Genomic DNA, 144,179 nt, shown 5'->3' with positions numbered 1-144,179 from the left:
AAGGAAAACTCACCCTTTAAGCATTGCACAAGGCCACCTCTAGGAGACAAACTATGGGATGGGAGATTTATTGTTATTTTCCAAACTAACCCTCGTCTATGCGGGACCCACCTAAATCCTTTAACAATGTAATATGCCTTTCACATGGGTAATTTGATCTCCCACCATCCAAAGTGAGGACTCCAACTTGCCCTTGCCTCTTCCACCATTCTAGATTCGCTAAGTCATCCCAGTCCTTGTCATCTAGGGCGTTCCCATCAAGTAACTTCCTTTGAGCTTCTAGGGACAAGGCCTCCAAGACACATCACCCCGTGCTCCTTCCTTTATGTGCACATTGTGCGGCCCCACAATAACACTTAAATAAAACAAGGGTGGCTTCAGCCCTGACTTTGTGTAAGGTTTCAACGGGAAATTCTTTTCGAGGGCCGATATACATAAACATGGCACCTCTGTCAAGGATTGTGGGGTTTATGCCAAGGTTGGCATGGCGCAAAAATGCAATATATATACATCATATAAGCTCATGAGAAAAATAAACGATTATAGAAGGATTGATTTAGCATAAACACCTCAATAAGAAACGCATTTGTTCGCTATTTTGAACTTCTACTGGGCTCTGTCCATTTGATATATTTGTGTAAGTACGGTCATGTAGCAAGCTATCCCTCCTGAGATTTATGGATATTTATCAGTCTGATCGCTAAGCTATCCTTGGTGTAGGCACTCATTCAACTAACAGAGAATTGACGACTTCCTTTAGACATAACCAATTAAACTAAATTGAAGACTCATGAGACTGCATGTGTAACCTGCTCCTAAGGATTGATTCAAGAACTTATCAGTGTTGTGACAAATTGAGCTCATAAATATCCCTACATATCGTCGATGAGCTCAAAGTCACAGTCTCAAGGACTAATCAACAGAGCCTCATTATTTTCATTCACAAAGGAACATGCATCATTCAAGTGATCAACCCAAGCTTAACTTAACAATTGAGCATACACATACGTATATATTTGTTTAATAGCACATGTTACATATACAGAGACTTATCTTGGATTGATACTAGAGTTGGCGACTGATATTGAGACTGCAACTCTCCACCCAACTATAGACGAGTTACAACCACTTGTTATTTATAGTTGTCACCCCTGAGTCATATTCCAATGCTTGAGGTAGATTGTTCTCAGAGGAGTTTTCAACCACTACTTTAGTTGAAATAGGGTGTCTTGGGACTGCCCTTCCTTCACCCACCAGCTAGTCCAAGACTTCACATTAGGCAAGGAACACATTATTCCATGTAGAGGGACTTATAGATCAATATCCTAACTTCTCCAAGGATTTAGACACATAGAGTCGCAATTCAGTAGTGGAGAGAGAGGTATGGTTAATGGTACAAAGGTTTATCAGCTATGTTACCTTTTGAAGGAATAAGAGTGCACTTTCCATTTCTCAATGTTATCAACAAGGAAGCTCTCCAGTGGATTTATAAACCCTATAAAGCACAACCATACTCTGTGATTATCATTTAGCAATCCTCTTGGGGTTTCTTAGTTTGCTATGATCACAATTACGCTCTTCTCCCTAAATTCCCTCAGTCCTGATATCTTCTCTACCCTCTCAACAATTCGGTTTGTTCCTTCAGGAGCCTCATGGTGTTATGAAACCAGCTCAAAAAAAGATAGAAAATATAGATCAATGCCTTAGAAATAATCCTCTTCTAGGGGGCAACCTCCTTTACATTACACAAATGAACAATTCTTGGATGATACAAATGACAAGACCTCCTTGCTATATATAGGAGTCTAAGGGGTCATAATATAATCAGAGCCGACATAACAATAACAGTGTAAGGGCACAATAATAAAAATAGTGGGCTTCTATGGGGCACAATAATAACAATATGGGGACTACATGGGCACAACAATATAATAAGAGGGTTGTACTAATAACAATATGGGGTTACACTAGTAGTATAGGGACCTAACATGCCCCGCTCCTTCAAAAAGTGTTGTCCTCAACACTTGAGTAGTTCTTGATGCTTTTGTATAAATTCTTGTCCTCCCATGTGGAATCTTCAGCGGGTAAGTTCTTCCACTTGATGAGATACTCTGAAATTGATCTATTTCGTAGCTTTCGATTTCTCGATTATGTGACCGCTTCAGGTTCTAATATGATTTGTCCTTCCTTGTCAAGTTCTCAAAATATTGTTTGAACTAGGATCTTTTGCAACTTTTGAATGAGTTCCCACTCCTTTGGGCATATGGATATATGTAAGGCCTGATGTTTGGAGGAACACTTCATGGAATCAAATGAATAGCATGATCATGATCACAAATAGGTGGGAGGCCTTTGGGAGTCTCAAATACCTTGTAATGATTGTCCAAAACATTTTGGAGATCTCGAGAAATACATGATTTCGATGTGGGATCCACTAGTGAACATAATTGTGAAATTACACCCCGTTGTTCTTTATTTAGAAGCTTTGTCATGCTATTAGAGTTGATTATATTTCTAGGTTTTCCTTTGATACCCCTCAATTCAACTTCCTTTCCTTCCCAAAAAAAATTCAAGAAAAGTTCTTGAAAATTAAAAGCTAACGTACCCAAAGATTGTAGCCATTGGAGTCCTATTAAACATCAGCACCACCCATTGGAATGGAAAGCATTGGGCTATTAAATACATATTCTCCCATGGATAGCTTGATATTATGGCACTTTTCAGAGCAATTTATGGTTCCTCCACTTGCAACCTCCACTTCCTATATGGTGCTGGATATAGGAAGCAATTCAATTCCTTGGCTATCTTACAATTAATAAAATTATGGGTACTGCCCGAATCAATCAACACTCTTACCTTTTTCTTCTTGATATGTCCTTCTATCTTGATAGTTTAAGTGGTAATTTCTTCCAATGCATTACAAGATATGGTCGGATTGATTTCTTGAGACTCGATGTGATCTTTCAATTCTTGAACATTTTTCTTCTTGATATGTCCTTCTATATTGATAATTTGAGGAGTGGTAATTCCGTCCAATGCATTACAAGATATGGTCGGATTCATTTCTTCTTTCTCGATGTGATCTTTCACTTCTTGAACCTTTTTCTTCTTAATATGTCCTTCTATCTTGAGATTTTTAGGAGTGGTAATTCTTTCCAATGCTTTACAAGATATGGTCAGATTCATTTCTTCTTTCCCTGGGGTTGGTTCCTGGTGTATATAATCTTCTTTTGACGTTTCTTAATCCTTTTCTTCCTCCTCTCCACAATCAATGTAAAATAATTCTTCGCAGCACACTTATGACCTTTAATGTATTTGTTATCACAATTGTAACAAAGCCATTTTTCTCTTTTTTCTTCCAATTGTTGTGGTGTAACCCTTGTAGGTTGTGGAAGGCTAGGAGAAACAACACTTCCATCTTTATAGTTGTGAGGGGTAGACTTCCTTATTGCCATAATTTTGCTTTCCACTTTGTAGCAAAGCCCTCTTTCTCTTTTTTCTTCCAATTGTTGTGGTGTTGCTCTAAAGAAGGTGTTGTTCTTTATATCCTCATAATGTGCTATCATTTCCTCCGTGAAAATTGACCACGTAACAAGTTGTTCACGAGAACAAAGCCCTTTATACCATAAAAATTGATCTGGTTCTAAATATGAAGATGCAATACATATCTTCTGTAACAGTGGTACACCATGTAGATCAAAATATTGCTCCATCTATAGTATCCAATTTACTGGATCCTTTGCATTAAACTTCCTCATATCGCCTTTTCTTGATTTTAGGAGTTTGATCTTAAAATGACTGTAACTTTGTAATTAAGAATCTTTAAGTTCTAAAATTTTGACCTGTAATATCCCTCTGAGTCCTCTTTCTAACTCTGCTAGTCTGATCGCAATTGGATTCTCGAAGAAAGATTTATTCCCAATCTCCCGCAATGACCTAATTATAGACTAATTCAGTAGAGCAAACTTGTACGACGCGCCACATGTCATTGTTTCTACCTTAGTGCCTGAAAGTGATACACATAAAACTGCAGGTCGTTATCTTTCTATAACTTCTTACAAAATTTCAATCTGATGCCCAGAGAGAAAGTTATGACGATTTTCCCAAGGTCACCTGTTTAGGATGTAATTTAGGGGTCTGCACAAACCCTAACTTCCTTAGATCATATGTCCAAAAATATAGCGAGACAAGGTCTGAAATTTGGACCCGAGGTTCAGACTGATTTCTTCTCAAATGGGTTTGCTTTTTAGCTTTTGAAACTTCGTAAAGAAAATGTTATAGCGAAAATTCCATGATGACATGTTTTAGATGAAATTTTGGCGCTTGCAAAAACCCTAACTTCCTCAGAAATACAGCAAGACAAGCTCTAAAATCTGGACACGAGGTTCAGCTCAATTTCGTCTCAAATGGGTTTTGTTTTTCACTTATGAAATGTCACAGAAACAAAGTTATAGCGAAAATGCCACGATGACCTATTTAGAGCAGCGAAACCCTAGAATCCAAAGCTCTGATACCAAATGTTATGAAACCAGCTCACAAAAAAGATAGAAAATATAGATCAATGCCTTAGAAATAATCCTCTTCGAGGGGGAAACCTCCTTTACATTACACAAATGAACAATTCTTGGATGATACAAATGACAAGACCTCGTTTCTATATATAGGAGTCTAAGGGGTCATAATATAATCAGAGCCGACATAACAATAACAATGTAAGGGCACAATAATAACAATAGTGGGCTTCTATGGGGCACAATAATAACAATATGGGGACTACATAGGCACAACAATATAATAAGAGGGTTGTACTAATAACAATATGGGGTTACACTTGTAGTATAGGGACCTGTTGAAGCCCCGAAAATCGGGTCTACAACAAGGGGGATACCCACCCGGTCCGGACCTTGGTTAGCAGCTCCTTTTCCGTTTGGTATAGTGGGTCCGACTGGGGATATGGGACCAGTTTCCCAATTTATGTGTGTGTGTGTGAAGAATTGATATTTCCCTTCTAAAAGTTCCTAAGTGAGATGCTATAATTCTAACTCTAATCTAATAACATGTAAATGGTATTCTAATAAGCAGAAATATCTAAGTCTACACTAACCCGAGGTGTAATCCTTCTGTTATGCGATCTAAAATGATTTCATATAACAATTAGTAATAAATATCATTCAACTGTTATGAGAAAAGAATTCAATACAGATAAACCACTTCGTATAAAAAAATTAGACGAAACAGTTGTGAAAGGCATATCGCATAATAAGCTATTCATACATTAAGCATAAATAAATAGCTATCACCGTAAAAAAATAACAAATGATAACTCAAGCATTCACACATCAATATATAAACAACTGAGCTTAAATATCACTTTTAACACAAAGGCAGAAATAGTTAAGAGATAGAAGTACCATTTATAACTAGTCCTACTCAGGAGCTTCAAGCGATAATGATTTATCTCTTCGTCATCCAACATCCACTAAGAGTACAGAAGTGCAACATCAATAGCAGATATTAAATATAGATATCGATAAATCATGTTCCATTCATTCATCAAAACCTCCTCAGAGGGTACAAAAGTGCATGTTTTGGGGATAAGTTTTTGACAAATTTCAGGACCCTTCTCTAAATGCATGAGAAAGGTTTAAATACTACTAACTAAACCTAAAAATAACTTATTACAAAAATGTAGGATGCGGTTTAAATGACCGTCCTCATTTTGGGCAAAAATAAAACAAAATTAAAACTAAAATTGAATCTAAAATTAAAATTACTAACTATTTATGTATCTGCTCCTTGAAGTAGCACACGTTCAGCATTTGTTTGAGAAGAGTTGGCTAGCCAATTTCCGATTTTAGCTATGCTGCGAAAACAGAATCGGTAAGAGTTGGCGCCATCTTCTCAGCAGAATTGATGATACACTTGAGAGTCATCAACTGGTTTTCGGATTTAAGTTTTACTTCTTTTACTTCTAGCGTTCTTTTTACAAATTTCTGGGCTTATAGGTGACTGAGCACTCGGAAGCTTTCCTTTTCAAGAAGTTTTGCCCAGCAAAACTGCCTCTGTTTCTTGATCCAGGCTTTCCTTGGTGCGTTTTTCACCCTTTGCGCGTTTTCTTTTAGCAGATATAAAGCTCAAATTTTTGTGAAAATAATGATTCTGTAAGCTCTTGACCCTGAGTTTTAAATTGTCTATTTGTGATGTGAGCACTGTCCGGTACCTCCGTGTATGGAATAATTTTGGGCCTCGCCGCTATCCTATGTAAGAATGAACAAGCCAGTTCTGTGATGGACGCCTCAGAAGAACTATGTGAGCCTACAGTAGCCTCGACCTCCATTACTCTGGGATTCTCTTCCTCAAGTAGATTGTACATGCCTTCCCAGGTAGCAATACCAGTGTCTCTGTTACAAGCGGTGTCTGTATACAAGGGCACCATTTCTTTCTCTTCAGAGCTTGGGGCTTTGCCTTTCTTCCCCATGGTATCCTGCGTACTACTTTGTATCGTTCTCTGTTCTTCGTTCCTGCAATTTACAAGTGAAGTGAGAATAATGATATGGAAAGGTGATGGGAAAGTCTTAAATGCTGAAAACATATAAAATATACCACCTTACGTGAAATGACTTTTCGACAAGCACGAAACCATATTCCATTAATAACTGGCAACTAACTCATTAATTAGCATTAAAGCGCATAACCAAGTGTCGGTTTATAGAAACTACTTCTTTTTGAACAACGAGCCCGAAAGATCTGCGATGAAGCGATTTTGCGATTTGCTTCGCAATATCGCAGAATCGCAACATCGCATGGTTGCTAGCTCGGTATATCGCATTGTCGCTCTATCGCAAAATCGCCATATCGCAATATCGGAGAAACATGACATATGACAATTTTTGTTAATCTGTTTTCTGCGAAATGCGATTTGCGATATGCACCATCGCATATCGGCGGTTTAAAGTTTTTTTAGCATAAGCGGTCTTTGATGCATGCGATGCGACATATGTTTGTAGTCCCGTATCGCGATCTCACAGTCTTAGAATTCGGCTTGCAAGGAGGTACCCTATTATCCTTTTGCGATGCGATATTTCCTAAGGAATAATTCTACTTTATCATAAAACTTAAGCATTTTTAGATTTTTCAAGGGTATTTTCTTAAGTTTTTGACAGTAAGTTTTATTGAAAAAGGAAATCCAAGCACTAATTGATTTTTTTTTAATTTTGACTAAGGGTCCCCACATATTTAGTATTAGGAATAACATTAAATAAGAAGGGGGGTTGTTGTTGGCCACAACAATTGGTGATTCACTTGGAAGAACCAGTTATCTCTGCTTTTCTTTTGAATTTTCTAAACTTCCAAAACAGAAAATTTTCCAAAAAATTAAACTTTATTATAGAAAGACAAAGTACATTATGCTTTTACCTATCAATGATATTTTGTTTCTTCTATTTTCAACTTTGATTATTTACTCCCTCAAGCTAGTCCTTGTATCTACATCAGTCATTACTTGGTTTATACAGATAAAAACAAAGCCTTCTCTGTAAATCAGTTTTGAATATGCTCATTTGTCGTAGGTAGAGCCTCTGCTGCCAGCAAGCGTTTATAGCCTCGACAGGGTTACCTGTTACCCAACAATGATCCTGTATCCTACTTAGAGAAATTTACAATTTTCAAAGATAAATCCATATCCACACTTATTGCTTTCATTTTCTTTTTTACCCTTAAAGAACAATGTCTTGGTTTGGTAGCCAATTTATGACACAATCATTCACTGATTTATAGCTTTGCTGAACAAGCTGGCTCGTGATGAGACCCCTTGTCTTTTGATTACAACAATCTTAAGTCATTTCCCTATTGTGGTATGCAGTATTGGAAAAGTCAGCAAGGTATAATATCTATGATCATGATAAGCCGGCTCGTGATGAGACCTCTTACTCTTTAAGTTAAAGTGTATCTTTGGATCATTCTCTAAACATTGTAGTTTCCTAGGTGGGGAGGAAGTCATTGTTTCCTTAAGATAGCTCTGGACGACAATAGTAGAGTTTTTGGAAAGAGCTTTTCTACAGAGAATCTTTATTTTTGTTATTGATACCTTTCATTAGACTAGTGCAAAACAATTTCCCACTAAAAATCATTTTTTATCAAAATTTACAAAGTCGAAACTAGTATCATTTCTAGGCCTAGGGTTTTTAAATGTATCTTTCAATAATAACGATCAATTTTCTAAAAAGAATTATATTTATACAAGTGAAAAAGCAAAATCTAAAAGAGAATTTGTGTCTTTTTCATAAATCTCAAATGTAACCATTTACAACCGGTTTTATTATGAAACTAAAACAACTACTCTACAAAATAGAAGAATGATCTCCCATGGAAAATATTTTTGAGGATCTGTCCATTAACAGGTAAAGAATCTCTTTTTCCTGTTAAAACCTGTAACATAAAAGTAGATGGACTTGTGACTTCTACGATTTGAAAAGGTCCAAGCCACATTCGTTGAAATTTTGTATGTTTCCCTTTTTCCTCATGAGCCTTGTATCATTTTAAAACTAGATCTCCAATCTAAAAATCTTTTCTAGATATCATGTTAGAATCAAAAGAGGATTTTACTAATGCTTGATGATGAGCGTGAGTTATTTTAGCCTGTTCTCGTTGTTCTTCCAACTTAATTATTTCCAGCTGCCTTAGTTGTAAGGAAGAAGTTGGTGCTTCATCAATATATTGAACCAAGGCCAAAGAGGGGATTGCTAAATGAGTTGGAAGAACCACTTCTTTCCCATAAACTAAATTGAAGGGGGAAGTGCCGATGGAGGCTTTGTGAGTTATTCGGTCTGCCCATAAAGCATATATTAAAGACTTGTGCCAATTTTTATGATTTTGGTCAATGGTTCGTGGTGGGCTCCAGTATTGTAGCAATAATGCTACAACTCCTGGAGCTTCCTTCTCTAATTTTATCAACCCGGTAGTTCGTAACAAACTTGGAAGCGACGGTGCTGTATGCACAAGTACTAGCTCTTGTCGCAGCTGTCACTTGGTCAGTTGGCACAAGTCCGCTAGGGCTCAAGCCAACTTCTATATGTTCTCAGAAGAAGCTTTCTAAATGATGAACGAAGGCTATCTCAAAGGAAATTAACCTACTTTGCAAGAATGAACTGAAAGCCAACCAAACATGGAAACCCTAGTAAACCCTAATCTGACCAGCTTAATCCTTACAATGCAATGATGGGAATGCAACTCCTAACAATGATGCCATTACTTCTAGTGAGATGAGATGCATGAATTTAAACTACTTCCATTGAAGAGAACACGTTTTTTTTGTATTTTTGCTCAAGTGGTTGGAGTTATTATGATTGTGCTTCTTACTGGGTCTTGACTGTGCAGGGGTAGTTCAAAGGGGAGGAAGGCTTGGGAAAGGTCAGGAGGACTTTGAGAGGTTCCAGGGGATCCCTAACATCATTCCACAGAAGTTCACAACGTTCAGGTGCTTGGCAACCGTGTTTGCAAGCTTCTACAGGATGTCTGCAGGGGATCCTACAGGAAGCTCGGGAATTCTATAGGAAGTCTGCTAACTTCTACAGGATGTTCTGCAGTCGGAGTTTTGGGTGATGGAGGAGTGAAGGAGCTGTATGGGTGGATAGGTAAGATGAAAGGGGAGCTTGAGATGGCTCAGGGATAGAGAGATGAGATGGGGAGAGAGTGTATAAAGCTGGTTGGTCGATAGAAGGGTAGAGGCAATGGAAGACTGAAAAGATGAGGCAACGTGGATATTAGAAGAGTTGGTGGGCAAAGGATCGAGCTACGAGGTAAGGAGATGGCTTAGGGACGACTGAGGAGGATAAGGAAGCGTTGAAGTGGTGATGCGCAGTGTAAATGAAACAAATCACCTCTGTCTTGCACAAAACCGAGAATTCATCATCCTATTCTATCTGTTTTATTAAAAATCAAAGAACAGCGATGTAAGTTAAGAGAGAAATCGTGCATGGAGCTGAAACAAGGGGTTATTGCTCAAGATCTAACTGCATGGATACTTCTACCAATGGAAATATGACTTTAAAGCTTGCATGAACATATAAGACTGCGTTTTTTGGTGGTTGGCACGGTCTACACCCCCAATCTCTAAACAGAGGTGGCAGTGAGTGCACGATCAACCTTTTCTTGGAGCTCTGATGAATTCTAATCCTCCTACTCTAATCTAAGCTGCTAAAAGCACTTTATCCAGAAACTAATCCTACTTAATCACATCAACAAAATTGAATCAGCAGACTGTGTTTTCCAAATGCATGTCAAGGCAAAGAAATGAAATGCTGAAAGGAAAGACAAGTAACAATACAAAGAAAAGGAGGTCTATTGCTCTCAGGTTGGGCCCTAACCTGAGAGCTATAGCTCCTCTAAGAACTTAGAATTGAATCCAAATCTGCCTGCCTTTTATTAAAAGATCATAATCATGAGTCTAACAACATGCCAAAATTGGCTTACAAAGAGCAAAAACAGAGCTACAGCTCGTGATTCAAAATCTACAACAAAGGTTCAAGAGTCTTTATCGAAGGCTACAGCCTCAATATTTATACATGATGAGGGCCAAGCTGGCCTCCTCAATTAGTGGGGCTTGGCTGTCCAACTAAAAGTAAACCGCTCTTCCTGTAGAATCCGTTGGATGCCTTCTAGCTCGGTGGTGATAGCTGTTGGAGCTCGGAGTTGGGGTGGAGATCACGAGGAAGGTCATTCAAGGCTGTGGACAACCTCCCTATAAACCCGCAATGCCACCTTGGCTGTCTCCTTGTCTCCATCTGCGTGGTCTTTGCTCCATTTAATGTCAAAAAACCTGAAATCATCATGTATTAGCCACGTAGGCATAATGACTGCCCTTCTTCCTACAAATAACACGAATATACTAAGAAATGATGCATAAGTGATAAAAAATGAAGGGTTGAGCAAGGTAAGTAGGCCAAATGAGCCCAAATTGTTACCAAAAATTGGGGCTCATCATCACCCCCCAGCTAAAATATTTGCTCATCCTTGAGCAACTAGTCCAACTCTTCATCATTCATTGCCTTTACTGCTACCCTTACATCCCAAGCCTCTGTAGTAGTGTCCTCCTTGCTGATATGAAACCCAGCCCTTCTGTTTACCTCTTCCCACTGTTCATTATCATCTTTCCCTGTGCTGCCTTCCATCAATCCTAGCAGCAGTGGTGGGCTGAGTTTAAGGCCAATCCAGCTGGCCTGGAGGTTTTGAATGGATTTCTTATAGAGGGCTACCCGTACCAGAGCTTCCCTCATCCGAGTTGGGGTATGGTACTCTCAGATTTTCAGACTGTGTGCCAATGTATTCCATCTGTGTGTGCATGCTTGGACAGCGTTGTCTCCTAACAGTCTCTCCATGTCCTCAAAATGAGCTATGGCTTGGGCCTGTTGATCCATATATCTTAATGAAGCTTGAGGGTCAGTGGACAGATGTTGGTGTGCCGAGATTATTGCAACTGGATCCCCTGGTTCTGGTCTGATGAGCAATGGCTCGTTCAGCTCTCGGTTCATGATTGCTTTGGCTTCTGCTGCTCTTTTGTCCTCATGGTTCAGCCATGAGGCAAATGCCATTAATTGCATATCTCCCAAGGCCGTATTGGGATCCCATGAAACTACATTAGGCAGGGCCAGATTATGGAGGTAGAACTCCGCTAATTTGGCCCTATCCTCTGATGAGCTAGTACTGCAAACTTCAGGGAATTGCTGTAGGTCTTGGAGCTGAGAGATACCTCTTTGCGCCAAGGTATTGATTTGGAATTGCAGCCATTGGTCTTTCAAGTACAAGCCATAGGATTTGGCCGGCTGCCTGCATTGGATAGCATCCATGGCCCAGCTGGCCATGCAGGCCAATTGTGCTTCTTTTTGCTGCAGCTGTTCTCAGAGAGCTTGCACCTCAATTTGTGCTTACTGTTCTGCTTCCTGTAGAAGTGTGGTTGGCTCCCCAAGACCGGTGTTCAGTTCCTTTTTGCCTTGCTGTTCCTCTGTGGTGTCCTTGGAGGATGTACCTGTCCCTGCCCTCAGCTCCTGCAGCTGCAATCTCAGCTTCTGGTTTTCTTCCTGTAGGAACACGCGTTGGCAATTTGCCACATGTTTAGCCATGGACAATTCACTTCTGGCCTCCTTGAGCTGCTCCTGTAAGGGACCTATGTCCGCCACACCCTTTGACTTGGCTATTTTCATCCACGTGTGTGTACGGACTCTTTCTTCCTCTAATGCAAAAAACAGTGGCACAGTAAATTTCTGAGGTATAATTTTGCCAGCCTCTAAAAAGTTGTAATATCAACTCAGACTTGGCTGAGGGCTGGGCTCTGGTATATGCTCTTTCTCCACTTCCTTTGGTGGCTCTACTTCACCCTCCCTTGGTGGTGATAAGGGTGCTTCTCCTTCCATTCTCTCAGTTTCTTTAAGCCTGGCTAAGGTTTCCTGTAGAGCATCTTCAGCATCCTGTAGCCGAGCTTTTTCAGTCAATTGGTCTAACTTTTCTTGCCACGTAGTTTTCTTCGGGCTCCCCCTCTCATAGGTGACTAATATCCTCGAGGGGGACCTTTCCTTGGGCGAAGTAGGGGCATCTTCAATGATGATCGGGCTGTTGGACGGAGGCTGTGGCTTGCCCGTCTTTATTCTCACACTTCTTCGAGCTTTAAAATATAGAGGGGTCTCCCACTTTCTCTTTTCCTTTGGCTTAGGAGGTGTGCTGAGGGCGGCCAGCACAGCTGCTGCCTCCCTTTCACGAATGTTATCTTTCTTCTCCTTGGGTTTCACTTTTTCGGGGCTTCCTGTAGAAGACCTTGTTTTAGTCAGTTTCGGGCTTCCTGTAGAAGACCCTTGTTCAGTTAATTTCGGGCTTCCTGTAGAAGCCGGTTTCGGCTTTCCTGTAGAAACAGGTGTCACCGCCTTGGTTTGCTTTGCTGCATGAGTTTTTCTTTTTGACTTGGTTGCGGTCGCTGTCGAGGCACTTTTGTTGATGTGGACCTTCTCAGCCTTGTCCACTCTCCCTTGCAACCTTTTCTCTCTTGCTGTCAAGATGGGTGTGTCACCTTTCTCTTTGGCACTCTTTGTCTCTCGTTTCTTCTCTTGCTTTTTCTTCTGCTCCGTGGTCGTGGTCTTCTGGCCTGTTTCTTTCTTTCCCGCGGGCACTGACTCTTTCTCCTCACTGCTAGATGAACCGAGCTCTTCGGTCAGCATCTTTATATCCCCATCCTTTGTCAAATTTCTGAAGGCTTCCCATGAGAGAGGAACCTTGTATGTGTGGAGTGCATCCTCCACGAGGAGTTTGATCAGTCCATGGTGGGCTACCTGGTCTGGTGTGCCTTCTTTCAACTTGGTGGCACACTCAATCAGAGACTGTAATAGAAAGTAGGGGAGACTGAGCTTGTTTTCTACAGGTAGATCCATCTGGTGCCTTAATTCAGTGAGTAACCGAAAGTGGTACCCGTATACAATGCTAAAACGGCCTTCGCAGGTGATGTACTTCATAATTTGCAGGCTAACTTCATTCCACGGTGGCAGTAATCTGGTTCTACGAACCCCATTTTTGTCTTCCGAGAATTCCTCCTCTGGTGGAAAGAATTCTTTCTTAGCCTGTTGGCCCAATTTCCTTTCTTCTTTATCCCATGGTGATCCCATTGGGAGCTCCGTAACTCGGCTGATGAATTGTGGGGTGAGTTTGAGGCTTAACCCCTGAAGTTAACGGTGGCCAATGTTTTAGATTTCGGCCTCAGAGCTTGCAAAAACTCTTCTACCACTTCGTCGTCATAGCCCTGCAATTTGTCACAGAAGGATATCCATTGCGCTCGTGTGAAGAGCTCCACCACCTCAGGATTTTCTCTTAACTTCGTTGAATCAGTGGGTTCCCTTCTGATGAACCCACCCGGCATGGTGAAAAACTGCTGCGTTAGCTGGAGGTGGCGAATGCGGAAGAAATTTGGCCTACTAGGACAGAGCGTAGAATTACGATTCTGTCATGCATATAATCCACGAAGCTTATCTCCTGAGGACCTTAACACAGCTTAATTACACTGACATCCTATAGGACGACAGTTCATGCACGGCAGACAACATTTGCAACAATTTTCTACGACCAGACTGTAGACGACGATTCTGCCACCCTCAAAAACCAATTGCATGGAGAGTTCAGGCTTACCTTTTTAATCCGCCACCTTTTGACGTGAGGAACCCGACTTCCTGTAGAAACAACTTTCCTGTAGGAGCAGCGCGCGATTTCTGGGGGATACTGCAGTGGGTCTGCGCTCTTGGTGTTGCTTCACAGGCGTTCTGATGGCCAAAGACTCGGAGTATCGAGCTGCAGAGGGATCCGGATGATCACTCGAGTCTCAAACGGTGAATGATAAATGCATGGGGTGGCAATCTAGCCGATTAGATTTGAATCGGCGGAATCCGTGGCGCGGGGGTGAGCTGTCCCTGCCGGACCGTTGGACGACGTCATCCCATCATTTGCCTACGAGTTCCCTTACTGCCGCATCATTCCCCGCAGATCTGCCGCCGTCTCTTCTGTTAAACTCATTTTTTTCGACGGGATTGCTCTCACGTGTGTACTGCCCGTTTCTTTTGCCACGACCGCCACCCAAACATCCGACTAGACCATTAACTGATCGACGTGGCCAGTCGAATGGCCATACAACCGCTCAACCCATTCACTTCACACTTGCAAACATTTTCAAAGTAAAATTCATGCAATTCGACGGAAGAAAGGGTCGAGACACTTACCTGTGCGGCCGCAACGCGATTTTTCGGTTCTTGGACGATGATGAGTGGATTTATTTGCTGCTGGTGGATTTGCACAGGCCCGGAGGTTCATATTCACAGGCTGCTGACGATGGATTTGATGCTTCGGCTGCATGCGCCCACGTTTTCATTGTATATGGCAAGCGCTGTGAATGGTGTGCACTCTAGCGGGCTTAACTGTTACGGGACTCCTGCAGGATGTCCTGTAACAGTTTTTCCTCCTCGGGTGCATGCTGCACGACGAAGGCAATGGCCCCACGATCACGCTCACAGAGCTCATGGATGGCTGGGATGGATATGGTATGACATCTCAGTGTTTTTCCATCTCAAAAAATTGCTTTTCTCTTGATAACTCAATGATCTGCTTTGATGGTGCAGGTAACTTCATTGCATGTCGACAGGGATGGTAGAAAGAGGTGACAGCAGTGTATAAGGGTGACAACAGTAGCTTGCATGCGTCCAAACCGATCCTTGGTCGTTAGATCTCCTCACAAAATGAATTCTGGGCCGTCCTGAACTTCTACAGGAAGTTTCCTGTAGAAATACAGAACTTCCTGTAGAAAGTTTGTGTTTCCTGTAGAAAGTCTGCACCTTCCTGTAGAAAGTCTGCATCTTCCTGTAGAAGACTCAAGCTGTGATGAAATTGTGCACATACCTTGGAGAAAATGAGTATTCTTGGAGGAGGTGCTGATGAGGTCTCCTGGCAGCATGATAAGGATCTTTGGCTTTGCGTTAAAAGACCTCCTCTCCTTCATAGAACACCTGCAACCTGCATGCATTTTCACATTATAAACTTGTTGTCCTCGCCTTTTTTGCTTATTGTTTTTTCTTTTTTTTCTCTTTTTTTTTTTTGAAAGATAACAGGGGCGCCTCAATGAGGTTTTCACCCTTGCCATCTGCCTTAAGCGCCTCAGAGAGGTTTTCACTCAAGGATCTTTTTTAAATCTCTTTTTTTTTTTTTTGAAAGACAATAGGGGCGCCTCAATGAGGTTTTCACCCCTACCACCTGCCTTGGGAGCCTCAGAAAGGTTTTCACCCAAGGATCTTTATTATTTATTATTATTATTAATTTTTATTTTTTTTTAGATCTTTCAGGGTATGCCCAAAGCAGAGGCAGAACCCTTCTCTATGACCAACACTGACTTCTCCATAGTTTTGATGAACTCTTGCCTGGAGAGAGGTTTCCTGTAGATCTTCAATCGATGCCCATTGACAAGCATGGGGATGGCTTCCTCATCAATGGTCCGAATAAGAACAGATCCATTGTCATGACATTTTTCCACTGCATATGGTCCCAGCCATCTGGTTCTCAGCTTCCCCTTGAAATCTTTGTACCTGGAGTCATACAACAATGCCCAATCTCCTGGCTGGAATTGCTTGTCATTGAGGTGTTGGTCATGCCACACCTTTCTCTGAAGTTGAACCACTTCCGAGTGAAGGAGGGCCTGCATTCGGTGCTCGTCCAGTCCATTCAGCTGCAATAACCTTTCTTGTTGTGCATGGCTGAGATCTAGGTCCAGCTGAGCTGCCATCCTCAAAGTGTTGTATTCAAATTCAATGGACAACAAAGCTTTCTTCCCATAGACCAGCTCATAAGGTGTGAAGCCGGTGGTGGTCTTCCAGGTGGTGTTGTAAGCCCATGTGGCCTCAATCAGGCGATCCGCCCAATCTTTCCTACTGCTGCTCACCACCTTAGTCAAAATCCCTTCCAATGCTCTGTTGGTGACTTCCACTTGCCCATTTGCCTGTGGATGATAGGGGGTGGAAGTCCTATGCTTGATTTTGTGATGAGCTAGTAGGTCTTCAATTAGGTTGGATGTGAACTGGCTCCCTTGATCGGTGACCAGCTCTCTTGGGTAGCCAAACTTGTAGAAGATGTTTTCTCTTAAGAACTCGGCCACCTTCTCTTCTGTTGCTGCTTTGATTGCTTTAGTCTTTGCCCACTTTGTCAGGTAGTCAGTGCACACAATGATGTAAGACCTTTGCCTCGAAGGAGGGTTGATTGGACCCACAAAATCCATACCCCACTTCTCAAATGGCTCAAGAGTCACTTGAGGTTGGAGAGGCATCTCATCCCTTTGAGTCGGTTTCCCCATTCTTTGGCATTGGTCACATCGGCTGATATATCTTCTGACATCTTGATGAAGTGTGGGCCAATAGTAGCCCGCCTGCAGGATTTTGAAGGCAGTCCTCTTTGCTGCAAAATGTCCTCCACAAGGCCCATCATGACAGGTGAGGAGGATATCAAAGACTTCCTCCTCCCTTACACAACGCCTTAAGATCTGATCAGGGCCAAGCTTGAACAGATTGCCCCCGATCCAAGTAAATGAGGCACTTTTTCTGATGATTCTGCTCTTCTCTCTTAAAGATAGGTGCGGAGGGAACTGTGCTGAAACAAGGTAGTTTTCTATATCAGCAAACCATGGAGAGAGTACTGAGATAGCAAACAGATGTTCATCGGGCATCTGGTCATCCACTGTTCCATCCTCATCTGCAGACAAATCCAATCTAGATAAAAAGTCAGCAACAACATTTTCTTTACCTGGTTTGTCAACAATGGTCAAATCAAACTGCTGCAACAAAAGTAACCATCTAATAATACGAGCATTCACATCTGGTTTATTCATTAAATATTTAATTGCAGCATGATCAGTATGTACAAAGGTTTGATAGCCAGTAATATAATGTCGGAACTTGTTCAGTGCATGGACCACAGCCAAGAATTCTTTCTCGGTTACAGTGTAATTCAGTTCGGCTTTGGACAAGTTTTTGCTAACAAAGTAAATGGCATATGGAAGTTTTTGTTCAACTTGTCCTAAAGCTGCCCCTATGGCTTTGTTCAAGGCATCAGTGTGGATGTGGAAAGGTAGGGCCCAGTTTGGACCTCTCAAGATTGGGGCTGACACCAACTTGTCCTTTAATTCATTCAACGCCCTCTGACAATCGTCAGTCCATTTAAACTCCACATCTTTTGCCAACAGGCCAAACAATGGCGAGGCTAGCTTGCTGAAGTCTTTAATGAATCTCCTGTAATACCCTGCTAATCCTAAGAAACTCCGAACATCCCTTACCTTTTGGGGAGGTGGAACCTTCAGGACTAAGGGATAGGTTCATCTCAATGCATTTGGTTAGGACCTTTCCCAGATTGGACAATGCTTCCTGGAAGTTGGACCCATAAGGAGTGAAGTCATCCATATAGATTTCCACCGCATCATGGACCAGCTCCGAGAAGATGCTCAAGACAGCTCTCTGGAAGGTAGCAGGAGCATTGCATAGCCCAAAGGGAAGAACTCGGTAGGCAAAGGTACCCCAAGGACAAGTGAAGGTGGTCTTATCTTGGTCTTCCGGGCTGATTTGGATTTGGTTGTACCCGCTAAACCTATCCAGGAAAGAGAAGAACTTCTTTCCTGCCAGTCCATCCAACACTTGATCTATGAAAGGTAGAGGGAAATGGTCTTTCTTGGTAGCTTTGTTCAGTTCTCGGTAGTCCACACAGATTCTCCATTTCCCATTTTTCTTGGGAACCAACACCAGAGGGGACACCCATTCACTATCTGAGATGGGGTAAATGAATCCGGCATCCAGCAGTTTTTGCAATTCTTCCTTGACAATGTCCTTAAGGGCTGGATTCATTCTCCTCTGAGGTTGCCTAACCAGCTTACAATCCTCTTTGATGTATATGTGATGGGTACAGACCGAGGGATGGACTCCTTTCATCTCCTTATAGCTCCAAGCAAAAGCATCTAGATGGCTGGCCAACAGGCTACACAGCTCCTTTTCCTGGGAAGGAGATAGGGAGGAGCTGATCTTTAACGTTCTCTCAGGGCCTAACTCCACATTCTTGACTCTGGGAGTGACAGGGTTGGTGGCACAAAGGTCCACTAAGGTGCTGGCTTGGGCGTCCTCCACCAATTTCTCTAAGGATAGTGCACTGGAAGGTGGATTCTGGATCAAAGTCTCAATCAAGTCATCCTCGGTTGGGGGGTCTCTTCTAGTGGTATCTAGGGTGCACAAAGGTGCTGAGTACACCTCATCCTCTTCTCCTTCCTCCAACCACAGTGGTAAGTCATGCTCTAAGGAGGGTTGGGCAGGAGGGTAGAGGACTAGCTGCTTGGACATAGGACCGTTTTTTATGGTCATGTTTCCTGCACGGCAACTTATGTAAGCATCTGCAGTGGCTAACCAAGGCCTTCCCAAAATAAGAGGATATCCAGTAAGCTTTGCCTTGGGTTGCAGAACCAAGAAATTTGTAGGGTATTCCCAAGAGTCGACAGAGACCAAGACATCCTCCACAATCCCTTCGGGAGTCACGGTGGAGCGATCTGCTAGTTGCAGGATTGTCGAGGTCTTCCTCAAGGAACCCTGAAGATTGAGTTTGAGCATGGTATCCCTGGTCATCACATTAATGGCAGCCCCCAAATCAATCAAGGTGTGAGGTATGATGGTGCCATTGATGTGGACATCTACTACAGGACTCCCAGGATCTAGATACTTTGGGCAGATGACTTGTCCTAACATAAGGTCAGACAGTTGTCCTAAGACATTGATGGTTGAAGCATCTCTCTTTCGCCTGCCTGGGTGTTTGAAACACATTTCCTTAACCAGTTTGTTGTATATTGGCACATCCTTGATGGCTTGAAGAAGTGGTATTTTCACACACAACTGCTTGAGCTCTCCCAGAAGCTCATCCTCCTCTGGGTTGGGTTGTGTGGTGGCTGTTAGTCTTTCAGGAAAGGGTGGAATAGCTTGTGGTTCACTTTCCTATTTGTCCTCCTCGTCCTCTGGGGGAGGAGGTTGGCGATCCGGAAGAGTCTTTCCAGATCGAAGATTGATCTCCTGGATCTCCACAGCATAGGTAGGGCATGATGTTTCCCCAGTGTATACCTGCTGGGCCTGTCTATTGTTGGGGTTCGGGTTCGGTTGAGCAGGCATTTGAGGTTGCCTTGGAGGAGCAGGAGGTAATGGTTGAGGTTGAACTGGTGGTGGAGGCAAAATGGCGGGAGGAGTGTTGTACCGGGGCCTCCACCCCGACTGAGGTGCATTCCACTGAGGCTGTGGCTGGGCATGTGAATGATATGAATGAGTAGTGGGTTGAGTAGGGTACTGAGGTGGATAAGACCATGGAGGAGGCATAGACCAGGAAGGATGAGCAGGGGGACCCCAGGAAGGCATAGGAGTCGATTGGTTGGGGCTGTAATAAGCTTGAGGTGCCCCTTGCATCCCCTGCTGGTAAGGTCTAGGTCCTTGTGGTCTCCTTTGGTTGAGGAAATAGAGAGGTTCAGTGGGAGCTTCTGTCCCTTGGTACATAGCTTTAAGCCCAGGTAAGGTTGGACATTGATTTGTGGGATGGTCCTCCTCACAAACGAAGCACACTTCAACCGAATGCAATGGGCATTCGTTCTTAGGGTGTCTCCTTGTACATCTAGGGCAGAAGATAGCCAAGGCCCTCTCAGCTTCTTCCTTCTTCTGCTGGATCCTGAATGTGTCCAGTTGCATGGCGATGGTCTGTCTCACCTCACTCTTAAGATCTTCTAATTGATTTGCAAACTCATGCTTGGAGAAAGGGATAACAGCTGAGAGGAGGTTTCCTCTACCTTGTTTCCGGGCTGCCCTAGAGTGGTTTCTGAACACAGTCTTGATGTCCTCATAAGGCAGTTGGTAAATATCTCCCCCAGCTAACATGTGAAGGGTATCTAAAAGGTCTTCAGGGACTCCTCGGAGCAGGACCAACTTGAGGGATTCAGGGTCAAGTGTGCACCTGGCCCGCTTATAGCTAAGTTGGAACCTCTCCTCATAATCCTCTAAGGACTCATCATTTCCCATGGTCATCCGAAAGATTTCTCCCTTGGTTTCCTTGGACCTACAGTAGTCCCGGTACTTGGTATTGAAAGCTTGCTGCATCTGAGCCCAAGTGGTGATACTATTCCCAAGTAAGCCCATGAACCAGCGTAATGCTACATCCTTAAGAGTTGAAGGGAAGAGTTTCAGCTTCTGCTCATCTTCAGTATAGTCATAGGTTCTACAAAGGACAACAAACTCAAATAGGAAGGTATCAGGATCTTCTTTAGTCAGTCCATGGAAGTGAGGTAGAGCGGAGGGACTAATGTTTTTCATTTTCATGTCTCCATTGGTTTCTCGGATGGGGAAGGCACCTTCTATTCTCTCATCTTCTCCTCTATTGTCAGCCATAGCTTCAGATGGGATGGTCTCTAATTCTTCTTCTACTATAGGATCTTCGTATATCTCAGGAGGTTCACCTATAGGTTCTTCTGGATCACTGTCACCGAAGAAGAGAGAAGGGTGACTCAGTGATGTGGTGGGGGTGTTGGGTAGGAATTTGCCTGTTTTATCTCGATTCCTACGAGGCATGAAATGGAAAGACTTGTTTTTTTGATTGCTTTTGTTTTTCTTTGGTACCTGCAAAACTGAAACAGATTGATCTACAACTAACTATCTTGCTGAAATAAAATGCAGAATTGAAATGAAAGCAGGAAAGAACTAATCTACTTTGCTCAAATGGAATTGCAGGAATGGAAATGCTAGTCTACGCTTGCAGAATTGAAAGGCTAATCTATGCTTGCAAAATTGAAATTGCGGAATTGAAATGCTAGTCTATGAAAGCAGGAAATGTCTATGCTATTTTTACAGAATGGAAATGAAATAAACTACTTGGCAGAAGGCGAGAGTAAGAAAATAGAAGAAAAGCAACAATTACTAATACTCTGACGCTTCCCCGGCAACGGCGCCAAAAAGATGGTGGGCTCCAGTATTGTAGCAATAATGCTACAACTCCTGGAGCTTCCTTCTCTAATTTTATCAACCCGGTAGTTCGTAACAAACTTGGAAGCGACAGTGCTGTATGCACAAGTACTAGCTCTTGTCGCAGCTGTCACTTGGTCAGCTGGCACAAGTCCGCTAAGGCTCAAGCCAAATTCTATATGTTCTCAGAAGAAGCTTTCTAAATGATGAACGAAGGCTATCTCAAAGGAAATTAACCTACTTTGCAAGAATGAACTGAAAGCCAACCAAACATGGAAACCCTAGTAAACCCTAATCTGACCAGCTTAATCCTTACAATGCAATGATGGGAATGCAACTCCTAACAATGATGCCATTACTTCTAGTGAGACGAGATGCATGAATTTAAACTACTTCCATTGAAGAGAACACGTTTTTTTTGTATTTTTGCTCAAGTGGTTGGAGTTATTATGATTGTGCTTCTTACTGGGTCTTGACTGTGCAGGGGTAGTTCAAAGGGGAGGAAGGCTTGGGAAAGGTCAGGAGGACTCTGAGAGGTTCCAGGGGATCCCTAACATCATTCCACAGAAGTTCACAACGTTCAGGTGCTTGGCAACCGTGTTTGCAGGCTTCTACAGGATGTCTGTAGGGGATCCTACAGGAAGCTCGGGATTTCTACAGGAAGTCTGCTAACTTCTACAGGATGTTCTGCAGTCGGAGTTTTGGGTGATGGAGGAGTGAAGGAACTGTATGGGTGGATAGGTAAGATGAAAGGGGAGCTTTAGATGGCTCAGGGACAGAGAGATGAGATGGGGAGAGAGTGTATAAAGCTGGTTGGTCGATAGAAGGGTAGAGGCAATGGAAGACCGAAAAGATGAGGCAACGTTGATAATAGAAGAGTTGGTGGGCAAAGGATCTAGCTGTGAGGTAAGGAGATGGCTTAGGGACGACTGAGGAGGATAAGGAAGTGTTGAAGTGGTGTTGCGCAGTGTAAATGAAACAAATCACCTCTGTCTTGCACAAAACCGAGAATTCATCATCCTATTCTATCTGTTTTATTAAAAATCAAAGAACAACGATGTAAGTTAAGAGAGAAATCGTGCATGGAGCTGAAACAAGGGGTTATTGCTCAAGATCTAACTGCATGGATACTTCTACCAATGGAAATATGACTTTAAAGCTTGCATGAACATATAAGACTGTGTTTTTTTGGTGGTTGGCACGGTCTACACCCCCAATCTCTAAACAGAGGTGGCAGTGAGTGCACGATCAACCTTTTCTTGGAGCTCTGATGAATTCTAATCCTCCTACTCTAATCTAAGCTGCTGAAAGCACTTTATCCATAAACTAATCCTACTTAATCACATCAAGAAAATTGAATCAGCAAACTGTGTTTTCCAAATGCATGTCAAGGCAAAGAAATGAAATGTTGAAAGGAAAGACAAGTAACAATACAAAGAAAAGGAGGTCTATTGCTCTCAGGTTGGGCCCTAACTTGAGAGCTATAGCTCCTCTAAGAACTCAGAATTGAATCCAAATCTGCCTGCCTTTTATTAAAAGATCATAATCATGAGTCTAACAACATGCCAAAATTGGCTTACAAAGAGCAAAAACAGAGCTACAGCTCGTGATTCAAAATCTACAACAAAGGTTCAAGAGTCTTTATCGAAGGCTACAGCCTCAATATTTATACATGATGAGGGCCAAGCTGGCCTCCTCAATTAGTGGGGCTTGGCTGTCCAACTAAAAGTAAACTGCTGTTCCTATAGAATCCGTTGGCTGCCTTCTAGCTCGGTGGTGATAGCTGTTGGAGCTCGGAGTTGGGGTGGAGATCACGAGGAAGGTCATTCAAGGCTGTGGACAACCTCCCTATAAACCCGCAATGCCACCTTGGCTGTCTCCTTGTCTCCATCTGCGTGGTCTTTGCTCCATTTAATGTCAAAAAACCTGAAATCATCATGTATTAGCCACATAGGCATAATGACTGCCCTTCTTCCTACAAATAACACGAATATACTAAGAAATGATGCATAAGTGATAAAAAATGAAGGGTTGAGCAAGGTAAGTAGGCCAAATGAGCCCAAATTGTTACCAAAAATTGGGGCTCATCAGTTCGCTTAATAATCCTGATTAAGTTCTTATTTGTAGATTCAGCTAATCCGTTCCCCTGTGGGTAATAATTGGTAGAGTATTTAAGCTTGAAACCCCTTTTGAGTGCAAATTCAGTCATTGCATTACCAGAAAAATATTATGCATTATCAGACATTAAAGCAGAGGGCAACCAAAACCTAGTGATGATGAACTGATCTATGAATTCGATGATATTTTCAGCATTAGTTGTCTTGAGTGGAACTGCTTCTACCCATTTAGTAATGTAATCTGTTGTTGTAAGAATATATCTATGTTGTTTAGAAGAGTGAGGAACGATCTCACCTATTACACCCAATCCCCACTCATCGAAAGGTTGCTCAATGTTAATTGGTTGCAGTGGCAAGGATGGTTTCTTTTGTCTCCCAGCAGCGGTTTGACAGACTTGACATTTCCTCACGTAGTTATGTGAGTCTTTGAATAATGTGGGCCAGTAATAGCCTGCGCGTAAGATTTTATGAGCAGTAGCGTCTCCAGCATAGTGTCCGCCTGCTGGCCCATCGTGGAGTTCCTACAAGACTTTTTCAGCTTCAGATTTCTCAAGACATCTAAGGAGAACATAATCATAATTTATTCTAAAAAGAACATCATTCACGAGTTGATATTGTTTCGCTTTCAACCTTAGAGCTCTTTTCTTGGTATGATCGAGGTTTGAAGGAGCGTATCCATTCTTTAGATAATAAATGATATCAGCGTATAATGACTCAACATCGTTTAGGCTTACCTCGTACATTTGTATCTCTGCAGATGGAATTTCAGACATCAACGATGCTCCGGCCAGCATTTTGCAAAAGCCTTGACCTTTTACAATACTTGCTGGTTTGATTTCTACGTCATATTCCTGTAAGGCAGTAACCCAATTGGCTCTTTTCTCACCCACATCCTTCTGTACTAGAAGATTTCTTACCACTGGAAACGATACTATGATTTTTGTATGTGTTTTGAGTAGAAAAGGTCTGAAATACTTATTTGCTTTGAAAACAACATAAGCTTGTTTCTCCACATCTGAATAATTCAACTCAGCCCCTTGTAGATTGGAACTGAAAAAATCAATTGGGGCTTTTGCCTTTTCTTGATTTACTTGAGTGAGTATGTTAGGCCCCTATACTACTAGTGTAACCCCTTATTGTTATTAGTACAACCCACTTATTATATTGATGTACCCATGTAGTTCCTATATTGTTACTCTTGTGCCCCATAGAAACCCACTATTGTTATTATTGTGCCCTTGCATTATTATTGTTATGTCGGCTCTAATTATGTTATGACCCCTTAGACTCCTATATATAGAAAGGAGGTATTTTCATTTGTATCATCGAAGAATTGTTCATTTATGTAATGTAAAGGGGGTTGCCCCCTTGAAGAGGCTGAATTCTAAGGCGTGGATTTATCTTTTCTATCTTTTCTTGAGTTGGTTTCATAACATTTGGTATTAGAGCTTTGGATTCTAGGGTTTCGTTGCTCCAAACAAGTCATCGTGGCATTTTCGCTATAACTTTTTTCTGCGACGTTTCAGAGGTTGCAAAAAAAAACCCATTTGAGAAGAAATCGCGTTGAACCTCGGGTCCAAATTTCAGAGCTTTTCACGCTATATTTACGGAGATATGATCTGAGGAAGTTGGTCTTTTGCAAACTCCTGAATTACATTCCAAACAGGTGACCTGGGGAAAATCATCATAACTTTCTCTCTCGGGATCGAATTGAAATTTTGTAAGAAGGTACAGAAAGAGGAAGGACTGTAGTTTCTTGTATGCATTTTTCAAATCCAAAGGTCGAAAAATTGACACGTGGCACTTCATACAATTTCGCTCTTCTGGAAAGGTCTATAATCAAGTCATCTTGGGAGATTGTGCATAACTCTTTTTTGGAGAACCCAATTTGGATCAGACTAGTGGCACTGGAAAGAGGACATAGAGGGCTACTACAGGTAGCAATTTCAAAACTTAAATATCCGAAAGTATAGAGTTACAGTCGTTTCAAGATCAAGGTCCTAAAATCAAGAAAAAGCAAGATGAGGAAGTTTGATGGCAAGGATCCGATAAATTGGATACTTCAGATGGAGCAATATTTTGATCTACATGGTGTACCACTGTTACAAAAGGTATGTATTACATCTTCATATTTAGAACCGGATCAATTTTTATGGTATAAAGGGATTTTTTCTCGTAAACAACTTGTTACGTGGTCAATTCTCACGGAGGAAATGATAGCACATTATGAGGATACAAAGAGCAACACCTTCTTTAGAGCAACACCACAACAATTGGAAAGAGTAAAAGGGATTTGTGACATATTGGAAAGTAAAATTATGGCAACAAGGAAGTCTACCTCTCACAACTATAAAGATGGAAGTGTTGTTTCTCCTAGCCTTCCACAACCTACAAGGGTTACACCACAAAAATTGGAAGAAAAAGGAGAAAAATGGCTATGTTACAATTGTGATAGCAAATGCACTAAAGGTCATAAGTGTGCTGAGAAGAAATTATTTTACATAGAGTATGAAGAGGAGGAAGAAAAGGATCAAGAAACATCAAAAGAAGAGGATATATGCCAGGACTCAACCCCAGAGAAAGAAGAAATGAATCAGACCATATCTTGTAAACTATTAGCAAGAATGACCACTCCTCAAACTCTCAAGATAGAAGGACATATCAAGAAGAAAAAGGTGAAAGAAGTGAAAGATCACATCAAGAAAGAAGAAATGAATCCAACCATATCTTGTAATTCATTGGTCGGAATTACCACTCCTCGAACTATCAAGATAGAAGGACATATCAAGAAGAAAAATGTTCAAGAAGTGAAAAATCACATCGAGCGTCAAGAAATGAATCCGACCATATCTTGTAAAGGATTGGAAGAAATTACCGCTCCTAAAACTCTAAAGATAGAAGGACATATCAAGAAGAAAAAGGTTCAAGCAGTGAAAGATCACATCGAGCATCAACAACAAGTTCTCCAACTTTTAAAGGATAACGCCACTTTGGTGCAAAATCAAATGAAACAACAGGTAGATCAACATCATAGTGAAAAATGTTTTGATGTAGGTGATTGGGTATTTTTACTGCTACATCTAAAGAAAGCTATTTATGAGAAGGAAATGCTGGCAATACTACATGCACTTAACAAATGGCGACCTTACAGAATGGGAAGACTCCTCAAGGATGAGGATGTGGAAGCATTGTTTTGTGCTATTTCTTTATCCAACCAGATTGGATAAACGAAGCAAGGGATGAATGGAAGAAGGAAAAAGAAGTATGGCCACTTATTCAAAAGTTGCAAAAGATTCCAATGCAAACAATATTGCCAGAAATTGAAGAGAAAGGAAAAATCATATTGGAACCTGGAGTAGTCACAGAAACAAGAACCCAACAGCTATGAAATCGATCAATTTCAGAGTATCTCATCAAATGGAAGAACTTACCTACTGAAGATTCCACATGGGAGGACAAGAATTTTATACGGAAGCATCAAGAACTACTCAAGCATTGAGGACAACGCTTTTTGAAGGAGAGGGGCATGTTAGGCCCCTATACTACTAGTGTAACCCCTTATTGTTATTAGTACAACCCACTTATTATATTGATGTACCCATGTAGTGCCCATATTGTTACACTTGTGACCCATAGAAACCCACTATTGTTATTATTGTGCCCTTACATTATTATTGTTATGTCGGCTCTGATTATGTTATGACCCCTTAGACTCCTATATATAGAAAGGAGGTATTTTCATTTGTATCATCGAAGAATTGTTCATTTATGTAATGTAAAGGAGGTTGCCCCCTCGAAGAGGCTGAATTCTAAGGCATGGATTTATCTTTTCTATATTTTCTTGAGTTGGTTTCATAACAGAGTATCGCAGCATATGACCTATCAGAGGCAATTGTATATAAAATAAAAGAATCGAAAAAAATTGGAGTTGCTAAATATGGAGCATTAATGATTGCTTGTTTGATCAGATTGAATGCCTCATGTTCATCTTGGCACCATTTAAAGTCTAAGTTCTTTTTAATCATTGCTTGTAAAGGAGACGCAATTCTTGAAAAATCTGGAACAAATCTCTTTACAAAATTAATCTGGCCAAGAAAAGATTGCATGGCTTTCTTGTTGTGAGGTAGAGGAATTGCAGAAATGAATCCGAGAAGTTTTCCTTCACTTAATGTGAAAAAGGATTTTTTCGGGTTAAGTGAAATTCCATACCTTCAACAACGTTGGAAGATTTGTTTTAAATCTCTAAGATGATTGTTTTGTTTCTTGGAATATACAGTTATATCATCCAAATAGATTACCACTGATTTATTAACTAACCCTTTGAATGCGATGTCCATAGCTCTCTGAAATGTGGCACCAGCATTAATCATACCAAAGGGCATCTTTTGATATGCGTATGTGCCCCATTTGGTTATGAATGTGGTTTTTAATTGATCATCGGGATGTACCAACACTTGATTGTATCCTAAGAATCCATCCAAGAAGGACATCAATTCTGAACCCGCGACCGCCTGCAGTATTTGTTCCATGGGAGGCAAAGGAAAATTGTCCTTTTAGCAGGCTTTGTTAAGATTTCGAAAGTCAATGCAGATTCTAATGTCTCTGTTTTTCTTTCTAACAGGGATCATATTGGAAACCCATTTGGAATGTCGAACGGGAAAAATTATTTTGGCTTTCAGTAACTTATTGAGTTCAGATTTGATCTGGTTTTCTAAATTGGGATGGATCTTTCTCAACTTTTGTTGGACAGTTTTTTCATTGTCTATCATTGGAATAGTATGTTGGATGATGGATGTGTTGTATGTTTTGAGTTCATCGTAATTCCAAGCAAAGACACTTTTGTATTGTCTCAAGAGACGAATATACGCTAATTTTTCTTCAGGAGCTAGACCAAGGCCTAGATTGATATTTTGTGGTTTGGTATCAGTTCCTAGATTTACTAATTCATAATTCAACATTGAACTTTGGAGTTTTGAATTGGTAGATCTTTTAAACCGATCTTTCAAATCATAAAGATCTTCTAACTTGACTACTAACTTAGGTATGGCATTGTTAATGCTATCCTGTTGCAATTGTTGGTCATGTTGGTCTTCGTCAATTATTTGATTGGTATAGGGTCCCTCAGATGTGAGGAAACTCACGATATCATGATCATCATTAAAAATCCTCCAATTGGTAATGTTATCAGGAATAGATGGTCTAAAAATTAATTCAATTGAAAATCGATCAGGGCTAAAATCTTCTGAAGGAATGAGTTTGGAAGCTACGTTGGCTAAGAGGTCTGCACTAGCATTCTAGAGTCTGGGAATTGATGAAATATTAAATGCTATAAAGTGTTCAGTCAGATCTTGAACTAAAGATTGGTAATGTTTTAAATGAACCGATAAACAATGTATAGTATTACATACCTGTCTGATTACAATTTCATAATCTCTAAAAACTTGAAGGTATTTGACATCTAATCCGATTGCTTTGTATAGTCCTTGGACTAAAGCCTCGTATTCTACGGTGTTGTTGGTGCAATCAAATTCGAGTCTGCAGGTTAGCATAGTTTTATCTCCCTCCAAACTTATTAACACGCATCCTGCTCCTGCTCCTTCGTTAGACTTAGAACCGTCAAAAATAATTTCAAAAATAAAGATTTATTTACAGGACTATCTATAAAATTAATACATTTAGAACTATTTGTTTGAGAGAAATTTTCTACTTGAGATAAAACAGAATGTTCTAAGTAAGGTGAAGTATGAGCATTAAAATTTCCTAAGAAAGAATCTACTGAGTAGTTGCCAATGATGTTAGAACTATATGCTACTGGTTCATTTTCTCCCTCCAGTTCTGTTACTATGTATTTCTGATGTCTTTCCCGCTCAACTTTTATCTGATTTGGTTTACCATTGTAAGGGAGCCACATGTGCGACCAGTCAGTTGCAAAGTATCCATGAAGTTTTTCTGACCAATCTCTACTAAGAATTAAGCCATAAAATTCCGAAATATCAGCAACTAAAATGTCGATAACTTGACATACCTTTGGGTTGGATGACAGCCTTATGGTGACCTGATTTAATTCACCAATCACTTCGACTTGCGATCGATCTAATTGAACTATGCGTACAACTGATTTTTGTGGTTGAACATTCAATTTTGCACATATTGACTTTGGTAAAATATTCGATGAATCTCCAGAATCCACTAAGCAATTATGCAATTTTTTATTGAAAATTTCATAAATAAGAAGAAATGGGGGAGTATGAGATCTCGATCTTCCTCCAATTAAGGCGATATCATTTGGATCAACTTTATTCATCGCATTAGTTGGAGGTCTTCCCATGTCATGGGAAGCTTGAGAGATTACAGCAGCGGGAAAAGGTGCAACTGGTACAACATGTAATTCTTTCAAAAGTACCTTTTACTGGTGTTTTAACTTGCTCAATTCGTAAAAAGTGATGTTGGCCCTAGTCTTTTTCATGTCTTCTATGATATTATACTCCATTTCATCCGAAACGATCAACGTTTTAGATGGAGTTGATGGGTTTGTTTGGACTGGGCTGGTTTGAGTCGCTTTAGGTGTCGTTTTCTTGGTTGCGACTTTATCCTTAGTTATCGAGCTTGCGCTTTTTGGCTTAGGGGTAGGTTGAGGAGGATCAAGTTGATTTCTGCTACGAGTACCAACCGGGGATGCCTCTTGATCCTCTTCATCTGGGAGGATGAAATCCCATATACCTTGTAACTCCACAACTTCTTCTTCATCGGTATGTTCCTCAATGTCGATTTCCTCTTCTTCTTCTTCGGATTCAACACTTGTAATAGCGTTAGGGGGTTTCGAATCGGTCGAAGGGTTTTTTTTTAAAGGTTTGTATGGATTTTTAGAAGAAGTTTCTACCACTTGTTTCTTAATGTCGACCATCTCCTTAGACATGGTCTTCAAAACTTTTTGAAATCCTTCTAAATCGAATGCATCTTTTGATTGTTTTTTCTTGGGATCTTCCTTGAAAGAAACCTTCTTGGATTTTCGTTCTTCTATTTCGTTTTTATTTTCTAAGGCCATAATACGTTTCTCTACTGCTATTTCTTCTTTCATATTTTCAAATAAAGTTGTTTTGTTAGCCCTATCAACAAAGATTGCTATGTTTGATGGTAAAGCAGTAATGTACCATTCACTTTGCACTTCTTCGCTAGGCTGGGAAGCAGCAGGAATTTTGTTTAAGATTTTATTGAAACATAAATTGAAATCTTTGATAAGTTCTTTTGACTCAGCCCTAAGGTTAGACAGGTCGTTGATCAATGTTGTTGTAGACCTATCATCACCAAACTTAGTCAAGAATTGTTCTTGGAAAATCTCCCAACTAGTAATAGATCCAGACGGTAATGAGAAATACCATGATCCGGCTGTTCCTTGCAGAGTATAAGGAAAAATTCGAACAACAACGTCTTCATTGGTAACTCCATTAAGATTTATGGATAACATAAAGTTATTTATATGTTCTTCCGCTAGCATGCCTGCCTCAGGATTAAACTTAGGCAGCCATTTTTCAGGATGGGCCGGTAACTGACTCAAGGGCGCAGGCATTAAGACTGCCCCTGGGTTATTCCATGGAGATTGGGCCATCGTTGAACTACTAACAGAGGAAAGTGCAGAAGATGATCCTTGTGGCTGAGAAGATGAGGATGTTACGATTCCAAATGATTGAGAAGGAGATGTGGGAGTGCCGGTGGACTGATGGACAATGATCTAAAGTGGAGGGGTGGATGGTTGACTTCGCAGTGAAGAGGTTGAGATGGATGATGATGATGAAAGAGTCTCACTATCGGACCCTTTAGGAGATTTCCTTGCTCTCTTCCTTGTAGGTAGAGGTAACTCGGTTGGCTAAACACCAAACTTTTCACTCTTTAATCTGGTAAGAGGATGAGCAGGGTTATATTGCGAAGTTATGCTGCCTTTAGATTTATCAGATTTTTGAGGAGATATAGAAAATCGTTGAAGTTTGTGAATCAAAGATTCAACTTCAGGAGGTTCAATAGTAGATTGTTCTGAAATGTCAGGGTTTTTAGCAGCGGTTGTTACTCCTGCGACTTCTGGATCTGGATTTAAATATTCTAAATGTGATGGAGAAGCTGGGGGAGATGGTGAGGGCGATTTACTCTCAGAATGGTATTTAGATTTGGATTTATTTATCATTCACAGTTCGAGGCCCTCCTTCTAGTGCCAAATATGTTGAAGCCCCAAAAATCAGGTCTACAACAAGGGGGATACCCACCCGGTCCGGACCTTGGTTAGCAGCTCCTTTTCCGTTTGGTATAGTGGGTCTGACTGGGGATATGGGACCAGTTTCCCAATTTATGTGTGTGTGTGAAGAATTGATATTTCCCTTCTAAAAGTTCCTAAGTGAGATGCTATAATTCTAACTCTAATCTAATAACATGTAAATGGTATTCTAATAAGCAGAAATATCTAAGTCTACACTAACCCGGGGTGTAATCCTTCTGTTATGCGATCTAAAATGATTTCATATAACAATTGGTAATAAAGATCATTCAACTGTTATGAGAAAAGAATTCAATACAAATAAACCACTTCGTATAAAAAGTTAGACGAAACAGTTGTGAAAGGCATATCGCATAATAAGCTATTCATACATTAAGCATAAATAAATAGCTATCACCATACAAAAGTGCCAAATGATAACTCAAGAATTCACACATCAATATATAAACAACTGAACTTGAATATCACTTTTAACACAAAGGCAGAAATAGTTAAGAGATAGAAGTACCATTTATAACTAGTCCTACTCATGAGCTTCAAGCGATAATGATTTATCTCTTCGTAATCCAACATCCACTAAGAGTACAAAAGTGCAACATCAGTAGCAGATATTAAATACAGATATCGATAAATCTTGTTCCATTCATTCATCAAAACCTCCTCAGAGGGTACAAAAGTGCATGTTCTGGGGATAAGTTATTGACAAATTTCAGGACCCTTCTCTAAATGCATGAGAAGGGTTTAAATACTACTAACTAAACCTAAAAATAACTTATTACAAAAATGTAGGATGTGGTTTAAATGACCGTCCTCATTTTGGGCAAAAATAAAACAAAATTAAAACTAAAACTGAATCTAAAATTAAAATTAAATATTTTTGTATCTGCTCCTTGAAGTCGCACGCATTCAGCATCTGTTTGAGAAGAGTTGGCTGGTCGATTTCTGATTTTAGCTATGCTGCGAAAATAGAATCGGCAAGAGCTAGCGCCATCTTCTCGGCATAATTGATGATACACTTGAGAGTCATCCACTGGTTTTCGGATTTAAGTTTTACTTCTTCTACTTTTAGCGTTCTTTTTACAAATTTCTGGGCTTACAGGTAACTGAGCACTCGGAAGCTTTCCTTTTCAAGAAGTTTTGCCCAGCGATGCACGATTAGCGCTAGCACTAATCGTGCATCGGAAACTGCCTTTGTTTCTTGATCCGGGCTTCCTTGGTGCGTTTTTCACCCTTTGCGCGTTTTCTTTTAGCGGATATAAAGCTCAAATTTTTGTGAAAATAACGATTCCGTAAGCTCTTGACCCTGAGTTTTAAATTTTTTGTTTGTGATGTGAGCGTTGTCTGGTACCTTTGTGTATGGAAGAATTTTGGGCCTCGCCGCTATCTTGTGTAAGAATGAACAAGCCAGTTCTGTGATGGATGCCTCAGAAGAACTATGTGAGCCTGCAGTAGCCTCAACCTCCATTACTCTGGGATTCTCTTCCTCAAGTAGATTGTACATGCCTTCCCAGGTAGCAATACCAGCGTCTCTGTTATAGGCAGTGTCTGTATACAAGGGCGCCATTTCTTTCTCTTCAGAGCTCGGGGCTTTGCCTTTCTTCCCCATGGTATCCTGCATACTGCTTTGTATCGTTCTCTATTCTTCGTTCCTGCAATTTACAAGTGAAGTGAGAATAATGATATGGAAAGGTGACGGGAAAGTCTTAAATGTTGAAAACATATAAAATATACCACCTTACGTGAAATGACTTTTCGACAAGCACGAAACCATATTCCATTAATAACTGGAAACTAACTCATTAATTAGCATTAAAGCGCATAACCAAGTGTCGGTTTATGGAAACTACTTCTTTTTTAACAACAAGCCCAAAAGATCTGCGATTTTGCGATTTGCTTTGCAAGATCGCAGAATCGCAACATCGCATGGTTGCTAGCTCACTATATCGCATTATCGCATTGCCGCTCTATCACAAAATCGCAATATCGCAATATTGGAGAAACGTGACATATGACAATTTTTGTTAATTTATTTTCTAAGAAATGTGATTTGTGATATGCACCATCGCATATTGGCAGTTTAAAGTTTTTTGAGCATAAGCGGTCTTTGATGCATGCGATGTGACATATGTTTGTAGTCCCGTATCGCGATCTCACAGTCTTAGAATTCGGCTTGCAAGGAGGTACCCTATTATCCTTTTGCGATGCGATATTTCCTAAGGAATAATTCTACTTTATCATAAAACTTAAGCTTTTTTAGATTTTTCAAGGGTATTTTCTTAAGTTTTTGACGGTAAGTTTTATTGAAAAAGGAAATACAAGCACTAATTGATTTTTTTAAAATTTTGACTAAGGGTCCCCACTTATTTAGTATTAGTAATAACGCTAAATAAGAAGGGGGGTTGTTGCTGGCCACAACAGGACCTAACACATGGCCTCCCTTCCTTTTCCTTTGTTCCCTTCCTTTTCCTGTGTGTATGAGCCATGGTTGCTTTCCTATAGACCTTTCAACCTATGCTACTCTTGCCAACTAGAGCCTCTCGGTCTCCCTTTTCTTATTTTAACAAGAGCCTTGAGGGATCCTCTTTTCCTTAGTGTGCATCCCACTCTCCTTCTTTTTGCACAAGAGCATGTGAATTAAGAGAGTCCCCTTCTTGCAGTGCATGAGGGAATGTAAAGGCCAGAGAAAAAAAATCGCCTTTCCTTCTCGTCATTTTTCATTATATCCTTCGTTGCCTTCTCAGCCATGATATCATTCAAAGTGGTCTATCGGTCCAACCCCTCTTGACAACACAACACAACCCATACCTTTCATTAAATGTTTTTCCTTTCTTGCTTGTAGCCCTTGCTTAACAGGGACATGGGTATGTCCTTATCTGTCCAATTGATTTTAATACACAGTCAACTCCATTAAAATAACTCAGCTGACCCATGACTGTTATTTAAAACAATCAACTAACTCAAGCAATCTCCCACCTCAAGCATTGGAATATGTGTCCCTCTCAAGACCATTCTTAATTTATAATTATATAGTTACAGGGAAGGGTTTTACAATGGGAATTAACCCCAGGGTTGTTACACATTTGATAAGTTTAGCTAGAAGTATATGGAAAAAATCCTTCTAACCTTTCACTTTCACCCCACTTAGGTTCACTGGATCACCTCACTTACCTCTTCGACCTTCTTTTCTATCCTGATCAACGGTTCATCTTCTGCTACTTTCAATCCTTCCAAAGGAATCTGCCACGAAGATCCCCTATCCCCCTTGATTTTTATTATCACGATGGAAGGCCCAGGGCACACATTTTCGCATCCATACAAGCTCAATGTTTGAAATAAATATGCTATCATCAAATACCCCCCTCTCTCCCATAATTAATTTGCGAATGACACTATGATAATGGGAAATCCATTTGTTAAAGAAGCTAGAGTCATAAAGTAACAACTACAGGACTTTATGGATGCCTTGAGAACTTCTATCAACGAAGCAAAGTTGCAAATCCTCTTTTTCAATACCTCCCTTAGAATTCAGAAGAACATCACCTGCATTCTTGGTTTCACAAGAAGCCCTCTACCATCTAAATTCTTGGGCATTCCTCTTATAGACAATACATCGAGAGAATCTACTTGGTATGATCTTCTTGCAAGCCTAGAAAGTTGTCTCTCTTCCTAGACATTCAAATCCCTTAATATAGCTACAAGAGTGGTCCTCTTAAAGTATATTCTACAAGCCATTCCAATTTATTTGTTCTCATCCCTTGTTGCTCCCAAGTTGATCTTAAAAAATTTAGAGGTATACAACGAAACTTTTTATGGCGAGGCATAGGCACGAAATGCAAAATGGGCCCTCATTGCATGGGTTACTCTATGTCTCCCCAAATGCAATGGGGGCCTTGGAACGAGAGATCCAAAAGCCTTTGTAGATGTGTTAAAAGCAAAGATATGGTGGCACTGGTTGAAAAATGATAAATATCTATAGGCTCACTTCTAGAAATTGAAATATGCTAGAAATATTGAGCACCAAAAAAAATTTCGTCTAATAAAATTAGCATTGGGTTCCACTCTCTGGAATGCATAATGGTAGAAAAAAAGCCTAATACTAGACCATTGCTTTTGGGAAGTGCAAAATGGTTTAAAAGCTAGATTTTGGATGGACTCTTGACATCAATTTCCAAAGTTATACTCACTTCCACAATTGGAGGAATGTGAGACACAACTCCTTATGACCTTTATTTGGAACATTGTAGATTTTTTGAAAGAAAACCACAACCTTGTTAGCCCTTTGCGTAGATGGATCTCTGATTCTACCAATCTAGAAGGTAACTTGCTCACAGACATTACTCCTCTCTAGGAAGAATGATCACAACATGAAATTCTACAACAAGCATGACCATACATCCTTCGTCGAGGATACTCTACATTAGGATCCTTCACTCCCATGGAAACCTACCATACTGTTGCAAGACATAAAACCCTTGAGAAGGAATAAGATTGGGACAAAATCTAACACTCAAAGCAAAGGCTAAAACTTGCATTATTCCAATGGCAAGTCATGCATGGAAAAATATTAATGTGGGATAATATCAAGAAGCGAGGCTAGACCTTCAATCTACTCCTTATGTCAACAACAAGGGGAAATGATGGACCATATTTTGGGAGGATGCCCATACAATATGCAGCTTTGGGATCAAAGCACAATTTTGTGTAGGAAATTGGATGTTCAGAAGAGCTACATATAGAACACAATCGGGCGATGGCACACCAATCCCTTCACTAATGAAATTCTCAATAGACTTTGGCAATTAGCTCCGGGATTAATTTTATGGGAGGTTTGGAAAGAATGAAATAGAAGAATATTTCAAGGAAAGACCATAAACTCCCAAACCCTTTGGTCCAAAGTTGAAAACCACATACATGAAACTATCAGCCTACAGGAATGGTGGACAAACAATGATTTTGAACTTCAAATCCTTCAAAACTGGAACTTGCATCTCATCCCAGCTTCGTGTCCTCAAAAAGCCAAACCCATGTTCAACGACAACTCCATGGTTTGGTCTCTGCCTTAAGAAAGTTTATATAAAATGAATTTCGATGGAGCCTCCAAGGGTAATTTCGATCAAGTTAGCTATGGGGGAGTTTCCATAAATTATCAAGGACATATTCTCCATATTTGTGCAAGCTATGTTGATTACAATGCCAACAATGGAGCAGAACTATTTGGTTTAATCTAAGGCCTCATGCTTGAGACATAGATGGGATTGACGAAATTAGTGGTCAAAGGAGACTCTGCCATCATCCTATTAATGTGTAAGAAAATGATCCAAGGTATACCTCCCTCCAAAGTCTCTCAATATTAGAGATTGATTGCTGATTTGAACTTGTTATCGAGCATGTTGGATAAGATCTTGGTAGCCTTAATATCTCATGTTAAAAGAGCAACAAACAATTTGGCGGACAAACTAGCAAATCATGGAATGGAAAAGCCTTCCAATAGTCTTAGTATCTCCTGGACAAGGGGTGTCGATACATCTTTATTCAATGACTATAAAACATTGTGAGTGAAATTCTCCTCCATTATGAGCGCACACAGTATCACTCTGTTAGGCACTTGATGCTTAACAATATAGCTCTTAATTTCTTGGTATGCTATAGTCTAGTTTATGATCCTTATGTTAAGTACAATCCCATTTTCAAGATCAATAAGGCATATTTGGTGGTTTTTAGTCGAAAGATTATTATCTTCTGAGCCAAACAAGGCTTGGTTTCCCACTAGGTAAGCCTTGTCGATGTGACAACAAATATGTATAATTTGACACCTAGGTGGATCTAGTTTCTAGGGATGTACAACCAATTTGGTTTCCATTCAGGCATATTGGCTCTAGATTACATCCTGATTGTATTTTATGTTTATGTTTAATTTAAATTTATGAAGTTACACAAAACAAAAAACAAAAAAAAAATTGTTGAAAGTTGTAAGTATAGATAAAGAAATTTTCTTATTTAGAATTTGTACAAAAGAAACCAAAGTAGTTGAAGCTCAAAGGTTAGTTTTTCTTCAGCAAAAATGGACAAAAATAAAGAATGAAGTCCTAGACTTGAATATGGATAGCAAGGATGAAACTAAAATCCTAGGAATCATATAAAAGAATTCAATAATATAAAATTTATAGATCCCTTTGCAGAATCATAGCCAACATCATCCTGGAGAAAACATCGGAGACTTCTCGAGGAACTTGCAAATAATGATCATAGCCCTATCATGTCTACTTTGGGTGAAGTTGACCCTATCTTAGATTTAAACTATAAATCACCCTAGATATTTTTGAAGGCACTTTATGCATTGGAAAGTTTGACTAGAACATATAAATCCCTATCAAAAACCAATTGTCCTATAGTGAGTTAGCTACAAGGCTTTCTTGGGGATTTATAGGGCACCTTGCCCATTAGTGGGCTTAATTGTCTCATGCTAAAAGAGACAATATTCTAAGAGAATGATCATCTCCTGAATCCTTAGAGCCACCATAGAATTTGGTTAAGACAACTATAAGAGAGTTTTATGGAGACATAAGATAAGACAAAAATCCATATACTAACATATTTCTCTCCAAACAACTTTGTCATCTTTCCTTGTGAAATGAATACAAACATATGATGCAAGATTTATTGTACATATCTATAGAAGGTACCAACCTTACCTTGTGAAAGATTTTATTTGGCATCATGGCTTGGTATCATACCATACCTCATAGGGAAAAGATTTGAGGAGTAAGGGGAAAGACATTGAAAAATATTCATTGGAAAAAAATCATTGAGAGTTTGAAAAAACTCTTATGAAAAAATTGAAGATTATTCATTGGAAAAATTGTACCAAGATATTGAAAGAAGTCTTATGGATTCTTGTGTGAAGTTTAAAGCTCCTAAGCAACTCAATAAGCATACAAGAATAATTGATTATCCTCTCTATAACTAGTTTATGGAAACACTTGTTTATGGTTGTTTGAAGTTGCAAAAAAAGAAGAGAGCATCCTCTCTTGCATTTTATTCATTCTCCATAGGAAGAAAGAAAAACATTTCCTTCAAGAAGACACCCAATGCTAGAGAAAACAACAAATGCTATATTTGTGATAAGCCCGGTCTTTGGGGAAAGAAATGTCCAAACAAAAAATCCAATAAAGGTGTTAAAATCATTAGAATTTTCTCTTCCTCCATGGATCAAACCTATTATACACAATGCTCAAACTCTAAACATGAACTTGTATATTTTGTTGAATACTTTGATTTTGACAGTTCTCCTACCGAACCATCATATCCTATAAATTCTTCATCATCTGACCTAGATTTAGAGATATATTTTATTTTTATTAACATGGCTGGATAATTAACTAACAATCCCCCTTGGGATATCCATTTCCAAAATACCATATTTTCCAAAATTGACCACCTTTCTTCCCAAATTCACCATGAAAACATGATGGATCCTTTAGCACCCTTTGTTCCCTTGTTTCTCCTCCTTCCCCTAAAACAACCCCCTTCTTCCTATTTCCACTCATGTGCACCAAAATATTCAAATAAGTATAACAAAAGGAAAAGCTCTTTGCAATCCAACAATTAACATGGTCATTGACAACAACATATGGAACAACTATGGTGGTAGAGCAAAGAGAACAACATATGAGATCCTAGACACAACCATTTGCATTGATTGACCACAAGAAGAAGGGTTCTTGGATAAAATAATGAAAATAAATAAAATTATCACGAATGTTGAACATAAATTTAATGTTTGACACCACATGTTCCTCAGGTTTTTATGTTGGAACGCTTGAATCTAATTTAGAGTTTTGTGGGATAGGACCACACCCACCCCTCCATACCACTAATTATTTGTTCACTATAAGCCTTAGATGCTTTCCATATCTCCAATGATTTGTCCTAAGATTGAAGATGGTCTTGAAATTTCTTCTTCTCCATTCTTTGAATAGTTTATTACCTCCTCCTCCCTAGTTCCCCCCCATCATGGACCAATACACACCACACTCTTGAAAAAAACGAGAACCCTTTAATCAACATATAACTAGCTAAATTCCTAACAACAACGATGACAACTAGTTGACATAAACCCCTTGGACTGAGAGAGAAGTGTGTGTGTGTGTGCATGTGTGTGTGTATGTGTGTGTGAGAGAGAGATTATGGCTAACATAATCAAGTGATAATTATTGGACATGATTATTATGCATGAGAACATGAGATATTAACATGTTTGTGTGATAGAAAGAGGCAAGTGTTTATAGTAAATACAATCAAGTGAGGTTTATTGATCATGGGATATTACAATGAGAAGGTATGTAAGTGATAAAGCTATAATTATTGGAGATAGGACATTACAATGGGAAGGGGTGTAAGTGATAATTATTGGAGATGGGATATTACAATGAGAAGGCATGTGTGTGTGGGCGTGTTTGAGAGATAGAGAGATAGAAAGAGAGAGAGATGTGTTAATGGTTAACACAAGCAAGTAATAAGCGATAATTGTAGAATTTTCTTGTATATTCAAACTGCAGATTGTAATATGCTAAAATAATTAACTTGAATCTACTCTACTCATTAGCGGAAACAAAAATTGATTGATGAAATCACGAAGCATAAAAGGAATAATTTCAATCACACATAACACAATAATTTTATGGGGAAAGCAACAACTAAAAACCCCTACTATATATATATTGCATTAATTAGAAGATTTGAGAAGAAAATACAATGCTTGTTCAACCCGAACAATCATTGCACAAGTACAATCTATCTCACTGCTTCTCAAACCAACTCAAGCCAATACTTAGCCAAATCTGCTGCTTGCCCAGCTCCTACTTCCTTGCGTAGTTTCCTAGGGAATTAGCCCATATTTAATTGGGAAATTCCTCATCCATAACTATACAATCCATCCATAGGCCTTCCTTTGATTGCATGCACCATCGGTTTAATTTAGATGATTTTACAACTAATAGTACATTGTCCCTAAACTCTAATCTCAACTGGGCCTTTCTCAAAGCTGACATGCATGAGTTATTTATGAGTGAATTATCAGTTATCTGATTTATCACTACATGTGAATTAAATCCAATTTAATTCACTTGACCTATTACTAGTTCCTCCATCAGTTAGAACTAGTTTAACTGAATTAAATACTTGCAACTCAATAATAACTCAACCCGACCCCCTAAAATTTAGGGATCACCCTACATGACTCTAGATCGACTCCCAACTCGAATTTACTTAGCCAACTAAGTCAACTTAACTTACTTAACTGTTACAAGTTGCTTTGAGAATTAGAATTAGAATTTAATTCCTAATTTAATTTAAGGACAAATTAAATTAAGATTTTTCTTATTGCATTTTTTCAACACTACATCTCAACAAGAAAGGGATTATCTGCTACCCTGATACTGACTCTGTGAAACTCGAATTTGCATCTTGATAATGCCTTTGTCAAAATATCTGCATCCTACTACTACGTAGGAATGTACTCCAACAACATGATTCTCCTCTGCACACAATCTCGTAGATGGTGATACCGAATGTCAATATGCTTGGACCGATTATGAAAAACTGGATTCTTAGAGAGTTTGATACAACTCTGATTGTCATAGTAAATCACTGTAAGGATCCATATGATGACCAAACAACCCAACAAGTATCTTCCTCATCTAGACAGCCTCACAAGCTACTTGACTAGCAGCCATGTACTCTGCTTCTGTTGAATCGAGTGCAACTGATCTCTGCTTCATGTTGTATCAAGAAACTGTTGCTGACCCAATACTGAAGATTCCTCCCGATGTGCTCTTCCTGTCAGATGGACTCCCTGCCCAATCTACAAATGTGAAGCCTTGAAGCTTCACTCCCTCTGTTTGTTTGTACTAAAGACCAAACTGAGTAGTGCCTCTGAGGTATCTCAACACATGTTTAGCTACCTTCCAATAAAGTTTGGTTGGATTTACCAAGGCTTGACTACGCTAGTTAACTGCAAAACACATGTTCGGTTGTGTGTTCACCAAATACATAAGTGAACCCACAAGCTATCTATAAATAGTAGCCTCCACTACTTCACCTAAAGTAGCATCCTCCTTCCTCCAGTTACCTACTAGAGGAGTCTCCATGGGTTTGTTGCTCTCCATGTGGAACTTTTTCAATATCTTGTTGGCATACTTGCCTTGAGAGACAAATAGCTCCTCATCTCCTTGTCATACCTCCATACCAAGAAAATAATATATGATCCCTAGGTCCTTCATCTCGAACTCTCTTGTTAGGTCCCTATACTACTAGTGTAACCCCTTATTGTTATTAGTGCAGCCTCCTTTTTATATTTTTGTGCCCATATATTCCCCATATTATTATTATTGTGCCCCATAGAAGCCCACTATTGTTAATTTTGTGCCCTTACATTATTATTGTTATGTCGGCTCTGATTACATTATGACCCCTTAGACTCTTATATATAGAAAGGAGGTATTGTCGTTTGTATCATCCAAGAATTGTTCATTTGTGTAATGTAAAGGAGGTTTCCCCCTCGAAGAGGTTTATTTCTAAGGTGTTGATCTATCTTTTCTATCTTTTTGTGAGCTGGTTTCATAACATTTGGTATTAGAGCTTTGGATTCTAGGGTTTCGCTGCTCCAAACAAGCCATAGTGGAATTTTTTATATAACTTTTTTTTTGCAATGTTTCAGAAGCTAAAAACAAAACCCATTTGAGGCGCAATTTGTTTGAACCTTGGGTCCAAATTTAGATCTTGTATCGCTATATTTTCAGATATATGATCTGAGGAAGTTAGTGTTTTTGCAAGCTCCGTAATTCCATCTCAAATAGTCCATCGTGGAATTTTCACTATAATTTTTTTCTATGAAGGTTCAGACTCTGAAATTAAAAATCACTTTATATGAAATCTTGGTGAAGCTCAAACCCGAATTTTAGATCTTGTTTCACTATATTTTCAGAGATATGGTCCAAGGAATTTAGGGTTTTTGCAGGCTCCTCAATTAAATTCCAAACAGGTGACCTTGGGAAAATCGTCCTAACTTTCTCTTTGAGCATCAGATTGTAATTTCGTAAGAAGTTACAGAAAGAGGACAGACTTTAGTTTTATGTGTATCAGTTTCAGGTCCTAAGGTTGAAATAGTAACATGTGGCACTTCGTACAAGTTCACTCTACTGAAAAAGTATATAAGCAGGTCATCTTAGGAGATTGGGCATAACACTTTCTTGGAGAATCCAATTTCAATTAGAATGGTGGCATTGGAAAGAGGATGCAGAGGGATACTGCATGTCGCAATTTTAGACCTTGGAGATCCACAATTATAGAGTTACAGTCATTTCAAGATTGAGCTCCTAAAATCAAGAAAAGGCGATATGAGGAAGTTTGATGGCAAGGATCCGATAAATTGGATAATACAAATGGAACAATATTTTGATCTACATGATGTACAACTGTTACAAAAGGTACGTATTGCATCTTTATATTTAGAATCGAATCAATTTTTATGGTATAAAGGGCTTTGTTCTCATAAACCACTTGTCACTTGGTCAATTTTCACAAAAGAAATGATAACACATTATGAGGATACAAAGAGCAACACCTTATTTAGCCAATTGATAAATCTCAAACAAAAGGGTTCAATGGCAGAGCACATTGAGGAATTCCAAAAATTGAATATAAGGGTAAATGATATTCGAGAGAAGCAAAGGGTTGATGTCTTCATAGGGACTTTAAAGGATAACATTCAACATGAGGTTCGTCTTTGGGAACCTAATTCATTGGAGAAGGCATTCAGGTTGGCAAGAAAAATTGAAAGAGGAATTATGGAAACAAGGAATCCTACCACTCAAAACTATAAATATGGAAGTATTTTTTCTCTTGGCCTTCCAAAACCTACAAGGTTTACACCACAACAATTGGAAGAAAAAAGAGAAAAAGGGCTTTGTTACATTTGTGATAACAAATACACTAAAGGTCATAAGTGTGCTGAGAAGAAATTATTTTACATAGATTGTGAAGAGGAGGAAGAAAGGGATGAAGAAACATCAAAAGAAGAGGATATACACCAAGACCAACCCTAGAGAAAGAAGAAATGAATCCGATCATATATTGTAAAGCATTGGCAAGAATTACCACTCCTCAAACTCTCAAGATAGAAGGACATATCAAGAAGAAAAAGGTTCAAGAAGTGAAAGATCACATCAAGCATCAAGAAATGAATCTGACCATATATTGTAATGCGTTGGCAGGAATCACCACTCCTCAAACTATCAAGATAGAAGGACATATCAAGAAGAAAAAGGTAATAGTGTTGATTGATTAAGGCAATACCCATAATTTTATTCATTGTAAGATAACGAAGGAATTGAATTGATTCCTATATCCAACACGAGAGTGTCAAGTGATGGTTGCAAATGGAAGAACCATAAATTGCTTTGGAAAGTGCCATAATATCAAGATATCCATGGGAGAATATGTTTTGAATAGTCCAATGCTTTCCATTCCAATGGGTGGTGTTGATGTTGTACTAGGAGTCCAATGGCTACAATCTTTGGGTACAATAACTTTTAATTTTCAATAACTCTTCTTGAAATTTTTTATTTTTTATTTTTGCAGGAGGAAAGGAAGTTGAATTAAGGGGTATCACAGGGAAATCAGGAAAGATAATCAGCTCTAACGACATGACAAAGCTTCTAAAGGATGAACAACATGGCGTAATTGCACAATTATGTTCGCTAGAGGTTCCCACGTCAAAATCATCTATTTCTCTAGATCTCCGAAAAGTATTAGACAATAATTCCAAGGTATTTGAGACTACCAAAGGCCTCCCACCTATTTATGATCATGATCATGCTATTCATTTTCCAGGAAGTATTCCTCCAAACATTAGGCCTTACAGATATCCCTTTGCACAAAAGAGTGAAATTGAACATATGGTTGCATAAATGCTAGAGACTGGTATAATTCAACCTAGTCAAAGTTCTTTTTATGCTCCAGTAGTATTGGTGCATAAGAAGGATGGATCATGGTGCATGTGTCTGGATTATAGAGAGCTCAACAAGCTCACTATTAAAGATAAATCTCCCATTCCTCTCATTGATGAATTATTGGATGAATTGCATGGAGAAATTTACTTTAGCAAGTTGGACCTTCATGCATGATATCATCAAATCACAATGAAGACTGAAGATATTCCGAAAACAACATTTCGAACTCATGAGGGTCATTATGAATTTTTGGTCATGCCTTTTGGCCTTACCAATGCACCTTCTACATTCCAAGGCTTGATGAATTCCATTTTCAAACCCTTCCTTAGAAAATTTGTGTTAGTATTTTTTGATGATATACCAATCTATAACAAGTCTTGGAAGGATCATGTTCAACATGTTGATAGAGTGCTCAGACTATTGGACGAGAAACAATTATATGCAAAAACCTCCAAATGTTTCGTTAAAGTACAAGAGGTGGAATACTTGGGTCATATTGTATCTCATGAAGGTGTTAAGGTATACCCTCAACAACAACAAGTTCCCCAACTCTTAAAGGATAACCTCACTTTGGCATAGAATCAAATGAAACAACAGGTAGATCAACATTGCAGCGAAAGAAGTTTTGATATAGGCAACTGGGTATTTTTACGTATACAACCATACAAATAAATGTCCCTCAAGCAAGCTAAGAAGGATAATAAATTGTCACCAAAGTACTATGGTCCTTACAAGGTGCTACAAAAGATTGGTACTATGGAATACAAATTGGAGCTTTGCGCATCTTCCCGAGTGCCCCTAGTTTTCCATGTTTCATGCTTAAAGAAGTTTATAAGTGACAAGCTCCCAATTCAAACAATATTGTCGGAACTTGACAAGGAAGGAAAAATCATACTGGAACCTAAAGTAGTCACGGAAACAAGAACCTGACAGCTATGAAATCGATCTATTTCAGAGTATCTCATCAAGTGGAAGAACTTACCCGCTGAAGATTCCACATGGTAGGACAAGAATTTTATATAGAAGCATCCAGAACTACTCAAGCGTTGAGGACAACACTTTTTGAAGGAGAGGGGCATGTTAGGTCTCTATACTACTAGTGTAACCCCTTGTTGTTATTAGTGCAACCCCCTTATTGTATTGTTGTGCCCATATAGTCCCCATATTGTTATTATTGTGCCCCATAGAAGCCCACTATTGTTATTGTTGCGCCCTTACATTATTATTGTTATGTTGGCTTTGATTACATTATGACCCCTTAGACTCCTATATATAGAAAGGAGGTCTTGTCATTTGTATCATCCAAGAATTGTTCATTTGTGTAATGTAAAGGAGGTTGCCCTCTCAAAGAGGCTGATTTCTAAGGCGTTGATCTATCTTTTCTATCTTTTTGTGAGTTGGTTTCATAACACTCTACTTCTGTTGAACCGAGTGCAACTGATCTCTGCTTAATGTTGTACCAAGAAACTGTTGTTGACCCAATACTGAAAATTCCTCCTAATGTGCTCTTCCCGTCGAATGGATTCCCTGCCCAATCTACATACGTGAAGCCTTGAAGCTTCACTCCCTCTGTCTGTTTGTACCAAAGACCAAACTGAGTAATGCCTCTAAGGTATCTCAACACATGTTTAACTGCCTTCCAATAAAGTTTGGTTGGCTTAACCAGGGCTTGACTAAAATGGTTAACTTCACAACACATGTTCAGTCGTGTGTTCACCAAATACATAAGTGAACCCACGAGTTATCTATAAATAGTAGCCTCCACTACTTCACGTGAAGTAGCATCCTCCTTCCTCCAGTTACATGCTAGATGAGTCTCCATGGGTTTGTTTCTCTCCATGTGGAACTTCTTCAGTATCCCATTGGCATACTTGCCCTGAGAGACAAACAATTCCTCATCTCCTTGCCATACCTCCATACCAAGAAAGTAATGTATGATTCCCAGGTCCTTCATCTCAAACTCTCTTGCAAGATCTTCTTTACAAGATATTATCAGATTCTCATCACCTGTCAGAATCAAACCATTAACATATAATAATATAATCAACAATTTACCTTCAACAACAATATGGTGAAGGTTCGCATCTGCTTCAATTTTGGTGAAGCCCAACATGGTGAAATAGTTGTTAATCCTGGTGTACCAAGCACGGGGTGCTTGTTTTAGTTCATACAACGCTTACTTGATTCTGCACACATGAGACTCTCTGTTGAAGGTCTCAACTCCTTACGACTACTCAATATACACCTCTTCCTCAATCATGTTATTGAGGAATGTTGTCTTTACATCCATCTGATGTATCTTCCATCCCATCTGTGCTCACAATGCTAGAATCTATATGATTGTGAGTACCTTGCTATCAGAGAAAAAGTCTAATTGTAATCAATTCCCTCCACCTGAGAGAACCCTCTGGCTAGAAATATGGCCTTGTGTTTCTCCACACTCCCATTTGCTGCTTGTTTTACTTTGTAAAGCCATCTGGAACTCGCCACTAACTTGTCTGCTAGTCTTGGGACCACCTCCCAAAAAAAGTTTCTGATAATGGAGTCATAGTTCTCAACCATGGCATCAACCCATACTGATTGTTGCAATTCTCCCTCGAATGAGGATGGCTCAATCTATACACTCTCGCTCATCAGAGCCATGTAGCCAGTGTACCGATTTAGTGACCTCCTCTGCCTGCGCTGTGATGTGGGTGCTCCCACATTCTCTTTTGTATCATGCATCAATCTTTTAGCTTCTCTGGTGCACTTTCTTCCATCTCTAGAAGTCTATGCATGAGTGGGTGTTTCCACTCTCTGTTCCTCTACATGTGGTTGCTCCACATCATCTTGATGTTCCTCCTTTGGAGCTAAAAGCTCCTCATTTGCATGTAACTAAAGCTCCCTCTCAAGGGAACATCTCATGGCCTTTTCTTCATTGAACTTCACATCTCTACGAACCACTGTCATCTTGTTGGATGACAAGTACACCCGATAGTTGTGAGGTGTATCAGTGTACCCCACAAATATGCCCAACTTAGCTGTTGGATCTAGCTTTTTCTGTGCATCCTTGGTAACATGACAATAGATTGGTGACCTAAAGATCCTGAAGTGTGCCACATTTGGTTTCTTACCTAAAAAATCTTCTTTTGGTGTACTCATCCTGAGAATTCGATGAGGGCTTCTATTCTGCAAACAAATAGTTGTGTTTCATGCTTCAGCCTGCAAGTGCAATGGTAGGCCTTGATCATGTAACATAGCCCGTGTCACTCCCACAATACTTATCTTCTTCCTTTTAGCCACCCCATTATGATGTGGGTTATGAGGTGCTATTAATTACTGTCAAATGCCTTCTTAAGCACATAAGTTCTTGAGTTCATTCGACACATATTCTCCACCGTTATCGCTTTTGAGAGCTTTAACTTTCATGCTAGTATATTTTTCGACAAGTGCTTTAGATTCACAAAATTTAGCGAACGTCTGATCTTTCTTCTGCATGAATAAAATCCAACACTTACAAGAAAAATCATCAAAAAATATTACATAATACTTGTGTTTGGCCATGGATGTTGTCGAGAACAGTCCACACACATCTGAGTGAACTCGATCAAGGATCGCTTATGTTCGACTGTCTTTATCATGAAAGGAACTTTGGTGTACTTCTCCAATGTACACCCTTTGTATGTGTCTCTCTGCTCTAGTGTACCCTTGGGAAACCCTGTAGAAATTTGATGCATGATCTTCAAAGCTCCATGGTGAAAGTGACCTAGTCTTCTATGCCACAACTCACCGATGTCTTGGCTCTTCACCTTCTTTGCTTTAGTGCTCAAAGCAACACAATCTTCTACATCCAATTTGTATAGGTTCTTCACTCAAACCTCGATCTGTTTCACCTGTCCCGAGGCTATGTGATGAAGGAAAGCCTTTCCCTTACTAAATATCATATTGTAGCCACGATCCTCCAACATGGAAACATAAACCAGGTTCTTCTTCAAACTCAGAACATACATGACATCTTTTAATGTGAGGGGAGAACCAGACTCCCTCTGAAAGGTAACAGTGCTGATGTTGGTCGCGCTATACCTCCCATGATCTCCCATATTGATGTGCATCTGGAGGTCCTTCTCCTCCAAGTCACTGAAGAACTCTTTGTTGCCGGTCATATGGAATGCAGCTCCACTATCCAGGTACCACACACTACCCATCATTGATGTCACCATGCAAGCAATGAGGGTGAAATCCAGCTCGAACTGTGAAGCAAGAGCTTCACCTGCCGCTCCTCCTTAGGGCTTCTTACAGACCTTCTTGTGTGGGCACTTTGTGGCATAGTGTCCCAACTCGTGACAGTGAAAGCATTTGATTTTCGACATGTCCTCCTTCTTATCGCCCTAACTACAATCTGATTTGGAATGGGATGACTTCCCCTTCCTTTTCTTCACCTTTCGAACTAAGGCACAATTCTCCTCATCATCATACTTAGATGAGGATCCATCTCTACTGTTCCGCCGAATCTCTTCTTGTACCAAGTTGGGCCACAATCGCTCCCACTCTGGTAGCTTCTCCCTCCCATTAACTGAGTCCTGGTAGCTGTGCTAGCTCTTGGGAAGTCCTAGAAGTGCTAGGCTCACCAGATTGTCTTCAGAAACAATAACACTGACACTTCCAAGCTCATCCCGACATTGGGTGAACCTGGTCAAGTACTTTGGTATTGTATCACCCTTCTCCATCTTGATCTTTATGGGCTTGTCCTTTAGTGCCGGCTTCCGGTGGTCACTATTATTTTGAAACAAGTTCGTCAAGGCCTTCCACATTGTAAATAGAGTTTCCTTACCGTGGAGATTCGAGACAACATGATATCGAACTCCTTCTAGGATAATTCTTCTTGCCTTTGCCACACACTTTCTCCATTCTGTCAGATCCTGTGCATTAGTTGTTGGAGGCTTAGGAGTATCATTGTCTATGAATTCCTTAAGCCCTTTGTCTTCCAACACTGCCTCCATCATGTCCTTCTAAGCAATGTAATTCTAGCTACCCTCAAGGGCATACTCAAGTCTCAATCCATAGAATGACATTCTGTTGGCTATGAAGTATGATACTGCAAATTCAATTTCTCCTGCAAAACAAACTCGAATTCTCCTCTTCTATAGTGATTTAAGCTTTGATACCATGTAGAATTTTCTTGTAGATTCAAAATGCAGATTGTAATATGCTAAAATAATTGACTTGAATCTACTCTACTCATTAGCAGAAACAAAAATTGATCGATGAAATCACGAAGCAGAAAAGGAAGAATTTCAGTCACACATAACACAATAATTTTATGGGGAAAGCCACAGCTAAAAACCCTTACTATCTGTATATTGCATTAATAAGAAGATCTAAGAATAAAACACAATGTTTGTTCAACCCGAACAATCTCTGCACAAGTACAACCTATCTCACTGCTTCACAAAACTCAAGCCAATACTTAGCCAAATATATTACCTGCCAAGCTCCTACTTCTTTATGTAGTTTCCTAGGGAATTAGCCCATATTTAATTGGAAAATTCCTCATCCATAACCACGCAATCCATCCATAGGCCTTCCTCTGATTGCATGCACCATCAATTTAATTTAGATGATTTTACAACTGATAGTACATTGTCCCTGAACTCTAATCTCAACTAGGTCTTTATCAGAACTAACATGCATAAGTTATTTATGAGTGAATTATCAGTGATCTAATTGATCATTGCATGTGAACTAAATATAATTTAATTCACTTGACCTTTCGCTAGTTCCCTCATCGGTTAGAACTAGTTTAACTGAATTGAACTCACTTAAACTGAATTAAATAATTACAACTCAATAATAACTCAACCCGGGCCCCTAAAATTCAGGGATCACTCTACATGACTCTAAATAAACTCCCAACTCAAATTTACTAAGCCAACTGAGTCAACTTAACTTAGTTAACTGTTACAAGTTGCTATGAAAATTAGAATTACAATTTAATTCAAAAACAAATTAAACAGGATCTCCCCCCATACTCTTAATGTTTTTGGTTTATCTCGTAATGTTCTAGATATCAGTGGACTTTCTCTCTTCATCTGATCTTGGCAGTTTATGTAAATCTATGGTTTTATTTCTGATATGCTCAACTTTGGACAAGAGCATACAGAAATTTCTGTTTACGTTTCTACTGTGGGTTGTTTTCCTTTGAAAGGAGACCCACGTTTTCTTTGAGATGGACTTGTTCATATTTTTTTGATTTGGTTGTTTCGAGATTGGTAATTGTTCTGAGCCGGGTACAGGAGAAACATAGCTGGTTTATATGCTTGCAGATGACACAAAGAGAAGGTGTCTCTCCTTTTTTGCAGGGCTTTGCTGAATGTTTACTCATCTGATTGTAACTTTTTTATTGCTTATAAAAAAGTTCGCTTTTTTTCTTCGGGAAAAAAAAAAAAAAAACAAATTAAATTAGAATTTTTCTTATTACATTTTTTCAACAATAATTATTGAACATGCAATATTACAATAATGATAATTATTGAACTTGAAATATAACAATAAAAAATGTGTATATATGTCTGTAACAAATATTTATAATCATGAAAGCAAAAATTATTTGACATCACATTATTACAAAGAAAGAAAAACCTTACCATGACCTGAAAAATTATCTTTCAAAAACACATGAGATATTATAACAATGCTAATTATTAAACATAAAATATTACAATGAGAAGGGGAGGTGTATGTCTCTATAACAAGTATTTATGGTCAACATAAGCAAACACAAATTATTGGACATCACATATTACAGTGGGAAGAAAAATCTCAACAAGACATGAAAAACTATTTTTCAAAAAAAGATGTAGTGGATGCTGGGATATCTATTCTTGTTGATATTGCTCAATATCATGATTACAAAAAAAAATCAAGTTTATCATATCATGATATGAATATGAAAGCTATGCTGGGATATCTATTCTTGTTGATATTGCTCAATATCATGATTACAAAAGAAATCAATCATGATATGAATATGAAAGCTATCTTTCAAAAAAGGATATGAGTGGGTGGGTGTTGGGATATCTATTTTTATTTGATATTATTCCATATCAATTGATTTTTTCTTATCAATATTTAACATTCTATCTAATAAATACATTATTTTAATCTCCAAGCCCTTTAATAACTATCATATTTAGTATTTTATATAAAAGAAATAAAAATACAATTATCAACATTTTTTGGTTTGTTTGGAGGCTTTCTCTATCACCTTAAAAGCACCACATCCCACTAATTTGACTTTCTATACACACAAGAGACATTTAAAGCAATTTGAGAAATGTGAAACAAATTATCTCATTATTAATATTCATGTGAAACAAATTATCTTATTAATTTTATAAATATAATATTGAACTATTTTAATATTATTTAAATTAATATATAATTTCTAGCAGGGGCTCCTGTCACGAGCTTGCTCTTGCTGCGTCTCTTTGTTCTTCTCTAAATGCCAACTCCTGGTGAACCAGTGGTGAACCTACTCGGAGCTTTCACACTCTGATGGCCTCAACAACGGCTTCCACGCCTTCTAACGGCCTTGGTGTCCCTTCGGTCCTTTGGCGAACTTCCTGCGAACTTCGGATGAAGACACAGAGAAAACTACTACCACAACAGACTTTTACAAATGCACAGAGATACTCAGATTCAGAATGGCTTACTCATTTTATTTCAGAATGGAGGAAAATCTTACAGAATGCTCGAAGCTTTTACAGAGATGGATTCTTTACAGAGATAGACTAATCTCGCATTTACCGGGCTTTTCATCGTTCACAATGAACAAGTTACTACCGGAGGCTTCCTGGCGAGGGATAGGCTCTGCCTCAGAATCAAACTTCTCACACATACATAGACTATGAATGACAGTTCTAATGGTTCGGCCACTTTAGGTTCTCACCAGTGCCGAGCACACTGATGCGCAGGCTCCCAAACCACCTAAAGACTTTGAGTGATTTCTCGTGTTGCAAGCAGATTAGACTGATCATCCGCAGATGCAGAGCAGGAGAACACTCGACTCAAACACACATACACATAAAGACTCTAAATGCTGATGCCAACCAAATGAGCCTTACCCTCCTTATATAGGAAGCGAGGGGGGACAAGCATTACTGTTGGTTGGAACAAAGAAAAGACTTAAAGCTAAAGGAATCATTGCTTTTCAGTCTTTACAAGAGCGACGTCCGCACAAATATTCGAGTCATTTGAATGGATCGAATAATTGCTTTCGGGTAACGCTAAGATATTGTTTGTAAAGTAGATTCTTGTACCTAAAGCAAATCTGGCAGACATCATGACTCTCTACACAGTGGATGCTTTTTGTACTAAAAGCCCACGAGAAAAGACTAATTACATAGTGAATGCTTTGGAATAGCAAAGCTCACGAGAAACTGGCCACAATTAAGCCCTTGTGATTGGTACGAATCAAAATACAGTCAGATCAGGGAATCTGCCTCTTTTGTAAAGTAAATCATCACATGCTTTGGTGTAGATCCGGCGGACTATCATTGGTTTCCATAGGATAATTTGATGCTGAACTTTGGTTAGGATATACCATTCTAAATGCTCTCTCATATACTCTTGGAGTGAATAATTTATTCTATGAAATGGATCCCACTCCTTGATTGTCATTTCTTTGACCGTCTTATAGATGCTATGAAAACATTCCCCAATATTATTTTCAAAACATTTATCACAGTATGTTCTTTCATAATTTTCATGATATATTGGTTCCATAGCGGTCCTGCTTACTCCATAATCTGTCCACCAATTCTGAAACCATTGACATTGTTGATTTCGTTGGGATGCTGCCAGCGTACTAAACTTCAACTTTGTATAATGGGTCTCCTCTTTATCATCAACATTTAGGAAGTCCCACCATAACTTCTTGTAGTCTGCAAAATCATAAACGGTGTCAGGAAAAATTACCCTGGGATCATTTCTAGGCCACCTGGCACATGGTTGGACAGGGAATTGCCCTGGTTCATTCCACAAATCTCTTGTCCGGTAGATACAATAGTAGCTTTCATAAATTCCTGTACTACAGCCTCCATGGTACCAAATGCCGGCAATATCATGGAAATTTTGTTCTAGGGCCTGACGAGCAGTCCCAGCGTCTGCTTTTGCTTTGTCATATATCATATCATGGATCCATTTTCTGCCCTTAGGGTAGACTTTTCTTTCAAGTACATAGTGCTGAAGGTCGGTGTGAGGCTGCAGATTTGCATCAAGTACTTTTGTATTCCTTAGTTGCCATGTGGGTCTCCAGTTATTTTTGTATGTTTCCCAGTCTTGATCATCTGGGATGGTTCTCAAGATTTCTTACTTTTGTTGTTGGTCCCATTCAGTAATAATCATCATAACATGTGCTTCCTTTTGATCGATGTATTCTCGGCTAAGAAAGTCAGGAAGACTGTTATCTTTACCTTTGATATGTTCCACTGAAAAATCAAAATTTGCAAAGAGTGCTTGCCATCTAGCAAACTTTGCTTCTCCAGCTTTTTTGATATCTTTGGATAAAACTTTCTGCAGTGCTGAAGCATCTGTTCTAAGAAGAAAAGGTTTGTTTATCAGATAAACTTCAAATTTACTTATACAATTCCACGCTGCCTTTACTTCTCTTTCAATGACAGAATAGTTTTGTTCTGCTGAATTCCAAACCCCTAAAGCAAATTGCACGACTTGTTCTTCTTTGCCAATTCTTTGTTTCAGGATTCCTCCCCATCCAATATTACTGGCATCAGATCGAACTATCTTAAAAGCCTGGTCATCAGCTACATACAATATAGGTAAAGATTTTACCTTGGCTTTAATTTATTGGACTGCCCTGGTGTGGAGATCCGACCATTCAGGGGGATTTTTACCAAGCCTTTTGTTGAGCACCTTCCTGTCGCTGGCACAATCCTAGTAGAAATTGCTGACATAATTTAGGCATCCCAGAAACCTTTGCAACTGTGTCTTGTCTTTAAGCACATCTGGGAATTTGTCTGCAAATTCAATGGCATGTTGTTGCAGAGAAATTTGCCTGTTACAAATCGTGTGTCCCAAGAATTTTATAGAAGTCTGGAACACTTCTATTTTCTTTTTGCTCAGTACAAGTCCATTTCTTTGAACTAATTTCATGAAAGTATTTACATGTTTAAAATGGTCATCAATGTTTTTGGAAAAAATTAAAACATCATCGATATAAACAATCAGCCAATCAAAATATGGCTTGAAGATATCATCCATTACTTTCTGAAACTTTGAGGGAGAATTTTTGAGACCGAATGGCATGACATTCCATTCATAATGCCCTGCCGGAATACTAAAAGCAGTCTTAAATTTATCAGCTTCATCAATGGCAACCTGCCAAAATCCTGCTTTTAAATCGAACTTTGAAAATATCTTGGCACCTGCAATTCTCCTAATCAAATCTCCCTTGTGCGGAATTGGGTAGGTGTCATCTGCCAGAACTAAATTTAGAGGCTTATAATTTATTACAAGTCTAGGAATACCTCTAATCTGTTCAGCTCTTTTATTCACATAGAATCCATAGCAATTCCAGGGGCTATTGGATTCTCTGATTAATTTTCTGTTAAGCAATTGCTGGATTTCTTCTTGGCAAAGTTTTCTATATTCCTTGCTCATTGGGATGGCTCTGCTCTTACAGGGTTTTCCAGTATACCCTTCTTTGTAAGGCAATTTGATAGTATGCTGCTTTCTGTGCCAGAAAGCATTTGGTTCTTCTGAACAACATGTTTCCTCCAATTTTTCTTTCAGATCTTGGATTTTTCTTTTGACTTGTGGCAGTTTTAGCTGTTCTTCAATCTTCAGTGTGCCTTTCAGATCCTTGAGATCTGACAATAGAGATTCTGCTCTGTCCAATTTTTGCATAGCTTTGACCATTGTTGAAATCCTTGGACTTGAAACATAAGGAAGTTCAATTCTTTTTCTTTTGCCTTTTGATGTGGGCTCTGAAATAAAATAGCCAGCTCTTCTTCCTTTCAGCCTGGCTGAGCCATGGGGTTCTACTGCAGCTAAAAAGACATTTCCTAATATACAATCGACAGGGATATCTGCAATGGAAAACTTCATATATACACAGTGGGTATCAAAACATAATGAGGCTCTAGGAATTTCATATTTTAGTTTTTTGTTTCCTAGTCCTACAACTTCCCTTTCAGCTGAAACCCAATATTTGGCTGGAACATTCTTAATGTTAAGAATGTTAATATCTGCACCAAAATCTAATAATGCAGTCATGTGAAAGATCTGTCCTTGGATACAGATTTTTACCTTGACATGGTGTTGCTGATAGGTGATGGTGAACAACCTCATATCTTTGAAACCATAATTTGGGTCTTGCATTCCTTCAGCAACTTGCATTTCTTGATGATATGCTGTAGGATTCCAGGAATCCTCTTCTTTCTCTTCTGCATTTCTTTTTCCTTTTTGTATTTCTGCAATCTGAGCTTTAATTGCAGAAATTTCGGCTTTGAGGTGGTGAATTTCACCACTTACTTCTCCCAGAGTCAGAGATCTTACTTTCCCTGGCTTTTGATGATGCATATGGAATGATTTAGTATTTCTTTCGTAAGATGCATCAATAAATAAAGGTTTCTTACCTGATTCTTTTGAAGCTTTGGTCTTGAGCTGATCAGTGAATGCTTCAATCAGGCGATTCTTCATGTCTCCTTCCTCCATCGCTCTTATCTGAGATAAGATTTTCAATTCTGCTTCTTCTTCAGTGGATGCCATTAGTACTTTTTCTTTTGGAGGCTTAGTTCTTTCTTCTTCACTGGAGCTGGTATAATATTCAGAATCATCTTCATATAAAATATGACAAGCACATTCCTCTGAATCTGAACATAAACATTCTGATGAATCTGATTCAGAATATTGGCCCATATTGACTTGGAATTCTTCTTTTGATGTGGTACTAAAAGAATCAAGAGAAGATGCTTCTAGTTGATGCTGTTGTGTTGTATCTCTGATAGAAAGATTTGGGCATCTTTCTGTAACATGTGTCTTGGATTTGCATCTAAGACAAAAAATGGGTCCTGAGTGTTCTTGCTTGACTTGCTTGGATTTTTGAGCATACACAGCTGTTTTCTTTCCTTTATTGAGCTTTGATTCTTCTCCTTGGGGACATCTGGAAGCTGTATGCCCATTCTGGCCACACAACCAACAAGTGATTTTATTCCACTTTTCTTGTTTGGTTGAATGCAAATGTATATCAGAGGGGTTATAATAATGAGTCTTTGGAACATATCTGTAATAACCCTTCTTTTTATATTTCTGATTTTTATCCTTTGTGGGATATCTCCTTTTATCCTTTGGATAATTTCTCTTATTTTTGTAGAAAGTCTCTTTGAATTCTCTTTTGGCTCTTTTTCTAGACTTTCTTTTCTTTACCAAGGGATCATCTATTGTGAGTCCATACTTGCTGCAAATGGACTTTTTGTCTGGCAACCTTGATAGTTTTTCTAGAGACTTGTTAACCTTTGAACTAGTACAAAGACTCACCAGTGTCTTTGTAATATGAGAGTATATCTCACCCCATGTGTATGATTCAAAGGTAACTGGAAAATCTCTTGCATTCTGATATAATCAACAAATCTAGAAGGTAGAGCAACAAGATATACCTGTTTCCATAGCAGGTTCTTTGAATCTTTGACCTCATAGATCCGTTGCATCCAGTCTCTGTGAAAATCATCAAACTGTGACATCTTATGGCACTTGAGGTTCATCAGAATAACCTCATGTTTATTGGCTATCTCTGTCTCACTTCCGCACCAATGTTCCAGAATCATTGATGTCAGTGCGCCAATCATATTGCTAATGACAGTGCCATCTAGATTGTGAATAACATCTCCTTTCTCATCCTTGAGAACTTCTGCTTCCATGGTTTCAATGAGTTTAGGAGAAGATTCAGTCTCCCACCACCTGAGGAGAGTACCTGTAAAACATTGAATGATGGTTCTGCAAGCATCTATTTCAGATTTGCCTCTGAGACACATGAGCTTATATTCAGTATACATCAAATCTATCATTTGCCTTATCTGGCCAATGCTCATGTTATCAATGTTCCATTCTCTGTGAGAGTCAGGGAAGAAGGTATGGGCTTCAGGCATTTTCCCTTTTCCCTCAATATCAGGAGCAAAATATCTAGAAAATCTATGTTCCAAAGGTTCATAGATTGGAAGAATCTGTGTTTCTGGCTCTTTTTGCTCTGTTTCTTTTGTTTCTGCTTCTGCCTCTGTTTCCTTAAATAAGGAAGCAATACTGATATGTTCTGATTCATCAGCTCTTGATGAGGAGGCAATTTCCTTGGGAAACAACAGAGGGAATTTCTGGACATTTCTCACAGGATTTTCAATTTTTATATTTCTCTTTACCAGGAAAGAATTTGGAACTGGCTTTTCAATTTTTGACAACTGTATTCTTTCAACTTTTGTTGTTAAGCCAGTAAGGAGGGTCTTAGTTGTACTTATGTGTCCAACTAACTTATCTCCTACTTCTTCTATCTTGCTTATTGATTCTCTGGTATAAGAGCGAGTTATGCTGGAATCAAACTGCATATTATTCAAGCAACTATTTACACTATTTAGTGAAGACTGTACAACATCTATCTGCTTTTTTACATCTTCTGTTTTTGCTACATTCATCTCTAGGCCTTTGATAGCAGTATTGGTCCAATTCAATTGTTCACTGGCTTTCTGGATTCTTCCATCAATGCCTAAGGCATTGTCATCCTTTTGGACCAGAGGAATGGCTTTGGCTACGTTTGTATTTTCTCCTAAAATAATTCCTTTATAAGGAGGAAATGTAGTAGGAGTTTCTACTTTTGACCCATCAAGTGCAGTCCATCCATGTTTATCGACTGAAGTGCTAGAGGTAGTTCCAGTGAAAACATTTATAGGAGCAACCTTATCTTTCCATGAATAGAAGGATATCCAAGTGTTATTTGCTTCCATATAATGTTTCCAATCAGTTGCCAACTGTCTCTTTTGTTCAGGGGTGTATGCTTGGTCAAACTCTTCTGCCTGGGGATTTGTATACAAATCCCAATTCAGCATATCCTTCATCCATTTGGCACTAATTTCTAACTTCAAACAACCATGCATAAGTGAAAAGAATTTATGCATCTCCATTACTACAGGCTTCTTACAATCAGAAGGGATTTGTTTAAATCTGCATTCTAGAATCAATTGTGATTGCTCAAGTTTCCCTAGCCCATATCTTGGTTTTGCTGGTCTCATCAAGCAAGTCATCTCAGTGAGCCTAGGATCTTCTTCAACTGTTATCATGAGGACATGGTCTGAATCGGGCTCTGGCTCATGTGGGAAGGGAATGTCAGAGCATTTGGGATTCAGACATGAATTGATAGAAGTAGAAGGTGGAGCAATACCAGTTCTTGGATTATGATGCAGATGAACATTTTGTTCGGCCAATGTAAGCAGATTTATGGTTTCTTCACAGTCTGGACATTTTACTTCTAAGGAAGAAAAATTTACAAGCTGAGCTAATTCATATAACTGGTTATGTCTACAGAAAGACGAGGATGAACATGCAGTATCCACAGTGGAAGGATCTCTGTAGTATTTTGAAGATTTACAAGCAGCATCAATTCTACGGCAGTCAATGGTTGATCTTCTGGGAAAAGAAATGACTGCACTGGAAGCATTTTCAGTAATATTTGCAGAGGTGATATTTCTAGGTATATGGGGCCTAGAATGGTTTACTACCCAATGTTCTGGAAACTGCAAGTCTTCCCATTTAATTAACAGATGTTCAACCTTTTGGTTTTTGGGATCTGTTTTTACGACAACACTGGACTTGGAGTCTCTACTGGGAGTATGACGTATAGCTGGCCACAGTGTATTGGTATGTCTGAAACAGGCTTTGGTCTGTATAGCTATATTATTCCTCTTTTTCTTCATATCGAAATCCATTGTCTGGATTTGCAACTGCAATATTTCTTCAATGGTTTCATCATAGACATACACAGAGAAGTTTGGGAAGCAGTCAAAATAGACTGGACCGTCAGATAGAGGGGCCACGATTCCGCCAATAATAGAATCTGTATACTTATTGTGCGTCATGTCTCTTACAGTAGCAAGCACAAAAGTATGTAATCCTTTATGGATTAAAGGATTGATTCCAACCCGAATACACCCTAAATGCAAATAATTTGTTTTCAGCTTCTTTGCTTCTGCTTGTAAGGCTTTGGGATTTAGCAGAGGTATGGTCTGAATACTGTCGGAGTTTTCTTGAACCTGACTAACAGATTCTTTAATACTTATTCTAGAAGCAGCGATTAAATGAAAAGGAGCTAAGTCACTATACACATCTGAGGGACTGATGGCAGGCAGTTCCCATCTAGCAGAAGGCTGAGTTTCTTCATAGGTTAGTTCAGCAAAGTTAAGAATTCTACTGGGACTACTAGCAAACATTTCTCTAAGGGGGTTTTCTTCTGCTTGTGAATCTTTCTCTTCAAGCTCTCGAAAAGAAACAGACTTTCTGAATGATTCCATTCTTTTTAAGTGAGTATAGATCTGAGTACCAACCTCAAGAACCAGACGTTACTGGCTCTGATACCAATTTCTAGCAGGGGCTCCTGTCACGAGCTTGCTCTTGCTGCGTCTCTTTGTTCTTCTCTGAATGCCAACTCCTGGTGAACCAGTGGTGAACCTACTCAGAGCTTTCACACTTTGATGGCCTCAACAACAACTTCCACGCCTTCTAACGGCCTTGGTGTCCCTTCGATCCTTTGGTGAATTTCCTGCGAACTTCGGATGAAGACATAGAGAAAACTACTACCATATATAAAATTAACACAGAGAATAGTAACATATGTAAAATTATTTTAATACTAAGATTAATGGTTACAAAAATTATAATAAATATTTAATTTAAAAAATATTTAATAAAGATAAGATTTTAATTTCAAGAATATTAATATTCAAATAAATCATTCATCTTTTCAATTACATGATTCTAATGATAATTTTTTTGTTTGTAAAGTTATTTGGAAACATGCTAGAAAATAAAATTAGCAAGTGGGTAGAAGAAAGAGATAAGCGGGTTAAAGGGCAAACAGGTTTTAGACCTAAACATTTCACAGTTGATTATTGCATAACTTTAAGACACATCATTGCAAATTTTTGGGAAAAAAAGGAAGAAGCCTTTTGTTGATTTCAGAAAAAGAGTTTGACACGGTTCCTAGGGATAAACTGTGGCGCAAAATGGAGGAAATTGGGGTTCCTAAACATTTGAGAGCAGCTGTGCATAGGCTATATGAAGATGTGAAAGCCAAAATTAGAACTTTAGCAGGCATCTTTGAAAGTTTTAGAAGCGATATCGGGGGTCAAGCAAGTTGCCCATTGTCTCCTACCCTTTTTGGTTTATATATCGACAAGTTTGAGGAGTGATTAAATTCGCAAGGGGTTGATGGTATCCATTTGGGCAAGTTTGTTATAAGATTTCTTTTGTGTGCGAATGACCTTATGTTGATTGCTAAATCTGCTCTTCGTTTGCAAGAGCACTTACTATCTGTTGAACATTTTTGTAGAAGGGTGGGATGCAAGTCAATATTAGCAAAACGAGAGTAGTGGTTTTCTCTAAAAAATGAAAACATAACCAACATAAGTTCTACTTTGAAGACAAGATTCTGGAAGAAACTGTAGATTACAAATACCTTAAAATTGACTTCAATAAAAATCTAAGTTGGGATGACTGTAGAAAGAAAATAACTTTGGGGGGTTGGAAAGCATTTTATGCTTTTCAAAATAGGTGTAGAGAGGCAGAGTTATGGGATTGGAAAACCACTCAAACTCTTTTTGGGCTTCTAGTGATTACGGTGATTCTCTATGGTTGTGAATTTTGGGCCAGCAGTACATCCGACATGCGATGGAAACAAATTGAGAAAATTCAGAAGCATTTGATTACAAACAAATTCAAAATTAAAAGTGCAGTTGCTTATGCTACCTTATTAAGTGAAACGAGCGTTGCTCCTATTGAACCAATTGCTATGGTGAGAGCCATAACATATTTAAAATTTTTTGAGCAAATGGAAGAGTTGTCTTTAATGACATATTGTGCAAAGGAAACAAGACTTGGATGCAACAAAATAACAAATGGTTTAGTAAATGGGGTATTTGCTTGAACACGTGTCCCATAAATAGTAACGAGATAAAATCTTTTGTTATGGATAAGTTCCACATGCTTATTTGGGATAAGGAGCTAGAAAGAAAGAAAAAATACTATATTGAAGTGTTCAATCCCACTGATAATCATCAACAAAAAGCGTACATAGATGCCAATATTTCTTGGAGAGCCAAAATTCTTATTACTCAGTTAAGGACTAATTTTCATCAACTCAGTTGTGAAACGCGGCACTGGAAAATGCCAAAAGAAGTGTGGGAGGAAAGAGTATGTATTTTTTGTTCTTCCGGAAAAGTGGAAACTGAAAAACATTTCATTTTAGAATGTGAGGCCTTCAAAGACAACAAGGAAAGTTATGCAAATATTATGGTAACTAGCTCTTGGGATAATCTATTTAGCGAGGGGTTTATCGAGAAACTAAAAGCGTTTATTGTGAGGTTTCAAAGGAGAAAAGTCTAATACATCAACCAAGATAAAGAAACAATCTGTCCCATAAACTATCTTTACCCTAATAAACATTAAAATAAATTTCTTTATTTATATATTTTCTCATAATTTTATTTTCCATTATTATAATTAAAAAGTTTTTTGGTTTATCACCGTCATAAATGGTGTGAAGCATGTTTTGACAAGTTGCGTGACCATCACATTTCAGCTTTTCATCGCCACCCAAACCCCAAGCGAAAAAACAAAACAAATTAATCATCGAACAAAATAATTGATCGGATGAAATAGTATTCGAGTCCATCCGATCTCGCCAGAAGATTCGGAGCCTCGCAATCAAGCTTATGACTTTACGGCCAGGTTGCACTCTGTCCACATAAACAAGAACTCGAAAACCCAACGTATCAAGATCGAATCTTTAGAGCGTCACAGGCCATTAGTAGCAAGGAGTCCAAGTATTCTGAAGGATATTGAAGCTTTCGACCAGGAATTATCTTCCCGCTGATAATCGGTAAATATGTTGAGGAAAGCCGGAGCTAGCGTAACCAGTGCTGCCCGCACAGCTCGTGCGTCGGCTATGGGCGGCGTGAGGGCTTATCACGAGAGAGTGGTCGACCATTACAATAACCCTCGGAATGTTGGATCCTTCGACAAGAACGACCCTGACGTCGGCACAGGTCTGGTTGGTGCTCCCGCCTGTGGCGATGTCATGAAATTGCAGATAAAGGTCGACTCGGAGACTGGAAAGATTGTGGATTCATGCTTTAAGACCTTCGGCTGTGGCTCTGCCATTGCTTCGTCTTCTGTCGGTTAGTTTTAATTTTTCTTTGATTTGTCAGTAATTTAAATGCTTTAACGGGAGTTACCGTTGTTCGGTTTATTAGGGTTTGTTACGAGTAATTAATGATAAGCTAGCCACGTCTTAGGGATTTTGGTTGTGGCTTGAAGAACTCTTTGAAACATCGTGTTATTGTTCTAATTTTTAGTTTTAAAAATTCCCCGAAACACCGTTTTTGCGTAATAGAGTATTGAGGTGCATTGGACAAAGCACTTGGCACATGGATTGTAAGTTAAATTACAATAATCTGGCGACGAAGTACTGGTTGTTGGAATTAGGTTTTAGGTTGTTTTACTTTATTTTTAGGCACTTTATATTACATGATCAGTAGTTGTGTGTCTCTGGTCTGGCCGGTGGGAAGCCAGACCAGAGGTTGAGCTTTAAAGTCTTGAGGTTATGTATACTTCTTCTGATTATAGTGTCTGTTAAACAAAAATTACAAAACATAGACTGACTGAACCCATCACGAGAACTGAAAACAGAAAATTGAGATTGCATGGCAGCTACTGTTCTGAGTTGTCCTCCCTGGGGTTTGCTGGGGAACAGCCTCACTGCTAGGGAAGGGGCTGTTGCTGCACTTGCTGAGACGATGTTTAGTTTGTGAGGTTGTTAGGTGGTTGATTTATTATTTCTTCTTCAGTTTTGCGATATTGTTCAAATTATTTTTGAAGTCGTAGATACTTCGCTGAAATCCTGTTAGTTTTTGCGAGTATATAGGTGTATTGGATAAGGGAACTATTAACATGAAACGAAATCTTAACTTAAGGAACTTGTCACATAATTTATGAATTAATTTATGATATAGCCACCTCACAACGTGCGTGAAGCAATGTTAGAAAAGCAAGAATTTAATGAGTCTTAGCTATCGAACATTTCGCTGCATTCATCAAGACTAAAATTTATCAGTTTACACCTATTAATTCGCATTGAATTCTATCAAGCACTTCTGATAAGACGAATAAAATTACACTTTAGTTAGTCTTTATGTCCTTTGAAGCCCGCCTGGTCTCTAGGACTTCTCTTAGGGCCTGAAATGAAAAAGAAGAAGACTATAATCAGAATCTAATCGGGGATTTTGATTAAGGCTGTCAGGTTTTCGAGATCTCATTTCAAACAACTCAGTTGTGAAATTTTCTAGGTTTTTGGTGTTGTTGTGAGATAGTATATTTTGGAGACAATTATAGTTGGAAATATTGCTGCATTTAATTCTAATATTATGACTTTTCTCCAAAAAATATACAGCAGAGATTATGCATTTAGGCAGCTTACTTTAATTTCTTCAAGTATCACTTCGCATGCCAGATACATGCTAGAATAGAATTGAAGCAGAAAGGGGTAGATGCTGTTTGTGTTGCCTAGGGCTAGTTTGCACTCGTAGACACTGTATTTGTAGCAAGCTTCTCTGTGCCTGCGTAGCTTTCCAAAGGCAACATTGTCTTCATTTACGATTTTGTTGTACTTCATCAGTGAAATTATCTGCCCTGATCCTGGTGTCCATTTGACCATCATAGGGTGATATCTCCACCTTGTTTTCCACTCCACTCCAGGAATTTTTTCCTCCAGTATTGCTCAGGTTGTTTCTTTGATTGCTTCATCAGGGTATTTTATGAATGCTAGCATGTAATGCTAAATCGAAGCTTTCAGGTTATATAGCAAATGGGTGATATTCATCAACTGATCATTCCATTTACCTGAATTTTTAGTTAATAGTAGTAACTTATAATCTAGGGATTTGTGCATCATCGATAACAACCTTGTTAACATTGTCTAGACTCCAATCCTACATAAGCTTGCATTTCTTTATGGAAAGCTTGTTGATGACACTCTTGTCAATGACTCCCTCGTTGGCAGTGCATTTGTCAATAATGTTCTTCTTGACAACCGTCATTTCAATGACATCTTTTTGTTGACATCTGTTCAACAAGATGTTCATAGTGCAATGCATTAGCTCTTGACATATGGCAGTCAATGTTATCACACAATGGCATAACACTTTGACAACTCTTGTCTTTCCAATTGCATCATCTGTTCAACCATTCAATAGTGATTGACGTTTATAGAATTGAACAAACTTTGGATGCTGAATGGGTGTTTGCAACCGCTATGTATTGCTGTGTATGATATTTAGTTAGCAAAGCTTTTTCCTTTTCATACTTCCTCTTAGAGAGCAGTGTACAAATCTACTTTCGAGCAACACAAACATCGTTCAATCTATTTGCTGTGTGTGCATTTTGCTTCAATTCTTTTCATGCTTCTGCTTTGTGTAACTTAATAATTGTTAATTTGTCCTTGATTGCATATTGGAATTGGGTTACTGGTATCAGAAAAGTCCAAAGGAATTGTGACATCCCTAGTCTTAAGGGAAATGTTGTGAGAGCGGGAGTCTGAGTGCCATTTCCCAAAAAACCTCGGTAGCGACTCTCTCTCTCTCTCTCTCTCTCTTGACACACACACACATAATGCATTTACATTAAAAAACATGCAGAATTCCAAACTAGTTGCATAATATATAAAAGCATGCGATTTTGTGCTACTTGTAGGTGAATACTACATTGTAATGAAGTTAGAAAATTTCATCATTACTGTCATCCTTCATCCTTTTCCTCTTGTCGAGCCTTTGCCTCTACCTCGATCCTCTAGGGTATTAGTCAGAGCCACCCAATTTTGATGAAATTGCCTATCCAAGCCTTAAAATATGGTTGAAAAAGCTTAACATGCCTAAATTAATAATTTTGATTTGAGAAAAGGGTACATTTTTGTGACGACCATGCCAAGGGAGTTCAATATTCAACAACACCAACATTGGGGTACATAAAGCGCTTGGTATTCTTGATTGAATGTTGATGACATACCCTCATGTGATAGAATTCAATGAAAATGCTGTAATCCCACTAATATTTGAACACTGTTAAGTTTGTTGAATTTTGAATGGGATATGATGAGGTTGGAACCTCTTTCAAACATCCTTAAACAATCAATGTTGATGTTAAAAATTTAAGTAAAAGTTGACATTTCCTTATCTTTCCTTTCTATCCTTTTACTTTACCAATTTTCATTTCCTTTCTATCCTTTTACTTCACCAATTTTCATTTTGTTTACTTTAAAAGTAAAGGAGAGATAAGGGAAATGTTGACTTTTACTTTAATACTTTAACATTACCATTAAGTGCAATCATTTTTGGTCAAACCTACTAAAAAACTAGAGTGATGGTTCAATGTGTGTAGGGAATGCGTGGGAAGTGTCGAGGGAGCCTTAGAGCAAGTTCTTGAATTTTAGGGGCATCAAGAGCATTCTCTCAGGGGTGCTCCATCGGAGGGCGCTTTTAGCAACGCTAGTCAAGTGAAAGGTTGATAGCAAATGTAGACCTTTGAATTCAATAAAACTAGAAACCTACTTCACCATGCACCATTTCATCAATAGTAAGGTAATCATTGCTAAATCAAAGATGTTCATTATAGCAAATTGTTGATGGGAAAAGTTCAATGGACAATGACTTGTAGACAAGAAACTTCACATTGTCACATGGGAAAAGTTCAACGGACAATGACTTGTAGACAAGAAGCTTCACATTGTCACATGGGAAAACATTGTCATTGTAGTAAAGGAGTCCATTATCCTCTCAAGCACGAGGATCACCTTTACAAATGATGGTAGCAATTGCGCTAATATAGAGACCAAGCTATTTGGAGCTATTGGAGATAGAAGCTTTGACTGGGAAGGTTAGAGATGGATTGATTGACTGCATTGACCGCATGATCCCTCAGGAGAGTGATCAATTGGAGAAACACCGATAGATCACTTGTTTCAGCAGAGCCACAGGTACCTTTGGCGAGAACCTAGCAAGGATTGCAATAGAAGAAGATGAGTAAGGTAAACAAACAATTTCAATTTTCAAATTCTTATTTTGTTAAATTGTTTATAATTTGAAAGTTGGATATAATTTGTTGAGCTAACTCATTACAAAGCTATGTTTTTTGCAGCACAATCATGGGAGGCATTTGGTAGCCATTGTCCTCAATTGCAGAAGTTTGCAATCCATATTTTGAGTCAAACATGCAGTGCTACTGGGTGTGAGCGCAATTGGTTTGTCTTTGAGAGGATTCACAGGAAGAAGAGAAATTGTTTGGAACAAAAATGGTTAAATGATCTAATCTATGTCCAATACAACCTCTGACTAAGACGCAACCAATTGCTGAACAAAAGACCTGATACAGATCCCATTGTGTTGGAAGATATTGATCCAACATTAGATTGGGTAGTGGAGAGTCATCCAACAAAGTTTGATTTTGACGAGGATTTTGGTATTGATTTGGATTTACAGACAGAGGCATTAGCTGAAGTTGCTGTTGAACATAATGTTCAGTTGAATGCAGATCCATTTGTACCAGGCCAACCCCAAGTCCTCCAGTTGCAGGCACTTCCTCTACTCAGCCACGACGAAAGCGCATATCTCGTCTATCTCAATGTGCAGCTGCTATGCCTGCTAGTGCTACTACTTCTACAGTTGTAGTTGGAGATGGTGATGAGGAGGAGGAGCCATGGGTTTCCCTATCTGACTCTGATTCAGAGTTTGAGCCAGATGATGTTGGCTTCTCTAACAATAGCTAGTAGTACTGGTGACTAGTGATGTTTTACATTTTACTTTTGTTGTAGAGGCCATTTAGAGCCTCCTTGGGTGTGTTTTTGTTTTGATCTCTATATCATGTATGTATTGGATATAGTGCACTGGGTGCCATTTTGATATAAGGATATATTCATGAGTCTACTTTGATCATATGTTGTTTTCTCTCTATATTCTAATGCTTATGTGTTTGGAAACATGAATGAAAATCTTTAAAAATATGTTTTTTCATAAAAAAATAAATATTTAATTAATTTTTTACAACGACCGAGTCATTGAAATAAAAGCAGCCGAGTCGATACCGAGTCAGAGTTGGAGTCGGAGCTGACCCTCGGCCGGTTCCGAACCTGAGTCAAAATTTTAAAACAATGCAAGTCACAACTGCTTATTATGAATGTGCGCATTCAAGCATGGTGGTATTGATACCACCCAAACTAGTAGGATTGCCAGTAATCAAAACCGGCCGGTTCAAACCGTAAACCGATCAAATTGGCTGGTTCATTAGCCCCAACCGTCGAACTAGTTGAAAAACCGGTTTTTCTGACGAATCCCAAGTTTTTGGGCCTAACTAGCCATAAACCGACCAATTTTGTCTTGAGCCGACCGATTTATTGCTAGGTTGACTGCGAGCCCCACATAATGCGGTTTTGAGGGAAACTTGGGGTTGTTTCCCTCCAAAAACAACCCCTCCATGAAAAACATGCCTCCCCTCTTAGTTGCCTCACACATCTCAACCCTAGCAATGTTGGCAATCAATGGTAATGTTAAATTCTTAAAGTAAAAGTGACATTTTCTTTATCTTTCATTTCCATCTTTTTACTTAAATCTTTAACTTTACCATGAAATGACTTAGGATGTTCGAGGGCGGTTTCGACCTCACTGAATTTCATATGGAGAAACTAGAATTTTAGATTTCACTTAAAATCCAACATACTTCATGGTTTTCAGGTTTTCAAGGTTTGGGGGATTGCGTTGTTTCCATTTAATTCTCTCATGCGTGAGGGTATGAGATTGGCATTTGATTAAGAGCATGAAGCCGTTTAAGTACCTTGATGTTCGTGGCATTTACTGTTGAACTTTGTTGATGTTGGTGGTATTGATTATTGAACTTCTCTACCATGGCCTTAACACAAATGTACCCTTCACTCAAAGAAAAATAATTGGTTAGGCATGCTAAGTGTTTTCTACCATATTATAAGGTTGAGGAGATGAACCCTTCCCCCAATCTAAAATCATTGGTTAGTCTTGCTAAAATTTTTCAGTTTCTATCATATTATAAGGTTGAGCAATCCAAATCTGAAGATTTGAGCCAGATGATGGTTATGTATCTCTTGTTGATGATCCCATTTCTAGTTGTGTTGAATCAATGATGAGTTTCATGAGTGATCATGTTGATCAATGATTTCTAGTTTTGCTGTTACTACTACCACTACTACTGAGGTTGCAAAGGAGTCTTCGGAGTCCTTAGACTCTGAGCCAAATTATTTGATGATTCCATGTCTAGTAGTGGCGATGAGTTTGATCATGATGAGGAGTGATCATGTTGATCACTGATATGTAGATTTGTAGTAGGCTAGTGGCCCCATAGCTTGGAGCATTGTTTTTGGACCCTAGAGGCCATTTAGAGCCCCATTGGTTATATATTTTGTTGCTGTATGTATTGCACTCGGTGCCATTTTGATATATTCAATTTTACATAGTATATAGATGAGCAAACTTCACACATTGTCTTTATTGGTTTGGAATCATGATTTTAAATCTTAAAAATAGTTTTTTTTTCATTAATTAATTATTTCATTATTTTTTAAATACTGGTTCGTTGAGATTTGATCAGTCTAGTTTTCTGGTTCTGGTTTGAAACCTGGTTTGATAGGTGGATTGGTCCAGTCACCGGTTCTGGTTTTGAATACTATGGATTGCCAAGGTCCCTACAAGCTATTAAGTTGGCACACACAGGACAAGTGCCCATTTTCATCTCGGCGCGAGTCCCCACTCTTTAAGCCCAATTGCTACTTGAATGGCTATGAGAGGATTACCTTTAATAAATGCTTCATCCAAATATTAGTAGACGAGTGCCTTGAATGGGGTCGTGGGTGATGAGAGGAGTTAATTACAATTTACTTAACCGATAATATCAATATGTAATATATGCAGAAAATTGATGTTGACCAGTGAGGTATTTTATGTTGGCATTATGACTCAGATTTGACACAGGTGTTGTCCTTGATGGCAACTCACTCAGATGACAGATCACAGTTCAGCAGGTTAACAGCCCAGAGTCACAGATCAAACTTCGTAGAATGAGGAAAGAGAAGTATACGCAGGTTCACCTTGACAAAGTAGCGTATACATGCGGGTTAACAAACCAAAAGGTGCGTATAACGTACACATGCAGTTTCACAGAAGGAAAGGCGTGTACATGTTGGAAAACTAAGTTTTGGTCCATGGTATTTGGTCCATGGTATTTTGATCCATGGTATTGGTCCAAGATATCTGGTCCGAAGTATTGATCCCAAGTATTTGGTCCAAAGTATTGGTCCTAAGTGGTTTTGGACCATGGTATTGAGAAAGGCCTAACGCTATATAAGGAGGAGAAGATCGTTAGGTCAAAGCACTCAAGTATTGAATATCTGATGATGAGCAAGATCTAGTTTACAGGTTATTGGGTTATGGTGCATAGCTGGATTTGAACCAAGGATGAACCTTAGCGCTTGATGAAGGATAAGATTTAATGATGGGTGAAGACCTTAAGGCTTGAAGTGAAGTATCTTTATGTGGTTTGATCATTTATCTGAATAACTGGCGCATGTTGTAGTCTGTAAATATGATGATCTGGGTATAACTGAAGTCTGGAATTGTTGTAATGTTTAAATCATCATTTACAGATCTGTACGCAGGTTCACTTTAGAAAAGGCGCGTATACACGCTGGTTCTGCATATCAAAACAACGTATACATCTTAAGTTTGATTTGCAGATCTGTACGTAGGTTCGCCTTGAGAAAGGAGCGTATGCACGCAGGTTCGACACAGGGAAGTAGCGTATACCTTGTAAAATATGTTTTAGCTGCTTCTGTTTGCTGTTGCAGTGTTCTGGGTTCTGGCTTGGGTTCTGGTTACTGTATTCTGGTTACAACATTATGAAAGATTAGATTGAAGGGTTGTCAAAGTGATTGATTGGTTCAGTTGTGGTTGGTGAAAAGGAGATTGGTTGATGCAGATATATTTGATGATTGAATGATGTTATTGATGGATCCAGTCTGAAAATTTATGAAACGTGGTCCCTGGAAGAAAAGAGAAGGTTGTAGCCTTCTGTAGGCCGGCACCTACGTACTAGTAAACATATCAGCTAGTACAAGAGCTAAGGGGTTGTAGCTCCCTTCCAGGAGAAGCTGGAGAACGAGAGAAGGTTGTAGCCTTCTGCAGGTAGAAGCCTGCGTACTGGTATAAGTCTGCACCAGTACAAAAATTGTAAAAAGAAGTTTCTTATTATTAAAAAGAAGATAGAGACGATTGCAGCAGGTGGTTTTCACCCACATTGGGTTTCCACCTTATATCTTGTGTTCATGTGTGTGATTGTCTGTTCTATTTTACTGCACCTGGTTACTGTTTATATGGTTCTGATGCACTGATTAAAGATCAACATATGATGAATTAACTGAATCTTAAGTTTGCAGTATATACGCTAGTTGCCTTAACCACAGTTGCGTATACACGTGAGTTCCATTAACTGAAGTAGTGTATATAAATTTGATTATGGAAATGAAAAATTATTGACTTGCTAATACTGATTCACCCCCTCTCTCAGTATTATTTCCAACATTTTATTCAAAACTTAAGATAATACACATGTAAAAAGCTCAAATGAGCAAATATTTAATATACTTACCGAATATATGACTTTTCCTTGATATATATACCTTGGGGCTGTTTTGTGTATTTCTGTTTGTTGTCATATGACTTCAAATCTAGAAATTGTAGAAAAATGCAGAAAAAACAATAATAAAATCCCTTTACATTGCCCACCCTAAAGTGCTTATGAAGTCTAGATTGGTAATTTAGCGATGGGCCACGCTAGGACAACAATATATATGTGTGAAATTAATCCTTCCTAAGCTTTAGATTTGCAACAAACCCGTAGTTCTAGCAAGCTAAAAACTTGTTGTAGAGGTCTAGGGTCAAATCCCCGATGGGCAAAAACCTAGAATTTTTTTATAACAATTGAGTTTACATTTTAGTAGCTGGAATAGGCTCTAAACATTCCAAGAATAATGATAAAACTTGGAAAAACAAATATGGAGTTTTTTTACAAGGTTATGGATAATTGATACTTACTTGGAGAAGCCCTTGTGACTTGAGTTATGCAAAATTTGGAGTATGTATGATGTAAAATAACACAGATCTGCCAAAATAACTCAAAATATCTTGTGAAATGTGTGTTTAAAGGTTCAAAATGAGGTATATTTTTCCCTTGGATAAAATCTAATTTTATGGACCAAAATCCCAAAGGTTGACTAGCTAATCTTAAGATGAAAATTTGAAAACTGCAAGAAGTCAATATTTTTTCATTTTTATTTTATTTTATAAACAAAAAATTAAAGATTTGGTTTTTTAAAGAAAGATGGGTTTACCTTAGCCACAGTTTTACCTCTCAAATGGCGGGTTGTGAATCACAACCATTCTTTAACTCGACCATGCAATTTGGATAGTGAAGTGAGTTTGGAGTTTAGAAGATTGTGTCGTCTCCACCTTTGTTTAAGATATTGGACAAGTTTCCAGATCCAACTAGGAGTGACTTATAGCAAAGTGCTCTCGTTGTTTGCAACAATTATGGAGTAAAGAAATCCTCAACCTTTAACAAGGGAAATAACAAATACTAGTGCCTTGGTTATTCCGTCCATGTGACTATGTAGCCCCTTGGTGGATTGCCCCCCCAACTTTTGTGTAACTTGTATTCCTTGTGTTTATCTTGTATTTAAACTTGTTATAACAAGAGCCAAGAAAAAGTAGAATAGAAAAAACCAACCCACAACTTTTACACAAAATGTTTGCAAATAAGTGTTTTGTTATGGCATAAAATGATCTCATAGTTCAACAACAATTGAAATGAGAGGAGGGACAAGCCTTTTATAATCTTCTTTAGTAATGGCTACTTGGACCTTCTTAGAAATCCACGCACACGCAATTTTGGTCTATGTCCTAACTAGAAACATAAACACACTAGCAGTGCCTAACTTTAAAACTTTTGCACAACGAAAATATAACAACAATCACATCAATGTATAGTACACAATATTTCATTGCCCAAACATTTTTTTTACAGGTCCATTGATAAGAAAACCTCAAGGCTCTCATACCAGGGACAATGGCCCTTTATATGCGTACAATGCCTAAAATATTAGGTCAATCCTTTGACCAAATCACCTAGGGCCGAGGCCAAGTCCCTTAGGCTCTCATCCGCACAAAATACAAAACCAAAAAAGCCCCAAGGGCTTTTCCAACCAGAAATTCCTTTCGAGCTACCAAATTTCAACACTCCCTCTTAGTGAGGAAGATATTTCCACTTGCCTCTGAATCTAATTCGCAACCATGCCCTTCTGGAAGACCTGGATCTTCGAAGACACCATGCTTCTAGAAGCCTCCCGCTTTAGAGCATCTTACATTGCCATCCAAACCGTGACTTTGCTTGTTCCTAGAAATCTCCAGCTCCATGTTTTTTCCTTGCATGGCCATGTCTTCCTTGCATCTGCCATGACTGTTCTTGCATGATCATGACTTTCTTTGCATGGTCCATGACTTTCTTGCATGCACCATGACTTCCTTGCATGCACCATGACTTTTCCTTGCATGCACCATGGCTTCCTTGCATGGTCTATGACTTTTCTTGCATGCACCATGAATTTCCTTGCATGGACTGGAAGACTCCACTCTCTCGAATGAACCTAAAGGTTAGACTTCCAGTTGTTGAAGAATCTAGTGCAATTAGGGTTAATGAGACTCTTCTATTGTGAGGTGTTTTTCAATTTTTCTTCTTATTCTAATCTTCACTTATTATTATTATAGTGTGTATTTGTTACTTCATCAAGCCGTTACCAAAATATAAGAGACAAGAACACAAGATGTTGGCTTTCTGCTACGGCCAAAACCTCTCCCTCTTGGAGAGGAAAACCCGCACAAAGTTCTTCTTATAGAGATACCAATTGACGAATACCAAGACCATGACCCTTGACCTATCATGCCACTCCAAGACCAAGACAACAATCCTCTTCTCTGTCACTGCTGAGATCATCATCACTGTTGCTTCATCATTGCTGCACTTTCATCAAGGTCTTCACCATACCACTGAGATCTCCATGAGGTTTGCTCCTAGACTCACCGAGATCTTCACCATACCACTGAGATCTCCATGAGGTTTGCTCCTAGACTCACCGAGATCATGACTATCTCACCATAGCTGTGCCTTCACCGAAATCATAACTGCATTCTTACTGAGGTTATCACCATGTCAACGAGGTCTCTACCTTGTCTTCGTCATGACTTTGATAACATGTCTTCATCAATGCACCAAGATTTGCATCGTGACCTTATCTTCACTAGGATTATAACCGAGATCTTCGTCTTTATTAGGATCATGATTGATATCATGATTACAGTGATGATTGTGTTTGATATGTACTTCATTGAGGTCCTTCCTTATGAATGCCGAGACTATTACTGTGACCCTGTAACTAGGTCGAGACAACAGAGAGATATACAAGGACTTTACTGTTACTATCATCGAGACTGCACCTTCCGAAATCATAGAGTAATCCGAGATTCTGTCCAGCACCCATCCGAGATTTCAGAGACTTGTCTGAGATTCTGTTCTTCATTATTGCGCTGACCCTAGCTAGGTATATATAGTGGTTTGCCTTCCATATTTAGCTGACGTGTATTCATGAAGAGTTGTGTCTTTTCCATTGAACCGACATGAGTGTATTTAATTCATTTTGTAAGCCGACATGACCGTGTTTCTTCATTGTTTTGCTTGTTGCCTTCATCAAGAGGATTGTGCTTGTCTTGGAGGGTTGATCTAGACAATAGGTTGACTCATATACATTACGTATATGCTCAAGAAGAGCTCTTTACACATGTCTTTGACTCTTTGACTTTCCTAGACCTATGGAATGAACAAGAAACTCATTCTTATAATTTACAAAAATAATATTTCTTTTTCTTGACAAGTACAAAGATCAAAATTACATTTGTAAATACCGAACCTAGTTATACTTTCTTCAACACTCCCTTTCAACTAGGGAGGTACTTATAATGGTACTTGGTCATTCTCAATTTGAAGATTTTCTCATAAGAAGAATCAGATTGGTAACCCATCTGTATAACATCATAGTAACCAACATTGTTTATAACAAGGCCTTGACTAACAACTCTATCTCTCATAAGATTAGAGCAAAATGTTGGCGAGACCAATGATTTATAGACACCTTTATCATTGTCTCTGAAGGTACATACCCACCTGGGTGTTCACTGAGTATGACCTTCTAGGACTATTCTTATCTTGGGTTCCCAGGCCTCAAAGAATATCGGTCCTCTTGCCTACTCTTATCTTGGATGCCCTACACATACTCAAAGAGCATCGGATGCCAGATGATTACCCAATCCTCCATTCTTTTTTCCCAGTTGAAGACAAGAATGTTGTGTCTATCATGTGTCTACATTTCCCTTCATGGCCTTCACCTATACTTACGATTGTTAGTCTTGGTCTAGTGCATGGCACATGAGATAGAAAAACACAACTGTCAGTCCCTTTTAATCAGGGGTGATCTAATCCAAGCTCCTTCTTGATCAGGGACCTGTCAGAGCTCCCTCTTAGCTCGGGACTCTTCTATACATCAACAACTTCTTCTTTGTGGGTCCTTCAGCTGCTTGATCAACTTCGCTCCTTGATGTCATGAAAGTTAGTTGAGCTTCTTTCTTGTAGGGCAACAATCATCGACCACTTTCCTCCTTAGTTCATCATGTCATTCCTTTCTTCATGGAAAGTGGCATTCTTCATATCCGAAACCTTCATCATATGCCAACTACTTTCTCATCATGCTTCGCACCTTACTATGTGGCTCTTCATCATGACATCTTTCTGTAGGTAGCATCATCCTGCATTCATGTTGACACATCTCCCAAAGATATCCATTGTCAAGGGCCTTCATCTTTTCAGAGTCTTATCAGAGTCTTCATATCGTTCTGGGAGATTTCCTAGTCAAGTCTTCTTGGTCTTTTGGATGTTGATTGCCTTCATCATGGTTGCATATCTCACGATCTCTTCCTTCCTCACACATTCCATTCCCAGGAGCTTTAAATCAAAGTTTCTTAGTTGTAGTCAACCTCCTCATACTTCATATGAGGACATATTATGTTGATTTCATCTTAGTATGACTTAATTTCATCTTAGTATGATTGATACCTTCTTGCATCCTTTCAAAGGAGGAGATCCTTTTTCCCTTGATCATGCTTCTCAAGATAGAAGTAGTGATCCATGTTACCTGCAACCATACAACATGACATTATAATATTAAACACAAACATACATACCTCATTTTACCTTTAGTTCATTTGGGCTTCTTCCAACAGCGTCCTTGATTGAAAAGATCTTCAATCCCTTGATCTGCTTCATCATACTATCATCCCATGAATTCCATAAGTTGGAGTTGTTGATGAAACAATTGCTTCCTCTCTAGATTAGTGAACCCTCCAGTGAGGATTCCATCAGAGAATCTTGAGGATCTTGCATATCCCCATCTGGCAAATGTTTCCTTTTTGTATGATGAGCCTTGTCCTGGATGACTTATTCCTTTTATGCAATGTCCAATGAGGTTCCCAAGAGCTATATTCTTCATGTTTGACTGTCATAGATTATGTCCTTCATGATTCCCATGGTGATGTCACGAGCTCTTTTTGATGCTTCCATGATGCCACGATGCATCTTATGGTCATATCTATAACACAAGATTTAGGAGCTTAAGATAGGACCCTTTTGTGAGGGATACTATCTCAATCATTGTAGAGACTTTTGCTACTCCCTCTTTTCTTGGCCCTTTTCTTCAGCTTCCTCCATCTCTCTGGTGATATGAGCTTCTTTCCATCATCTTTCCATAGTTTTGAATCTTAGCTATATAATTTTGTCTTGTTTGAGGACCAACCTTCCCTTTCCTTTCTGCACATGTTTGAGTCCTTTAACCTTCAACACTTTTGCCCACAACTTGTCCTTTTCTCTTTAGCATAGAGACCACAAGTTGTGAAATGAGGTAACCTTCTTGTTCACGGACATTTGTTACCTTGCTTATCAATTAGTATATTAATTATGATCATCTTCTTATCATCTTTCCCAGATCTCCCAATTGAGATCTTATGAAGATATTACTCAATTCTTTGATACCTTCAATCAGGTCCAAGTGATATGACCTTCTTAACTTCATTTCAGAGAGTATATTTTCTAGTATTTCATATCTCTCTTTTATGTCACCTCTCCTGCTACATAGGGATGAGAGGACCTAGGACTGATTTCATATGACTTCTCTTTCGGGGACTATATCTATCCTCCTTTCTTATGCAAGGAATCTTGATAACCTAACCGATTTATAGATCTCCTTAGAATCATGAAGTCATTTTACCAAATTGATTATAAAATGAAAGATACTTACTTGAGATGTGAAGATAAAATCTTCACCTTGATCATGTTGAAGAAGATGTATGAGGTCTTCTTCTTGGATGATCTTCTTTCATATGAGAAAGTCTTTCCTTAATAGAAGAGGTTGCTCCTTTTGATGAGGATGATTAAGATGATATTCTTTTAGGGCAAGGAGATGAGCCTTTGAAGATGTCCACGCCTTATTGCCTTCAATATGCTTTGCCTTCTTTTGTATTGTAGATCAGGAATGCTTCTAGGACTTCAACCTTCTCCAAGATGATGTGATCTTCGTTTTTGAGGTCTTTGAGCCTCCTTACTTTGTAGACAATTTGATGAGGGTCTTGGTGGCCTTTTGATGATGATTGTGAACATAAAAGCTCTTGCTGTTGTAGACTATATCCTTGATTGCATAGGCAAAAACCCTTGCTGATGTAGACTGCTGTTGTACTATGATCCTTCAATTTTGTTAGAGGCCTCCAACCTGCTTTGATGCCCTTCTTGAAAACTAATCCTTGTATATCTCTTTTTGCTGCACTTTCTTTGACTCTAGCACCTTAGCTCTGATACCATGTTGAAGAATCTAGGGAAATTAGAGTTAATGAGATTCTTCTAGTTATGATAACTATTTGTGAGTTGTTTTTCAATTTTTCTTCTTATTCCAATCTTCACTTATTATTATTAGAGTGTGTATTTCTTACTTCATCAAACAATTACCAAAATATAAGAGACAGGAACACAAGATGTTGGCTTTCTGCTAGGGCCAAAACCTCTCCCTCTTGGAGAGGACAACCCGCACAAAATTCTTCTTATAGAGATTCCAATTGACAAATACCAAGACCGTGACCCTTGACCTATCATGCCACTCCAAGACCAAGACAACAATCGTCTTCTCTGTCACTACTGAGATCATCATCACTACTGCGTCATCAATGCTGCACTTTCATCGAGGTCTTCACCATACCACTGAGATCTCAATGAGGTCTGCTCCTAGACCCACCGAGATCATGACTGGCTCACCATAGCCGTGCCTTCACCGAAATCACAATTGCATTCTTACTAAGGTTATCACCATGTCAACGAGGTCTCTACCTTGTCTTCGTCATGACTTCGATAACATGTCTTCATCAATGCACCGAGATTTGCATCATGACCTTATCTTCACTAGGATTATAACTGAGATCTTCATCTTCATTAGGATCATGATTGATATCATGATTACAATGATGATTGTGTCTATGATATATACTTCACCAAGAGCCTTCCTTATGAATGCCGAGACTATTATTGTAACCTTGTAACTAGGCCGAGAGAGCATAGAGATATGCGAGGACTTTACTGTAACTATCATCGAGACTGCACCATCCAAAATCACAGAGTAATCCGAGATTCTGTCATGCACCCATCCGAGATTTCAGAGACTTGTCCGAGATTCCATTCTTCATTATTGAGCTGACCTTAGTTGGGTATATATATGGTTTGCCCTCCATATTTAGTCGACGCGTACTCATGAAGAGTTGTGTCTTTTCCATTGAGCCGACATGAGTGTATTTAATACATTTTGTAGGCTGACATGACTGTGTTTCTTCATTGTTTTGCTTGCTGCCTTCATCAAGAGGATTGTGCTTGTCTTGGAGGGTTGATCTAGACACTATTTTGACTCATATACATTACATATATGCTCAAGAAGAGCTCTTTACACACGTCTTTGACTTTCATAGACCTATGAAATGAGCAAGAAACTCATTCTTATAATTTACAAAAATAATATTTCTTTTTTCGTGACAAGTACAAAGATCAAATTTACATTTGTAAATACCGAACCCTGTCATACTTTCTTCAACACCATTGGGCAGCTAACTCTCCCTCTGAGCTCGCTGTCTCCCTTTGAAGCCAAAATCCCTTTGAGCCTGTTACCCACCAAAAGTGGGTGACCCTTAGGAGAAAATTTTCTCCTATTTATCTCTTCTAGCCCACGGCCAACAACCCCTAACAACCACTAGTAGTCGATGACGACCTACCATTCATATCTCCGCCACCTGCATCAGTCATATGTTTCCTCACCCATCTGACAAGAGCACATGTTGGAAGGTGGGCTTCCGATCAAAAGGTACTTTATTCATTTTGCAATTGGGTGCTTTTGCATTTTTGTATTTGGGCATTTGGCATGGATTGTGGGGTAACCTGGAAGAGAGAGGGTTTTTTGATCGTGATCTTGTCCCCTCACCTTAAATGGAGGGTTAATTTTCAATCCTAGTTTAGTGAGACCTCCCTTAATGGCCCAATGACTTTAGGAAGGGTACTACTTGCGAAACCCCGATTGAGATAGCGTAGTTCCATTTCTCCTTATTCCATACTTACCACTTTCCATCTACATTACAAGCCTTATATTCCACCACCATTCTTCGGGTACAACTGACCATTGGTTCATTGGGATTTGGCACCCACACATCCTCATACTTGAGTAGGGCTCGAAAATTTGCCTTGGGAGGTTGATGCAGCTAAAAGAAATAGAAAGAGCATATGATGGCCACAAGCAAAACCAAAGAAAAAGAACATCAAAATGCAAAAGATGGTTAGGACATTCAAATTATCACGTTGACAATAGCCAAGCATGAGCTCAACCTCACTCATTATGGCCATCACCCAGTTCTTGAGCACATGTTGCTTTTGATATTATGAGAAGGAATCCTTGCTTGTCCCAACCCTTGGTGGGGAATGAGCTGCCTTAATATTAAAGGGGTAATAACTGCTATACATCATACAAAGCAAGCTCTAACCCTTTGAGCTACGAGCAGTAATACAAAGAAAAATCAAGAAAAAGTAAAAGGTGCACAAGAGAGGTGGAAAAACAAAGGCCGAGTTGGTAACTCATGCATCCATGATTGCTCCCTCCCCACATCTATACACTCAGGATGAGGAGCCCATCATAGCTAGTCCCTTTGACCATGGCACTTGGCCATGAAGTCTTCTCCCCTCTGTTCCATCATTATTCACATGACACCTATCAATTGAAGGGTGGACCAAGGACATGTCATTTCCCCTTAGGGGTTGGAAACACCTAATAGGGTGGTCTATTAGCCACTCCTACCTAGGGAGGTAACACCATTGCGAGTTCAAAGCCTTAATTTTGGAAGGGAAGCCTTATTTGAAGTGTCAAATTGCCCATTACTTTCAAGCTTGGTTCACTTAGATGCAAAAATGATTAAATGTACCTAATGATGTAGTTGCTAGCACTGGATATTGTGTGTAATTGTCAGGTGGTTCCACAACCATGGCTTGGGCAACTTAACTGGGGCCCAAGTCTTTTAGAGGAGCATATTGACACCCACAGGTGGAGCGTTGAGAGCCATGGGACTCCAAGCAGTAGCAGAGCATCATACATAGCCATGGGCATCTCTAACACCCACAATGTTCCAACACTTTGCCCTACATTGATGACTTTTATGTGATGATGCACCTGGACCCAGCATGCCCCCAGTCGACTTAGGACTTCATGAGGGATTGGTAGCTGATCCAGGGCCTAGAGGAGGATGGTCTGACCCCTTGAGGCATGGGAGGGCTAGCACCACCTTGAGAGCCCTCAACATTGGAGTAGAGACAAAAATTTTGACAACTTGGAGACCCATGAGACCACCTTTTGTGCCCCAAAGTCAAAATCGGGGTCCACAGAGGGAGATTGACATGGACCTAAGGGCCAACCCTTAGGGGACGATTTTAGAGGGCTTCTACACACTTCATGGTACCCCTAGCTTTCAACGCTAGCCCTAGAAGGGCTTATGCATGCATGATGTCATCATTCTCTCTCTTACGACTCACACGTGGGATGACTTTTGTATTTTCTCATTGGCTATTAGGTCGTGTTGTGACCTAGCTTGTGGTTACACATTATTTTATTATTTTGAGGGGCATTAGGCCAAAATAACTAGTCGACTTCCTCGTATAAGTAGAGGAAATATTCATTGTTAGAACTCATCATCACACACTTAGAATTTTGGCCTGTTTAGAGATTCCAACCTCTTTTCTTGTGGAGGAACAAGGACCTATGAATGCATTTTGATATTTGAAGCTGATGTGTTTATCTTTGGAGCTATTCTTTGGATCAATGGATGGAATCTTTGGATGTTATGTTGTAAGTGAACCTATGTTGATTACATTTTTTTCTCTATGTCTAATGTTATGGAATAATGTTGAATCTAGTCTTGCAAATTGTGCCCTAAGTTATTGAAGATTTATTGAATTGCTATCTTGATCTGATAATGAGATCTAAGACATTTATTAAGGTATTACAGACTTATGTGCTTGGATTTGCCTATGTTATTTTATGCAATGGATCGATAAGATTGCGAAATACACATACAAGGAAGCAGTAAAGAAGGATAATAGACGAACACACATAAACACAACAAATTTAATATGGAGTTCACCCAACACTCCTGGGCTACATCTCCTGGTCCAGCCTTCAGTGGTGGCCTCTCTATTATGTCTTCAAAACAGAGTTTTACAATAGTGTGAGCTCAACTTGAGTCTCAACGCACAACAGATACAACAACAAGAGTTTGCTTGAACCTCTCAAGCCTCTCTGAGTACACAGACTCTCTCAACGCTCTCTGTCTCTGTCTTGGCTCTGTTTTGGCACTGCCTTCCATACTGCTTCTTTTGTTTGCTCTCTGTCTGTGGCTTTAAAGCCAATCTGGGCTGCCTGTTCGTTTCTCCTTCTCGGCTTTCTGTCTCCCGACCTCTATCCGCTCGAATCCCTCTTCTAGCGTTACACAATCATTGCATAACGCATTAAGGGGAGGTGGCCACCTATTCTGCAACGTAAGAGTGCCTCGGGCCTTTGGAACCCCTGAAACAGCCGCTCTCTGTTAACACAGAGAAATGTATTCGAAGCTGAGAAAATCTGCCAAAAACACTGTGTATCGGACTTCAAAAGTCCTCAGATCCAGTCTATACTCATATCGGGTCCGCCTATGAGTCGCTATCGCAAGTCGCTTCGGCCTTGTCCATTTGTATTTTATAAATACGTTAAAACATTGAAAATAACGTAAAAATGGCTTCCTCAGGACTTGAAACAATATACATTTTCATTTCCAAACCCCTTCGGGTCCGGGTTCCATCGCATCGACGCTGTTTCTTTGTATTTCGTTAAATAACAAAATATGCGAAAATGCATTGAAAATGCCTTTCGGCAGATCTCAAATCTCATGCAATAATGTTTTAATATCCATCGGGTTCGGCTGATCGCATCGCATACATATATGTGTATAAGTCCCGCTCCTCTGTGTAGCTCCGATTGCGATATCGTGATGCGATTGATCGCAATCGCATATCGCGATAACCCCGGTCCCATCTATTGTGGTTGCCGATTGCGATGTTGCGACGCAACGTGGGACGTCGATCTGCGCGCTTGATCGACGGTCCTTGTTGACTCCGCTGATCGCCATCGCAACTCATATATGATATGCCCCGATATTCTTCGTCTGCCTGTGCCGATTGCGATTTGCCGATTAGATCTGGACCGTTGATCAGTCAGATCTGACGGCTGCTGTGCATTCATTGTTCAAGCCTCCGTTTTCATTGTTTTCACTGTTTTCTTGTGGTTTTCACCTCCCAATAGTGTTTTTCCGCCTTTTTGAAAGGTTTTCTCATGCGATTTTTTTTGGTCTTTTAACGATTTTAAGTAGATTTCGAAGACTTTAGAGAGTGTTTTGGATCCATTTTGGATCACGCCTTCCCACTGAAAAAGGCTTTTGGACCACCAAAAGTTGTTTTCAAGCATCGATCAAGTGAGGATACAACTCCCTCACTTGCCCAATCTCTATCCATTTTGCACTGCTGGGTTTTGAACCTTTGAGTCCAATTCTTAGGTACTCAACATCCCCTTTGCGCGTGGTTCTTACCTTCCTGTCCAGAACTGTATCTTCCTGCAACTCATTGAGATATTCAGGCAACAGATCATCAATAGAAGGCAATTGACTTTGCTCTTCGGGATCTTCAATTAATGAAGGTTCAAACAATCTTAAATTTTCTGCATTTACCACTGAATAGATGTGCATGTAAGCTGGCAAATCAAGGCGGAAAACATTCTCACCAATTTTCTCAAGTATCTTGAAAGGCCCATACCTTATTGGCTTCAGCTTCTTTCCTTCACCTTGCATTCTGTCTTTGTTGATATACAGCCAGACTTGATCACCAACTTGGAAGCTATGCTCCATCCGATGCTTATCATGCCTTGCCTTGTACTTGGCTTGGCTCTTTTCCAGTTGTTCCTGCACTGCCTGGTGAATTTCTTGGATCTGTTCAATGAACTTGGTTGCTTTGTCCACATCACTGTGTCCATCAACTGCTATGTTTTTACTAAAGACAAAATCCAAGGGAGACCTTGGTGTAAAACCAAAACAAGTCTCAAAAGGAGATCCTTGTGCAGAAGAGTGCTTAGCACGGTTGTAAGCATGTTGCACATAAGGAATTGGAACACTTTCCCAAGGATGAGAAGGAACTGGAAGTGGAGTGTACAAGCCTAGTTATCTATTGCTGGGATTGCTTTTAGCAAACGTGGTACACCCTTTAATATATCTAGAAACAGTTTCATGCTTTTTTGGCCAATAGCAGAATCTTTGTAGCTATGCAACTGTTTTACTTACACCAAAATGACCTGATATCAGAGAAGTATGTGCTTCCTGAATTATGTTAACTCTTTTAGTTTGTGGAATGCATAGCTTTCCCAAATGATACAAGAGTTGGTCCTTAACATGATAATCCAATTCTTCTACTTGTTTGCCATGACTTAAAGTTGCATATACATCTTTAAAATCTATATCTTGAGCATACTGTTCAATGTAGCTTTCATGCATTACTGAGTTATGCTTAAGTATAGTTGATGCATTTATAATTGGTCTAGACAACATATCTGCAACTTTATTGTGTATGCCTTTCTTATATCTGATGACTAGATGAAACTGCTGTAGGAAGCCCATCCACCTATAGTGTCTTGATTGTTGCAATTTAGTTTCTGAGTGCAAATATTGAAGTGGCTGATGATCAATATGTATAACTGTTTCTTTGCCCATTAAGTAATGTTTCCACTTTTTTACACTCTGTACTAATGCATACAATTCTTTATCATAGGTGGGATAATTAACTACTGCAGAATTAAATGTCTCAGAACGGTAGCATATGGGTTTACCATGTTGCATCAACATTGCTCACATGGCATAGTCACTGGAATTTGTTTCGATCTCAAATGGTCTTTGAAGATCTGGCAATGCTAGTACTGGTGCTGTATTAATTTTTTCTTTCAAGGTGTCGAAGGCTTTCCGCTGTTTTCCTCCCCACTGAAACACCTTGTTCAATCTGTCAAAGCACGTAAGGGAGCTGCAATTAAGGAAAAGTTAGCAATAAACTTTCTCCAATACTGTGCTGCTCCTAGGAAGCTTTTAACTTCTGTAGCAGATTTGGGTTTAGGCCAGTTTACAATGACTTCCACCTTAGAGGGATCTATCTTCAATTCACCACCTCCTACAATATGACCCAAATAATTCAAAGATGTTTTGCCAAATTCACACTTTTATAATTTAACATAGAGATTTTCTTTTTTCAAAACATCTAGAGTTTGCTTTACATGCTTTAAATGTTCTTCCCATGTTTCACTGAAAACAAGAATGTCATACAAATATACAATTACAAAATCATCAATAAAAGGTCGGAGTACATTATTCATAACTCTCATGAAAGTGGTAGGAGCATTAGTTAAGCCAAAAGGCATAACTAGCCATTCATACAACCCTTGCTTTGTTTTGAAAGCAGTCTTCCATGCATCTTGCTCTGCTACTCTGACTTGATGGTAACCACTACGCAAGTCCAACTTGGAAAAGTAAACAACTTCCTTCAGTTGATCCAATAGATCATCAATGCGAGGAAGGGGATAACAATTCTTGATCGTTATTTTATTCAGTGCTCGGTAATCAATGCACATCCTCCACGAACCATCTTTCTTCCTCACCAACATGATTGGAGATCTGCATGGTGATGTGCTTGGTCTTATGAACCCTTTCTTGAGCAGCTCCTGTACCTGCTTCTTGATCTCTGCATTCTCTAAAGCGGATAACCTATACATTCCGATGTTAGGCAATGGAGCATCTTGCTGCAAATTAATATCATGTACAATTTCCCTTTTGGGTGGCAGACCTTTAGGTTCTTGAAATAGAATATCATACTCTGAAGCAACTTTTTCTAAATCAGCTTGCTGTTTAGCATCACAACCTTCAAATACATTGGTTTTATCAGGTTTCTTTTCCTTTACAACCATCAGTAAAAATTGCTTGCATGAATTTACAATTCTTTTCATTTGCCCTGAGTTTATGAGAGTATAATTATTCATGAGTTTATGAGCTCTTACAATATATTCTATTCCATCTTTAACGAGTTGATACTTATTTTCAGCTCTATAGAAAATGGATTTTCTATCATACAAGTAAGGAATTCCTAAAACAATTCCACATATATCCAAGGGAACGATATCTAACTCAACCTCATTTACAAATGCTGACCCAAAAGAAAACCTAAGTTTACATTGTCTAGTCACTTGTAGCTTTGCTTTATCACATACCCAACCTAATGGATATGGCTTCTTGTGAGGTGTGGTTAGTAGCCCCAATTTCTTTACAATTGCTTCAGAAATCAAGTTTACTTGTGAGCCACTATCAAATAAATTATCAATCTTTTGATGCTTGGAAATAACTCTAATATGAAAAAGTTCATGTCTTTTCCTCCCATTTTCTTCACTATCAACAGTTTGTGCAGAATTACTAGTAGATGCTTCAGAGTTTTTACCTTTTATATCTGTAGCCGTGATTGTTGTTTCATCACCTGAGTCTGACCCCAAATCTTTCTGTATAGTAGCAACAATCTTCTTCTTCTTGCCATCGAACTTCTTGGGTTTCAGCTCTGGATGCAAAGACCAACAATGTTCATCATCATGTCCATCCTTCTTGCAGTGAGTGCATGAAGGTTTGGCTTTCTGTACAGAATTTGCCTTCCTCTCTTTCCATTTCTGCTTCCTCTTTTCCTTGTTTTTGCTTGCAGTGGGTTTTGATGATCCCCCAATCTTTGGGTTCACATTCTTGCCTCTAGCCTCTAGATGTGTAGCTTGAACAGATACCTCATCTATGCTAGTAGGGTTAAACATGAGAATGGTGTGCCTCAAATAGCTGTGTAGACCACCTATATACTTCAGCAAAGTTTCAGGTGAGTCTAAAGAAATGCCTAGAATTAAAGCTCTTTTTCTAAATTCCTGGGTATAGCTTTGTACACTTTGTCCCTTTAATTGGCGAAGAGTTTGCCAACTCATCATGGCTTGCTGCATATAAGCTAGTGGATAGAATTGTTTTTTAATGGCATAAATAAATTCACTCTAGGTAGAAAGAATTTTACCATGCTTTTTCAAGTCAATTTGTATCCTGCCTTCCCACCATACCAAGGGAGTTCCTCGAGGGCGTAGGCTGGCCAGTTGAATTTTACTCCTGTCTGAATCAATATTCTGCACCTTGCAATACACATCAATCTGTCTAATCCAGTTATCTAGCTTTTCTGCATTTAATTCTCCATCATATATTGGCAAGTCAAATTTAACATCTAATTTAATCAAAGATGTTTTCTTCTTTTTATTTTTAGGGCTATCAGGAGGTGTGGATAGAGGAGCCTCTTTTCCTCTCCCTTTGCCTTCCGAATGGCCATCTAGAAGAGATTCCTCTGTTCCTTTGTCTTGTTTGGAGGTTGAAGAATCTTCATCTCTACCTTCCTTAAATTCTCGATACATCTCTTCTACCATGGCTCTCATGGTCATGAAACTGTCCATGAACTGAGAGTCTGATTCCAAGGGATTTTCTTTTGCCATTTTCCTCCTACGATAGACTCTTCCTATTTCTGGGTTAGCTTCAACCAGTTCTCCTTCTCCTAATTTGAGTTTTGACCTAGTTATCATTCATCAATCCAGCACAAGCTTGTCTAACCTTAGCAACCTAAAGCTCTAATACCACTTGATCTGATAATGAGATCTAAGACATTTATTAAGGTATTACAGACTTATGTTCATGGATTTGCCTATGTTATTTTATGTAATGGATCGATAAGCTTCGAAATACACAGACAAGGAAGCAGTGAAGAAGCATAATAGATTAACACACATAAACACAACAAATTTAATATGGAGTTCACCTAACACTCCTGGGCTACATCTCCTGGTCCAGCCTTCAGTGGTGGCCTCTCTATTATGTCTTCAGAACAGAGTTTTACAACAGTGTGGGCTCAACTTGAGTCTCAACACACAACAGATACAACAACAAGAGTTTGCTTGAACCTCTCAAGCCTCTGAGTACACAGACTCTCTCAATGCTCTCTGTCTCTGTCTTGGCTATGTTTTGGCACTGCCTTCCATACTACTTCCTTTGTTTGCTCTCTATCTGTGGCTTTAAAGCCAATCTGGGCCGCCTGTTCGTTTCTCCTTCTCGGCTTTCTATCTCTCGGCCTTTGTCCGCTCGAATCCCTCTTCTAGCGTTACACAATCATTGCATAACGTATTAAGGGGAGGTGGCCACCTATTCTGCAACGTAAGAGTGCCTTGGGCCTTTGGAACCCTTGAAACATCCACTCTCTGTTAACATAGAGAAATGTATTCGACACTGAGAAAATCCGCCAAAAACATTGTGTATCGGACTACAAAAGTCCTCAGATCAAGTCTATACTCATATCGGGTCCGCCTATGAGTCGCTATCGCAAGTCGCTTCGGCCTTGTCCCTTTGTATTTTATAAATATGTTAAAACATTGAAAATAACGTAAAAATGGCTTCCTCTCGACTTGAAACAATATACATTTTCATTCCCATACTCCTTCGGGTTTGGGTTCCATCGCATCGGCACTGTTTTTTTGTATTTCGTTAAATAACGAAATATGTGAAAATGCATTGAAAATGCCTTTCGGCAGATCTCAAATCTCATGCAATAATGTTTATATATCCATCGGGTCCAGCTAATCGCATCGCATACATATATGTGTATAAGTCCCACTCCTTTGTGTAGCTCCGATTGCGATATCGCGATGTGATTGATCGCAATCGCATATCGCAATAACCCCGGTCCGATCTATTGTGGTTGCCGATAACCTTGGTCCGATCTATTGTGGTTGCCGATTGCGATGTTGCGACACAACGTGGGCCGTCGATCTGCGCACTTGATTGACGATCCTCGTTGACGTCGCCGATCGCCATCGCAACTCATATATGATATGCGCCGATATACTCTGTTTGATTGTGCCGATTGCGATTTGCCGATCAGATCTGGATCGTTGATCGGCCAAATCTGACCGCTGTTGTGCATTCATTGTTCAAGCCTTCGTTTTCACTGTTTTCTTGTGGTTTTCGCCTCCCGATAGTGTTTTTTTGCCTTTTTGAAAGGTTTTCTCATGCGATTTTTTTTGGTCTTTTAACGATTTTAAGTAGATTTCGAAGACTTTAGAGAGTGTTTTGGATCCATTTTGGATCATATCTAGATGACCTATTGCATACATTACTCATACATAACATGTGAATGAATGTCCTAGTGGTGATCTTTTACTAGCTCTCCCACAAAATCTCCATTATCCCTTGCATAGATAATTGTTTGAGATCTTGGTTCTAGGGCATCAAAATTTTGGGCTCCCTAAAAGCTTGTTGGCTGATCTATCACATCATAGACTCCATCCTCCCAAGGATTTGGGCATTGGCTTTCCTTGTTGATGATCAATTTAACTTTTAATCCATTAATCTCTCTTCCTTTCCTCTGCCCTAATTCGGCCACTTTAAGGCCAAGTGACCAAACTAGGGCTTGGTGCAAATTCTTAGGGGAAGGGAATTTCCAGAGTCGGAGAGTCTAAATGATGAGAGGAGAGTGGTTGCAGCAAAATCCATTCTTTTGGCAGGCATTCACTTCAATTTCGTCTATAAATTTCTTTGCCCTAGTTACTATTCCTAAGTTAACCCTAGTTTGGACTTCGCTTCAACTTGGGGGCTTCTTGATGGTTTCATGTGCCTCGTTCTTGTAGAAAATCATTGTTGGAAACCCTTTCTCCTCTCCTTGACCTTCGACCACCCCAACACTCAACATAACAACCAAGCCCTAGGTCTTGTGCCTCATCAAATAGGTCTCTATCAAGAAAGTGAATTGCCTCCTATTGGAGCCTTGAGTCTAAATTGTGTCTTTCTTGTAGAGGGCCTCCTCTTGTGTCACTTGGTCCCTTGAGCCTAGAATATATATTAGGTGACCTATACCCATACTGGGACTCCTCCCATCAGTGAAAGTTCGTAAAGAGCAGGGGGTTTTGGCTATGGTGATAGTGAGCCATCACCCCATTGTTACCACTTGGTCTAGTTTTAGCCTTGTAGGGAAATCCGTCTCTAAGGCTTGCTAGATTTTGCGGCAGTAGAGCCTACATAACCTTCCATTGGCTCACTTGCTTCCCTTCTTGGAAAGCATCCTCAACCTACTACATCTTGCAACATATCACTTGATGCATCCTCCTAAGGTAAGCATCCCACTCACCTAAGGTCACGATCATCCAATGATCATCCTGCAACTGATCTTGTGTCTGTTCAAGAACAGTCTCGAGATGTGGTTGAACACTTGGCCTAGTCCACTCTAGACCACCGCAACTTGACTCTGCGAGTGTCCTCATTGTCCTGGGTAAAAAACCTCATATGCACATGGCTCCATTGCCAGATGTGTAACTCTACAACTCAATGAAGATACTATTTTACAAAACTTATCAAACTACAATCCACATGAAGCTACCTTGTCCATGCCAAATCACTCCCTGCCAAGGCACCTAAGCTATCACAACTTACTTTCACAAGTCAACAGAAGTCCATCAACGGTATCGAAAACTCACTGCCCAACATATTGTTGTGTACCGAGTTCTCCACCAATCCACTAGAACTTCCATTCTGCCACCCCAATTTGCAATAATCCATAACTCCTTGTCTGAACATTCGGCTCCACGTCTACACAAGGCATATCCAACCAACTTGGCAACACTGCTACTTTCTGCAACAGTCCCATAGCTCCCTCTCATAGTTGCCACTTGTGCATGATTTTGATCCAACTGTTCATTAGAGTAGCTTTGATACCATGTTAGAAATTTGCGCCCCAGGTATGGTCTATGTCTTAACTAGAGACATAAACACACTAGTAATGCCTAAGTTTAAAATTTTTGCCCAATAAAAATATAACAGCAATCATATCAATGTATAGTACACAATATTTGATTGATCAAACATGTTTCTTACAGGTCCATTAATATGAAAACCTCAGGGCTCATGTACCATGGATGATGGCCCTTTATATCCATGTACAATACCTAAAATATCTAGTCAATCCTTTGACCAAACTGTTCATTAGAGTAGCTCTGATACCATGTTAGAAATCTGCGCACCAGGTATGGTGTACGTCTTAACTAGAGACATAAACACACTAGCATTGCCTAAGTTTAAAATTTTTTCCCAACAAAAATATAACAACAATCAGATCAATGTATAGTACACAATATTTGATTGATCAAACATGTTTCTTATAGGTCCATTAATATGAAAACCTCAGGGCTCCTGTACCATGGATAATGGCCCTTTATATCCTTGTACAATACCTAAAATATCAGGTCAATCCTTTGGCCAAATCACCTAGGGTCGAGGACAAGTCCCTTAGGCTCTCCTCTGCCCAAAATACAAACCAGAAAGACATAAACACACTAGTAATGCCTAAGTTTAAAACTTTTTCCCAACAAAAATATAACAACAATCAAATCAATGTATAGTACACAATATTTGATTGATCAAACATGTTTCTTATAGGTCCATTAATATGAAAACCTTAGGGCTCCTGTACCAAGGATAATGACCCTTTATATCCTTGTACAATACCTAAAATATCAGGTCAATCCTTTGACCAAACTGTTCATTAGAGTAGCTCTGATACCATGTTAGAAATCCGCGCCCCAGGTATGGTCTATGTCTTAACTAGAGACATAAACACACTAGCATTGCCTAAGTTTAAAACTTTTGCCCAACAAAAATATAACAACAATCAGATCGATGTATAGTACACAATATTTGATTGATCAAACATGTTTCTTACAGGTCCATTAATATGAAAACCTCAAGGCTCCTGTACCCTAGATAATGGCCCTTTATATCCTTGTACAATACCTAAAATATCAGGTCAATCCTTTGGCCAAATCACCTAGGGTTGAGGACAAGTCCCTTAGGCTCTCCTCTGCCCAAAATACAAACTAGAAAGCCCCAAGGGCTTTTCCAAGTGGAAATACCTTCCGAGCTATCAAATTTCAACACACTGTTGAGAAATCAATGCTAGTAATATTAGGGTTTGATTTCTCTTTCTTGATAATTACTTGTGAATTATGTTGGCTTCTTTTACTTCTTTATTATTTTATATTTCATCAAGCAATTACCAAATTATATGTGTATGAAGATCACAAGAACAAGAGACAAAAGATATAGGCACTCAGCCAGGGCAAAACCCCTATCTAGGGGAAAACCCAGACAAACCTCTTCTTTCAGTAGTTTTCACGAGATAATACAAGACTCTTTGACTTAGACACTAACTTCCTCTAATCACCAAGTAACCCTTCCTTCCAGCAACTTCGATCCAGATCTTCGACCTTGCAGCAACAGAACTTCGACCTATGCAACAACATAATTTTTGTCTATGCAGCAACAACTCTTTGACCTATGTAGCAACAGAGCTTCGACCTCCTCAACAACAACTCTTCAACCCTAGCGATAGCCCAATAACTTCGTATGAAAGAGAGAGAGATAACCCAAAAACCTCGACTTGTTCTTCTCTTGCAATTCTCCTTCTTCTTCTTGAATTTCTCACTTTTTCTGCACTTCTTTCTTGTGTATTGAATTTGTTGAGTTGATGAGCAAATGAATCGAATTGCACTTTTGTATATAGCCTCTTCTTGTGGGTTGAATGGTCCTCATGTAGGATGACTTCAACAGGTAAGGGCTGACTTGGTGTGGAGGTGACAAATTACATATTTGACTCAATAATAATTCTTTTTACATGATTCAAAATCCCAATAAGGGTCTCTTTAAATGGATAATGACTTTAATGACTCAATATAAAACCTAGAAGTCCTTAATGGGGATTTGGACCTATAGAATGATGACCCAAGCACGAAACCCATGCTTTAATAAGTCATTGTAATAATGATGAAATTTTCTTTTCTTTATTTTGATAAAAATACAAATATGAAGACGAACCTAGTTACGTTTTTCAACACATACCTCACTTTACTTGTCATCTACAACTCAGAGACTAAGTAAATTCAACAAATAAATTTTTTATTACAATAATTGTCCACAAAGGAAGTTGGCATAACTTGTTTGACCCTTGGAAGTGCAACGTTCCCTTTGACTTTACTTCAGAGAGGCAAAACATGATGAATAGTAGCCTTACATTGCCCATCTTCCTCCTTAAGATATCCCAATGGCTCCTTTAGGTGGTTCGACTTGCGTGCTTGACTTGACTTGGTCCTTGGAATCTTGCTTGGATGGAATAGAAGATGACTTGGCTTTGCAACGACTATATTTTTGTCCACGCGATTGTCCATTTGACCCTTCAACTACCTAAATGTACCCTTTTGACCTCCAACGACTAGTAGAAGGGAGTCGATTTGGTCCATCATGCAAGATCTTCAATGACTTGGGCTCTTTTGACTTGGAAACTTGTCCAACTTCAGCGTTCCACTAGCCCCAATGGGTAGCTTGATGTTGTGCCATCAATTTTGACCTCCACAGATCGTCATATGAGGATGCATTCATGCGATAAACGTGGATCTCCAATGCCCTAGAGAAAATGAGGGTTCCTCCTAGGTTTTGTCTGGCCAATTTTATAGATAACTTTTGACATGATGCATGTCTCGATTGGTCAACATTTGTTCTCCCACTTGGAAGCCCCGCATTTTATTAAAACACCTTTGATTGCCCTTTTATGATTAATGCCTCCATCTTTTGCAAAAATTCCATGTGGCATGTCATCTATATTTTATTTTGAGAAATCTAAGACTAAGTTGACTTTTTGCTTTCCTGGACCAAGTGCATTGGGGAAGTGCTCTATCTCGGGAAATGTGAATTGCTGAAAACTGTGAGACTGCCATGTTGAAAATTGGCTGGTGAAAATTGCACCAAGACCAATGATGCATATAGACTCTATGGTTCATGACCATGTGGTAACACAGGTGTGCATGGCATGGGTTGGATTGGGCCTTACAATTGCAATCACCCCTATATAACTAGATGTTTCCATAAACCAGGAGTCCCAATGTGATCCACTCCAAGTCCTCCAATCTTATACAAGATGAAAGAAGCTAAGAACGGGAACTGAAGGAACCAACCATAGTCAACCATCGTAGGCCTAAGACATCTCAAATTTCAATACAAAGAATCACATGGCCTTCAAGGCTTTAACTTACATCCTTGAGATCACAATGGTGTCGTGCAAAGTGAAAAAAATATATTTGTATGTATCAGTGTTGCACGAAGTGGGGACAAAGTACATACACTTTTTGGAAGTAAAGCATCAGAAGCGGCATTTTCGAAAAATCGTTGGAAGCATCTATATATATATAATATTTTTTTGCATTTATTTAAAAAAACATCCAAAATACCAAATTAGTTGTAGAAGATATGAAAACATGCATATTTATACATAAATCGAGATAGATATGCATGAATTGTACACTAGTGATTAATTATTCCAACATCAACCATCTCGAATCTAGCCTTTGCCTCTACTTTTGTCTAGCCTTTGCCTCTACTTTGATTCTCTAGGGATATTAGTCAACATTGCCCAATTTTGATCAAACAACCTAATCCAAGCCTTATAATATGGTAGAGAAAGCTTAACATGCCTGATCAATGATTTTGACTTGAGTGAAGGGTACATTTTTGCTAAGGCCATGACAAAGGAGTTCAACAATCAACACCACCAACACTGGGGTACATATAGGGCTTGGTGCTCTTGATTAAATGCCAATCACATACCCTCATACATGATATAATCTAATGAAATGCCACAATCCCATTGATCTTGAAATCTTGAAAACTGTTAAGTCTGTTGAATTTTGAATGGGATATGAAATTCTATTTTCTCCATATGAAGTCTGATGAGGTTGGAACCACTCAAGCATCCCGAGTCATTTCATGGTAATGTTAAAAAATTTAAGTAAACTTTTACTTTAAGAATTTAACATTACCATTAGAGAGCATCTAGGAATCGTCTAGGGACCATCAAGGGGCACCTTGGGAGTATTCGAGAAGCATAGTTCCTCACATAACAATTCAAAAATTCCTAAAAGAACAAAAAAAGCCTCGTGGAATCGTGTGAACGTTTTTTGGAACTGTGGGTCGGGCCTGCAAAACTGTGTTGAAACTTTCACGGCTCCAAAAGCCGCCTAGGAATTGTGAAATTTTGGCGGGGATTCGGAATCACGGTTATGTCAGAGGATTGGTGGTGGATCCGTTTGGGACACGAATCTGCCTCTAGATCCCCGGGGGGGGACAGTTCTTGCAACACTGGTGTGTACCCTTGTTGAAATGAGGGGTAGTAGGTGACAAATCCCTGAACTAAAGCAATATAAGTACAATGAGACATTTCAATGCAAAAAGGTTTTATCTGTTATAGCTTATTCCTTAGCAACAACAAACACATGCATCCATGGTTCCAAAAGTTAACGCAATGGGGCTCATTGATCTTTTACTGGGTGTGATTGATCCATGCATTTCCTTATCCTTTACAACAGCCTTATCAACATTGACAAACCTTATTGAAGCTGCTTTGTCAACAAGCTTGTTGATGATGAATTTCTTCTTGATAGAAAGCTTTTTTCAGTGACACTCTTGTTGATAACTCTCTTGTCTACATCACACTTTTTGGTAACTCTATTGTTGACAACTCCCTTGTTGACAACACGCTTTTTGAAGATCCTCATGTTGATGACGCCCATGTCAAAGATCCTCATGTTGAAGACATTCTTGTCAAGATTAGTGTGATAGAGCAATCATGGTTGAGCAAATTAACTCTCGTAGCATGACATTACACATCAATGCACGATGATAACAGTCCTTGTTGACTCTTTGTTTTCGACTTGTCTCATCCTTTCAACTAAATAACGATGCACTATTACAAAATTAAACATTCACCTTGGAGGATGAATGTGCATTTGTAACTATTAGGCAACTCTTTGTATGATAGGCAATTACTTGAGCTTTGTTCTTTTCATGTTTGCTGTCACATAGTGTTACAGTGTTACACATATCTCTAACATAATAATACAAAGTTTGTTCAATTTATTGGCTTTGTGTGTGTTTTGCTTCATATTTATTCAAGCCTTCATTTCCCATATCTTCGCAATGCCACATTGTTAAGTTGTCCCTCGATTACATTAGGGAATCAGGATTGACTTTTACTTTGAGTTGTTCAATGTTTCATTGCACCTTTTCCTCCATTTTTTTCAAAGTGAATCTTGACTGTAAAGTGTGTAGCAATTTAGCAAGCATGTGAAGAATTAATCCGTTAACGCTAATTTGTTCCCAATATATGCCTATTCGAAATAAGCATAGCCATGATAACAAATTCTATATGGTATTCTTGTATGCACAGGGAACTAATTAGGTGTGACAATCTCTGAAGCTAACTTATATGAATACAACTATTTATTAATGCTTCCGCTTCTGCTTCCCATAATTTTATAATGCCACATTGTTAAGTTGTCCCTCAATTACATTAGGGAATCAGGACTGACTTTTACTTTGAGTTGTTCAGTGTTGCTTTGCACCTTTTCCTTTGTTTTTTTAAAGCGAATCTTGACTGTCAACTGTGTATCAATTTAGCATGCATGTGAAGAACTAACCCTATAATGCTAATTTGTTCCCAATATATGCCTATTCGAAATAAGCGTATCCATGATAACAACTTCTATATGGTATTCATGGATGCACAGTGAACTAATTAGGTGTGACAATCTATGAAGCTAACTTACATGAATAAAAATAAATTCATATCACGAATAATTGGGCAAAATTTTGAGTCCAATTATTTTCCCAATGAAGAGGTTTGTACAATAATGATAATAAAATTTAATACCATAAAGCTTTGAAACAAAGCTATTTGTTTATCAACCAACTATGACTAACACCATGAACTGAATGAGGTTCATTACAATCCTAAATCAAGGTATAAACAATATAGTTCAAGGAAATATGTCACATTTGGTCTATTCATATTTAACAATACATAAATGTATGAGTGTTGGAAAAGTGAAAGCAGAGAAAAATATGTTATGATTTGATATGACCATTGAACTTCCACTTGTAACCATATGTTGTGTAGTCTGTCCATCTCATTGTAGTGTGCTGCACTATTAGATTTGCTTGACTTCTTGTTTGTCTCGCACCTAAGTAATTAACATTTTTGATGTGAGCCTGAAATTCATGTGCTTTTTGGATGTGCGTGTGTACCAAACTAAGATGTGTGTTTTCCATGAACTAAGTTGTGTGGTTGCACCAAGCTAAGCTATGCACATGGATCACAATATTTGAATTGCACAATACGATAGAAATGCATCCACGGACCAAAACATAACTGAACTCGTTACCCGTGTTCACAACACAACTGAACTTGTCACTTTGATGCATGCTAGAGTTACCAGTGACCACTACAATGTGCATGCCCATACCTAGACAGGTATTCTAGGTTGAACTTTCTCTAGTGTGACTCCTTTGTCATGGACTTAGTTGATCTTTGACTCTCTTTTGGATTTCATATGGAGAATGTAGAATTTTGGATCTCACTCAAAATCCAGCTGACTTAACAGTTTTCCAGGATTTCAGGATTGGAGGGATTGTGATGTTTCTATTGGATTTTTTCATGTATGAGGGCATCGAACTAGCCTTTAATCAAGAGCACCAATCCGTATATGTACCTTGGATGTTAGTGGCATTGTTTGTTAAATCTTTTATCACGATCCTACTAAAAATGTACCCATCACTCAAACAAAATATTGAATTGACATGCTAAGCATTTGCTTATTTATTTTAATGCTTAGAGGGTGATATTGATGACGGAAATCCCATATATGCAAAGATTTTGATGATATGTAGGTATTTTTTGTAGCATGATTCTTTTTGGATGCTAGAGGCCATGTAGGTCTTGTTTTTTGATGTATTTTCGGTTCAAATATGGATTGCACTTGGTGTTATTTTCGTTATGTGCACCCTTACATTCTCTATAAGTGAGAACTTTTGCTTATTTGTGTATAAATGGTTTGGATTCATATGGATGCACATGAATATACATGGTTTTCTTTAAAATTTGAATATTTTGTGTTTTTGGTGGACCGGTTTTTTGGTCCATTTTTTACCGGTTCCCAGTCCGGGGGTCTACCGGTTCGATCACCGGTCCGGTTCTGATGACATTGGGTCAGACTCAACCCAGTTTTGGATTTGGCTGGATTTAAACTGCCAGTTTTGGCTTTAATAGATTAGGGCTTGCATTACTCATCTTCATAATAGAGTGTTTGGAAAGTTCCAATAGAGTTGAAAGAGTCTTTCTTTTTCATGGTCTGTATTTCACCATTGATCAATGGGTGCATGATTAACCAATACAGGCATCAATACTCCCTTTTGTTCCTTTTATCTAGGCAACGGAGTCCACCAATACTGCTTTTTGAATTGCATGAATACCAGCCTTCAGGGCATTTCGGAGTAGATATTACTTTCAAGTTTTTTAAGCCTCATCCTCTGCTGTAGCCTTTGATCAGATTGAAGTACATGCTACTAGGGGAAGGTATTGTTTAAATATAGAGTTATAGCCTGCATGGCAATGTGTTAGATTCAAACAGTTATATTTGTGATGACTTGATGAGTGAAACCTTGTTGTTTGTCTTCAATCACTTTCTTTAGATTTTTTCAAAAATTGAGCTTCATTGCCTGTGTTCCTGTTTTCTTAATTTGCGTCTTGAATCATTTGTAGATCTTCCTATCATGCTAGGGCCAGTTTCCCCTCCATAACTAGTTGGGTCTTTCCGTAGGAAAAGGTTAAAAAAGAAGACTATAAAGCCACAATATTTCTTGATAGAAGGCATATGGCAAAAGTAGAGGGGTTTTCTTCCAAGTCGTCCAACTTTTCTTAGGGGTCATGGTGGATGAGCACCAATTATTGCCTAAAGACATAATAAGTTCCTGATTTTGAATCTAGACATCATGTATTCAGGGATGCCAGAGAATGGTATTGCAGATGATTGGTGTGGCCCCGAGCCATCAAGTTTGGAAGTGTTCATTTTACTTGTCCAAGTTTTATTCAGGGTCATGGTAGATTAGCACCAACCATTTCCTTGACATGATGATGATAAGTTCTTCACTCTGGATCTAGACATTGTGTAGTTTGGGAAGCTGGGGTATGACAATGCAGATGATTGGGGTGCACCAATTGTTGAGATATTGAACAAGGATATATGTTTGGTAATGACAAACATGGCCAGGATCTATTGTCAAGTGGATGGACAAACTCTGCAGTGCGAATCACTTGTTTGTTTTGGCATCGTTACAATGTTGTCACTCTTGAATTGCTGTTTTTGTATTACATACACATTGCGGGACTAAAAGATTCTTCATTCTATACTCTAAATTAGATTATTTGGACCTTTGTGTGTCAGGTCCTTATTAACTAGTTAGGGCATAATTCGTGGTAGTTACTCCACTATGGGGATAGTTGTCTTGAGGGATGCCACTGTTACCTTTGTATAATTTGTACTTCATCAACTTGATTCAGTAATAGATTTTTTCGATAAGAAGTCTTTAAAATTTCAAAGACTGTAAAACTTCTAGTGACATGAAATTCCTTCCTTTTTGATTTCGCAGTTGGAAGTAATTATTCTTCTACATAATTAGGATTATAACACTGTAGAGGGGTATACAACAATAACACATTAGTATTGAGGAACCAAAATGTGGGATGCAGTCATGCTTGATAGAGCAAAAATGTGCCAAGCAGAAGCCTTTAATATCAGGGAACCTAGATCAACGTTTCAGTTCTACAGCGTTAAAATTTAATATTGATGAACACATATCAGGGGTGTTTAACAATTATTGCATTGTCTTATGAATTAAACACCCTAACTCAAAGAACTTTTGTTTTTGGTTTTCTTTTAATAAATTTTCTGAAGTACTTCATGGGATTCCATCCTCTTCCCCAGAATATCTTGATGGAGGGTGGTGTCAACCAACAGCTGCAAAAGTGCCTGCTAACCCTGAGGGACTTGCCTGGATTTAATCTGTGATCTGTGGCCTCCCTGTTGGCAACAGCCTTTGGCAGATGGTTCAACTGATTGAGCTAACCCTTAGGTTACTCCCAGAATATTTAGATGTACATGATAATTTTCTGTGTGTTTTTGTTGTCTTCTTCTATATATTCCCCCAAAAAATAATTGTGCAAATTTGTGGATGAGAGACATGGATATTTTTGCATGTTGAGAGTTTCAACAATACGAGATGGCATCAAAACTATTATATTGAATGACATGGGGCTAATGTTGGAACATAGTAATGCTGATTGATGTATGTAATTACTCAGTATAACCTTTTCACACAAGCCTATTATAACTTCTAAAATTATTCAAGGATAATTAGAACTTAACTTGAAAATGGGTTACTCATAATGCAAATATTTACTTTTCAAATGTTCAAATTTTTGAATATCTGGTATTGTTGTATTCAACAGCAACTGAATGGATTAAGGGGAGGCCAATGGAGGAAGTTGTGTCTATAAAAAATAGGTGAGAACTTTTCCCTCAGTTTTCTCTTCTCTGTTCTTTTTTCTTTGCTAATTCCTAATATTACATGCATCAAGTTGTCACAATAGTGCAATGTTTGTAGGAAATAGAGAAAACATGCCTCATTTTTATATTATCTGATTATGTCATGTTCTAATTTGTCATGCAATATAGGACATGATCAATTAATGTTTGTTGATCGTCTTTTGTGTTAGTTTGTGTTTCACACATTTCATTTCTTTTTAGGGGCAATAAAGATAGAGTTTCTCTGGTTCTAGTCTTGATAGGTCCATCTAGTATTGCTGTTTGATTTTTCGTTTTTGGGGCAGGCAGTTAAAGATCAGAATTTTCATTGATTCCTTTTCTGAGCAGGTTGAACTGGTCATATAGCTGTTTGTTGATTCCAATCGTAGTTTTTTCTTATAATGCTCTAAACTTGATTTGTTTGTAATTCTTGATTCCTATGCTTGGTTTTTGATTTTGTAATCTTAAAAATATCACTGGAGAAATTGAGTGAAACTATGCTTGCTACATATAAATATTTTCAAGATTAGTATAATGATGATCCAAGGTATTCATAAGAAGCACAAGGACCCAACAAGAGTCAAATATGCAAGACATGATGATATTACACTTTGATCCTCAAGGGGTTTATACTGGCCATCTTATTGTCATGGGTGCATTGCATTTGTCTTCCTTTTAATGGTTGCATATCTTTTAAGTTTTAAGACATATATGAAGAGTGAAGGAGTTGCAAGGGAAAATGATGTCTCCCATTGCCCTAGGATTCTTTGTCCTTGAGAGTTTCACATTTGATGTTTTGAAAAATTCAAAATTCACTGAATATCAATCGCAGGCAAACTTCATCACCACGAATCTGCATCATACAGAAAATTCTAATATGCAAGGGAATATTAATTTGTTTATTAAATATAATTATACATATTCAAAATACAGGAGTTGCAAGGGAAAATGACATGTCTCCCTTCTCCCTAGGCTGCTTTGTCCTGAAAAGTTTACTCACCATATTTGGTGATTCTTTTTTTGAAAAATTTAAAATTCGTTGATTATCAATCACCGGCAAATTTAATCACCACGAGTCTGCTGCATGCATAAAATTCTACTGTAAGGGAATATTAATTTGATATTTAAATATAATTTTATATCTTATACCAGAATTTTGAGATAAAGGGGTAGTTAAAATTTCGATTACTATCATAGATTAGACTCTTATGTATCCAAGACTGTGCCAACAGAACTGATATTGCTCTGGCAGCATATGTAGTACAAGAGTAGCAGCAGATTTAGTTATATAAGAATAATTAATTTGATATTTAAATTTTATTATCATATATCTAAAATACGATAATCATATACTAGAATTTTGAGATTAAGGGTAATTAAAATTTGGATTACTGTTATAGACTAGACTGTTATGTACCCAAGACCACTGAAGATGTATGGATGCCGATCAATGCAAAATAGTGCATGGCATATCTCCATGTTCTTTGACTGTCTGATAGACAAATTTTGAATCCTTAGCCCTAAAGCACTTATTATTAGTGTTATATATGGGATCTCCATCAAAATACTGTCAATTCCAATTCTATCTATGTCTTCCATTCTAGTAAAGAGATTCAATGTTTTCATGATTTTGGCTGCCATGTTCTTTATCACATGACAGAATGAGAGCCCCTTAAAGGTCTTCACATCCTCCAAGGGTTTCTCTACAAAGCTTACGAAACCCTTGTCTTCAAACGAGAAGGAAGTTGGATGCTTGAATGTCTTCATCATGTAAATGTGTGCCATCACCATAGTGTGCCTCTTCCAGAACAAGAGGAAATTTATCATTTCTGCTTGAATTTTCACCACCATTCTGAATGCCAGTGATGTTTTATTCATAAAATGCTGTCATATTAGCTTCTGACTTTTCATTCTTTGGATATGCAATACATTCTTGTTCTTGATGTGCAACAAGATATTCAGGAGATTGATCACTTCATTTGCTATCTGCAATGTCAAGAATTACCAACTAATTTGATAAAATAATGGACTGGTCCCTTACCAAGGGATTATTTCGAGGCTCATTTTCTTACATTAAATGGGTCAATTTTATGTATTTCTCTTCTACAACAACCAAAAAGTTTAGTGCATCATACTTTTCCTTAGCTTTAACCAACACAACATCAAAAGAGTCTTTTTGAGTATAAGCACCAAATCATCAAATTCTTTTGTCATTCTATGGCACTTCTCAATCATGGTATATGCCTCCAAGCTTTCGTCTTCTTCATATACATGGGTTTCCATTGTAAAAGAATAAACTTTTTGCTTCATGGGAAATTCATATGACCCACGCCAAATATAATCATTTATTATGATCAAAATACATAAAAATCAGAAGTACACACCATGTACAACAATGTAAGCATGGAGCACAACTCCATTATAGATAATAATAAAAGAAATCCTCCAAATACTCAAGATATGATAGTTTAAAGTTAACATACCTTCGAAAACCAGAGGTATGGTAAATAAATAAAACCTTTTTTTATATTTACTCCATAAACCTCTTTATACTTTCTAATACTCAAAAAATAGGTTTTATTTAGGTGATGCCTATGGGCCAAATTATTATTAATACCATACAAAAAAACATTATGTTTGGGAGTGAGATAAAGAGACAAAGGAGGAGAGATGGAGAGAATGGGGGAGAGGAAGAGAGGAGAGAGGGAAGGATATAGTAACAAAGTTGGAGGGTGAGGGGAGAGAGAGAGAGAGGATGTGAGAGAGTGGAGAGCGGGAGGGAAAGAAAGATGAAGTTGGAGGGGGAGAGAGGGAGTGATAAGAAAAATGGAGAGAGAGGGAGTGGTAAGAAAAATGGCAAGACAGGGAGAGAGGACAACAAGAGGGAAGAGAGATAGAAGTGGGGGAGAGGGAGAGAAGGGGAAGATAGAGAGGGAGGGAGGGAGAGGAGGAGGGAGAAAGAGAGTTTATGTTTTGGGGGTGATATAGAGAGACAAAGGGAGATAGAGATATAGATGGAAAATGAAGAGAGGGAAGAGAGATGGAGAGAGAGAGGGAGGGACAGAAAGATTGATAGATATGGAGTGAGAGAGCGTGTGTGTTTGTGGGCGCTGAGATAGAGAGACAAAGAAAGAGAGATGGAGGGAGATATATATATATATAGATGGAGGGGGAGAGAGGGAAGAATATTTACTGCACTAGATGCATTGATTTCAATGGTAAATAAATAAAACCTCTTTTTATATTTACTCCATAAACCTCTTTATACTTACTAACACTCAAAAAATAGGTTTTATTTAGGTGATGCCTATGGGCCAAATTATTATTAATACCATACAAAAAAAATATTATGTTTGGGGGTGAGATAAAGAGACAAAAAAGGAGAGATGGAGAGAATGGGGGAGAGGAAGAGAGGAGAGGGAAGGATATAGTAACAAAGTTTGAGAGAGAGAGAGGGAGGGAAAGAAAGATGGAGTTGGAGGGGGAGAGAGGGAGGTAAGAATAAAGAAATAGAGAGAGAAAGGTGGAGAGAGAGAGGGGGAGTGATAAGAAAAATGGAGAGGGAGAGAGGACAACAAGAGGGAAGAGAGATAGAAATGGGGGAGAGGGAGAGAAGGGGAAGATAGAGAGGGAGGGAGAGGAGGAGGAGGGAGGGAGAGATAGATAGATTGGAGAAAGAGAGTGTATGTTTTGGGGGTGATATAGAGAGACAAAGGGAGATAGAGATATAGATGGAAAATGAAGTGAGGGAAGAGAGAGATGGAGAGAGAGAGGGAGGGACAAAGAGATTGATAGATATGGAGTGAGAGAGTGTGTGTGTTTGGGGGGCTGAGATAGAGAGACAAAGAAGGAGAGATGGAGGGATATATATATATATAGATGGAGGGGGAGAGAGGGAAGAATATTTACTACACTAGATGCATTGATTTCAATTTAGATGGTGATTTCTAATCCTATTTAATTGCTTGCACTAGATGCATTGATTTTAGTGTAGATGTTGATTTCTAATGATATTTGATTGCTTGCATTAGATGCATTGATTTCAATGTAGATGATTTCTAATCCTATTTGATTGCTTTGACTAAATGCATCGATTTCAGTGTAGATGCTGATTTCTAATCTTATTTGATTGCTTGCACTAGATGCATTGATTTCAATGTAGATGTTGATTTCTAATAATATTTGATTGCTTGTAGATGCATTGATTTCAATGTAGATGATTTCTAATCCTATTTTATTGTTTGATCGCTTTGACTAAATGCATCGATTTCAGTGTAGATGCTGATTTCTAATCTTATTTGATTGCTTGCACTAGATGCATTGATTTCAATGTAGATGTTGATTTCTAATAATATTTGATTGCTTGCACTAGATGCATTGATTTCAATGTAGATGATTTCTAATCCTATTTTATTGCTTGCATTAAATGCATTGATTTTAGTGTAGATGGTGATTTCTAATCTTATTTGATTGCTTGCACTAGATGCATTGATTTTAGTGTAGATGTTGGTTTATAATCTTATTTTCTTACTTTCACTAGATGCATTGATTTCAGTGTAGATGTTGGTTTATAAACCTATTTGCTTAATTGCACTAGATGCATTGATTTGAGTGTAAATGTTGTTTTCTAATTGTATTTGATTGCTTGCGTTAGATGCATTGATTTCAGTGTAAATGTTGTTTTCTAATCTTATTTGATTTCTTGCATTAGATGCATTGATTTCAGTGTAGATGTTGATTTCTGATTTGATGTAATTGGATGTATGATGGTACATTAATTTTAAAGTGATTGGATTAATATTGTGCATTGATTTCAGTGTAAGCATAAAAAATTATTGACAATGTACATTGAATTTTGTGTTATATTATTAATATTGGAGAGAAAGAGAGACAATGTATGATGTTTACTACAATATCTCGAGCTAAAGATTTAAATGGTTTACGATTTAACCTATCCTTTTCATATAATCAATATGAAAAGATGACAAAAGTAACAAGGGTTACAATAAGAATAGTAGAAGAAAATAGTTTGAGATTAATCACAATGAAGACTATTTGTAATTTACTATATTCTTATTATTCACATTTTCTATCATTCGACACTATTACATTGTCACTTTACATTCAAAATTTTTATTTCATCATTTTTCATCATTAAAGTTATTCACAATATTTATCATCTCAACAAACTGAAGTAACTAAGCAAATTTAAAATTAAAATGACCAGATTAATTTGAGACATATTTAACATATTTAAAATGATTATATTATATTTAGCATATTTAAAATGATTATATTAATATTAGATGATTTTACATATTATTGATAAAATCAATCTGTTAGATTTTCTTTGGCCGCACACGACTGAAACCAGCCTAGATCCATCTTAACTGCGGATCTATCAAGTGTCGAGAGGGATCAAATCTCTCAAAGTGCAAACCTTTCTTCAAGTTTTGCACTCAAAAAAGAGGTTTGCACCTCGAGAGATTTGATCCCTCTCGGCACTTGATAGATCCGGAGTTAAGATGGATCTATGTTGGTGAAGTATAAAAAGGGGTTATAAAATGTGTTTTAAAAGTTTGAATATATATATTTTCATGTGGTTCACTGTACCAAAGATTGATACTAGCTACATCCACGAAAAACCCACCCAGGGGAGCTAGTTATCTTTCATGTAGAAATGACTCTAAAGGAGCAAGCATGTCAACTTCGGTGGGACTAGAACTTGGGTTGGGAGGATAATAACGACTCCTCTTTAGCACCGAAGCTACACTGACTTGACAAAAGTTTGAAAATATTTAATTACTCGAGTTTATTTTTTATTTTTTATTATCCATGGAAAATCAGAGTAGATCCACCTAAAGAGATCACACCCCCTGACAAAACTAATATTCAAGTATTTAATTTCTTGAGGATTGAATCTCATTTTTTGAAAATGAAGGAAGGAATTGCCCAAATATATGTTGTGGATTATTTACTTTAAAGGGGAGTATTCAAGGAAAAGAGATTAATATCATTATGAACATGAACGAGAGGGAATGTTACATTAATATTGATTTGGCAAATCAATTATCAATTTTAGAGCCAAATATAAGTGAAAAGGAATATATTTTTTGCAAGAGACATTATGAAATTAAGGACTTCCAAGTGGCAATTGCTGGTTATGAATGTATATCTCAATTTAACGAAGAGACTAACATAATTCTCGGTTTACCTTTGTTTGAAGCATTGGGTACCTTTATCTTAAACATGGAGAAAAAGCTTGTGATGTTTCCTTAATAGAAGAAGAAGATGACACTCCAGGACATTACAATGAAGTCAGCAATGAAGTCAGATTTGATAGTACTTTCATCGAAATGTTGATTTGGGGTAGCATCGGATGTGCTCTAGCCATGAAAATTGGTGGAGAGGCTAAAGCACATGAGATATTCAAGACCCAGAAATGGTTTGGGGAAATTCCACTCGGTTAGAGAGATATTAAAATAATTAATATTTTTAATGGGTTCCTAAGTCTGAACTTAGACTTAGGAAAATAAAAATATTAATGGATATTAATATACAACTGGGTGAGAATGTTTTAAAAGACATGGATCAAACCAAATCTAATCTTAGCCGTTGATTAGAGATTTAATCTCGGCCGTTGAAGACTCAACAGAAAAAGTATAAGAGGAGGCTTGAGGGTCAGTTGGAGATACACCAAGATTGATTAGTCAGTTTGATTTTCTGGAGCGAGGTTTGTTGAGAAAATTCGAACAAGTGATCAGAGTTGCAGCGAGGGGCATGAGTGCATAGCAGAGAGGCAGAGATCAGAGTTGCAGCGAGGGGCATGAGTGCATAGCAGAGAGGCAGAGATAATGTCGAAGGAGTAATGCAAAGGTAGAAGAGGCTACGCAGAGCCAGTAGGAGCCACGTAGAGGGCCAGAGTGACTGCACAGAGGCTAGCAGGGCCTGCGTGGGTGATGCAAAAGGCTAGAGAGCCAGCGCAGAGCAGCAGAAGGCTGACGCAGGGGGCTTCTGAGTGATGCAGAGCATTGAGAACTGCTGGAAGGTTTTTCGTGGGGTAGACTAGTGCTGAAACGCTGAATATCTGCTTCCGAGAAGAAGTATTATTGCCATGTAGAAATCTCTATTGGGTGAGCCAGTTTGGCACCCTAGTTGTACTCAAGAAAGCTGCGTAATAATAAAACCCTTAGAACTGCTGCACCAATGTTCCCGCTTTGGGTTTTTCCGGGGACGATTGTCCAAAAATAATGGTGTACCTTGTGTGTTTGTTTGTTATTTTAGTTGATGATCTGTAGATGGTTGGGATCTCGTTTATGTTTATTTTCAATATTTATATGGTTAAATAACTTGTTAAGAAATAAACAAGTAGGTGAAATAAACCAGATAATGCAGGAAGAATTTCTAACGTGTTAGACTTAGAAATTTCAACATGGTATCAGAGCGTTGCAGATCACAGGAGAGATGAAGGCACCAGCGAAATCAGAGAATTTGCAGCAGAAACAACTATCTCGAGAGATAGACGCTGTTCTGAAGTAGAAAGCAGCAGAGAAGGAGTGACGCAGAGGGCCTGCGTCATCATTTCGAGCTAGAGAGAGGGCCAGCGCAAAGGCAGAAGAGGCTTATGAGGAGCCAAGTCATCCTGCTCAGTCAGGTAGGCTTGACGCAGTTGGACAGAGGAGCGACTCAACCTTGCCGGGGTTGCACAGAGCTAAGAGGCGCAGTTTCTTTAGCTGCTGAGGCCTAGGACGCTGTGGGCAGATTGTGGATTGGGAAGCTGGTGGGGTGCTGTTGCTGTCAAAACAGAACAGTACCTAACGTGACAGAACCAAGGTAGAGGGAGCCACTGCCTTGAGGAATTTCTAGCCAAGAATTCTAATTTCGAGTTTTGCGGTTGCAAAGAGGATTGGAGAGGAGCAGTTCGACAATTGGCAGGAGGATTTCCAGGAGGGAAGTCGAGACTCAGAGGGAGTCCAGTAGTAGAGCGGAGATGGCAATGAACGGACTGAGGGATCAGGACAGGTTAGACGAGGCGTCCAACTTTGTCATCTGGAAGGCCAGGATCCTGTCTATTCTGGATAGACATCGCATCAAAGGCTTCGCCTTGAGAACCGTGGCTATCCCAGTCGACCCAACTGATAATGAAAGGTATGAGGATGTAATGGCGAAGGCAAAGTGCATAATCCTTGATGGGGTCAAGGATCATGTGATACCGCATATTGCTGAGAAGAACACGACAAAGGAGATGTGGGATACCTTGATGACATTGTATCAGGGCACTTCCGTGCAGAGGAAGATGCTGTTGGAGAATCAGCTGTGGACGTATCAGATGCAGAAGGGGGAGCAGATAGATCTATACCTCAGCAGGTTGCAAGAGATTCAGGACCAACTTACTTCCATAGGGGCCACACCGGATCAGGAGTTCATGGTGAGGATCGCCCTGAATGCAGTCTCCAAGGATTGGGAGATATTTGCCCAAAGCATTTTGGGCAGAGATGATCTTCCAGGATGGGAAGAGATGCTAGCAACTCTTCGCCAAGAAGAGATCAGACAAGTGACCAAGGCAGGAAGTAGCAACAAAGGAGGTTGAATCAAGAAAGAGGAGGACGTTGGAGCGACCCTGCTCCAACCCATGTGCACTCTTTCAGACCCAACACACGCTCACTGAGATGTTGCGCTTAACATTGTGCTGTTGTTATGTGTCGTCTCCTCACCTTAGCCTTGCTTTTATAATTTTACATTGAATCAAAACCCAAACCCTAACCCTAACACTAATCTCAAAGTAATTGAGGACCGACATTAGATCTCGCCTCACTTGAGATCAATGACTAAGATTAAAACTTATTCACTAAAGTAAATTACTTTACTTTATTTTTCCTAACTTTTATTTTAGCTCAATAAGCCAACATATTAATATGTACTTTTCCTGAGTTAATCTCAGGCTAAGTTACATCAACAACTTGCTTAACCTAGAGCAAGTGTTCTAAGGCGATGTGGGTGACTTATGCACACCTATACACAAGGCTTGTGCAGAAGTACCTGCCCTAGCCACAAATTTAAACACACGCTCTTAGTGAGGGAGGTAATTCTGGAAGAACCTCCTTCACCCGAATCTACTTCCAAGCCTGTTATAGTACATGTAGCTGCTCCCTCTGGCCCTGAAGCCTATCTTGCTACTTGACTTGAAACTTGAGCTGAGAACCTGTCACAACCAACCATGCTCCGGGGAGTCCTATCACACTCTTGAGCATCTATCAATGTCATATCATCATACTAACAAAGTCTCTTGGCAGCACTTGAAGAATCATTCTTCCTAGTCACTTGTCCCTCCTCCACCCAAATCTACTTCCAAGCCTGTTATAGTACATGTAGCTGCTCCCTCTGGCCCTGAAGCCTATCTTGCTACCTGACTTGAAACTTGCGCTGAGACCTTGTCACAACCAACCATGCTCCGGGGAGTCCTATCACACTCTTGAGCATCTATCAATGTCATATCATCATACCAACCGAGTCTCTTGGCAGCACTTGAAGAATCATTCTTCCTAGTCACTTGTCCCTTCTCAGTAACTGAAACTGATCCTGTATCCAAGATCCCCTCGGAAACACCCACATGTTGTCTCGATGACTTGTGTGATTGCCCCCTATATGATTTTAAGCACTACTGCTGCATCCAAGGTTGCCCCCTTTGAAGCACCTGTCCATCCTGGAACAAAACCCTATATCCATCATCCTCCAAAGCTGATACAGAGAGCAAGTGTACCATCATCCCTGGAACAAATAACATCCCTATCACCTCTAGAAATCATCTTGACTCTAGTTGGAATCTAACACATTCAACCCCCTTTACTACATGCGTGGTGTTAACTCCACAACTCACTTGGCAATTTGAGCTTGTCTTTGAAATACAACGAAACATTGACCTCATCTCCGTCATGTGACAAGATGCTCTACTGTCCACTAGCCATAATCCATCGTCCTCATACACAATAATAGTACTGCCCGAAATACAGGTGAAAAGATAAAACTCTTTCTCAATTTTTTTTCGCAAATTCATCAATCTTAGTTGATTCTGTTGTAGCTTCCCCGAGTCTCTTTCTTCTTCTTTTTATACGGACATGTTGTAGCGGCTACAACCACCCTCCAAAATTTTGCCTTAGCCTATTTTGGAGCCTCCCTACCAACCTTATGCAGCACTTTGTCTTGTTTCGTCAAGTACTAAAGCTTCAAGTGTTTTCCTCGCACAAAGGCAGCGTTTCGACCACAGTTGATTCATTCCCTTCATAGGCTGCTCACCCAGACTTGGTCCAGCTGCAGGCTGAGCAACTTCCCCTTGAAAATTGCGCATTTCTGGGGGGCAACTAGCCTTCCCTCCAAGAATTGCACAATCTTCTTTGACAGCCTGCTGGGCTCCAAGATTGCGCAATCCTGCCAGCCAACCCTCCTAGTAGGATTTGCTCAAATTTTCCCAGTAGAAGGATGTTTAGCCTAGGATTTGCGCAAATCTGGGCAGCAGTTAGCTGCTCTGCCCAGAAATTGCGCAAATCTCTTAGGCAGCCAACCCAGCTCCCAGCCAGAAATGCGCTTTTTTTCCAGCAGTCGAGCAGTCTCTTGCATGTGCAAGTGAGTTGACCGGTTCCCTTCGGGACTGAGCAAAATAGACTTGTATGCATGGGCTGCTTCTCCCAAGGCAGCATGCAAAGGCATATGTTTAGCAGTTGGAGGTTACATGCAAGGAGCAATTCCGAAACCTCCCACCAAGTGTCGCTTCCCCTGGAGTCGTGGCATGCGCGTCACAACCTCGATGTTATAAAAACTCATCAATCGGACGCTGTAGAGCTCATTCCTCACATCAACCTTGCAGCTCTGACATCCCACATCACATCTAGGAGCAGTCGGCACATTCAGCTCAGCTGTTTTGGGGTAAGCCCGCTTCCCATGCCTTGTGCTGCATTTCTGTCGCTTTTTGTGTTTTTGCTTGTAGGAGTACTGTTTGCTTGTCCTAGCTCTATTTCAGTTCTCGTTGCTGTCTCACTGATGTCACATGCATGAAATTGTTTTGCACGGACGTTCGCCCAACTGCCGAGCTGCCTCACCCACATGCATGTTGATCTGTTTGCTGAATCTTTCATTCATGTTTTGCATGCACTATCAATAACTTTTGCTATCACTTAGTGTCGCCATGCATTCATTGACTTACTTGCTTTCAGTTGCCTGTTGGTGAGTCGGGCCAACCTTGGCCCGGGCTCTGCCTTCACCAAGGTTGCATTGCGCAATTTGGGAAAGGAAGGCTCACCTTCCTAGTTAAGTAACAAACAAAATTCGTATACTAGTTAAGTAATCCAAAATAGTTCGAATATAAAGTGATGCAAGAGCATTCACCCAAGAGAAAATCATTGTAATTAAGTAGACATAGGGGGTCATGTATTTTTAGGAAGTTGGATTCATAAGTGATAAATTAATGTAATATTAGGCTTTTGAGCATAGAATAGGAATTAATTAGATAATGAGAGGAAGTGGTAAATACTCTCGAATTAAAGGAGAACCTGAGTGGTGAATAAATGACAAGAGTCAGAAGTCAAATAGGACTCTTAGAACAGTTCCATGATTCAAGGAACTAAGGAGAGCTTTTAGGAATTAATTGAAGTAGAAGTGGACAGAGGATTTAGGAGTTAGTTCAATAGATTTAGGAGTCGAACTAGGATGAGTTGAACAGAACTCACTGGCATAAATGTAAGCCTACAGGCAGAGCTCAAAGGAGGCCACGATATTGAAGAACAAACCTATGCGAGACGGAGAAGTCTCGAATGTAATCATTTGTTTATATATATACAGAGGTTTATTCCTGACTGTGTCAGTGTGCGTGAAACGAGTACTTCATGAATGAATTACTTATGAACTCGTAGGTTCTGTATCAGGGTTGCAGGCAGAGTTCTGAAGAACTACGCAAGGAGAGGAATGATTCGGAGGAATCGTAAGGGATTATTGAATCCATTCAAAGGATCCAAGAGGACAGTGATCAAGGAGTATGTGGAGTTAAGTGCAGATCAGAGTGGTGCAGCGGAAATAGTGAAGGTTGAAGAAACCTTGAAGAACCTCAGAAACATTGGAAATGGCGTAAAATTTAAGTTAAGCAGAATTGCGGAGGAATTGAAGAATTGATGCACAGGCACCGTCAGATCTCGAAGATCAACGGCCTAGATGGAATCGTAGTGGTTCAGCCGGGTTTTTTTTAAATTCATGCGTTGATTAAGTCCTTCAAGCATAAATTCGATTTACATTGGAAATCGGCACAAAACATAGTCCGAGTTTGAAAACCAGACTTGAAATTTTATAAAGAGTGGCTTATACCCTTATCGGGTCTGGAAGATTGATCGGATCGGCGCTTTGAAGTGGTAGGGGTCTGACCATCGAGAAGAGCGATTGCGATAATGCGATGGATCCTGGACCGTCGGATCGAGAGTCCAGATCGATGGTCCAGAAGTGATCGCTTATCGCATATCAGAGAGGCCAAAGGTCTAGCGACAGTGGAATAGCGAAGGGCCGATACGCTGATAGCGATAAAGCGCTGATCGACGATCGGAGGAATCAGAGGTTAGGGCAATCGGAGCGGCGGAAGAGTTAATACGGAGGAGCGGACCCAATGATTTGATGAATGCGGGTATATAGTTTTTGAAATCTGAATAAAGGGTTCAGAGTGGAATCTCCTTTGTATTCCGTGAAAGTGTCGTGCTGAGTCATTTAACGTAAAAAGGTGGTGTTAACGGTCTGATAGTCGCATATCGGAGTCGGAGGGGTGATGAGGCGCGAAGGGAGCGATAGCCGATTGCAATAAAGGCAATCCTCGAGAAACGTGCAGAAACCGTACTAAAGGCGGAAAGGTATGTTTTGGGAGTTTTCCCTTTGTAAATGGGTTTTATAAGGAAATAGCGCCGATGAAAGGTTTATACGTTAAAACATATATGTAACCAACGTTTAAAGAGGGAAGGTTATATATGTAGCCTAAAAGCTTAAAGTAAGGTTTATGGGAGTGAATGAGTCTCGATAGGAGGTTTTGGCAGGGTGATTGAGTTCCGATACAAAGGAACCGATGATAAAGGGGCCTTAATCATTTATGGTTTGAATATTTGACTCCTTTGAGAGTCAAATACCTGGGACAGATGTATTTATGCATACTGTGGGTATGTGCGGGGGTAACCCTGCATCATTAAGTCATCCATTGAGGATAAGAATATATATTGAATAGTATATACAAAATTGATATGAGATGATGGAATTGTTATGAATGAGGGCCCGCTTATATACCTAGGCAGATGCCCCTTCATGAATGGTCATGTCTTCCTCTTTTATACTAATCACTAATTAATCATTATATATATATATACATATAACATTGCCTTTCTCTTCTTGAAAGCTTTGTCCTCAAAGCTTATTGCTGACGAGGCGTATCATCTGTTTCTTGTCTTGTAATCTTGTTCGCATTTTTTACGAATTCTTGGAGTTGTCATCTTCGTTGATATAAGATGATAGGATCTTCTGAGTGATAAACATAATTGTCGCACTAAGAAGGAATTTGACCCATCTTGAATAAATCTTATGTGGAATATTGTGGTTACTGGATACTTCGTGTGAATTTTTATCACAATGGTGTAACGAACAAAATTCGTATACTAGTTAAGTAATCCAAAATAGTTCGAATATAAAGATCCATTGAGGATAAGAATATATATTGAATAGTATATACAAAATTGATATGAGATGATGGAATTGTTATGAATGAGGGCTCGCTTATATACCTAGGCAGATGCCCCTTCATGAACGGTCATGTCTTCCTCTTTTATACTAATCGCTAATTAATCATTATATATATATATACATATAACATTGCCTTTCTCTTCTTGAAAGCTTTGTCCTCAAAGCTTATTGCTGACGAGGCATATCATCTGTTTCTTGTCTTGTAATCTTGTTCGCATTTTTTACGAATTCTTGGAGTTGTCATCTTCGTTGATATAAGATGATATGATCCTCTGAGTGATAAACATAATTGTTTCACTAAGAAGGAATTTGACCCATCTTGAATTAATTTTTGTGGAATCTTGTGGTTACTGGATACTTCGTGTGATTTTTTATCACGAGGCTGAATTGTGCAAACTTCAATATTCTTCAAAACATAAGTTTGTTGTTTATGTTATGAGTGATATAGATACGTAGACTAATTGATCTATGCTCTTGTGATTCAGATGTTGATAAGGAGTTATTTTGGTTTGACTTTCCATTATCTCATGTGTGGCAATTTCATGATTTACTTCAAGGATTAATGTTGTTGAGTTCGTTACAAAATCTTCACTTGGAATTTTCATCGTCTAAGTTGGAACGTCTGAATATGTTTTTACTTCAACTGATTTTGAATTTGTCTGAATTGTGAGATTAATGGGGTCTGTGTTTGTTCCATTTTCTTCAACTTGGATTGCTACTTTTGAAGATTTTGATGCTTCTTTTGTGATAAGTTCTTCGAATTTGGTCTTCAATGATTTCTTATCATCTTTAAGTTTCTTGTTTGGGTAAGGAGATTTTGGTTATGATGTTTTAAACATGAAAGTTTTTAAGCTTCTGATTCAACTTCTTTTTGATGCTCAAGTTTCTCATTTTTTAAATCTTTAATTTGTTCTGATAACTTTTGATTTAGATTTTTTAAGCACAAATTTTCTTCTTCTTTCTTTGATAGAATTTCATTGAGTTTCTTTTCGAAACCTTCATTTTGTTGTTCTAATTTGTTCTTCTTCGTTTTACACTTTCTGACTTGTGCAAGTAGTTTTTGACTATGATCTTTCAAACGAGAATTTTCCTTGTTTTTATTGGATGACTTCTTCAAGCTCGTAGTTTCTGACTATGATCTTTCAAACGAGAATTTTCTTCGTTTTTATTGGTTGACTTCTTCAAGCTCCTTCTGCCTCTTTGATATTGTTTTTTGATTTTCTTGAAGCATTAGTTTGGAAATATCCTTAAACTCTTCTGATGAAGACATTATTGATTCTAACTTCATTGTCATGTCTTGGAATGCGATCATCTTCTTCTGATAAGGAAACATCTTAAATTTTTCTCCATGTTTAAAAAAAAGTACCCAATTTTTAAAACAAGGTAACCCGAAAATTATGTCAATCTCTTCTCTAAGCATAGTTGCTACTCCAAATCGAGATACATACTCATATTCATCAATTATTACTTGGAAGTTTTTAATTTTGTATTCTGCTTCGAAATAAGAGGCTTCTTTATTCTTGATTATATCTGATTCTGAAATTAATCACTGATTTGCTAAATTAACATTAATGTAATTTTCCTGATGATTCTTGCTGATAATGATGTTAATATATTTTCCTTGAATATTCCCTTTTTTTGTAGATAATCCATAACATGAGATCATGCCACCTTTACAAGAGAATCTTCCTTCCGTCATTTTTCCTTTTGTCCTTTTGTTGAACTTGTGATTGTGGTTATTTTTAATTACCTTAAACGTTAAAAGTAATCCACATTTAACTTTAATAATAATATATTTTTTTAAAACTTCTAATACCCTCGCTTTTAGGAAAACATTTTAACCATAGTGGCTTCACTTTATATATATAAAGGTTTTATAAAAATCATCTCCATTTTTCCTTTTTCAAACTTTTAACTTAACACTTCCTTGGATTATTACACAAAGTGTAACGTAGCTTCCTATGCTAATTCCTTTTTTGCCTTTTTGACTCTATCAAATTGTTAATAAACTATGTGTCATTTAAATTGATGATTTGTAAGCACAATTTTTTTCTTTTTTCCTAAGTTGACGTGCCTTCTATCTCTCTTTTTAAAAAAAAAATATTTTTAATAAATCACCTCCCTTCCGTCATTTTTCCTTTTGTTGAACTTGTGATTGTGGTTATTTTTAATTACCTTAAACGTTAAAAATAATCCACTTTTAACTTTAATAATAATATTTTTTTTCTCTTAAATAAAATCATTGAAACTTATAATACCCTCGCTTTTAGAAAAACATTTTAACCATAGTGGCTTCACTATATATATATCAAGGTTTTATAAAAATCATCTCCCTTTTTCCTTTTTCAAACTTTTAACTTAACACTTCCTTGGATTATTCCACATAAAGTGTAATGTAGCTTCCTATGCTAATTCCTTTTTTACCTTTTTGACTCTATCAAATTGTTAATAAACTATTTGTGTCATTTAAATTGATGATTTGTAAGCACAATTTTTTTCTTTTTTTCCCAAGCCGACGTGCCTTCTATCTCTCTTTTTAAAAAAAATTATTTTTAAAAAATCACCCTCACTTTTTTTTAATTAATTATCCCTTTAATAATTTTATTAAATATTTTTTTAGTGCATTAAAGTTCAACTTTCCAATTTGAAGTGGAGATATAAGGATTAATTTAGAGTAATTCCAATACCTTCAAAATCATGTTTACTGATTTGAATGGTTGCAGTGATCAGAAGGAAATGTTGAATGGTTGCGTTGGTTGGTAGAGAATAGTGATAGTGTATTCAACAAGATAATCTGGTACTGTTCGAGAATAAAACCACTCATAAATCTTTGACACGATGATGAAAGAAAAATATATCTTCGATTCGTGACAGATTAATGACCAAGCCTGTAATCGCTGTTATAGATCGGATGACGACTCAAGTAGGGTAGACAAAAATGGTGGTTGGAGACGCAGGACTAGGGTGCACGGTCGGCTATTTGAATGGTGATGGAAAATGCTGCTGTAGCGATGATGGCGCGGTGGATTGTTGTCAGACAGATTTGCAACGATGGCTACAAACGGTCATTCGACTTGGTGGTGTTCTGCTGGGTGACGACTCATGCGACAACTCCAACGACTGTTGGGTTGTGACCTCTTTTTTATATAATAATTGTAGCAAACATAATTCATATACTAGTTAAGTAATCCAAAATAATTGGAATATAAAGTCGTCCATCGAAGATAAGAATATATATTGAATAGTATATAAAAAATTGATATGAGATGATGGAATTGTTACAAATGAGGGCTCGCTTATATACTTAGGTAGATGCCCTTTCATGAATGGTCATGTCCTTAGAGACGTGCCTCTTCTATAGTAATCACTAATTAATCATTATTATGATTGTTATTATTTTTTTTTTACGAAAACGGGTATGGGATATTTATATTCCTGTTGGGCTGAAAGCCAATGAACTGATTACATTGAGGTCACCTATATTCTGATGCGGGTCACTTTTGTGAGTGAGCCTGCATCTTATTCTTACAAAGTTCTTCTTTGATCTAGGGTGAATGATTTTTATTGTTTTCCCCCACTTGGAGATACAGACGAATTTCTTTAAAAGAATGGGATTCCATGAATCTTCTTTATCTTCCTGCTTGATTCCTGCTGAGAGGAGAGTGGCCTTATTGGCCTCTTTGTCTGCCTCTTTATTGAGGGCTCTTAGCACATGAAAATAGTCTAAACTCTGGAAGCATTTTCCTATTCCCTTTATTCTGGTTATCAGCCTAGAAAGTTTAAGATCCTTCACTTTAGTGCTGGTTTTCATTGCATTGGCTGTCTCAATACCTGTTTCTTGGAGGATCTTGAGGCCTTGGTATAAAGCTAGAGCCTCAGCTTGCATGCTGGTTGTGTGACCCAGACCCCATGCGAAGGAGTGAGATATTTCCCCTTTTGGGTTTACTATGACTCCTCCTGCACCAGCTTTGCCCGGGTTTCCCTTTGCTGCCCCGTCAAAGAAGAGGGTATGTCTTGACATCTCTTTGAGCCATTCTTTAAATTCATCTTCTGATTTCCTTATGTGCCAGTTTTTGTGAGGAGGGGCAGCTCTGTTCGCTGGATGAAATTGTAAGCCAATGTTTGTGCCCCAGGAGATATCTTGAAGACTGAGATTTGCATCATCTTTTATGTCAGCAAGGCATTCCTTAATTTGGCTTATAACTTTGCTCTCTATAACCTTGCTGTTCTGGTTTGTGCCCCTGAATAATCTTCTATTTCTTTCTAGCCAAATTTGCCAACAAATTATCTTTGGTAGAATGCCCCAGGCTATTTTAATTACCTGGTTTCTTGGCGACTGTCCTGGATATTTGTCTGTCCATTTTGAGAACATCTCCACAATGGTGTTTGGCATTAAGAAGGTGCGGCTCAGGTTCTGCACGAAGGAGCTCCAGATTTGCTTGGCGAAATTACATTCCAACATTATATGAACTGCTGTCTCAGAATTTGCCCTGCATAGATGGCAAATAGTGGGGCCGTAGATCCCTTTTCTTTGCAGTATGTCCTGCGTGAGGATGCGTTCATGACAGAGCTGCCATGCGAATGTATCAGTCTTCGGCCAAGAGGGAGTGCGCCATACTCCATGCCACGGTGCTGGATCGGGCGGCACGTGAGGTTTCTCAAGAAGTTTTTTGTATCCGCTGGCGACTATGTACCCTTTGACATTCGTCCCCCATCCCTTTTTATCCTGCCTGCTCATCTGCGTGGGGGCAAAACCTTGGAGATGGTCTGTCAGCGCATTCCAATCTGTTCGTAGGTGATCTGGCACCGTCTCATTTTTCCATCCCGCCCAGTTCTCATCTTGCCATCGTGATATGTCACAGAGAGTACGCAGCCCTTTGCATTCCATCCACCTGCGCAGTTCCCTGGAGACCAGCCTAACTTCCAGAGGCTCCTGATTCATAATCCGATCTGTCCATATGTTTATCCTTCTGCCGTTTCCTGGGACCCAATAAGAGTGCTCTCTGATTAGGGGGCCAGCTTTAGCTAGAATTTTGTGGAATGCCGAGTTCTGTTTGATGAGTGTAGAGTTCTGGGCATGAGATTCACTTTCTAGACATCTTAGACGAGATCCCCTGAAGTACTTCTTCCATAAGGCGATCTGTGCCCAGCCTGGTTTGGGCGCAATGATCCTCCAAATGATCTTTGCAGCCATGGCCACGTTCTGGTGATTAATGCTTTTGAAATTCAGTCCGCCTTCCCACAGAGGCTTGGCTATTGTTTCCCAGCTGATGAGGGGTATTTTCCTTTCATTTTGCTTTCCGCCCTTCCAGAAAAATCTGTGCATGAGCTCTTCCATCTTGTTCAAAATGGTTAGAGGGGCAATGAGACCTGCAAAATGAAATATGGGAAGACTGGAGAGCACAAATTTCACCAGAACCGTCTTGCCAGCTGCGTTGAGCCAGCGGAAGCCCCAGGATTGAATTTTAGTTTTGAACTTTTTTAGCTGTGGATGCCAGTCTTTGACAGTGAGCCTTTTGTGACTGACCGGAAGACCCAGATATTTAAAAGAGGTCCAGGTGGATGAGGCAGCAAAGTCAAGACACCTAGATATTGCAGAGAGAACCCTTGGCGGGGTATTCCAGCTATATATGTGACATTTATTCTTATTGAGGGCACTACCGGAGGCCTTGATGGAGACATCCAGGGCAGCTTTGAACTTGGAGGCGGTGGAGTAGGTGGCGCTGCCTAATAGCAGGGTATCATCAGCAAATAAGGCATGGTTTAAACTTTTGACTCCTCTAGCTATACACAGGCCATTGATTTCTTGATCATGCATTTTTTTATCTAACAGGAAGCTGAGGACCGAGGCTTGGATGACAAAGAGCAGGGGGGAGAGAGGGCATCCCTGCCTGAGGCCCCTTGAGGCTTTGAAAAATTCTGTGGCTCTTCCGTTTACTAGGGGGGCAATCCAAGGCTCTGAGATGGCAGCCTGGACCCACTTTATAAATTTTTCCCCAAAACCAAATTTATACATGACATTCCATAGGTATCTATGATTGACTCGATCAAAGGCATTTGCTAGGTCGAGTTTGATCACCATACCTTGTTCCTTTCGGTGGAGACTTGAATGTATTGCCTCTTGAACGAGTGTGTAGTTGTCCACGATTTGCCTTCCCTGAATGAAGCCTCCTTGGTTTTCCGGAATAATTTTTGGCAGGATGGGCTTCAGCCTGTTTGCTATGACTTTGATAATTATTTTGTACCCGATTTTGCAAAGCGAGATCGGACGGAATCTGCTGAAATTATTGGCTCCTTTTTCCTTTGGTATGAGTGCTAGGAAAGCGGAATTTGTGCTGCCTCCTATTTTTTGAGAATTTTGAGACTTTTGAACCATTTTAAGAAGATCCTTTTCCACTATTGGCCAGCAGACTTGGAGAAATCTGGCTGAGAAGCCATCTGGCCCCGGGGCCTTGTCCGGCTCTATGCCAAAGAGGGCTTTTTTAACTTCCTCTTTTGTGATTTTGGCCTCTAGAACCCTGTTCATACGAGGAGAGATTGCTTGCGGGATAATGCCTAGCAGCTCTTGGTGCTGGAGCGGCTCCTGATCTTCAGTAAAAAGCTTTTGGAAATGTAAATAGGCTGCCTTTTTGATGTCTGGAAATTCCTTGTGCGTATCATTATCTTCCTTGATCTCAGAAATAGTGTTGAAGCATTTCCTAGCTTGGGCTTGCTTATGGAAAAAGCTCGTATTCCTATCTCCTGCTTTTAGCCAGAGGTTCCGCGATTTTAGTCTCCAATATTCTTCTTCGGCCAAGCAGGCTTTATGGTAGCGCTGCTGAAGATTAATTTCCTGGTCCATCATCTCCTTTGTAATTATGGCGCTCTCCATGCAAGATTGATGAGAGGCAAGGGAGGATTTGATGACTTTCCTTTCTGTTGCTGGATTTGAAAGGGTTTTTGCCCAGCGCTTCAAGACTCCTTTTACCCTTCTGAGTTTTTCCTCCCAAATGAAGGAAGGTGAGCCTTTAACTGGTTGGCTCCAGCGTTCTTTGATTGTTTGCATGAAAAGAGGCTCCATTGTCCAGAGGGGGTTGAATTGGAAGGGGATGGGTCCCAGATCTGAGTGGGCAAACAGCTCTAGCTTTACCGGCCTGTGATCCGAGATGCTGCAAGGAAGAATATGCATTCTAGGTTCTAGACCAAGCAGCAAAAAGGAGCTTTGGATGAAAAATTTATCAAGTCTGGCAGCTATATGACTAGGACCTACTCTTTTGTTAGACCAAGAGTACTTACCAGATGAGGGTTTGATGTCTAGCAAGTCCCAATCTTGCAGAAGATCCTCCGCCCATTCTCTTGCCGGATCTCGAACAATGCTTCCTCCCCTTTTCTCAGATGAGTGGAGGGTAAGATTTAGGTCTCCAGCAATGATTACATTTTCCATACTTATCAGATCTGCTTGGTGTTTTATAGTTTCCCAGCATTCCTTTTTCTCCCTTATGTTGACTGGAGAATATACATTGAAGAGAGTAATGGTTTCCTTTGTGTCGAGATTCTGCATTTTTTGCATCAGCCAGTGGGTGTTGCTTGCTTCATAGCTGAGTGCAAATATGTTGGGGTTCCATAGAATTCCGATCCCTCCTGAAGCACCCCTGGCTGAGATTGCTCTTGCTTCGCTTCTGGGCCATAAATTTTTGCTAATTTGCAGGAAGAGTTTGTCTTCCAGTTTGGTCTCCTGGATGAGAAGTATATCTGGGGCTTCTGTTCTTATTAGATTTCTTATGGCTTCTTCCTTGACTTTGCTCCCCAGACCTCTACAGTTCCAGGGGATGACCTTCATTATTTATGTTTCTGGTGGGCTCCCTTGGAGCCTTGGGGCTGATTTTTCATCATTTTGGGCTTTGAAGCGAGGAGCTTTTCCAGCGTTGGTTGGCTGCCCTGTAGCTTGTCTTTGTAGGTCTGCTGCTCTCTTTTCTCTTTATCTGTTTTGTGCCCTCTTGCTGATCTTCTTACCGAGGTTTGGGAATCTCCTATTTCGCCTTCTTCTTCTGACTCCTCTATTTCTTGATCTTCTTCTTCATCTTCTGGGTCCGTGTCTTTGGGGTTCTCAGCTTCTTTTGGAGAAGTTGGAGGTGAGCTTTTCCTTGAGGATTTTGGCTTTTGAGTCTCTGTCCTTGGAGTGTCTTTTGTCGATTGACTTGGGAGAATAAATTTGTTTTCTTGCGTCTTTTTTGCAGGGGGTTTCTGGGCATTAGGTTTGCCTGTTGGCCCACCCTGCTTCTGTCCCTTTTGATTGGCTCTAGTTCGCCTTACTTGATTCCATCCTTCTTCGTTTCCTTTCTCCGGCTCTGGGTTGGTCGGGCAGTTTCTAGCAAAATGCCCATACACATGGCATTTCCTGCATTTGAACGGCAGCTGTTCATAATCCAAGATCTGCACGTGGGACCAGCTGCCTACTTTGATTTTGACTGCTTCTGGTAATCCTTCCTCTAGATCTACCTCCACGCAGATCCTGGCACAATCGTACTGATCCTTGTTGCTTGCCCGATCAATGAATTTCCCGAGGGAGTTGCCGATGTGTTTCAAGGAGTCCCAGTTCCAACAGTGAACCGACAGATTTGGGAGACGAACCCATACTGGAACAGCCTTGGGGACATCTACTGCTGGGTCGAAATCCGGTGTCCATTTGTTCAGGTAGAGACCCTGAGGACCCATGAAATACGGTCCATTTCTAAAGATCAGGTCTTTGTCTTCTCTGGAGGTGAATTCGAAAAGGAAAAATCCTCGCCCTAGAAAGTAAGAGGTAACGCTTTGGCTGATCAGAGGTGCCCAGTTCCTGTTTACCCATTGCTCTGTAGTTTTCGGGGATGGCCACAGTCCTGTGAATTGGCCAATGAGACCCCGCTCCGCCAGTGATAGAGCGACCTGCATGGGAGTCTCCGGGGGTAGAGCGATCTCTGGAATCTCATCTATTTTCTTGACGAATCTGGAGGCTTCATTTCTTTTCTTCGGAGGCAAGCCTGCCAGGAGCTGGTTAAAAGCCTCAGCGGCAGGTCCGGGGGGAGGATCATGGCCCGGGGGCTCCATCAAACTTAAATCCGGCCGCCTCAGGGGCAGCGCAACAGAGAACACCCCCTAGCTAGAGGGACGACTATCATTCAAGGTCCGATCAGATCTGAATCGGTCTGGCAGGATCCGATCCGATCCGAGGCCGAGGAGCCAACAGAGAGTCAAGGGGAATCGCTGGGGAAAAGGCCCGCAGGGGGCAGGTCTAGGAGCCGGGCTTGAAGCAGATGACAGGGCGCGCTCTCCTCAGCGAAAAGGACCGATCAGACAAGCGATCCGATCAGGGAGCCGAGAGGAGGTTATTATGATTATTATTATTGATATTTGCATTATATATATATATATATATATATATATATATATATATATATATAAAACCAACGACTAGGTCAGAGCTATCGGCCACCTTGTCAGCTACCTAGTCGAATCCCTCCTCACATTCTTATTTTATTTTTTAAAATTTTTGTGCCCACTGAAAAAAATCCTGCCTAGAAAAAAACTACTCAGTTTTTTTTTTCAATTCGTATGATCGCAACCGAAATTGGCTCCGGTGATACGGAATGAACCTGACATTTGTGATTCAGAGATCGATTCAGAGTGTTAGGCTTGATACAATGTTAGATTTTACACAAACCCAACACTTAGTATTTGATTTCAAGCAACTAATTATTGAACAAATACATGGCTAAGTTCCTAACAAAAGTATTAAGCGGAAGCAAATTACGATATGAATAACATAATCACAAACAGGTTTCTCCCAACAAATCAGTTCTTAATTAATAAAAACTCAGAACTTACTTGGGCTCTTGTCTTGGGAAAATAACCCAATTGAGAAATTACAGATTATAATATGCCAGACTTGATACAACATATCAACTCTCTTTTGGAGATTTGGATCTCCATCCCTTTTGCACTCTCTTGGACCCAACACATGCTTTCTATGATGTCGCTCTCGACCGTGTGCTGTTGTTATGTGTCTTCTCCTCAGCTTAGCCTTGCCTTTATACCTTTACATTAAGCCAAAACCCCAACCCTAATCTCAAAGTGATTGACGACTGAGATTAGATCTTGCCTCACTTGAGAATCGAGATCAATGGCTAAGATTAAAACTTATTCACTAAAGTAAATTACTTTACTTTTCATAAATTTTATTTTAGCCCAATAAGCCAATATATTTATATGTGCTTTTCCTAAGTTAAACTTAGGCTAAGTTACATCAACAACTTGCTCAACCTAGAGCAAGTGTTCAAAGGTGATGTGGGCGACTTCTGCACGCCTATACGCAAGGCTTGTGCATAAGTACCTGCTCGAGCTACAAACTTCAACATGAATATCCCTTGTCTTAGACTAAACAACCTTTATTTCAATTAGACCCTCAAAAGTAAATGTATGAAGAAAAATACTTAGGCGCAGAAATGAGGAAATAAGATAGAAAGGATTATTACAAGGGACTTCAGGAAAAGGGGGGTTTTATTGAATATCATCATTTTGGGGAAAATATACTTTGAATTTCTTTTATATGAAAGTACAAAGCATATTATGAAAAAGGAAGGCAAACGGACACAACACTGAGTAACAAAGGTGAAGGGAAAGACGAAATAGCTACAAAATCTTGAAGCAACTAATGATTAGACATGTTGGAGGAAAGAATGTAGGAAAGAAAATTTGGCTGGGCATCACATGCTCCAAATAAACACAAGGCCAATTTTTAGGCTCCATATTTGTTGAAAAATGTGTAACTAGGTTCAATCTTCATAAATATGAAATGTACTTTTGATTCTTGTATATTATAAAATGAAAGAAAAATTATTATTATTATTTTTGGAGCATGGGTTTCATGCTCAAGGTCTTTTATTTTATAGGTCAAGCACCCATTGAGTGCTTCTAGGGTTTGTCTTAGGTCAAGAAGTCAAAAGTGTCATTGTCATAAGTTGAAGACCCTATCAGGGACATTGTAAATTGTAAATAAATTTATTTTTGTCATTGAAAGTGTCAAAATACCCTTCAACAATAAGTCGGCCTGGCAGTTAGCAAGTCAACCTAATTTGATGAGCTACGTCCACCTTGAGAAACCTATATAAAGGAGGAAATTCGACCTCCTTGGATCACATTCATCACTCACTCATTTAAGCGAAGGAGGAAGAAGGAGGCAATGAAGAAGGAAGAGGACTAAGAAGACTTGTCTTTGGGCTATTTCTCTCTCACAAGTGTGAAGAAGGCTAGGGTTTCTGCGGTTGGTCTAGGGTTTTTCTTTTGCAGGTTCGATCTTGAAGGAGGAAGAGAAATAAGGTCAGCGAAGGTCACAGTGATCCATCCTCAAGCTCCTGAGGGAATAGAAAACCAAGCGAAGTTCTGAAGAAGTCTTGGGAGGCTAGAATAAGTTCACACGTGTGGCAGAAACTGTTGCAGAGAGGGCCGAAAATTTCAGACCTGTAGTGGAGGCCGAAATTCAGCATTTGGGGTCAAAGTTGTGCTATTGGAAGAGATGTGACTAGGTTTGACTTGGACAAAGGAAGCACATCATCTGGAAGGGTTGGACTTGGTCTTGGAGGGTATTGATCTTGGTCTAGAGGTCTTGGAATTCATCAATTGAAGAATCTATAAGAAGAGGAGATTTGCGGGTTTTCCTCTCAAGTGGAGAGGTTTTGGCCTTGGCTTGCAACCTATATTTTGTGTTCTTGTTCTTCTTCTTTTGGTAGTTGTTTGATGATATACAAACATAATAATAAGTAAAGAAGCTAACAAGTAAGAAAAAGTAAAAAGACATCACAAGCAGTTACCAGGAAAAGAGGAATCACTCAAATCATTGTCCTATAGATTTCTCAACATGGTATTAGAGCTAAGGTTGGCCGAGGGCATTATGAAGATCTCTACTACATTGAAGAAATTTCTAAAGAAGCGTTCAAAGGTAGCAAGTCATCTTAAGAAAGGCAACAAAGAAGTATGGAATGTCCTATTTACTCCAAAGAAGGAAGTGACCAAGACAAAGGACTCTTCTCAGCACTCACGGGCACATTTCAAGATGAAATCATTTGGGTGATCTATAGTGGAGCATCAAGACACATGACTGATCATCACAAGCAACTAAAAACATTATCAAAAGGAAAGTCCTCTTACTTCATAGAGCTTAGTAATAATAAGAGCTATCCTGTGAGAGGAATTGGATCAACCTCGCTAGAGCTAGAAAATGGAGGAAGTGTTCATCTCAATAATAAGAGCTATCCCGTGAGAGGAATTGGATCAACCTCGCTAGAGCTAGAAAATGGAGGAAGTGTTCATCTCAATAACATCCTATTTGTTCCAAGTTTGCATAAGAATTTACTTTCCATTTCAAGTCTAGAAGATAAAGGTGATAGAGTGGCTTTCATTGATGGAAAAGTTGTTGTATGGGGAAAAACTCAAGCATAGAAAATGCTAGAATAATTGGGATTCGTGAAGGAAGGATTTACAGGTTTCTAATCCCCTTGCTCAAGCTTTAGTAGACATTGAAATCAGCCCATGTGAACTTTGGCATAGAAGATTCGGTCATCTTCATTTCAATATCCTTCCAACCCTAAATTCAATTAGATGGAATCCTCGAACTAAAAGAAGAGCACGAAGGAGTATGCAATCGCTGTGCATTGGGTAAGAACACTAAGAGACCATTTGGAAGCAATGCTTCAAGGCCAAAAGAAATCTTGGATCTTATTCATTCCGATGTCTATGGTCCTATGATTCCTAAATCACTTGGAGGTCATCTATATTATGTCACATTTATAGACGACCATTCAAGGAAAACTTGGGTTTACTTAATGAAATCCATGGATGAAGTATTTACCAAATTTCAAGAATTCAAAGCTGAAGTAGAGAACCTTACAAAAAGAAGAATCAAGATATTAAGATCTCCTAATGGAGGAGAATACACATCCAAGGAAATCATAGCTTTCTGGAAGGAATCTGGGATTAAGTGGGAGCTGATAGTCCCATATAATCTCGAACAAAATGGAGTTGCAGAACGAAAGAATCGATCGATTGAAGAAAGTGTAAAAGCTAGGCTACATGATCAAGATTTACTTAAATATCTGTGGGGTGAAGCTACGAAGACAATTGTATTCATACAAAATCAAAATCCCCACATGTCATTAGATAACAAGACTCCCAAAGAAGTGTTCACTGGGAAGAAACCAACTGTGGATCATCTCCGAATTTTTGGTTGTCCAGTCTATATTCATATACCTAAGGACAAGAGTAGGAAGTCTATATAGAGCAACCCTTGGGATTTGAAGTTAAAGATAGAGAGGCATATGTTTGCAGATTGAAGAAGGCATTATATGGTCTCATGATCCAAAAGGGGATATTGGTGGCCACTGGTTACTCGCCTATTCCACTTGGACCCCCAACATTGTCTCTTTCAGTTTCCTTAATTGTAGCACAATTTACTATTTTTGGCATTTTTTGGGTCTCGAACTTCCAGAGCAGTTTTGAAGCCCTAAATGATGTTTTTTGGGAAAATCAGGCAAACATGAGTCTTTGACTCATGGTTGCATTCAAAAGTTGTAGTCCTTCGATAGATCTGTCTAACAAGGTATTGTGTGTGTCAAACGAAGATCGTATCCCAAAGTTACAACCCTGAGAAGTTGATGTACCAATTTACCCAAACAGGGCGCATAGTTTTGGCGCTTCATATCCTAGGGTTAGGTTTTTGGATGTTTAGGGTTTTCCATTGTTTCTCAATAATAAATAGGCCTTTGAGCCTCATTGTCGCACAGTTCAGAGGCATGTAGCTGGCATATCTCTTCTCATAGATAAGCTACCATCGCTCGAGCTAGTTTATTTTTATTCTGTTTGTAAGCATATTTTAGTATTTGATATTAATGAAGTGAAGTGTTATTTCTGCTGCACCTCTGTATTTATGATTATATCTGTGATTTGTTGTGTTCCTGTTTAAGTTCGGATTAGTGGTATTAGAGTGGTCTGCTCTTTCTCTGTTTTTTTGCATGTCCCCAACGAGGTCGGGATATAAGTAGTTAGGGCTCGAACTGGTCGAACCTTTGCAAGACCAGCCCCGCAAATCCTGACGACCTCCCTTGGCGAACGAGAAGAAAGAAGATGGGGCAAGAGATCCTTTCAAAATTTTGCTCGAAGAAGCCCTCGAGCGATAGAGGAACACGATGATGGACAACTTTGCCCAGATCCTTTAACGGCTACCCAAAAGTGATGCATCTTCTTCCAGCAGCCACTCTAGAAGCGCCACGCCCTTTGACATCCCCATATTTGAAGGTCAGGTTGAGGCAGATGTCGTACATAAATGGTTAAATCTGCCTAGAAGGATATTTTTATGTTCATGATTTTTCCAGTCGGGAAAAGATTACTTTTGAACTTCTCAAAGCTGCCCCCCACGTCAAGGATTGGTGGGAAATCTATTGTGAGAAGGACGAAAGTACACCCTCACTATTTTAAGCTGCACCACCCACTTGGAATTCGTTCTGGGATGCTATCAAGGAGCAGTACTACCCTGTTGAGAGCTATGAGGATAAATACATAAAGTGGACCACATTGCGACAGGGAAGGGACCAAGACGTGCCAGAGTTTACCAATGTTTTTCATACCCTTCACACGAAGTTGGGTATCAAGGATTCTGAGTGACATTTGGTACTCAAGTACTGCGATTGTCTACATAAATACATCCCGGACGAGATGGAGTTTTTGGACATCTCCTCGCTTAACACGGCGTGTCGATACACTGTCAAGATCAGTGTTGAAAATATCAGTATCGGAAAAATATCGGCAAGGGTCCAGAAAATATCTTATCGGCAATATCGGCAAAAATATCGGCAAAATATCGGCAAATATCGGCAAGCATAAAAATTATTTTTTTCAAATTTTTAAATATAGCCGATATTTTGAAAATATCGCGATATTTTGCCGATATTTTGAAAATATCGCGATATTTTCAAAACAGAAAATATCGCGATATTTTCGAATATCGCCGATATATCGCCGATATTATCAACAATGGTCAAGATTGAGTAGAAGTTTTTACAAAAGAAACGAGACTTTGGATTTGTGAATCCGAAGCAAGGGAAAGGCGCCCCCAAACCGCAGAGCAAAGGACAAAGCCAAGTCGGGGCAACCCAGGACAACGGGCCGAAGCCGCAAGCAAAGAACAATAGCCCGAAGACAAAGGACACGGGGAAATGTTGTGAGTTCCATAAGAGCTCCAGTCACAACATAAGTGAGTGTCGGGCCAAGCAGTCATTGGTGGTCGAACTGAAGGCTTCCGACTCAGACGCGTGTTCCGACTCTGAGTCAGATACCAACAAGGGGAATGACAAAGGGAAGCAGATCATTGACACGGAGCCCAGTGTCACCGTGGCTCCCACCAAGATTCAGAAGAATGAGCCTAAAGATCCAGAGGAGGGGGAACGCCTCTTCCACATACAAATGTGGGTGAAGGGTTCTCCGCTGCAGTTCATTGTCAACAGCGGGAGCCAAAAGAACCTCATTTCAGCAGAGGTCGTGAAGCGGCTGTGTCTACTGACTACAACACATTCGCAACCGTACACCACCGGGCGACTTCACCAAGGACGATATCTCTGCATTAGCCAACAATGCTACCTTCCCTACAACATCAAGCCCTTCACGGATGAGGTACTGTGTGATGTTGCTCCTCTTGAAGTTTGTGATGTATTATTAGGACAACCATACTTGTGGAAGCGACATGTTGTATATGAGTCTAGACCTCGCTCTGTGATTATTACTTTGGGCAATAAGTTGTACATGATACTAGAGGTAGCCCTGCCTACCGTCATCTCTTTGATCTCTGCAAAGCAATGCAGTAAGATCATTTCACAGACCAGGAAATTTGTTTTCCTTATGATTTTCCCTCGAGGCAAGAAGAAGATTGTGGCCATGACTTCCAGACAGGGCTCCTCTACACAACAACAACAAATGGATATGGTCGTGGAGGAGTATAGGGACATTTTCGCCTCACCTACGGGGGTACCTCTGCATTGTCAGGTCAAGCACCTCATCGATTTGACCTCGGGCGCGCTGCTAGCCAATGGACCGATCTATCGACGCTCTGTTCTGGAGAACGATGAGATCAAGAGGCAGATTCAAGGGTTGTTGCAAAAAGGGCACATCAGGCCATGCTCATCACACTGTGGGAGCCCGATTATATTGGTATCGAAGAAGGATGGGACCTGGAGATTCTGTATTGACTATTGGGCGCTGAACAAACTCACTGTCCGGAATAAAGGTACCCAATCCCACAAATTTATAACTTCTGGACTAGCTCAAGGGGGCCAAATATTTCAACAAGATTAACTTGAAGTCCAGATATCGCCAAGTGCCTATCGAACCGTTTGATGTGTGGAGGACTACCTTCAAATCCAAGGAGAGCCTTTTCGAATGGTTGGTCATGCCTTTCGGGTTGACGAATGCCCCCACAACCTTCATGAGATTGATGGACGACATCTTGTGACCCTTCACCAATGCATTCGTGGTAGTGTATTTAGATGGCATCTTGATCTTCAGCTAGAGTTGGGAAGAGCACCTCCACCATATTCGGCAGGTCGTCCAAACCCTGCGACAATACAATTTCTGTGCCAATATGGAGAAATGCACTTTTGGCATGACCTAGGTTTAGTATCTGGGGTACATCATTGATGAGCAGGGTGTGCATGTGGACCCACCTAAGATACAAGTCATTCGGGATTGGTCAGCCCCAATCACTCTAACAGAGCTCTACAACTTTCTGGGCCTTGCCAACTATAACAGGTTCGTGTTGGGGTTCTCTCATAACACTTGGCCTTTAAGTGAAGTCGCTAAGGGTGGAATGAAAGAAAAGTTCTTTTGGTTCTAAACCCAACAAAAGGAGTTTTCCGAGTTGAAGCAGTGCCTCTGCTCTGCACCAATGCTCGCATTACCAGACCAACAACAATTTTATTTGAGATTGAGACAGATGCCTTCGACTATGCTATTGGTGCAGTTCTTACTCAAAGCTGGCTATTTTCACCAGGCTCCTCTTTTGGTTCCTCCTTATAAAGCACTCCCTCATCAATTTACAAAACATGATAATCTTACCCCTTACCTTGGATCCTAGAATTGACAACATGATGGGAGAAATTTGCGAACTAGGAAAGATGGTTGCGCACACCAGTGTTCACATTACCAGACCAACAACAATTTTATTTGAGATTGAGATAGATGCCTCCGACTATGCTATTGGTGCAGTTCTTACTCAGCAGGGGCATCCAATGGCTTACCACAGTGATACACTTTCAGACACATTTCGAAAGTATCCCATCTATGACAAAGAAATGTATACCATTGTGCATGCCTACCGTAATTGGAATCATTACATTCTGGGGAAGGAAACGGTCATCCACATAGACCATCGACCCCTGCAGTTCATACAGACACAAGGGAAGTTGCAGAACGATCGCCATAAAAAATGGTCCACATACCTGCAACAATTCCATTTGAACATTAAGTACAAGAAGGGCAACACCAATAATGTTGCAGACTACCTCAGTCGACCACTAGTCATGGCGTTGACCACTGTGCTAGACTCCTGTGGGCACGAGACTTCGGGGTGGCCACATCTTTACGAGAGCGATCTAGAATTCGGCAACACATACCAGACACTCTTGGAAGGTAAGCAAGTTCCAAATTTTCACCTCCAGGATGTATTGTTATGCCACCTGGGACACATCTGTGTTCCTTCAAGCGAGCGTGCCAATATGATTTGGGAGGCGCACTACAGTTGGGTCGTTGGACATTTCGTAGTAGAGAAAATAGTGGCAGTACTGCAGAAGTATTTTTATTGGTCGAACCTTCGTCAAGATGTTGGGAGGTACATTAAATCCTGCACTGCCTGTGCCATTGCCAAACCAACCATTAAGAAGCAAGGCCTATATACTCCTCTGCCTACTCCTAGTCGACCTTGGGAATCCATCTCCATGGATTACATGTCGGGCCTTCCTTCTACTAAGCACGACAACGACTGCGTTTTCGTGGTTGTCGACAGATTCTCTAAGATGGCCATTATGGCGGCCTGGAAGAAGAGTATCACAACAGAGGCCACTGCTAAGCTCTTCTTTGAGCGAGTGTGGGTACACTTTGGGATCCCACAGTCCATTGTCTCAGATCAGTACAACAAATTCCTAAGTGCATTTTGGTGAAGTCTCTAGTCGATGCTGGATACCAAACTCACTAAGTCCATGACTTTCCATCCCCAAACTGATGGCCAAACAAAGGTTGTCAATAGGATGATCGTACACATTCTGTGCATATACAAATTGAAGCATCCATGCACATGGGATGAAAGCTTCCCCTATGTCTAGCACAATTACAACAGAGCTCTCCACAACTCAACGGTCCATAGCCCTTTTCAGGTTGGGCTGAGATTTCAGCCATTATGTCCCATTGAGTTGGCCATACCATTTGCAGCTACTCAGGCATATTTGACTCATGTCTAGTCCGAAGTTGACAGGGCTAACAACTAAATTGAGCGCATTCAACACATCCGTCAACAAGTATGATATATTGGACAGAGCCAATGCTAAAGTACAAGCAGTGTCATGAACAGCATCGGGTGCCGCACAAATTCCAGGTGGGCGACAAAGTTTGGTACATTTGCAGAAGGAGCGCCTCGCTGGACCCCACTACAAGCTTCGCCCACTCCGATATGAGCCATACACCATCACCATGGCTGTAGGGGACAATGCCTTTGAACTCTCAACGTTCCACCGTTCCTTGGTCTGCACCCAATGTTCATTTGGCCATACTTTCCACCATTGCTGGACACATCCGACATTGCAGAACAACTCACACCAACAAAGCTAAACCCAGACTGTATGGAACAGGCCACAACTGATCGGATCATGGAAACACAGATCAAGAACACTCGCTAGTAGAAGATCCAACTATATCGCGTTGTCAAAGCTGGCCAACTCTTGCACCAAGGCAAGTGGCTCACCAGGGACCAACTTCAATAGAAGTTTCCACATCTCATGGAGGCACTCAATGCAATGGGGACATGGAAAATTTTAGGGGCTAATGTTCGCCCAGTGGGCTAATTTTCCTTGATTTTTCCAAAAAACGATTCGCCAATTACCAATTTTTATAAAAGACGATTCGCCCAAATTTTAGAATATAAAATTATTTTACCTCAAAAATCGCCAACATTATATAGAGACTATATATAAAATCATTATAGATTTGAATAATTTTACAAATATATCAATACACATTTTATAGTTTGCATATTAGGGATTAGTGAAATTCGCCAATGTTTTAAACTTCAAAAAAAATTTCCATCCGTAAAATTTTCCTTGAATGGGGACCATTGCTTCCTAAGGGGGGAGGATTGATCTAGGTGGATATTGGTAGCCACCCGCCTATTCCACTTGGAACCCAACACTGTCTCTTTTAGTTTTTCAGTTTCCTTAATTGTAGGACAATTTACTAATTTTGGCAGTTTTTCGGTTCCCGAATTTACAGAGCTATTTTGAGGCCCTAAACGACATTTTTTGGGAAAATCGGGCAAACATAAGACTTTGACTAATGTTTGCATTCGAAAGATGTAGTCCTCGGATAGATCTTTCTAACGAGGTATTGTGCGCGTCAAATGGAGATCATATGCCAAAGTTACGACCCCGGGAAGTTGATGTACCAATTTACCCCAACGGGGCCCATAGTTTTGGCGCTTCATCTCCTAGGGTTAGGTTTTTGGATGTTTAGAGTTTTCCATTGTTTCTCAATAATAAATAGGCCTTCGAGCCTCATTGTAACAAAGTTCAGATGCATGTAACCGTCACATCTCTTCTCAGAGATAAGCTACCATTGCTCGAGCTAGTTTATTTCCATTCTGTTTGTAAGCATATTTCAGTATTTGATATCAATAAAATGAAGTGTTATTTATGCTGCACCTTTGTATTTATGGTTATATCTGTGATTTGTTGCGTTTCTGTTTAAGTTTAGAGCACCTCAAGCAAGCACCAAGGGCATGGTATGCTAGGATGGATGCATACCTACAAAGATTAGGCTTCACAAAGAGTTTTGTTGATCCAAACCTTTATATTAAGGTTGTAAAGCGAGAGCCAGGTAATCATTCTTCTGTATGTGGATGATCTTCTCTTGACAGGTATGGAAGGTCGAATTGAAAAATGTAACAAGCAACTAGCAACAAAATTTGACATGAAGAATCCAGGGCTGATGCATTACTATTTGGGACTGGAAGTCTGGCAAGGACCTGATGAGATCTATCTAGGTCAAGGAAAGTATGTGATCAAGATGTTGAAGAAGTTTGACATGATGGATTGCAAACCAATGACAACCCCAATGATCACAAACTTGAAAAGACTAAGGAGTTCCGAATCAAGCCCTGTGGATCCTATCAAGTATAGACAATTGATTGACTCACTGATGTACTTGGTGAATACTTGACCAAACATATGTTTTGCAGTAAATATTCTTAGTCAATTCCAAGTGGAGCTGAAGCATGATCATTGGATAACTACAAAACATATACTGAGATATCTGCAAGGAACAATCCACTATTGCCTAAAATATGATAGGAGGAATGATGTTCACTTGATTGGATATATAGATTCCGACTGGGGAGGCAATGAGCAGGATGGAAGAAGCACTACAGGAGGATGTTTTAGTTTGGGATCCTCCTATTGGAAAATGTAACTAGGTTCGGTCTTCATTAAATGTATTTGAGTAATCTTGTAATGTAGTTGTCAAAAGAATAAAGAAAAGAATTATTATTATTATTATTGTGACTTAGTAAAGCATGGGTTTCATGCTTGGGTCACCATGTTTTAGGTCAAAGTCCCCATTGAGGACTTCTAGGATTTATTTTGAGCCAATAGAGTCATTGTACTTTTAAAGAGACCCTTCTTGGGCTTTTGAATCATGTAAAAATGTTAAGTATCGAGTCAAATATGAATTATGTTGTCTCCACACCAAGTCGGCCTTAAGATGATCAAGTTGGCCTCAAAGGAGGCTATTCAACCTCACCTAAGGGCTATAAATGAAGCCATTCAAATTCCATTTAAAGCACTCTCTCTCACAAGCAAGCCCAATCTCTCTTGAAGCTGGAGCCTGGAAGAAGTGCGAAATAGGAGGAGAAGGAAGTGCGAGTTTGGTCTAGGAGAAGGAGAAAGGGAAAATCAAACTTTTGGTGCAACTATCTCTCTCTTGTGCCCTAGTTTGGAAGATCGAAGTTCTCTTATTGGTGCCGTAGCTAGTTGCCGTGTGATGCTGTCACCTCAGGAAGCTGTATTGGGCCAAGATCAAAGGTTCTAAGTAAAGATAGAAGTCTTTTAGTGAAGATCGAAGTCTCTAAAGCTAGGTCGAAGAAAATGCTGCCGCCACCGCTGCTGCTGCTAGGTCAAGATCGAAGTCTTTTAGTGAAGATCGAAGTTCTCTTATTGGTGCCGTAGCTAGTTGCCGTGTGATGCTGTCACCTCAGGAAGCTGTATTGGGCCAAGATCAAAGGTTCTAAGTAAAGATCGAAGTCTTTTAGTGAAGATCGAAGTCTCTAAAGCTAGGTCGAAGAAAATGCTGCCGCCACCGCTGCTGCTGCTAGGTCAAGAAGGATCATCTGCAAGTAAGGAAGAAGGCTGACTTGCTGTGGAGGAAAGTTTGTGTCAAGGTCGAGAGTCTTCAAGCAATTGGGTTTTCTTTCAGTACTAAAATTGTTTTTGGCTGACTCTGAGCTGCCACAAAAAGAATGAGTTATAGGCACACCCAGATGGGACAGATGATGACCCAAGGCTAAACCATTGCAGACCAACGGCCAGACAAAACAAGTTTTTTTAGGTTTGATAGGTGCCTTCCAAATTACTATTCTGTAACACCAGTTTGAGAGCTTGGGACCATCATACTCTAATTTTAATTAAGCAAGCACTAAAGTTTTATGTAACACCTGTTTGAGAGCATGGGACCATCATACTTTAATTTCGATTAAGAAAGCACTAAAGTTTTACTTATGAAGAAATTGAAAGTGTTTCAGTCAGAAGTTGGGGGAAGCAATTCGCGCTGCTTCCTATCCAGAATGAACTTTTTAGCTGTGATGTCAATCCTTATAGTTATGGTTGCTTTTCAAATGAGAAATAGCACCTGTGAAGAGAGCTTTGAAGCCAAAGGTTTCTCTGGGATACAGATTGACAAGGTTACTGGATCTTACAAGTTTGTATGCATTCTTTTCAATTGAACGCACTCGTCTGATTGAGTCATTTGATTGATATGTTTATTTTCTAATGCACATCGTAATTTATATTGCTAATAGTATTATTAAATTTATTTGTTTGTAATGTAAATATCTGATGCGTAAGACCTGAATTTCCTGTTTCTGAACCTGGATTTTAAGCTAAATACGAAGGAAAACTTGTTTTACTAATTCAGATCACAAACAGAAAACTTTTACGATGGAATGTATCCACATGGAAGCTATCTTACAGGTTGCACCTGCGATGTTGTTTACTCACAACCGAACTATACATACCAAAGTTTCTGCACCATATTTATATAGGCTTGGTCATTTGGTGTGCAACTGCGATGTTGTTTACACCCAACCGAACTATAAATACCAAAATTTGTGTACTACAATGTTCAGCACCATATTTGTATAGGCTTGGTCATTTGGTGTTGTTACTTAAGCTTACATAAGCGGGTGTTCTCTTTAAATTTAAGTTGAGCATGCCTATTTGTTTGGTCCCTTTAATACTCCTTTTGTCACCAAATTTGGGAGCGTGTAATCTGTCCCAAAGGATGTTATCCATAAACTTGGGGGGCTGAAATCTGGTAGAAAAAGTGTCTAGGTTCAAAAACTTTTCAGTTTTGGCAGGGGCATGTTTCTCATTTCATTGCGAATATCATTTAAAATATTGCATCGTACCTCTTATTTCCCATTTCTTGCTGTTGTTTTCTTCCTGATTTTCCGTGTAAGGCACTGATGGATCACCTGTATCATGAATTAAACTCATTTGTAACTTGATGCTGAATGAAGTAGATATATACGTTATAGCCGGAAGTTTTGGATTTCTCTCCAAGTAATTGACTATTGTGGTTTATTTTTATGTGTTCAGTGACATAGCAAAGCATCTTTCACTTCCACCAGTGAAGCTTCATTGCAGCATGCTTGCTGAGGATGCTATCAAGGCAGCTGTTAAAGACTACGAAGCAAAGAGAGCTAAGGACACCGAGGTTAAACAGGAGGAGAAAGTTGCTGAAGCCTAAAACCAAGCTGCTCAACAGAGTTTTTTGGTTGGTTGTAATAAGTGTTCAGTGGGATGTTTGTATTTTTCATAAATGTATACAAGTATGTCAAGATTGCTGAGTAGCTGCTATTGATGCCAACTTGTGAACATGTCTATTTCGTGTCTGTATATTTTTGTGCTTATTGTGCATCATGTTTTTAAATGAGGAAACACGATCTAGTAAGTTATGCTAGGTTTTGATCTTATGACTGTTGTTCTGTTACAATTTTGTGGTTTTTTTTTCACTTACTGCTCTAGTCTGCTTACTAGCAGGCCACATAATATTATCAGTGCCCAAGAAAAATAATATTTCGATGGTTCATTTCATTTTTTTATCTTCTGGACATGACAATGTTAAAACTTTGAGATTGCGAGGTCCCATACATCTCGTTTGCTATAGTAGTTTGTTTTTTATAACAATGGCATGGGATGTCCGCAGCTAACAAATTTTAGCCGGAAATATAGCACATCTTATGAATTCAAAATTCCAAAGGGGCTTTTAAGAATGTTTAGGATAATCAATTTATCGGCAACCTTTATTTTCTATTTCCCTTTCGATCTTGCTTTTGGAGGTTGCTGAAAAATACTAAATAGGCCTTTTGATGCGTTGCATTCCAGTATTGCTTTTAAAGAATGGTTGGGCAAGAGAATTTATAAGCAATTTTTTTTTGAATTTATGAGGTGTATTTTTAAATGTTTAGGCAAGGACATTCCAGGTGTGGTAATATTTTTTTTTTTCGTGATACATATGGTCACAGGGCTGTAGGACATGATATGCTATTCCAAAGTATTGTGCCACACCTTCCCAAGGCATTTTGTCCTCGTGCCACCTTCCCAGAGGCATTGACCTCTCCGGCCACACCTTCTCAGTCCTTGGAATGAAGGATACCTTTTCTATTTCAAGAGGAGAAATTTTCAATAATTTGATTGGAGTCACCCCAGTTATTACAGAAGTTGACATTATTTTTGCACTGATGTGATCCCTATTTTGATCTTTCTTGAGGATAACCGTAGTTAGGAAAAGCACACTATATAATTGAAGTGTTGACTTTGATTTTTACTGGGGATTTTAATGCAAATATATGTTGCAGGTTCTTATACGACATTCTGAAACTTTAAATTGTCATTGCAAGTGAACTTTTATAGGTCTTTGATTATGTGTAGGGTTAAGAAAACTTGTCATAAGTTTGTGCATCTTGTCGCATGCTGGTATGTTATGGGCCTTCTCTTAAAAATGATATACATATATTAGGTGGTTATTAGATTTTGCACCTTCTCATTGTGATCAAGTTGATCTCTTATAAGATACTGTGATAGTCATAGAAGAAGCTTGCAGTTACAGCAGGTTAACTGCCAATACACCATACTAAATTGGTGATCTGATAGGTTGAGCTTTGATGATAGAGTTGGCAACAATTGGAATTCCCTACGTTTGCTCTTTCATAGGAACCTCATGATAGAGTTGAACTGTTAGGATGAGTTGCATTGGGGATTCTCAGGTTGAACCATCCTACTAATAGGTAGTGGTTAGGGTCCTTTGCAAGTTGACAATATACAGGAATGTGCCAAGAATCGAATGTGGGTGAGTTGTGGTAAATTTTCATTTATCTAATGTTAGTTCACTGTCCGTTCAACTCTATAGAGTGGCAATTGTAATTTTCTCTATTCCTTTTTATTAATGAATCTGTTATAAGCAATACGATTCTTACTGTAATTATGTTCTTGGTTTGTCTTCATTTGTCACCATGCATTTTTCACTGAGAAGTCTAGAAAGAGAAATAAACTTGGGGATTCTTATAAGATGAGCATGTCAACAAAAAGAGAGCTACATAAGGATTATCGAGATTCTTATTCAAAGGAATTTGAATTTTTATAAAATGGACATGCTGAAAAAAAGAGTTTCAAAAGGACTTGGAACATATATGAGAATTCTATAAAACGAGATTGGAAAAATAGTTTCCAAAGGCCTTTGCTATGTGATTTCAGAGTTAGTTTCTCAACACTGTAAAATGTTATAATTATAGTTTAGTTTAATTAATAAATGCTCTTTCAATAGAAATATGGATTAAGTTGCAAAGCTTTGAGCTTATATTGACATTTTAAAAGACAAGAAGGAAAAGATGGGGTTTTCATTTACCTGACCTTAAAAGTTTTGGGAAGATTGAAAAATTATACAATAGCGTAAATCTAGATTTGACAAATTTGTTGTGTTAAAATGTTGGTTGTGGTTAGGATTTAAGAAACAACTCCTCAACAAAGTGCAACTTTTTGAATCATTGCTTTTAGTGCAATTTTGTTTTGTTCAATAAATTTAAGTAATTTTATTGAAGTACTTGTTGCATGAGACTTCATTTTTAATATGAGAATATTTTAATAATCATTGCTCCATAAAGGTCCATGAGAAGTATTGAGAATCCATGAAATTAAGTTGGTTGGGCTAGGGATACAAATTGTTCAGTTATATTCACTTGGATCAAACTTGTAGCAGCAAAAAAAGGATCATAAAATTAATTGGCATTTCCGTTCCCCTGACATCACAAAATATAAAGAAATAATTGCAAAATGGAACGAGAGAGACTACGTGACATACATCAATTCCTAAGAGAGTTTGTAATGGGGCGAAGCATGAGACTACGTGACATACATCAATTCCTAAGAGAGTTTGTAATGGGGCGAGGCATGATATATGTTCTCTTTCGAGTTTACAAAAAAATATACAATACTTTTTATATGGTGAAAATTACAGTATGGGACAAATGAGAAAGACCAGGGAATATAAAGAAATAATTGCAAAATGGAACAAGAGAGACTACGTGACAAATACATAAATTCCTAAGAGAGTTTGTAATGGGGCGAGGCATGATATATGTTCTCTTTCAAGTTTACAAAAAAATGAACAATACTTTCTATATGGTGAAAATTACAGTATGGGACAAATGAGAAAGACCAGGGGATATGCATCAAATCGCTTATGGTGTTTGTAATGATGTGGCATTGCATATTTTTTTTGTTTCATTTTTGGTTTAAAGAGCTGAAAATTAAAACTTTGAATCTCATTTATCAAGAATTAATGGCTACGCCTTAGACAATTGTAAAATTTATCAAATATATTGAATGCTTCCATTCTCAATGAGCATTTGTAATGTGAAATCCTGTATCCGATTTCATATTGACTTATTTCTGTGTCAGTTTAAACTCTCATTGACTGAATTCTCTTATATCATTTAAACTCTCATTGACTTAATTCTCTTTTATCATTTAAACTCTGATAACCAAAAATATATTATTGACATTGTTATTATCATGAACGCACATTAATTTGTGGTCATTTCCTTAGAACATTGGATGCCTAAACTTACATGGCAGAAGAAAACCATTTGAGACAAGCAATCCTCTAGTCTGCTACATTTTCATCTGGTTTAGTGTGCTTTCCGTTCCCTTCACTCATATTCATTCAACATGGAATATGGGTGGTCTAAATGAATAACAGTAAATGTATTTGGTAAACATGATGCGTATATCTTTTCATTTGAGAACCCTTAATCTCTTTCATGTTTTCTGGCTTTACATCCTCTTAAAGAGGGTAGAATATTATCGTGGTCATTTAATTTTTTTGGTATTATATTGGTATAAATTACCTTTTAATTCAACTTTTAGGATCAAATCCTCTACCAAGTCGGTCATAATATGAATTATTCGTTACTTAATCTATAAGACTTTTTCTCCGTATTTACGATAAATTAAGAGCAACCAGTGGTTGTTTTGGGTATAACTAGCTTGTATTTCTTTAATCAAAGAAATGATTGATTTCTACCACATCACATTTCTTATATTTCAGAATGGTTGTGAATAGTTTTCTGAAAAGGTTTCCCCAAACAAATTAAAGAAAATGTAGAACCCTTCATACTAGTAACAAGTGATTTGAGGAATACTAAGTGCTAAATGAAAAGCATTTTAATAGTAACCATTTGAGTTTGTATGTTTAGATATGGCACAATTTTAGGAGTAGAGCTTCAATTCTCCGTGCTTTGAAAATGTTAGAACATTGTTTTTGAGGTGGAACACAACTAAACTATTGGTTTTAATGATAAGAGTGTTTGAAAACATATCAACGTCAATGACTTGCAACCCATAGTGAGTGCAAGAAAAAATGCACAATGAACAATGTAATGGGGGATAAAGACATATATTATCAAATCCATTGTAAGATTTTAAAGAGTATTTACAAGTATAGTGTTTTGTGCTAAAGCCTTTCAACTCTCTTGTAGTCTTGTTAGTCAAGACTTGCAATCTGAACCACCAAACCTTTGTTCCTCGATATTCTTTGTTCATTCATACCCTCTTGTAATTGCTTTTTGCGCATAATAATAATCTCATTAAAGACGGGTACATGACGTGTCTTGTCTTGATAATGGGCTGGATGACTCACATGCATTCACATGCATTTAATCCGATAGTTGTCATTCTCCCTTACGGGTCAAGAAAATATGGCGGCTTCTGTTTGTTGGCTCACAACATTCCTTTTGTGATAGTGTGTTTAGATAAGCATATGCTTCAGTAAGATTAATATCAGCTGGTTTCCGTTCGTTCGCTCACAACTTTCCTTTTGTCACAGTGGGTTTAGATAAGCATATGCTTCAGTAAGATTTTTCCTTTTCAATAATGTCTGAATCGCATTAGGATTCCAACCCATGATGTTTCCTTTTCATGTTTGTTTTATATTGTTTAGGTTTATTTCATGCAGTTCAATGTTATTTCATATCATTTATATTACATTAAATTCTAGGTTTGTGTCTTTTATATTTGCTTTTCCTTTTCCCATAGATCTCATTGTTCATATTCTTCCACTACGATAATTAAATCATCATAATGTCTAAGTGTCTTGTACCTTTCACTCCACATGCCACCAAAAAACCCTTGGATGTTGTCAAGGGTCTATCCATTTACTCCATTGGATGAATTCAGTATGATCTCGTTTGTTAATTTATCCTTATTTAATGGTTTTCAAACTTCTGGATATAACTTACGTAATGATATATATGTTGACCATGATGTAGGTTCATGTTTATGGATATGTACATGCTCTGATGATCCTTGAGATTTTTCACGACTCTTTATACTACAATATCAAGTGTCAATCTCCTCTTGTCAAATGATTACCCAAGATTTGGTTAGGAATGTTAGAAGGTCCTCCAAGAAACCTTTATACTCATCCCTATCCTTTGATATAGGACTAATCACACAATTGTTGTGATATTGAGCCAATCTCTCCCTAGAATCACTCTAACATCATCACATTCTTGTTTGACCTACAAAAGTCCTTTGGGTCTTGTACATATTGTTGATTTTGGGTAGCATCGGATGTGCTCTAGCTCTGAAATTTTGTGGAGGGGCTAGAACACATGAGATCTCTAAGATTCAGAAATCATTTGGTGAAATTCCACCCAGATTGTATTTTATTAAAATAATTAATATTTTTAATTGGGTTCCTAAGTCTAAACTTAGGAAAATAAAAATATCAATGGGTATTAATGAAAATATGGGTGAGAAGATTCTAAGAGATGATGATCAAGTTTAATTTAATCTTAGCCGTTGGTTAGAGATTAGATCACGACCGTTGATTCATCACCAGGAAAAGTATAAGAGGAGGCTTGAGGGTTAGTTGGAGACACACAGGGCAAATACTCAGTAACCTGAGGGAAATCGATTCTCAAGGAGTAAGAGTTTGATTTCAAAGGGAGAGTTGCAGGGTGAAGGAAGAGGAGGGTATTAGCATCAGTCAGAGACTGAGGAGGAGGTGACACAGTACTTCAGAGAGACAATGCAACTAGGGACGCAGTTCTCACGTAGCTGATGCAGATGTGACGCAGTGAAGGCTGGGGGTCTCTGGGATGTCAGAATTTCTCCAAAGGGAGAAGGAAAATGATCTTAGGTGTTTTCTTGAAGGTTTCTCTATGTGTTGCAAATTCATTCCTTGTAAAGAGATTGTTGCTGAAGAATAATATATAAACCCTCATTTGCTGCACCGGTTTTCACGCATTAGGTTTTTTCAGGAACGATTGTTCAAAAATAATTATGTTGATGTGATTGATTCTTGTGCTTGTATTTCTCTATTCTTTTCTCTATGTTATTATGTGACAACTGCAATAGAATTTACTTTGATGTTTACTGAAGGGTTTTGTAAATAACTTGTGGAAAATAAGTAGGAGAAATAAATCAGTTATTGCAGTAGAATTTCGTGTTTGAAATTTTCACATGGTATCAAAGCTGAGATCGGGCAACAGGATTAGAGAATCTGCAATGAGTCGGGAGCATGATGCTGGAGCAACAACTCAAAAGGACTCACATAGTTCTCCCGGGAAAGAGGAAAGCATGAAGAATATGGATCACGACTATTCTATGTTAGCTTTCAGACTGGAAGAAGAAGTCGCTTGCTTGGCAAGTTCTGCTTCCTTTGAAGTTTGGTATATTGATAGTGGAACTTCTGCGCACATGACAAGAATAAGAGAATGTTTTTCGAGCTATCAAGAAGAACATATGAACTTCCAAATCACCA

General features: G+C 39.1%; 1 protein-coding gene across 1 annotated transcript; it reads left to right on the top strand.

Annotated features, from left to right (window-relative positions):
* Window positions 1-62,772: 62,772 nt before the first annotated feature.
* LOC149246616 (iron-sulfur cluster assembly protein 1-like) lies at window positions 62,773-137,829 on the top strand. Its single transcript, XM_089457982.1, has 3 exons — window positions 62,773-63,339; window positions 100,496-100,550; window positions 137,453-137,829. The coding sequence occupies exons 1-3, from the start codon at window positions 63,048-63,050 to the stop codon at window positions 137,601-137,603; spliced, it is 498 nt and encodes a 165-aa protein (XP_089314108.1). The 5' UTR covers window positions 62,773-63,047; the 3' UTR covers window positions 137,604-137,829.
* Window positions 137,830-144,179: the final 6,350 nt, after the last annotated feature.

This window comes from Pinus tabuliformis, chromosome 7 (genome assembly GCF_031772625.1).
Source record: "Pinus tabuliformis cultivar Carrire ecotype Pingquan chromosome 7, CPIR1, whole genome shotgun sequence".
In the NCBI taxonomy this organism is placed as follows: domain Eukaryota; kingdom Viridiplantae; phylum Streptophyta; class Pinopsida; order Pinales; family Pinaceae; genus Pinus; species Pinus tabuliformis.
Note: the sequence above shows the minus strand (reverse complement) of the source record. Positions and strands in the feature narration are given on the sequence as shown.

Excerpts from the sequence above, each read along its gene's own strand:
- LOC149246616 (XM_089457982.1), top strand. The coding sequence starts at position 63,048 with ATGTTGAGGAAAGCCGGAGCTAGCGTAACCAGTGCTGCCCGCACAGCT. Across the intron at positions 63,340-100,495 it reads CATTGCTTCGTCTTCTGTCG|CAACTGAATGGATTAAGGGG; the intron begins GTTAGTTTTAAT and ends TGTATTCAACAG. Across the intron at positions 100,551-137,452 it reads GTTGTGTCTATAAAAAATAG|TGACATAGCAAAGCATCTTT; the intron begins GTGAGAACTTTT and ends TTATGTGTTCAG.